Source organism: Panthera tigris, chromosome F2, assembly GCF_018350195.1.
Source record: "Panthera tigris isolate Pti1 chromosome F2, P.tigris_Pti1_mat1.1, whole genome shotgun sequence".
NCBI lineage: Eukaryota > Metazoa > Chordata > Mammalia > Carnivora > Felidae > Panthera > Panthera tigris.
In genome coordinates this window covers 42417640-42527192 of record NC_056676.1, presented here as the reverse complement: position 1 = coordinate 42527192, position 109553 = coordinate 42417640, and the positions used below count along the sequence as shown (strand labels likewise).

At 42.8% G+C, this 109553-nt stretch overlaps 3 protein-coding genes across 9 annotated transcripts; 2 read left to right on the top strand and 1 right to left on the bottom strand.

The window, feature by feature from the left end:
* Window positions 1–8286: 8286 nt before the first annotated feature.
* Window positions 8287–72592, bottom strand: PTDSS1 (phosphatidylserine synthase 1). Of its 3 annotated transcripts, none has more exons than XM_042972704.1 (13): window positions 72286–72590; window positions 60943–61034; window positions 49515–49559; window positions 46405–46529; window positions 42158–42316; window positions 38542–38693; window positions 34294–34435; window positions 32271–32383; window positions 29371–29436; window positions 21402–21501; window positions 12438–12506; window positions 11641–11701; window positions 8287–9391 (listed from the first exon to the last, which is right to left on the bottom strand). In XM_042972704.1, the coding sequence occupies exons 1-13, from the start codon at window positions 72462–72464 to the stop codon at window positions 9282–9284; spliced, it is 1413 nt and encodes a 470-aa protein (XP_042828638.1). In that variant the 5' UTR covers window positions 72465–72590; the 3' UTR covers window positions 8287–9281. The 3 variants fall into 3 exon arrangements, with proteins under 3 accessions (XP_042828638.1, XP_007073351.2, XP_042828639.1); XM_007073289.3 differs by having other exon boundaries at window positions 11632–11701; window positions 72286–72588; XM_042972705.1 differs by lacking the exons at window positions 8287–9391; window positions 11641–11701; window positions 12438–12506 and adding an exon at window positions 16893–16995 and having other exon boundaries at window positions 72286–72592.
* Window positions 72593–72798: 206 nt separating this feature from the next.
* On the top strand, window positions 72799–92352 carry MTERF3 (mitochondrial transcription termination factor 3). Of its 5 annotated transcripts, XM_007073287.2 has the most exons (9): window positions 72802–73012; window positions 74775–74920; window positions 75406–75754; window positions 77495–77647; window positions 82540–82729; window positions 86790–86937; window positions 87319–87390; window positions 88583–88744; window positions 91638–92343. In XM_007073287.2, the coding sequence occupies exons 3-9, from the start codon at window positions 75421–75423 to the stop codon at window positions 91830–91832; spliced, it is 1254 nt and encodes a 417-aa protein (XP_007073349.1). In that variant the 5' UTR covers window positions 72802–73012; window positions 74775–74920; window positions 75406–75420; the 3' UTR covers window positions 91833–92343. The 5 variants fall into 5 exon arrangements, with proteins under 5 accessions (XP_015390960.1, XP_007073349.1, XP_007073350.1 ...); XM_015535474.2 differs by lacking the exon at window positions 87319–87390 and having other exon boundaries at window positions 72799–73012; window positions 91638–92352; XM_007073288.2 differs by lacking the exon at window positions 74775–74920.
* Window positions 92353–95215: 2863 nt separating this feature from the next.
* On the top strand, window positions 95216–99674 carry LOC102958491 (cytochrome b-c1 complex subunit 7). Its single transcript, XM_007073286.3, has 4 exons — window positions 95216–95318; window positions 97744–97815; window positions 98625–98791; window positions 99464–99674. The coding sequence occupies exons 1-4, from the start codon at window positions 95300–95302 to the stop codon at window positions 99539–99541; spliced, it is 336 nt and encodes a 111-aa protein (XP_007073348.2). The 5' UTR covers window positions 95216–95299; the 3' UTR covers window positions 99542–99674.
* The last annotated feature ends 9879 nt before the right edge of the window (window positions 99675–109553 follow it).

Genomic DNA, 109553 nt, shown 5'->3' with positions numbered 1-109553 from the left:
ACCACTCTGAGAGCCTCATATCCGTGGAATCTCACAGAGTTCGTCCTTCCTTGACTGGCATATTTCACTCAGCATAATATCCTCAAGGTTCTTCCATATTGCAGCATACTGCAGAATTTCCTTCCTGCTCCATTCGTCTATCAATAGACACTTGGGTAGTTTCCACATTTCAGCTATTGGGAATAAGGCTGCCGTGAACATGGGTGTGCAAATCTCTCTTCAAGACTCTGCTTTTAATTCTTTTGGACATATACTCAGAAGTAGAATTGCTGGATCATATGGTAGCTCTATTTTTAACTTTTTGAAGAACCACCATACTTGTTCTCCATATACGTTACACCATTTTACATTCCCACCAGCGTGGCACAAAGGTTCCAATTTCTCCACATCCTCACCAACACTTGCTCTTTTGTTCGTTGTTTTGGAAAGCAGCCATCCCAGTGGGTGTGAGGGGCATCTTGATGTTTTGACCTGTGAACTGTAGGGGTTTAGCCACAGGCTGAGCCTGAGCCCCTTCCTCCCAATGTCTCCTGGTTTCCACCATCTGCATGTGTGCGTGTTACAACATGAAGGTTAGGTCACGCGGGCTCTTTGCCATCCACAACCTCCTTCTTGAACAGTTTGCGAGTCAGAAGTTGGACTGCAGAAACAGCATCTGGGAGCAACTCTCTTTGCTTTGGAAAAGAGGTGAAAATGTGCTATTCTGTGTCATTTCCTCAGCTATCTTTTAATACAGCCCAGTCTTCTGGCTTCAATCAGCAGAAGGGATCGGTAGGCTGATTACGGATTGTAATCTTGCAGAATGGCAGGTCAGCCTCTCCTTGCAGCCAAGGGAGTGATTTATTTTTGGCTCAGTTAACCCCAGAGAGAAGTCAGATTCACACAGACACTTGCTCGGAAGGGGGGGGATGTTGCACATGGCTTTCTTGAGGAAACACATAAGTGCTTTATCCAGGGGATATAACATTTTACTCGATGGTCTGTCATTGCCTGTTTGGAAAGCTGGTGGTGAGCAGATGCGAGAGGAAAGAACATTTGCCTTCAAAAGCAAAAATAATTCCCCGAACCAAACCGGTCACAGCAGGATAAAGTTAGCAGGATGAAAGATAATTATTTCAGTTTGGGGAGAACCACCAATAAGAAGTGCCTTTTCTTTGGGACCCTTTTCTCACTGAAGCAGTAATCAGGCCTTACAAGGTATGGAACGAACATCTTCCCTAGACGCCCAGCAGACACAGCCCCTGGCAGCCGAGCCCCTGTGGCTCCGTAAAGAACCCTCAAGAACACTGCTGTCACCACCTGAAAAACGGAAGGGCTGTGGGTCTCGTCAGGAAGGAAACAGCTTACATAGGAGCAGGAGCTCCTCGGTCAGGTCCGATGAAACAGACCCAGCCAGCTCCTCACAGGGGAACAACCATAACACTGCGAAACAGAACTTTTTAGTTTGTAACCTGGCACCCACTTGCTGTATGCACCACAAGCAAGCTGTTCCAGGCTTGCGGAGAGAACAGAGCTGCCAAGAGGCCAAAGGGCACGAGAGGAGCTGAGAACTTAACTCTCCCCTTTTGGGGTGGTGCTTATGGGAATCTCCTGGATGGATTAGCTGGTCCCAGGCAGCGATGGATACTGAGGCCCCAAAGGAAGACTGACCCTGAAGGAAGGCGGCACCTGGCTGGTGAACCGGGCTCCACTTCGACTTTCTCATTTCCTTTCATAAGTTTAACTTACAAACCTCAGTCTAAACACAAGGCTGACTGTATTAAAGGCTCTCCAGAGAAACAGAACCAAATAGGAGATATGTATATAAATGTCCTACATACGAATTGGCTCAGGAGGGTATGGAGGCCGAGGAGTCCCATGACCTGCTGTCCACAAGCTAGAGAACCAGGAAAGCTGGTGGATGGTGTAACCCAGTCTGAGTCTAAAGGCCTGAGAATTATGCATGTGGTGTGGGGGAGTGGCTAAGCCATGGTCTGAGTTTGAAAGCCCAAGAACCAGGAGCAATAATGTCCGAGAAGAAGATGGATGTCTCAGCTCAAACAGGGAGAGCAAATTCACCCTTCCTTCACCTTTTTGTTCTATTTAGGCCTTCAATGGATTGGAGGATGCCCACCCACGTTAGTGAGGGCCATCTGCTTTACTCAGTGTACTGATTCAAATGCTAATCTCTTCCACAGACCCCCTCACTGCCACACCCAGAAAGAACGTTTTACTAGCTGTCTGGTGCCTCCCTCAGCCCAGTCAGGTCGACACGTAAAATTAACCACCCTTCCGACAGACATTTTCTTTGCCCGCCACTGCTCGGTTTATCTTCACTTTCTGCTGAAATCACTCAGATGTACATGAACAGAAATTTCTGGCAGAGACACAATACGGAGGCCTGCAGCGGAGGTCACCTTGGGGACCAAAATGTGCATTTCCGCGTGGACGTCTTTGAGAACCTTGGCTCTCTCCTCCAGGTCCTATGCCCTATGTGTGGTCTGGCTCGTCCCACACTCGAGCTGAGCCTGGCAATTTGTGAATCAGATGTGGTCCAAAGAAAATGACAGGAAGACATGAAGGGCCGGTGTGGGGGTGAACAGGTGCTTGTGAGGTTACGTGTCTCTGTGGTTGGAAATGACTGTGATTATACGCGCCATATTCTCACACTCACGGCTCTGCTGTCAGCACACTTACTGACCGCACACAGACCACAATCCTATCGACTTTTGGGCTGTTAGAACAATGGCTTGGGAACTCTGCGGCTCTGGGTGTTTTTTCAGCTTTTGCCCCTCCTTGTGAACTGGGATGAGGTCGGGTTTAAGGGGAAAAGTGCTCAACGCCGGCACAGCAATCCCAGGCGTTGTGTTCTGCAGCGTGAGACCCATAACAGAAACTCACACGGTGACCAGGTGGTTCCTTCTTGCCTCAGCAGGGCCGGGGCGGGGGGGGGGGGGGGGGGGCGGGTGCTGCTTCTGCCCAGCTTGTGAAATCTAAGCTGGAGGTGACCCCACCCCTGGAATGAAAATTCCAACCCACTGCCACTGTGTGGTCTTCAGTATGACTTTGTCACTGTCCTCACTGCTCGTGACAGCAGTTAAGAAGTTACCTGTTGGGATGAGCACTGGGTTTTGTATGGAAACCAATTTGACAATAAATTATATATATAATTAATTAATTAAAAAAAAAAAGAAGTCTGTTCCCGGTTAGAGCGCAGAACCTTGACTGATAAGACGGGAAGAGAATTTCACAAATCTCACAGGAAAACCTCCTCCTAGAGAGTTAAAATTGGGGTGGGAGGGGGCTTGCTAAGTGAGAACACCGGGGGTTGGTCTGGAGTGGCACCAGGTCAGTGGGAAGAGTGTGGCTATGTGACAGTCACCTATTACCCTATGCTGTGAAGGGTAGCTTCCAAAGTATTTGGCTGGTGAGTCATCAGAAAAATGTTATCTCTTTATTCATATCTCAGCAAGATATTTTACTGCTATCTGTTCTCCCTGGAAATATGGTGGTGGTTGGGGGAGTGGGGAACCCAGCCCCTTAGAAATTAAAGCCATATGCATACCATATCAAAAAAAAGAAAATAACCCAACCCAGGCCATTCCATTATTGCTGACCATAGGAATTCAGTATTTATAATTTACATTCTTTCCCATACTTCGCTGTTTTTCAGAAGTGAAGAGCAGAGGTTTATGGCCTCACCAGATCATAAATCAGATTCCTGAAGGTAGAGGGAGCTGCCGTCGGCTGAGGAACTGCCTTCTGACAGTTTGCAGAATGCGTCAAAACATCAGGAAAAGTACCCAAATGGAGACGGGACCTGCTTCAAGGAATGACAGCTTGACTCATTTGAAGCCACAGAAACAGGACTGATGAGGCCACAGTCCATGCACTCATAAACACTAGTTATTGTTCCATCCAGCACACGACCAGCCAAAATCACATGGGGAGCCAATGTCTGGGGAGAGGCTTGGAGGCTTGGCCTTCCCTCACAAAGTGAGCACCTGAGAGCTGACTCACACCAAGCCTCCTTCCAGGGGGAGGAGGGGAGACAAAGGCCTGGGCGCCTCTATCGGAACAGGCTTCTCACTGTCCACGTGTCGGCCACTGATGCTGGCTGGAAGCAAGGTGGGGGCGGGTACATGAAGGTTCTAGTTTGGCAATGAGGCATAAGATCTGTGTACAAGAATCAAGTCAAGGAGCCTCAAGTGGAAGAAAGAGCATTAGGCTCTGGTTGATACGACAGCCTCTAATGGCTATGTGCTCTTGGGTCAAGGACTTCTCCTCCCTAAGCTTCATGACCCCAGAAAATGGGGATCACACCACCAAACTCACAGGATTCAAAAAGCACACACACACACACACACACACACACAGTGCTGGACCCATGGAGCAGGGGAAGGGTGGTTTCAGGGACACCCTTTTCCCCTGGAACTGAAAATGCCATCCTGGTTCTTGGCTCACTAGCAAAACCAGCTGAGTGTTACTGTCACCCTGGGAAGATTCATGGGAGCAAGGGTGTCCCCAGAGCCCCACCCAGAGGTCTTTCCAAGGTTCTAAGTCCTCTGAAAGCCTGTCTGGAAGATAGGTTAGCAGTGGCCCATTAAACACATGCCCCCGCTCCTGGTCTGGATTTTGTCCACTCCAAGAGAAGGCATTGGATTCTAAACATTTTGAAAGCTGGAGATCTTTCTTAAGTCTTTTCTGGGTTGCACCCGTAAAATACCTAATCAGTCCATGACGTCTGCAGTCAGACTGATGAGAACGAGCCAAAGCAGCACTTTGTCAGGCAAGAGGGAATAGTTAAGGTTTACAGTCAAGATTTTCCAGTATGGATTATTACATAAACCCTGCCTGCAATTTGACACCATAATTAAGGCTATTGTATGTATACTTCAGACATGAAAATGCAGGATTTTGGTTCTTTAGTCTCAGATTTTTCTACTTTTCTTTTAAAAGCAACCAGTTCTTATTTCCTGTGGTTTGTAAAACCACAGTTAGTTACCTTTTCTGAGCATCCAGAACGGGAACACAGCCTGTGTAGAAACACCAGTATCTGAGGCCCTGGGGAGACTGTGTGGGCAGTGGGGGGCAGGAGGCCAGGCAGATGGAAGAAAACCTTCAAGACATTGTGGGACATTATCGGCACCCACAACTTGCAGGCCCTCGGAGCATGTTTCCAGAGCCTTCCAATAACAAAGAAAATATAATTAATACTCGAGGCACAAGAGGTTCAAGTGTGAGCCCAGAATGGCTAAGGAGGCTGGTGGCTGGCTGCATCAGCTGTGAAAGCAAACCTCTTGGACAAATTCTCTTTTCTGAATGATGTTCTTGTCCTCACTGGGTTTATAATGGATTTGCCAATACGCTTCTCCTTGCTCCAACAGGACAGGAAGGCTGGGGACCAGGAGTCCCTTTTGCCAGCACTGCAGGCAGGAAGCTTGCCTGTCACCCACCCCTCTGGCCAGCCATGTGTGCTGTCTTCAGTCAGAGTATCATGATGTATAGTAAAAACCGAGCTTCGCCATGGGAGACCTTGGAGCTACTTGGACCTGTTACAAATCCTTACCAGTGTGAGACTATAACAACAAATATTTTCTTATAGGGCAGACAGCTTCAAAATCTACCCAAAAAAGCTGCAAGAAAGGGAATGTCAAGATAGACAAAGTCACAGATGAATTTCTGAAATGGATTAAAGGTACTCTTTAGTAAACATAGGAGACAAGGAAGATTTTTACAATTCGGCATTCCAACAAACTAAAAAACAAAAAAATCAACGTGCAACTATTTTTCCCATTCTTTGGTAGACATTAATAAAATAATTCCTCTAAATTCATAGAAGATAGCAAAAGTTAAAAAAAAAAAAGCCGTTAAGTATTTATTGCATCAAAGATAAAAAAAAGTTCCAATTAAAAATTTTTGTGACTTTCGCTTATGATAGTCTATGCATCAGGTTTAGAATAAAATGTGATCAAGGGAAATGTAAAAATCGAATTATGGGCTAGCAGTGAGACTCTACAGCCCATCGGTCTTAGCCGGTACTAATGCTGACCCTTGCAAAGAACCAAATCTCAAAATATAACCCTTGCAAAAGCACACACATGTATGAAGGAGAGATGCCTCTATGATGAAACACTGATGGACAGAAGTCTTGGCTCTCCTTACGTCTTGAATTCAATCCTGTAAGTGGGAATATATTGAGGATCACAACAGCTTGACTGTGGGATTTCTAGTTTCTCTAACAACAAGTAACCTGGTGAACACTGTGGCGGGCCCAGGAATTCTGCAGGAGTCGCTGAGCATAATTCAGAGCATGTAAGTCAAATCCCCTGTGTTTAAAGTGCTCACTTCAGTCTGGTTTTCAATGGGTAACAGGTAGTTCTGTTCCACCCTGCATTTAGCCTCCCCCCCCCCATAAGGGCCTGACCAAGTGCACGCTTATAGACGAATGAAACAATCCAGTATCCAAAGAGAGCTCTGACAAAAAGAGATGCCACTTAGAGATGCAGCTTCATGGGGAAGACCAACAGGGCTGAACCTGATGTGTTTGGTAAAGAATTTTATTTTATTTCTCCTGGGTGAGTACTTTATACACAAGTTCACTATAGAAGTTCTAGTGAAAATAAGGCTGGCATTTATGGGATGTCTTTTATCATCAAAATGCTTAACGGGTCAATGAAATGTCCTAGCATTGCTGTGGGAGCAGTTTGGTCAAGTCTTTTACAAATGGTTAAAACAGACACAAGAAAAGTGGGGAAGGGCCATGGAAAGCCCAAGAATGACAAAAAGGGAAAAGTAGCTAATACTCAGTACAATGCTACTTATGGAGAAAAACACATAAGACATTCTTTGAGCATTATGTCCAAAAACAATGGTGGCTTTTAAGAGGGCAGTTTGCAAATCGTCAACGTGAGATGATTTGCAAGAGAATCATTTCTGATATTAAATGATGCCTCTGATCTATTTCCATCAACGTGAGGTCCATTTCCATAGAAACGAGTGAAAAAGTAGGCCAAACCCAGCAGTATGGTGTCCAGGAGCAATGGCAGCCGAGGTTCTGGCCGGTCACAGAAAGCATTGGTTTTGTACCTACTGTGCCCAGAACTTTTACTGAAAGGGAAAAGAGAAAGTGTAAACTCAAAGAACAGGCACAGACAGCATCGGAGGGCTTTGTTGGGATTTCACACAAAGCCGTGGAGGAAAAATGGTCTCGTGTGCACTTTGCTTTTCAAATATCCCACAGGAAAGTCAGCCACCGGGTGCTAAACAGGTACCTCCCTCTGTGCCGGCCTCGGAGAAAGGAAACATGTTGCATCAGTCTGACCCGACGAGGAGTTAAAGGAGCGTTCAAGTGCCAGACCAGGCTCTCCCAGATAACAAACTTGGAAACGCTCGGTGACGTGGGCCAGGTACAGGAAGGAGAGTTGAGGCGGACCATGTATATGATATTATGGTGTACTCAGGAGCTCAGTGCTCAGGAAAGCAGAATGCATGAGGAAACAAGATGAACCTGCCTACTTGCAAAGAGAGTTTATGGTGTACCGATGTTTTAAAAAGGCCCTTAGATGGGCTACGGAAGTGTGAGTGGGTTTATGAAAGGGGACCTCGGCTCTCTCAGTCCTTGCTGGGAAGGACGGGGCTGCAGTTTGGACCGCACGTGAAGGCGCACAGCCGCGGCCCCTCACAGCCAGCTCCCCACCCCGGCCACCGTGCCAGCTGAACGAATACAGGCAGTCCTCCACTGGCAAGATGCCTGGCTGCCACGGCAAGTCTGTGTGAGGCTCTCGACCAAGTGATCACCAGAGGCCCAGAGCACAGGATGTGACCCTGGCTTTGCATGATTCATTTAACCCCTTCACCCCAGAATTCCTTTGCAGAAAAAGAAAAACATGACACTTCTGTGGTGAAAGATTTCCTTAAAGGGGGAGAAGACATGAAAAACTCTGCTCTGTAAATGAGGAACAGAACGATTTCCCTGGGCAAGTTTAGATCTATAAGCCAATCGGCTGAGCGCCGATCACTTGGTAGAGAGAAAAATCCAACTTGGTTGATGTAACCATTGCCATGTGAAAACACAATGACTATCTTGTTCATTTCCCATTGATTACTTTGGGAGCTTAGGAAATGTAACATGTATCTGTAAATCCTCTACAATACATATTTTTCTTCTTTTTTCTTCTCACTATATAAAAACACACATACACATTCATATTATCCTTAAAGTCACTTGAAAAACACAGCAATTGCTTACAAGTGGTGAAAAATACCAATAGGATGCAAAGAAACGAGCATTTTTAGAGACTAATCTTTGATGGGCTTTAACGTGTATTATTTTATTTAAAACAGGGATCCATCAGAAGTGGTGAACTACCAGGGTAAATGTTCTAGAACATGGCACACAGATGAAAGGTAATACTCACCAGCACCTCACATGGGACTAAAAGACAAGGTCAGCAATACACCATGGAAGGAAAACAAATAAAATGTAAAAGGCACCTGGCTGGGAGAGAAGCTGCGATGTGCACCGCCTCTCAAGCAGGCTCACTTCTGTGCACTGTGGATAACTCTGGACAAATGACATTCAGAACAAACAAAAAAGGTTCTGATCTGAAGCCCAGGATCCTATGTAGGTAGCCAGTCTTTCCTCAGACTGGTTTACACCACTGTGTGGTTTCAGGTCCTAAAAGGGGGATGAGTTTGCCAGACAGTAACACAAATGCTCTCCCCATTTTCTTCTTTAGGAGAGAGAAGAGCTTTCCCCCAACTCAATTTCAGCAGTGGCTTCTGAAGGCTTTTAAGCATCCTAACTTAACAACAAATAAGATACCAACAATAAAAGACAGAAGAGTGGCCTGAACTTAAACCAATCAGTCAAATGGGAAAGGCAGATTTATAAAAATAAAAACTGGTCACCAGTGTTAACGTACCGTTAATGCCCTGTCTGAATGAAGGTGTTTCAACTAACTGCAACCACAGTACACACAAGCGGTGCTGCTCCGGGCAGCTGTGAGTGAGAGGCCGCCCTTCCTGCAGATGCTCCGTACGGCTACCAGTGACCGCACGCCAAGTGCTGAAGTTGGAGGAGACCCCGAACTGGCGAAGGATCCCAGGCACTGACCTGCCTCGCGTGGCTGGGTCTGTGGGAAACAAGACTCACGCGCTCTCAAATAATGACCCCCAAGTCCCCTCTCCTCGTCCCAATGGCACCGCATGTTTGCCCTCCCGACAGGGAGGTCCAAGCCTTTCTGTCTCCCTCTCGGTTCTAGGCACTCTCTGGGACGTCTGCGATTAACCGGGCTCCTTCATTTCTTTCCAACTCCGTTGGTGACTTTTGACTTGGAATGTCGATTCCTTCTTCTGGAAGAGTGGCTTTCGTTGTTGCCCGGGTGCTTGGGTGGGCTGTCTTCAGAACCTGGCGAAAGGAATGAGAACACGCTGTCACCCTGAGCGTGGCGTTTGCGGGCTCGCTCCTCAGATGGGCAGCTCGTCCCGTTCAGGCCGCCCTCTTCTGATACATGTGCTCCACCTAGTGGCCTCATGGATACACGAAGGCAAGGCCCTGAAACCCCAGCCCGGAGCTAGTGCAGCAGCCGAGCCTGAGTATGCAAGGGGATGGCCCCACAGAGCTGGGGGCGTGGGGAGCAAGGGCATCCCGAAGAGTGTTTACACTCTCACTGTGTAAGGCGGATTATGCTCATGGGAATGGGGTCTAGAAGTGAGCGTAAAAATGAAACCAAAGAACAAGGAGGAACAATTAAACCACATGGGTGTCGGGTCTACCCTCACAACCAAAGGATGCATCCCTTAGGTTTCCACCCCTTGACCTGTTATACACCGGAGTTTCTACAACCCTAAATGAGAAAGAATTCCTGACTTTATGAAAGTAAACACATTACGACCTCTCTTATTTGATCCAGAGAACACCTTTAAAACCTAGGCCGCTTCTGCTCATGACGGCTCTGGAGCCTCCCACAGAAGATGGCACACACCATCAAGACTCTCACAGTTGGCAGTATTTGTCACACCATTATTTGTTTGCGACCTCAGAGAAAAACTTCTGTGTCAACCGGACGCTGAGCCACCAGCAGGCATCAGGCAAGGTGGAGGGTAGAAGTGGGGGAGCAGGGAGAGGGTGGGCCTTCCGGGTAACCGTGTGTAAGGAAGGCCTGGGAGGTGAGCAAAACTTCCTGGCATTGGACTGGCTGTGCCCAAAGACTAAGCGTGTGGCCAACCTCTGGCCCAGCAGTCAAGCCAGAGAGTTCTCTGCTCCAGGGCTCAGATCCAGCCCCAGAGGAAATCTCCACCCAAGACGGCCATTAAAAAAACAAACAAACAAACAAACAAACAGAGAAAAAACTTCTCAGAATTTGGTCTTCATTGCAAAGGCCATTTGGCTTTGTCCAAGAGATTCTTTTACTGCTCTGAAGATTCTCTTTTTTAGTTTACTCTTTGTCTACTTTTCATTTATATCTCTACCACTGCTTGCTTCGTGCAGTCTTTTCAATGGAGAAGGGCCTGCAAGTGCCAAGAACGGATCTGTGAGGGGATGGTTCTGAAGGGCGGAACCCCAGGGAACCCCTCCGTCCACTTCTAGCAGTGTTCCAACATAGGGCGCCTATCGACTCCTTGATTCAGGAGTCTCAAAAAGGGTGACTGGCAACTCAGCAGAGAGCATGCTGGCATTTTCCCCAGAAAGAGCTCGAAAAAGCTCGACCCCAAAAGAACTCAGGAAAGCAACCGCAACAGTAGTGCTTTCCTCTCCCTGGGCCCACGGTTTCTCCGGGCAATTCTGTGAGCTAAATTTCACCATCTCCAGTGTTCATAACTCTCTCCCCTCAGGCAGCCTTCCAATGGGCTCACGAGCATTGCCCAGAGATTACTGGCCAGTGGAGCCTCCTTGGTATCATTCCACAAGCCTTAATTCTTTAAAATACCCAGGTAGCCCCAAATCTTTCCAAAAGGCTCCTTGGAGAGGCCAACGGGAGATCCCCGGCTATACTACCAGAATTTTATTCCGGCCTGCCTCCTGAATAAATATGATGAAATCAACCCACCTCTTCTGAAAGCTCCTCCTCCCAGTGCACAATTCTTCCTAACCCTTTTCACTCAGGATGAAAGCCAAGAGGAAGAACATTCCCAATAGGGTGCTTGGGACGGTACGGGCCTCGCCTCGTTATGTTTTCCTGTGTCAGAAGAGGCAGAACCACATGGTGCCTCTTCTTTAGAAGCAAGTTTCTTGGGCAGATCCTGACAGCACTTTGCAGTTTTCATTAATAAGTAACAGACGACATGGGATAAGTAGACATGAGACCCTTCAGGGCATACACTTATCACCATTCCGAGGATACATCTTGATTCCAAATCTGCTCACTGGGCCTTGGGAGGAAGAAAACCCAGGAAAGTTGTTTGTTTAGTGTTTGTTTGTTTTTGAGTGAGTGAGAGAGAGAGAGAGAGAGAGAAAAGAGAGAGCGGGGGAGGAGCAGAGAGACTAAAGCAGGCTCCAGGCTCTGAGCTGTCAGCACAGAGCCCGATGTGGGGCTCGAATCCATGAACCGCAAGTATATGACCTGAGCCGAAGTCAGACACTCAACTGACTGAGCCACCCAGGCGCCCAAGAACCCAGTCAAGTTTTAAGCAGTGAGGAAGAAATACCTTTTGTACCTTTCCCATGAGACCAGGAGATATCTGGACTGTAGGTGCCATCTTCACACTCGGAGTACGTCTAGAGAGAGAAGCAGACTTAGTGATGGAGTTTCAAGGACTCCCTGGGGCTGCAGGACAAGCGAGGGAGGTCACTCCGCCCCTATACCACCGGCAAGTGACAGAACCTCCCCATTCGTAGGTTCCTTGGCTATAAAGCCATGACTGTCTTCCAGGTGGTACAGAATCAATTGTCTAGAAAGAACCTTTAGTTCCTCAGACTTAATACGAATTAAGTATGAATCGAGTATGAAAGCTATTATTTTACTTAAAAAGATATTATACTTTGCAAGACTGCTGTAGCATTTTAAGCTCACTCACATCCATTTTCTGCTTTAATCCTTGTGTCCACTACACGGTGGGCAGGGCGGGCCATTTACAATGGGGGAGAGCCCCAGGCTGGGTCACAAAGAGGCCTACGCAAAGTACAAGAGCCGGGAATAAAACCCAGCCTTTCAAAACCCAGTCCGGGGCTCTCCCCGCAATATTATTTTTAAGCAGACGCATAATTAGGTTTTAAGCCCCTTTATAAAAGGGAGGATAAAAACACTGACCTACTGAACAGGGCGCTCACAAGCAAGGACAGCAACCGATAGGGAACGGGTCCTGAACCGGTTACGTTTCTACAGCAGCAGGACTGAACCTGCGTGCTCACACAGTTGGCTACACCACATTCTCACAGGAATGTGCTTCCCTGCTAAAGCTCCAAGCAGGATGTGATTATTTTAGAGAGACCATCTCTGCCCTTCCTTCCATACCTTTTCTCGGTGACCATAGTGCTCTGCGTACCAAACCATGCCGTACAGACACAGGAAGGTGGTGAAGGCCTGGCAGAGAAAACCAAGCATATTTCATAAAACAATGTTGCACCAAAAAAAAAAAAAAAAAGAAATCCCATTTCCCAGACTTTCAGGGTCTCAACAGTAATGCACAGAGGACGGCTTGATGTGGTTCTACTGTCTCTCTGAGGACACTGGTTACAAAATGGCAGAGCTAGTAGGGCTGGGGAGAGCGTCCCCCCACAGCTTTTGACAAGAGTGATGACCAGACCGTAGTTACTACTTACGACGCTAATAATCAGAACGCAAGATCATTTTTAGATGTAGGATAAGGTGGGATGTATTTTCTGCACAGTTTTGCAGGTCTTCCTAGAGAGGATACATAGGATTGTATATGCTTTATTTCTGGTTCTCACGGCCCATCCTCTGCCCCCATCACTGGAAAGTTACAAGGACTCTCAGTTTGTGAGCTTCTGTGGGGAAGACGAGTTCTGAATGAAAAAGGAGCTTCATTCAGTCTGGGAGCACAGTGGCGCTGGAGGGCATTTAGGACCGAGGCCCACTGTGTCTGAGTGGGTGGCTCTGCACTGCTCTCTCACTGCTGTTTTGTCTCTGTGGCCCCACCCCAACCCCAGTTCTGGTTGCTTTTGTTTTTCTTCTGTAAGTACATAGGAAGTCAGAGAAAACAAAACCGCTCTGTAAACCCCTGAGTGAAATGAGAGGGGCATGGCCTGTGGGTACCCAGAGGCAGGGATAACCTCTACTTCCCCGAGACTCCCCACCCACCTTGCACCACACCCTAAATTATACTCCAATTTAAGCAAAGAATAGCATCTACAAGAGTCCGAAGTTTTAACGTGTGCCAAAACACTGAAAATCCGGGAGAAGTTTCTGGGTGCCTTGCCAGAGCACTAAACGAGAGAGGGAGGGTGTGCCTCAGCATTGTTAAGGACAGATGAACCTCCGCCAGGCCCTCCGGCCAGGCCTGACTTTCCCAACCATAAATGAATCACCAAAACAAAACGACTGTCTGTCCCTCCTGTCTTTAGAATTCCTTGCCTTAGGAACTCACTGACACCAAAGCACTCTCCCTATCTGGTCTCTGGTTCTTCTCCTGCATTTCCTGTTGAGGCTGTCACCTTGAACCAACTATGTGAACAGTCGTGAAATCATGGTAGAACCTTCTCTTCTGGAATAATTTTAATTCTCTCCGAGAATCTTAACTTTTTAATTTTTAAAAGTTTGTATTAATTTTGAGAGAGAGAGAGAGAGACAGAGAGAGAGAGAGAGAGAGAGAGAGAGAGACAGAATATCCCAAGCAGGTTCCATGCTCAGCACAGAACCTGATGTGGGGCTCAATCCACAACCATGAGATCATGACCTGAGCCAAAATCAAGAGTCAGATACTTAACTGACTGAGCCACTCAGGTACCCCAAAACTAATTCCAGATCCAAAAGATATCATTCATTTCAACTCCTCTCATTTCACAGAAGGGGAATGATTGTTTGGAGAGGTGTCTATTCAAAGGCACACATTTAGTATGTGGCAAAACTGGAGCCTGAACACAGGTCTCTTGATTTTCCTGGATCCAAGTTTTAGGGATGGCTGTAGAGATAAACAAATACTGGTTTTATGTCTACACATCTTTATATCTCTTTCCATCCATCCATCCATCCATCCATCCACTCACCCACCTCCGGAGAAAGAAAAGCATGCCGGGAATAGCCAGGACCAGCAGCATCCCTGTGCACAGCCCCCAGATGCAAGGGTGGAGCCAAGACTGCAGGCAAGGCAGGGCTGTGAACTCTCATCACTGCAGCGTGCAGTCTAGCTCTGGCCCCGTTCCTGTCAGTCAACATTTGTTAAGCGTCTGTTGGGTGTGCAGTGTCATCTTAAGTGCAGAAAGACAGGAGTATGAGTGCTCTGGCGGGCCTTCTCCTTCTAGGTCAGTGAAGTGGGAATGCCGGCATGGTGGAGACAGAACATGAAATATAAGGCCCACTGCTTCATTTTATTTTAAATCCATATGCAAGTGGACATACATATGCAGATGAGGGATTTAAAGAAAAGGAAGCTCATATCCTCCCCCATCAAAAAATTAGGCAGCGGTAAAGCATAAGAGGCTCTTAAAAACTGAGACCAAACTGAGGGTTGATGGGGGGTGGGAGGGAGGGGGGGGTGGGAGGGAGGGGGAGGGTGGGTGATGGGTATTGAGGAGGGCACCTTTTGGGATGAGCACTGGGTGTTGTATGGAAACCAATTTGACAATAGATTTCATATATTGAAAAAAAAAATTAGGCAGCAGAGCGCCTGGGTGGCTCAGTCGGTTGAGTGTCTGACTTTGGCTCAGGTCATGATCTCACAGTTCATGGGTCCGAGCCCCACATCAAACTCTGTGCCGACAGCTCAGAGCCTGGAGCCTGCTTCGGATTCTGTGCTTCCCTCGCTCTCTGCCCCTCCCCTGCTTGTGCTCTCTCTCTCAAAAGGAAATAAACACTTAAAAAATTTTTTTCTTAATTAGGCAATGAATGAATACATTAAGATTATAAAGTGAAAGTAACTTCTACCCTTTAACATATTGTAGTACTTGCTCAGATTTCTAACATACACCACCATTAAATGTACCATCTTCATGGCATGGAAAGAGTGGGGAAGACTAGAGCATTTGCAGTGTGTAAGCTTATGTATGTGTTTGCTCCTTTACGAAGGGCAAAACAGACTGTCCTAGGTTTGAGGGAGTGGAGTGTGGGAGGCAGGTCCCATGTCCCCAGACCAGTCATTGCGACCAGTCATCGCGGTGCAATGGAGGTGGGGAGGCTGGCAGGCAGCTGCTACTCCACAGGATGAAGGGGCGGTGAGAGCAGGGCTGCCCGTCATTGCGGATTCTGCCCACTGGAGGGCAGGAGTGCGGAGCTCTGCTTTCTCTAGCCCTGTCCCTGCAAGGACAGAATGGGCTTTGCAGCTTGCAGGCAGGCAAACACTGGCAGGTCAGGAGCGACAGGTGCTTATCATCACAATCGCCACACAAAGGGGCCGCTGTGGTTGCCAAATTTACCACTTCACCTGGGTACTTAGAGGCCCAGGTCACACTTGTCCCAGGAGACAAAAGCTTGTAATTTATGGGTTCGCAAGCACACCTGTGAAAACCTAGGCACGCATCCACTTAAAATGTCAGGGCCTGGATTTAAAACAGCAATTGCACAGATTTTGTTTAAAGAAAGAGAAGGAAAAAAAAGAGAAAGAAGAAAAATATGTGGGATGAGAGCCAAGGCAGCACACGACAGCGTCATGTGTGGTGGCAATGAGGGCGGAAGATCTCCCCTGGCTTCCAGTCAGAGTAATGAGCATGCAAATTGCCGATGACTGATCACACAACCGCTGAGGAGAAACTTAACTAACCGGCATGCGGGAATCTCTGCTTCTGCATTAATCTCGAGGCCTGGAGATATTCTCTTACCAAGCAAGGGAAATAATTAGGGGCTTTGTTTCTCTGAGGAGTAAGGGAGGCATGGTCAAACCTAACTCTCCTACTGAATAATGTTCACCTCACTCCAATCTTGATGTTTAGTAAAGGCCATGAATATGGGCAGTGGAGACATCTAATTATCCCGGCCAATGGTCTCCTTTTGGGCCAGGTCCCCCTCCATGGCACTGATAATGCTCATTAGGGGATTCTGCTTCTTCAAAGGCCTGCTCTCCTGGGTCTGTTTCTCAGGCCTGGCCTCTTAAGTGTGGCTGACCATCCTCAGCCAGCTTCTCCTGCCCACGAGGTGTTCCCCTACCCGAATCCAGCGGCTCCCACCATGCCCTGTGCACCAGTGGCCCTCAACTCTTTCACCTCTATTGCTGACCAAGTCTTTCCAGTGTTACTGGACAGACTGGCATTTCCCACGATACGGGATACCTTCAGCTATTAGTTCTAAGGGTCCCTCAAATCCCAGCGCTCTAACCCAATTCATCTCCTTTCACTCAACGGGCCTCTGTGATATCCCCCAATCTGTTACTACCACCAACACTGCCACCCAGTGGCACAAACTAGAAACCGTGGAGTCACTCACACTATCACAAGGGGTTGGCGTCCTGTTGAGCTGACCCTCTTGAACAGCTCTCAAATCCAGCCCTCTCTCTGCATCTTCCACGCCACCACCCTTGGGTAAGCCTCAGTTATTTCTTTCTGGGATCCTCAACCCCCTCAGACAGCACCTCTCCTCCCTCGGGACTCTCCCACCCATGCAGCCTTCCTCTGCGAACAGGTGTCTTCCCACTGAATTATTGTCTCTGGATCTCCAACTACAGACACATAGGGTCTTTCCTGAGCAGATGTCCCATGTCCCCTCCCCCCCTCACTCTCCTCACTCTCGTTCCCCAAACAGCTTGCTGTCTTCCTGAGAAGCTGGGCATGGGCACAGCTGCATGTTTTCATACATGCCTGTCTCTCAGCCTGCCTGTACGTCTGTCTCCTGGTCTCTGCCTCTTGAACTCATTCCTTAATTCTCCATGCATTTGCCGAGTGAGTCCTATGCATCAGGGAACGCACTAGAATCAGTGGGGACAAAAAGACAACAAAAACTTAGTCTTTGTGAGCAAGAAGTACAATGCTGGGGAGACAGATGTAAACACTGCAAGTTACATTACACTGAGGTTAGAACTCAATGAAATATGTACCAAGTGTGACTGGTCCCCCAAGGGGAGTTATCCAGGCCGCTTGGCAGATCAGGGTGCACTGCATGGAGGGTGTGAATTTAGTTTGATCTTGGCATAAGAGTCACTAGGTAGAAAAAGAAGGGAAAAGCACTCAGCCCAGGCAAAGAAGATGCCCTGGGTGAGGACAAGAGAAGTCTGGAAGGATGATTTGTTGAGGTGGCTACGTCCAGTTTGGGGTGGCCCAAGAAGAAAGTACAAGAGGGCGGGTATGATGAATGCTCCAGATAATGACCGTCCTAAACACACAAGCAACATATTTCAGCTGGCAGGACGTGTGGTAGGGATCCTTCTTCCTTCTTGATGTTTCTTTCTACACAGAGTTTTGCTGGTATAATACCCCTGCTCCTTTCCACCCCAGGGACAACGAGTTCTCTCTTAACCAACTGACGAATCTGAGATAAGGAAGCTGGACATTTCCTGTCTTCCTTGGGTGCAAGGCCACTTACACAACACAGGGTGGCCTGCTTCCTGGGGTGGGAGAGTGTCTCATTCGAGGGTTCACTGTTCACAAACCCCTTGTTGCCATGCATCTAAAGCTGAGATTGAAAAATGTGTATCCTCAGTGATAAAGATGCTATTCTGATCTCTACATCCTTCTTTCACCCTATCTTTTAACTATTCTGAACTGAAAAGTGTTGTATTATTGACTCCTCTACACCCCCGACGGCAGGGAATGGTTCTGAGCAGGGAAAGAGATTCAGATATGAGTTCTAGAAGACAGCCTGGCAGCAGCGTAGAGAGTGGGTCTGAAGGGCAGAATGGGGAGGAACACGTATGTCCAGACAGTGGGAACGGAGAGGAGGGGACAGAGATGGGCTCCATAGTTGGTTGGGATGGACAGAACCTGGCGACCTGCTGATTTCAAGAGTGACAGGGGAGAGGAAGCAGCCTGTAAGGTTTTCAGCTGGGAGAGCATCCGTGGCAACCCTTCAAAATCCTGCTCACATGTTACATCCAGGGAGCCCTCAGCAGCTCCCCAGCTCATCTGGTGCTCTCTAGTGCCCGTTTAGCACTACGTTCACACCCTTCACAATGGTTATCACACATGAACATGATGAGATTGCGTGGACAATTCCCGTCTGGACTTGGACAGCCTTGGAAGGGGACACCTTTTGCAGGGGGGTGGGTGGGGGAACACAAACTCTTGTCAGACTATTTGGATGTAGGCCCTGGCTCTGCCACCTACTACCTGTGTGACCTTGAAGCCAGTTAGTGAACCTCTCTTTGCCTTTATTTCATCTATAAAAGAGGGCTAATAAAGTATCTGCCCTCAAAGCAACAATCAAACATGTAATTCATGAGAACTGCTTAGAAGAGAGCCTGGCATGTAGTGACCATTAATAAATCTTATCTTGACCATCATCTATCTGCGTGGGTCCAGCATCAGGTGCAGTTTTGATGAACACTCAGTAAACGTTCTGTGAACAAATGACAGACTTACAGGGACCATGCCAGGGGAAGGAGAGACCAATAAGGAGACAAGAAGTGATTCGTGTCCTCAATGAAGTGACAATTACACAGGCACCAAGGCAAACCAAAAGTCACCAACATAAGGGAGCGTATGCTAAGTGTCAAATAAGTAAAATGGAGAAAAGTCTTGAGAACTGAGAGACTAAAGGAGCCCCTGCAGGGCAGGTGACCAGACAGGGCTTCTTGGACATGGCCTTGAGAAGACCCTTCTGGCCACGGACACCCTAGGGTGGGGTTGTATGAGGGTGTTGTGAGAACAGCTGCTGCCCATGTCCCAGGAGTCCCACCTGCCTCAGCCTCTCTGTGGTCCCCATGGCTCCGGAACCAGGAGAGGGCCACACCCACCTCTGCCTGCCCTCCATACTCGGTCACAATACTATTCATACACCTGAGGTGCATGTGCCAGAGAAAAGTGGGAGAGCACACAGTTAAAATCTCCGGGCACATGTAAACACACTCCCCAAACCAATTCTTACATCTAGTTTCACTGGGCTGGAAAAAAACCACTCGAACGTTAATTCTGGACTGTAGGTACAAAAGAAATCATTATTCCCTTTTGCTGTTCAAGACAAAATGGGACAGAACAGGCTCAAGGTTCTCTGGTGCAGTTAAGATTTCTAACAAGTAACCCTAAAAATAGATGCCGTGAAAGGCAATAAAAAACACCTTAAAAACACGAAGTCTTGCCAAAAAAAAAAGTAGACCTGAATCTGATTAAGCCTCTAGATTCAGCTACTAATTTGCAGAAAATACAAAGGACAAAGAAATCTGTTAAATTACAGTACACTACAAAATCAGTAAAATCCTGACTGTGGGAAAATCTATGGGACAAAGAGCTGGATCCTTCAACAAATAAATCATGAAGGAGAGAGAGCCAGAGACAGAGGGAAAACTATACATTGAGAGACTTAAAGGGCACGCCAACCAATTGCAACAAATGGATGTTGATTCAAATAGACTGTTCATAAATTACATAATTTTAAAAAATATTAAAAGTCTGAACACTGATTAGATATTTAATAGTATTATGAAATTATTCTCTTTCAGATGTGATAACGGTATGGTGGTTGCATTAAACAAGAAAGCATTCTTACCTTCTTTTAGAGATACATCCTGAAATATTAAAGGTGGATCTGTTCCAAAATAATTCAGCATGGGGATAGAGAGTAGGGAATACAAGGAAACAAGACTGTGCACAAGGTGAGCATTGTTGAAACTGGAGGATGGAGGGGCGCCTGGGTGGCTCAGTCAGTTTAGTGTCCGACTTCGGCTCAGGTCATGATCTCGCGGTTTGTGAGTTCAAGCCCCAAGTTGGGCTCTGTGCTGACAGCTCAGAGCCTGGAGCCTGCTTTGGATTCTGTGTCTCCCCCTATCTCTGCCCCTCCCCTGCTCATGCTCTGTCTCTCAATAATAAATAAACATTAAAAAAAAAAAAGAAACTGGAAGATAGATGGGTACATGAGGGGTCATCTACTCTACTTCCACATATGTTTGAAATTTTCTGTGATTACCAAAAAAACCCAAACTAATTTTCTGGACCAACCAAGTAAAAGTGAAGAATCTTAAGCTTAACATAAGACTTCTGTCCAAAATAATAAAAAAAAATTAAGAAGGGCAGACACAGAATGCTTAAGGTAGGTTAAGATCTTACTTAATTTTATTTTTTTTAAGATTATTTATTTTAGAGAGAGAAAGGGAGAGAGAGAGAGAGAGAGAGAGAGAGAGAAGCCCAAGCAGGTTCTGCACTGTCAGTGCAGAGCCTGACTCAGGGCTCTATCTCATGAACCGCGAGATCATGACCTGAGCTGAAAACATGAGTCAGACACCCAACCAACTGAGCCATGACTGAGCCCTACATCGGTGCAGAGCCTAATTGGGATTCTCTGTCTCCCTCTCTCTCTGCCCCTCCCCTGCTCGTTCTCTCTCTCTCTCTCAAAATAAATAAATAGACATGAAAAAAATAAAGAAAGATGGGGCTCCTGGGTGGCTCAGTCGGTTAAGTGTCTGACTTCAGCTCAGGTCATGATCTCGCAGTCCATGAGTTCGAGCCCCATGTCGGGTTCTGTGCTGACAGCTCAGAGCCTGGAGCCTGTTTCAGATTCTGTGTCTCCCTCTCTCTCTGACCTTCCCCCATTCATGCTCTGTCTCTCTCTGTCTCAAAAATAAACAAACGTTAAAAAAATTTTTTTTAATTAAAAAAAAAAAAAAAAAGAAAGAAAGATTACAGAAAAGTCCCAGGACAGTGGAGCCAGAGGCTCCCAAGGGCTCTTCCCTTCAGACAGGAAGGTCAGCTCATAGGGTTTGGCCCCTTAAGTCAGCCTGTGGGGCAGAAACTGCATGGTCTGATTACCTTCAAGAACATCTCTCAAGACCTATAAACCATAGTCCATCATTTTGTCCATAAACACTTGTACAGCAATATCTAACACTGTAACACCCTTGCTCCTTCATGGAGGCCTGCATGTAGGTGAATTCTCACAAGTGAAATTTATGCATGTATGGTGTACCTGCTGAGGGCATTTGACCAGAACTTACCAAGGTGACCCGCTTTGGATGCTGGGTGGTCCCATGTATTTAATCTTGACCTTCAGACTAGTGGCCAATTTTGGGTGATTACAAGCAGAAGGTCCAGTCTATGAATTTCTAAAAAAACTAGGTGCACAAGAATTTTTGCTGTTGTTGTTGGTTTTTTTAAAGAGACACCATGAGGAGTTTCACTAACACTTTTGGGTAAAAAAGTGCTCTTTTTAAAAAAAAAATAAACTTACCACACAAAGAAGCCAAAGCACAACATAGAGTATTTGGGTCTTAGAGAAGAGATCTTGTCCAAATTTTATGCACACGATAGCTTCCAGGAAACCAATGACCCTAGTGAGAACAAGAGGTTAAATATTAATTCGTCTTATCAGAGCATATACATCCTACATAAATATGCCTTATGCCATCATGACACACTGAGAGCGGGTTCCCCACAAAGTGACACTTGTTCTCTTCCATTGCAATTTCTTCAGAAATAACATATATATTTATATTTAGTACTTAGCTTATTTTACTGTTACTCACTTCTTCCCTCCTCCCAGAACAGAACCTCCACTCACACATTTTAATAGCTGCAAGCATCCAGATGAGTGCCTATCACGTTCGAGATGAACTGTCACCACCTCTGCTGGCACCCTCTCAAGTGACAGAGAACCTACTACCTTGGCAGGTGGGCTTATTCCGCCACTCAATCTCTCTAGCTGTGGGGAAGTTCTCCTTGTCTCAGGTTGGTATCTGCCTCCGCCTGCCCATGGGTCCTAACTCTGCCCTCCTGTCCTACAGGGTGAGTCTGAGCCTTCCAAGCCAAGTTTTTCAGTAATTTGAAGGCAGCAGTCACATTCCCTCCCAGACTTCCAAGCATTTCCAGGTTCAATATTCCCCATTCTGGATGACAATAAAGTAAGCCTTTATCCTCTAAAAATAAAAATGTTGAAAAACTACAACAACAACAACAACTTTGCTTTACTTTTTAATTAAAAGAGCAAAGAAAAACACCACTTTTATGTTCTGCACCTTCATTTATGAATATAAAAATCAAACCTTAAAATTAAAAACTCAGAAAACAACAGATGTTGGTGAGAATGTGGAGAAAGAGGAACACTTTTGCACTGCTGGTGGGAATGCAAACTGGCACAGCTACTCTGGAGAACAGTATGGAGGTTCCTCAAAAAATTAAAAACAGGGGCGCCTGGGTGGCTCCGTCAGTTAAGTGTCTGACTTCAGCTCAGGTCACGATCTCACGGTTTGTGAGTTTGAGCCCCGCGTAGGGCTCTGTGCTGACAGCTCAGAGCCTAGAGCCTGGAGCCTGCTTCGGATTCTGTGTCTCCCTCTCTCTCTGCCCCCCACCCCCACTCATGCTCTATCTCTCTCTGTCTCTCAATAATAAATAAATGTTAAAAAAAAATTTTTTTAATTAAAAACAGAGCTACCCTATGACCCAGAAATTGTACTACTAGGTATTTATCCAAAGGATACAAAAATGCTGGTTCAAAGAGGCATGTACACCCCAATGTTTACAGCAGCACTATCAACAATAGCCAAATTATGGAAAGAACCCAAATGTCCATGGATTGATGAATGGATAGATACGATATATATACACACAATGGAATACTACTTGGTAATCAAAAAGAATGAAATCTTGTCATTTGCAACAACATGGATGGAACTAGAATATATTATGCTAAGCAAAGTAAGTCAGTCAGAGAAAGACAAATATGATTTCACTCATATGTAGAATTTAAGAAACAAAACAGGTGAACATAGGATAAGGGGAGGAAAAATAAGATAAAAACAGAGAGGGAGGCAAACCATGAGAGACTCTTAAATACAGAGAACAAACTGAGGGCAAATTGCTGGAGGGTAGGTTGCGGGGTGGGCTAAAAGGGGGATGGACATTAAGGAGGTCACTTGTTGGGATGAGCACTGAGTGTTATATGTAAGTGATGAGTCACTAAATTCTACTCCTGAAACCATTATTACATTATATGTTAACTAACTTGGATTTAAATAAAATTTTAAAAAAGTTTAAAAAGATCAGGCCTTTACTAAGGTTCCAAGCTCATAGTTAAGAACGGATGAGGTGAGTATGAGCTGGCCACGTGATCCCAAAGATGACCCAAGAATATTGATTTCAGACAACTCCACTTCAGGGGTTCCTTACTCCAGATGGAATCTGGTCAATCAGGGTTGGTGTAGTCGCACAGATATTCTCTCAAAAGGCAAGAAGGGGCCCAGAAGGTCCTTGGTCCCCCTATCCATGGGAAGACCCAAAGATCACTCCCAGCATCAAATGTACAGATGACTCTAAACAACTGAACACCCCAAATCTGAACCAAAGCAGAAAATCTCCTTAATTTATCTTTCGAGAGTTTGGGACTCTTTTCCCCTAGCCCCAACCAAACAATGTTTAGGAGTGGCTGGCCTGAATCTTTAAAGACCATCCCCAACCCACGCACCGCCCCCCCCCCCACCCCCCCAACAAAGTACATGTGTGAGAAAGCATCATTCTAGCTGCAATACACGACAGGCTTTTAAGTGTAGGGCTGAGTGTCGCTAGAATCCTCAAGTCCGGGCTGTGAGCCCACACTAGATGGCAGCACAGAGCAAAGTGGTGCCTGTGGAGGAGACTCAGAATATTTAGTTTAACTTTTGGCTGGGACTTCTTGAAGAACAGCAAATGCTCAGCCCAGAAAGTCAGTGTGCTTATCTGCTCTTAAGCCAGACTGAAATGTCACAGAGTTTCCTGTGAGAATTTGGGGTATCCAACTTGATCAACTCACCTTTCAAAAACACAGTAACTAGGGCCATGATTCTCAAACTTTTATGATCTGAGATCCACAGCAAGAAACACATTTTTTGTGAGCTAGTAGACACACACACACACACACATACACACACACCTGAAACAAAAGTTTTGCAAAACAATCTGTTCCTTTACTTTGACATTTTTTTGTATTCTATTTCACGTTAAGAAAATGCTGGCAGGACCTACTCAACTGACTTCACAATGACCTGAAGTTAAAGACCACAGAGCATTTCAGTCAGCAACTTTAGGGTTAGGATTTGCTCATCTGTGCTGAGGAAATCTTACGTAAGCTGCTGTCCATGTGCGTGGACTTCTCAGTGAGAACGTGACCACTGAGCAAAGCAAGGTGGGGGGAAGTGAGGGGAAGGGGCATAGTTGAGTCACAGGGCAACGCAGGTCATGAGGGCCATACTAGGGCTTGGCTTTTAGTCTGAGGGAGGGTTTTGAGCAAAAGGTTTTTTCACATGATTCAATTTACATTTTAATTTACTCATTCTGGCGGCAGGAACAGGGAGCCTTCTAATCTAGGGAGGGGACCCAGGGAGTAGCTGCAGAGTTGTGAGAAACGGTGGGAACTGGGATACATTAAACCCAGCAATCACATGGACCCTTTCGCCACCAGTCATTGCCCCTCCACCGTTATCCCTGGCCCCTGGAGGGAATCCCAATAAATAAAGTCCTTAAGGAAGGCTAACATCGCTTTTGTGTAAGACCCAATGGCTGCCCCTTTAGGGCTGAGTCCAAAGGCTCAGGAGCACTGGGAGCCCATATTATTGAGCCTGTCACCTGCGAAAGCACAACCTCCTCACCAAGGGGGTGGGGAGTGCAAATTTAAATCTAGTTCAGATCTTTACCAGACTGAACTAGGTGGCCAAACTGTGGTTTGGTGGAATTCAGTCGGGGCTGCTACTTCCTTAGATGCCTCCGCCCATCCTTATCTTTAATTAGCAAGGTTACAAGGCAGACAAGCACGCTGGGGCAGCCTGAGGCACTCCTGCCTGGGGACGAGGCTGGTCAGCTGACTGGGACCTTCTCAGCTTCCCAGCCCTGCAGAGCCTGCTCTTTCCAGACATGGTAGAAATAAAGATGACAGGAATGTGGGGTCCAGGGTAAGGAGCTCTTCAGTGAATGGGATAAAAATGTAAGCAGAGTCACTGCAGAAACTTGGGGCACAAAAGCACTAGGCTCCGCATGTATAAACTGAGTGCCTGAGCCAACCCTGACAAGTGGAAAAAGTTTTCAGTTCGCCAACAAGACCTGCTTTTGGATTCTGAGGATGCCACGGCCTCCGTGCACCTCGCATATACTGCATATACTGCCCCATGGCTGTGTCAGAATACACTGCTGGGATGGCTCAGGGGGTGGGTGAGCCGCTCTGTCTGGCCAGCCAGGAGCTGACCCTCCAGCAGTGGAAACGAGAGTGCAAATCTGTCACACACCTACCGCACAGTCACACAGGCAGGAGTCAGGCTCCGGTTCAGATTAGGGGGAGTAGACGCACCTTTGTAGAGACAGTCATAGATGGGCTAGGCTTTACCAGCTAGAAAAAAAAAAGGTTCAACCGTGTTCCATGGAACTTTCTGACTTCCCAAGAACCCCAGAGGCAGGGTGGGGTGCATGGGGACAGGGGCAAAAGGGTCCTCACCTTGACAGTTCTGCTCAACTGTTTCTTTTTTTTAAAGTTTATTTATTTATTTTGAGGGGAGGGAGGGGACAGAGAGTGAGAACGTGAGCGAGGGAGGGGGAGAGAGAGAGGGGTGGAGAGAGAATCCCAAGCAGGCTCTGCACCATCAGTGCAGAGAGCCTGAGGTGGGACTCAAACCCACAAACCATGAGATCACGACCTGAGCCGAAATCAACAGTCAGACACTCAACTGACTAAGCCACCCAGGCTTAGTCAATTGTTTTGCTCTCTGTTAGGATTTGGGGCAAGATGTCATTTGGGGAAAGGGATTCAACTGCTAAAAAAAACTTCTGTGCCTACCACCGAGGTTTGGGGCTAAGACTGGAGGGGTTTTTGAGGAAGGAAGCATGGGTGGCGGGATAAAGGAAGGACGGACGATCGATCGTGAGGAGGACAGGATGAAGGGGAAGACACAGGAAAAGGGAAACTAGAATGCTACCCCAGCAGTGTGAGCACGGAGGGCACGACACAGAGGTGGGCAGATGGGGAGAGAAGGTGAGGAGGGCAGGAGGCTGTGAACAAAGGTCAACAGCAGGAAGGTGAGGGCTGTGCTGGGAAAAGGTCAGAGTGGGATGACACCTCCCACAGAAGTCTGTTCCCCTCGCATGCACCCTCCTCCTGGAAGGACTCTATGCCTCACAGCTGTTGTCTATCCTTCCGGGGGTAGGGGAGCACAGGGGGAAAAGCCTGGAAGAACAAGTACCATTGCAAGAAACTGTGGAAACGAGTGACGTGGAATGGACAGCCCGCAGAGGAAACCGAGAAGGAACAGTTTCAAGATGGCAGATGCCGCGGGGAAGACAGGGGAGATGCGGGTGGAGGAAGGGCCTGCTGACTTGGGACTGACCTTGGCAAGAACAGTGTAGCAGAGCACCGGAGACGTGAGGCTTATCGTCAAAGGGGCACCAGTTGGGTTAGGACAACATGGAGAAAAGGACAGTTCTGAGAGTGAGGTGGACGTGGTCTTGGAGCCCCTGGGGAACAGTGGACTCTTACCCAACCCAGCCCCTGACGGCCCCACCCAAGTACTTCCAGGGGAAGGAAAAGTGATTACTCACTCCTGCTATGGCCAAAGCGTGGACACCTTCCTTCAGGGCCATGCGGTCAAAATCCTTTCTTTATAAATCAGGCTACTTCCCTCTTGTTCAGAAACAGTTATGATGAGGGCAGAGTGGGGAGAAAGACGAAGATAAATATGGTACAAAGTGCTCCCCTGGGGAATCTGTTCATATCGGTCTGGGCCTAACACCCCCACAGAGCTGGAGTAGTGTAATGGGACTTTCTAAAGACAGAAGAGGCCAGCTTTTACACACTACTGCTTTCTCCTTGGTGGGGTTCCCATCCCCTAGCTGGATGGGAGTCCCATCTCTCCGCTGGGCACGGCAGGTTTGAGTATAAAAAGCTTAAAAGCTCAGTTTTATGGTGCAACTGTGGGAGACTACATTGTAAGTCCGTATTTAGTTACACTGCGAGTAATTAATACAAACCCTTTCAGGGTATAACATTTACAGAAGAGAAAAGTGCTCTCTTCAGGAGAAAAAGATGGAATGGTGGGTCAGACACCTCAGGGGGTCCTGTTTGCCCTTTCCCTTCCCCCGCCCACCTCCGCAAAGGCAAAAATTTGACTGTGGCTATGTGGGGCGCTCCTATTCCCCCCCTCTCCACACCCTGCTAAATGAAGCCTGAAATTACTCTAAAACTAGTGAAAAGGAGCTATAAAACAGCTACTAGGAGATGGGAAAAAGACAAAATGAGGGCAACAGGGACGGGGCAGAAGAGGGGAGGTGGTGGCCTCCAAGGGGCAAACCTGCAGAGAGAAGACAGCTCGGGCCCCATGTTTCCCTGCCGCTGGCTGACGAGAGGCGGCTCTTGAGTGTGCTCACACCCCCAGGGGGATGGCTGTGTGAGGTTTATGGAGAGGAATGTTCTTTCCGGCATGGCCCGCTAGTTCTCAAGGTGCGTGTCCTGACACCACCATTCTGGGAGCTCGCGATTCTCGGAGAGCATACTCAATAAGCCAAAAGATGCCTCCTTCGCATTTTACTTTACTTGAGCCCTTTTCAACAACGTGTGACTTTCTGCAGCAGCATTTTGTGCCGCTCCAGCCCCGTTTATCTTTGCCATTTCTCCCACCGCTAGGGATTGTATTTTTCGGCTGCCCGATTAGAAACCAACTTTGCTGCCACACTGCCACTTTCTCTGATCAGCATCTCCTTTTCCTCAACAGGTAAAACAGAGACAAGTCATGTGGAGCATACGTGCACTCACAGCAGAATAAGGCTTTGGCAAGGACTTCTGAGTCTGAAGAGGAAACTAAGTGTGGAAAGAAGGCATAGGCAGTGGAGGAGGGCTCAGACGCTCTGTGGACGAGGTGCGAGAACAACGCTTCCTGTCCTCCTTGGATGGGGCAGTAAGGAGAGCCCGTCTACCTCCTTTTTGTGACTACAACAGTGCGGTCGCATGGCCTTTGCTCTGAATATCGGAAATCTGGTAAACGTGTAAATTCTCTCTCCTGCTAGATTACTAAACAATGGAAAGCCAACCCACGTTATCACCCCATAAGCTACTCTGGGTATGAAAATCAGCTTACATCACAGAATGTATGAGAAATAAGGACAATGCCCCTTTGTGTTTTAGGTGGGAGGGGGAAGCTTGCCTACATCTTTAACTTGAGCAAGCCCTCAGAATCTGAAATGAGAGCTGACACACACCCACACAGGAAAATGTTTAGAAAGAGTAACATAGAAAGGTTAAGGACAGTGATCCCTGATGGGCTAACTTCTTTGGATGATCTTTAGTTTCTTCTTTTGCCACTTTTTCTAATCTAAACATATGAATTACCTTCTCACTGGGAAAAAAAAAAAAAAGTTACTCTGCTTAAAAATCTGCTGAAAGTAGTAACTTCTTGCCTACTATGGGTATTCATTTTTATGTTGTCACACTCAATTTAGAACCTAAATTAGGTCTTGAGTCTAAGCTACCTCAGGGACTTAACTTCACACAGATGTGCTACACAACTACAGAACCTCGGCTGCTAAATGGAATGGTAAATTGTTGGCCGAATTTAAGCAAAAGAACCACTTACCTGAGACACTGAAGATGGCCTCACATTTAACACTGCAGGGTTAGACTAGTTAGCCTATGGTCTCTTTCAAATCATTTAAATAATAATACTTTAAGATAGCATTTGTATCTGTGACAAGACAATAAATTGTGACTGTGTGGCTGTATGTTAGTTCTCCTTGGAACAATAAAATTATACCTTGGTAGGCAGCAAGCAGCTGTTCTGAGCAGGCTTTTTGATGTAAAAGTAACATAAAGCATCACTAAGCCTATCATGAAATGATGTCCCAAACTTGTCATCAAATTTAGAGGGAATTCGAACAATCCGTTGTCTATCTAATTTATTTCATAAAATAAGGTCTCTGAGTTCCATGCAGCAAATATCTTTTGATTTCCTTTTTTTTTGTAAAAAAAAAAAAAAAAAAGTTTGTATGTCCTCTTTCTATAATTTGCCAATTAACTACAATATTCTAAACTTAAATCAGAAAAGAGAATGTTAAAAATGAAAAGACATAAAACAAAACAATAGCAAGCCTTCATTGGAAGATTGTACTGAAAGGCACTTAATACAGGGTCAAGAAATAACCAAGGAAATTTAGAGGCTTAAGTGGTTTTTAAGCCTCCACAATAATAGATTACTCACCCAAACACCCAGCACTGTGTTCCTACGCGTTTGCACTGTGTGTCAGTGAGGTAAGCATAGTACTGCCTGAAAGAACAAAGATGGAATTCAATGAAAGCTTCTGGAAGATCAATGGGTCAGCATAAAATTAAATCACTTTGACAGGATAAATATAAAAGATGTTCCGCCTTGTTCTACATACTCCAGCTAAGTGGTCTACTTCTAGTCAAGGGAATGAGAAGCCAGTGGCTGCTGGAACATTCCTATAAAAGGTGAAGAGTTCGGGCTGGGTTGGAGTGGAGAGAGCATGGCTTAAAGAGCTGAGTATTCACAAAGGCAGTTTTGATTCAGGGACAGAATGGGTGCTTCAGTCTCTCTGCAGGGAAGTGATTCCAGAGGGTCACCTACACTGTCATGAATTGTCTCCTCTGGCACTCTCCAGGACAAAGGTTGCCAATTGTAACCGGGCAGGGCAGACACACACTTTTGGCTCTCAGAAACTGGAATGGGATCCCGCATGCAGGTCACTGTTCACTCAATACCAATGACTTTGAATGTTACTGACGAGCTCAGAAAAATGAGGCAATGACATGGAGCTGAAAAGCTTAGAGCAGCACTGTCCTACGTAAATATAATACAAGCCACAAATGCAGTTTCAAATCTTCCGGCCGCCATGTTAAAGCAAAAAGAAACAAGATAATAGATGTTTTAGTAACATGTTATTTAACCCAGTGTATTGAAAACAACTATAATGAAGTATTTTACAAGGTTTCTGCACTAAGTTTTTGCACAAAATCCGGTGTGTATTTTACATGTACAACATTTCAACACAGACTGGCCACACTTCCTGTGCTCAGCCACCACATATGGTAGGGTAAGTGGCTGCTGTTAGGACAGTGCACGTTTAGACCCTCATGACCACCCCCAAAACCCAATTCGTCCCTTCAGAAGTAGCATCTGAAGCAGGAGCTCATCATCTTTTTGGAGGTCACAGACTTTTTTGAGGATTTAATGAAACCTGTAATAAGGGGCACGAACACACAAAATGTTGCATTAAGTTGCAGGGGGCTCATGGATATCTGAAGATCATCCACAAACTATCATCTCTTCACTCCAAAGGCCTGAGTGAAGAATTCTAGTCATGAAGAATTCAGGTCTACCTCTCACTTCACATTTTCATGGCCTAGTATGTTTCTACCACTTCAGCTTCTCTCCCCTCCAACTGTAGCCATCCCTTTACACTGTACTTGATATTATCAGAGTAAGACAAGGTTCAGTCAAACTTCTTCGCAAAGCAGGAGAGTCGAATCAAAAGGGAAGGAAATGGAGATGTGGTCCGTATGATTTATTTATCCGAAAGCCTGTAAGCTTTCTCTCCTTTTAGGGACTGCCATTTGCTACCTGGGGTGGCTGTGTTAGAACCCATTAGAACATTTCCATCTTCCCAAGTAGCTTGCCAAAGCATCTTCTTACATAGGAAATGCCTCAAGTTGGTATGAGAGCACAGAAAAGGGGCTGACTTTTAAACAAAAAAGAAATCATGTAGAAATCCACAGTGTTGGGCAGAAATTTTAAGGAGCTCTCAAAAACTTAAAACACTGGACATGTAGCCTCTGGTTTTTGTTTTGAAATGTTTAGCAATATTGAAATTTCATGATAAATCAGATGTGATTTGTGATTCTGTTTTATATATAAGCGATTTCTTTCCCCACTTACTGACTTTGTTGATCACTCCTAAATTAATGAAAAAGCTGCTGCTAATCTTTCTTGAAAATAACTGTGAGCCTCAAATTAAATTAAATTTTAAATGAGAAAGGGAGGCTCCAATCCACCAAGGGAAAATAGCATTTACGAGAAAACCACTTCAACAGACCATTGGTCTGTAACATGTCAAAATTCTGCCTGCCTACCAACTAGTGGGTCTCCTGTTTGGTCCTTAAAGAAAACAAGAGATGGAATTTTAGGTCTTAACTTCCCAGGACTCAGCTCTATCTTATTGGGTTTGTTCAATCCGGGATCTGCGCCACAGGAGGAGGGAGGCAAGGGGAGGAGATATATATAGATACAGATGGTTATCTATATCTATCTGTTTCCTCTTTGTAATAATTAATGAAGACAGAAGAGGTTTGACCAAGGAGAATACCGACTCTTCTTGGCAAGTGAGGCCCTCTGCTTGTGTGGTTTGCATGCACATTGAAACTGATGAATTAAGTTATTCTACAGCTACAGCTTCTGAAGCTAACTCTTGTAGCTGCTTAGTATCTATCTGTATCTTCCTAACTTTGCAGATACCTCTGGTGTTGTTAGTGAATCAATGGCGGTGCTTCACATGAATTGTCAAACCCCAATGCTGTTAGTTCTAGACAGGAGGAATGAAACAAATGACTGTTTGCCTCTGATGTGCACTGGAATCAGTCTGCATGAGCGACAGTCACCAAATCACACCTCACCTCTGGGGCCCTACCCAGGTCAGAAGCATAACAGCATGAATGTCTAAGCTTATCTCACTTGTCCTGGAAGATGACAGGAAGGATGCTGATAAAAGGAAAGTAACTGGCTCTAAAATAGCATCATTTATGACTTCAGATCCAACATTAAAACTTTTGTATTTTTCGATCACCTCATTAAAAACAAAAAAAAGTCAGCACCACTGCTACTCATTTTTTTTTTTAAAGGATGTTAAAGGGGGGGAAAAGAACAGCAGTGAAAGATTATTAAAAAGGTTTGAAGATAATGGTGTGTGTGGTGTTCTCACTTCATGGTACTGAGGTCTGAGAGCAAAACATTTTCTTCATATTCAGACGTATAATTCTTTAATATTTTCATGGAAAATCTAACATATGTGACTTTCCTTATGCTGAACAGGAGAATGCACAGCAAGTTAATGCGCTCAAATGACAGTCAGGCTTGTATAGAATTACCTCACTGTGGGAGCCGTGATGCCACCAATAAAGAGAATTCTACACCAACTTAATGGATGACTGGCTTGGAACACAAAGATATGTTTCAAGAAGAAGGTATTCAACTCAGTTAGCTGAAAAAGAAGGATGCATTAGTCAACCTGATACTGCATGCTAAGTCATAACAACATATTCCTTGTTATGGACATTCTAAAAAATAATTAGTATGTTTAAAGCATTTTCAGAAAATTTATGGGGTCCTCCAAGTTGCTACTGGAATGGCTGTATTTAAATTAAGTAACAGCCAGTACAATATGGGCACCAACCAGCTGGGGGATCATGGGTGCTGGCGTAGGGAAGGGGTATATGGTGGAATCAGCTATTTGTCAGGCTTCCTGGTGCGTGGCTCTCATTTGGGTCACCCATGTGATCTGCTGGGATAGTTGGGAGACAGATGTTCTGAGAACAGCAGAAATCATGAAAACAAATATACACCATGGAACACCTCTGCAGCCTTACAGAAATCAGGCCAGATCTAAAAGAAGTCTCACTGTAGGAAAGTGAGCTCTTTGATAACCAAAAGAAGCTTGAGATACGTCAACGAGAAATGACTGGGAACCTATCTAGCACATGCCTTGACCAAAGGCAGCTCTTAAAAGTGGGTGCGAAGGGTCAGTTCAAGTTTCACCTATGGCCAGTGGTACTTTCCCTGAGGTTAGCATCCTGGTGCAGCTCATCACACGAAGAACCCGTGGCAGCACAAGAGAGACCAGGCAGGATGTGGTCTGTGCTGAGCCCATCTCCTGCATTTCCCCTCCAGATTCAGCAAGGAGCAGAGATTAGGAAAGGAGAACACACGGACCAGCAGGTTCATTTCAGTGACGTGAGACATGTGTCTTTTCCCACAGCATTGATTTCAAGGATATAAAATTTAAAAAATGGTCCACTAATTAACGCCACACATGGAAAGCTGGTCCCAGCTCAGTGAGTGTGAGAAGGGTGCTCCGTGTAATGCTGCCATTCTAGGAGCACACCCGGTCTCTCCTGGACCAATCCAACCTCCTCCTCAGTTCGCATACTAATGGAACACCTACACCTTCCCAGACATCGCTCTGATAAGGAAAAACTTAGTCCCTACCCATTTAAACTCCCATTTTCATCAGACTGACTTCCCCAAACCATGGTGACTACTTATTCACATCCACTTCTGAATCCGTGAACTCCACCTGCTGAGATGAGCAATATTATTCTCCACATGTGGACAAGGATAATTGTCTTAAAGGTGACTCACGCTCATTTTTTATGTTGGGAGCACTTCGTGCCTGTGTTCAAAATATAATTTCTCATGATTCCGAAACACCCGTCAAGCAAAAGCTGGTCTCCCAAAGTTGTAAAATGATTAACTTGGGCACAGGAGGATCAACACAAAAGGCTATCTCTAGAAAACAGAGATGTTTAGTAATCCTCTTCCAAGGCCCGTGGCTGCCTGAATCACGTAGTGGGCTGCTTGGAAGGAGACCTTCTCTCCACTGACAACACCTTCTTGGAGGACCCAGGGCCCCACACATAGTAGAGCCTTCTTTACTAAGCTCTCTACAAATTACCTGAGGTGGTAACAGCTGAGGCCCAATTTTAAAAAGTAAACGTTAAACTTAGAATATAAGAAAAACCCTTGGCATTTGTTCCTTTGGTCCTGAAAATGATCCCTCTGAAAATCTATCCGATGCCTAACAACTTGGGTGACAGATGCTGTGACCAAAAGCTTCTTTTGGGGAACTGTAAGCATTTTCTAACTTCCAACTCCAAGAAAGATATTTGAAAATGTCTTTATGATGAAGCAAGGCCTTGGGCATAATAACACTGCTCTGTTTAATTATTTTTTGTATGTAAGCTGCAGGATTTTCTATCTTCCAAACCACCCAGCTGGTAAGCAGCGTCAACTAATGTTAACTCTAAATTCCTGAATGGTTTTTATTTTGCTTTTGCTTTTCTTTTGTCCCCCCCCCCACCCCCCACCCCCATTTCTGGGCATCTGAAAAAATACCTGCCAGATGATCATGAAAAGGTATATTCCAGCCACTCTCTGAAATGAAGATTTGGGGTCAAACCATCGAACGTAGGTCCAACTAGCAGGAGTAAACTGGAGCACGGCTCTTTTGATTTTACCAGTGGTGGTGTGGATGTCTCTGTAAGAAGAGAATGGCTCCAGTGAAAATCCAAAGAGATAAGGAAGGGGAAGAAGAAAAACAAACCAAAAAAACTGCACTGACAATTTTACAACAAATGCTCAAGACAAAAAGATTCCTTTCTGGGTGAACCATCTCCCCAACAATGATCTCTCTATTTATATGAAGTGCGGAGAGCTGTATCCTCGATAGGAAATTTCAGTGATGACAGGCACAGGGCAGGGGTCAGGTCACTAAAGAGCCAGGAGAGGCCTTAACTTGTGAACAGGTGACAAAAGAAGCTGAGGCATAATAACAGCCCCCTGGAACCAGGCCAGTGAGAATGAGGACGCCCACAAGGACATGATCCCACCCACTCTGTACTTCCCAAGGCAGGGCATTTTTTTGTTTTGTTTTGTTTTTTTAACGTTTATTTATTTTTTGAGAGAGAGAGAGAGAGAGAGAGAGAGAGAGAGAGAGAGAGACAGAGCACAAACAGGAGAGGAGCAGAAGGAGAGGGAGACACAGAGGGAGGCTCCAGGCTCTGAGCTATCAGCACAGAGACCAACACAGGGCTTGAACCCATGAACTGTGAGCTGAAGTCGGATGCTTTACAGACTGAGCCACCCAGGGACCCTCCCAAGCCAGGGCATTTTAGTTAAACAGAGAGGTCACCCACACCATTTCTTCATCCTATTTCTTCCTAAGATAAATGAACAGTTTGGGATGACAAACAGCAATTTCTAAGCCTCCTTCATTTTAATCCCACAAAATCACTCAGTTAAAAACTTCACACTCCCATGACAGGAACGAAGATTCCTACGTGTTACACGTGAGAACAGTCAGGCTCAGGGCACCTGCCAGAGGAAAGCTCCCGTCATGAGCACCACAGTTGGCTGTGTATTCTAGCTTCTCCTGCTAGACCAGTAGCCGAAATCCAAGGTAAATAGCATTTAGTAACTGGTAAAGATTCTTTATTTCGACAAAGATTTTTATCAAGTGCCTTTAGGTCTTGGACATTGTGCTAAGTGCTGAAGGCACAAGAGCGAACAAGTCAGGTCTTTTATTTTTGCGGCAGAGGAGGATCCACTCGCCTACCCATCAACAGGCACGTACTGAGAAAATCTTGCAGCAAAAAGACATGAGGCACAAGAGCAACAAAAAATAGAGATTCTCCAAAAATAAACAAGAACTATGAAGGACCTGTATTTAAAAGAAAACAATAGCAAACTATATGGTAAGAGGTAGAGGAATATGGGAATAAATAGGAGGACAGAGCGTGATCAAGTATTGGAATACTTACTACAGATCTCCGTTACCTTGTGATGGGTTTCGCCCGGACAAGCCCATCATAAATTGGAAATATCATAAGATGAAAATGTATTTAATACACCTAACCTACCAAACACTATAGCTTAGTGTAGCCCACCTTACACTTGTTCTGAACACTTACCTTTGTCTACAGGTGGGCAAAATCCTCTAACACACAGCCTATTTTATAATAGAGTGTTGACTACCTCATGTAATTTGTGGAATACAGTACTGAAAGTGAAAAACAGTGGGTGTCTGGGTGCAGAATGGCTGTGAGTGCATCAGTGGTTGACCCTCACCATCGCCTGGCTGCCTGGGAGCCGCGGCTGTCCCCTGCCCAGCATCACAAGAGAGGATCCTACCCTACACACGTCACCAGCCCAAGAAAAGATCCAAATTCAAGACCCAAAGTATGATTTCTGATGAATGTGTACCACTTTCATACCATTGTAAAGTCAAAAAATCATTAAGTCAAACCACTGTAAGTCAGAATTGTCTGTACAGCCAACAGGTTAATTCAGCTTTATATTCATTTGTATATTTGACGTCACTTAAAAGAAAAAAGCACCAATGGGATTTCTGCTTTTTAGTTGGGCTTGTGTGTTGGGAACCTGACAAAACAACTCTCAAGTTGAGTCTAAAGCATAAATGTATGAAAATAGGGAAGCATTATGGCAGTGTGTAAAGAGCCAGACAACCAGAGATAAATTCACACTCAGCAGCTTGCTAGCTGTGTGTCCTTAGGCAAGTACTGAACCTAGTTCTTACTGTCACCATCCCTAGAATGAAGAGAAAAGGAGTGTCAACCCCTAGGACTGATGTAAGGCTCAAATGAGATACTGCTTATAAAGTTGACTTACAGCAACATCTAGCACAGCTCCAGTTTTTGTTCCATTATCTACTGTCTTAAATATATTAAAAGTGTGCTTTCAAGTCAGCACCCAGAGAAAGGATGATTTAAAGAGGAATAGGGAACATGGCTTAATCAATTGCAAGAAACATTTTGAAATCTCTCCCTCATACCATCTAGCACATTAAATGTGAGATAGACTAAATAAGTTACTCATAATAAAAGACCAAACCATTGAAGAACCGGAAGAAAATACAGGTTAACATTTACCTACACAAAAAGATGAAAAGCTTTTAAAGTTTAAATGGAGTACCTACCATAAAGAAAATTACAAGTGGATGACAAAACAGAAAATAAAGTCACATTTATGACAAAGTGTTAATGTCCTTAACCTATAAAAAGCACTAATAACAAGAGGGAAAATATAATAGAAACGGACTAGAAATTCAGTATCACATAATTATATGTGATAACATTAAAAAAGGCTTAAAAGTAAAATTCAAAGAAATAGTGAAATAGACACATATATACATTAGTGAATGAGGGTGAGAATATAAATTAGAGTACTACACTTTTAGGAATTTATTTATAGGGGCACCCTGGTGGTTCAGTGGGTTAAACATCCAACTCTTGATTTCAGCTCCGGTCTCAGGTCATGATCTGATGGTTTGTGAGATTGAGCCTCAGCTCTGCGCTGAGACATTTTCTTTGTGACTTATACTCATTTTCCCTTATTTGTTTTTTTAAAATTTTTTAATGTTTACTTATTTTTGAGGGGGGGGGGGAAGGAGGGAGAGCATGAGACGGGGTGGGCAGAGAGAGAGGGAGACAGAATCCGAAGCAGGCTCCAGGCTCTGAGCTGTCAGCACAGAGCCCAACATGGGGCTCTAACTCACCAACTGTTGAGATCATGACCTGAGCTTAAGTTAGATGCTTAACCAACTGAGCCACCCAAGTGCCCCTCATTTAACAAAAAAAAGTTATTTATAGAGAAAAAAAAGATCTACAAAGATACATGTTCAAGAATGTTCACTCTAGCTTCCTTCATAAAACTGAAAACTCTGAAACACATCTAAATGACCACAAAAGGGAGTTGGTTAAATACCTCATGATTTATCCATATGTTGGGATATAAAGAAGCCCTTTGAAATCATGTTTTAGAATATTTAATGATGTGGGAAAATGTTCATATTTTGTTTGATAAATAAATGAAGGTGTAAACACAATAAAGACAGCTACTTTCATAATCCCACTGCTGTTCTTTTCCTCCTTTTCAATGGCACAGTTCCTGTGACAGTCAAATTGAGGAGAGCTCAGGGAGGCAGGACAAGGAATGACAGAAGTGGGTGCTGTCCCCCCTGGAGGCACAGAGGAGGGACGCGCAACTTGCATCAGAAAGTCAGAGACAACTACCTGAAGAGGTGTCAAGGTAGTCGAGGTAGGAAAGGAGAGGACCTGTCAGCCTGGCACACGGGGACATGGGTCAAACCCAGGTATAGAGGAGCATATGCTCAGAACCTTGGGAGCCCCAGGGGGCATGGAGGGAATGACTGGACCTGCCCAGCCCACAATGTGCACTTTGTCCCAAAGACCAGGAGGAGCCATCACAGGGGAATGACATGATGAATCTGACATGCTTAAAAAGATCCCTCAAGCAGTGGGGTGAGATGGTTTGCAGGGGGTAACCAGGGAACAGGGGACTAACTAATCCAGTGAGGGCAGTATAAATGCAGGCTGAGGCAGGAGAATGAAAACAAAATGGATGTGAGAGAAATGAAATCATAAATGGTTTAGCATCATCTGGGTGAATGCCTGCAACACGGTCTATAATCATTCATGCGTTTCAACTACTAATGTGTCATTTACTTCTTATCGTCAAAGACCATACTGAAGGTGCTTGCTACTAAAGCAGCTCAGTCCTCGTTGTGCGAGGCTGTGACTAATGTCCAGAGGGGAGGCGACTCACTTGAAGCTGGCCCAGTGGTAGGTCCTCATCTCTAAAAAGCGGCAAACGACCATGCCCAACCAGATGCCACCGCCGTTGCACAGCAGGATGTCCAGGATGACTTGGTCCCACCAGCACTCAGCGAAATTGGGCAGAAGGTGCATGAAGAAGAGCTGAGACACACGAGACCACGGTTTTAAAAACAAAACTGCAGAAAGATATACTTCCTTTTAATACATTCTTTTAGGAGAAGTCGTTGACGTTACAGGTTTTCCCAATGTATGAAACACATAAATCAAAACAAGGCCTGTAATCGGGTTTGTTTTTTATGCTGTGGGTAAGTTTACACATTTTATGAATCCAAACAGCTCTTTTCCTGACATACGGCTTTAAAGACAAGGTAACCCCTCCTGAAAAATACTGCTGATGAATTACCTTGGCTAACGACGGCGAGACAAGGATCTAAGAAAGGAAAGGGAGAAAAGTCTTCATACCTGCCAACAGATCACTGGCATAGTCCTCAAAATTAGCAGCTTGAGAGTTCAAGCTGTGTGTTTTAGAACTATCCCACAGATATCTAGGTAAAACAGCAAGGAAGCTGCAAAGGAGAAAGGTTAGGTTTTGATGACATGAGGTGGGAAACAGATAGCTTAACAGGAAACCCTATGACAACTGGTTCACAATCGTCATCTTATTAAGTGCTTATGATGTGCAAGGGGTGAGGCAAAATAAAGTCACGGTTCTCGATCCCAAGGGCAGGACGGAGTCAGATGTTTATGCAGAACCACAAAATAAGGTAGGCTGTGGCAAATGTTACCATGGCGACATAAATGGAGCACGGTGAGGACAAAAGAGAGATTCATTCTGACAGACGGCAACTGGGGCAAGACCTATTGGGACAGAGGTCGTTAAGGACAGGGATGACTGGTTTCAAGACGGAGATGAAGACTGAGGGCATTCCAGAAACAGCAGGATCAAGGGTGGAATAAAAATCTCATGGAAATCCTTTCGTCCAAAACAAACAGCCTATCAGCTGTGTCCAGAGCAGTGTTGCTGTGTGAAGGCCCATTTCTAGAAGGTCTGAAATGACAAAGACGGTACCTGGAAATCCTTTGGAAGGAGGCAACCCCATAATCACAAACCTGTGAAGTAACACAATAAATACTACAAAATAAAACTGTTCACAAAAGCATTTTGTAGACTGTAAGACAAGGCACATATATGGAGTTGGCCTTCTTAATGTGCCTGCTGCCAAGAAGACCCAGCACAGCTACTGCATGTGAAGGCTTGCAGTTGCGTTCCTCCCTCAGGTGAGCCAGGCGCGACCCGACCCCTGAAGTGTATTCTCTGGTCCCCAGCCGTGAGATGCGGCATTAACTGTGGTGTGCACAAGGGGAAGAGAGAAACTTCAACAGAAGTTGATAACACATATTTGCTGAAACAAGACTATACAGGGAGGTGGGGTGTGGAGGACATGAAGAGCTTTCCTGGAAAGGACCAGATTCTGGGGGTGAGATGGGCCGTCCAGATGAATGCCTGGAACTCACAGAGGGGAACGTGGTAGGGCAGCAAGAACATGGGCTGCACATCTTAGCAGGAGCACATCTGGAACCCAATCCTGGCTCACCTAACGAAGCAAGGTGCTGGGCTCCGGTTCCCTCATCTGTCCAGAACTGAGCAGGAGGAACTGGAGAGGGCTGGACTCATTCACTCATGAGTAATTTGGGGAGAACCTACCACTTGTGGGGCAGAGTATCTGGGACTATGCAGATATGGGCCCTGCCCTCTTGAGGCTGAACACTTAGCAGAAAAGAGACACTATAAGTACCTAAAATATGATGGGCATTTCCAAGGAGAAGGCCCAGGTACTCTCTTTCCAGGTGTACAAACATGGAGCACAGCGGGAGGAGGGAGAAAAGGGACTAGCCTGCCGGTGGGCTCTGGGATAGAAAAGACACGGGCTCTTTGACAAGAAGAAAGCAAAGATGGCTGGAGCAAGATGGCAGGGTGGAGAGGGTCGCAAGCAGGTGGGCTGGGGCCAGTTAACATCACGCCTCAAAGGCTGGTCTAGAAGTTTGGATTTTGTCTTAAAAGCAATGGACAAAACTATAGTTTTAAGCTGGGGAAGGACGCAACTGGATCGAGGTGTGAAAAAGATCACTTTGGCAAAAGACAGTGAAGGGAGGAAGCAAGTAGTTCACACAAGAGAGGACAGGAGGTTAGATGTGAGCAGAGCAGGGTTCTGAAAGACTTAGACGGAGCAGAGGTGCTTGCAAGAGTCTAGAGGACACAGAGGAACAGGGAAGGAAGGCCCAGAGGCCATCTGTAGTATGAGGGGAGAGAAGCAGGCAGGCTGAGAAAAGCCCAGGGCCTTGCACAGGGTCACACGGCAGTACAGTCAGGAAGATGCCTGGAACTCGGAGGAACGTGGCATGAGAGCAGGAATGTGGGCTGTGCACCTGGAGTCCAGCACATGTGGAATCCTACTGGCTCACCTCAGGAGGCAAGACTCTAGGCTCTGGTCCCTTCATCTGTCCACCGGGAATATGTTTATGGTGAGGATTTAGGAGACAATACATGTACAGTGTTGAGTACCACTGTGGGTTGAATCATGTCCCCTCAAAATCCTCCTGCCAAACCCCTAACATCCAGTTCCTCATGACATGAACTTATTTGGAAAGAGAGTTGTTGCAGATGTAATTAGTAAAGATGAGGTCATCCTGGAATAGTGTGGGCCTCTAATCCAGTGTGACTGGTGTCCTTATAAAAAGAACACCACATGAATGCACACGAGGAGAACCCGGCTCGAAGACGAAGGCAGAAATTGGGGTGATGCATCTACAAGAAAAGAAACACCAATGATGGCCAGCAACCCATAAGAAGCTAAGAGACGCCTATGCCAGATTCTCCCTCGCAGCCCTCAAAGGGCACCAATCAACATCTTGAACTGAGACTTCTGGCCTCCTGGGCTGTGAGAGGCACATTAACGGAAGCTAGATCTGGCTGGCGTGGTTCCCTAAGTTGGGGTCAAGACAATAGTTGGCATCAAGAAATATACTGCACACATGGCCAAATTTTGTTCCCTGGGACTGAGGAAGAATGATATCATAACTGAACAATAAACAAGTTCCCCCAAAATCATTTTCCTAATAGTTTTAAAAGACTATATCTCTTTCATTCATGAAATGAGACAAACTTGACTCCTGAGACAACAGAGCTATATCAGGAATCCATTTTTCACCTACAAAATATCCTGGGTGCCCTTGTAATTCATAAACACAGTTCTATTTGTCCCAAACCAGAAACTAGCTAGAGGGTAACCCACCTATTTACCCCGAAGCAGATGTCCTCAATACTATGTACCTGTCTCAGTCTCACTGAGGATTTTATTATCATTCTTTTTTGCTTCATTTCATTGGTTTCTCTTTAAGACTTGTGAGACAAGAGACACATTTTAAGTTAATAAGGAATCACACCCCACCCCCAACTGCCACAAAGGCATCAAATATTTCTAGGGGATGGTTTAAACATAGTTTGTACCACAGGGGCTGGAGAATGGATTAACTGACTGTTAATGGACAGACAACCTTCCTCCTACATGTAAACTATCTGATCGCTGCCCATGGCCCCTTCTTACCTCAGTTAGCTCCCAGGTAATACTGATTGTCCAGCAGAGGCCATAACTACGGATCAACAAGGCTTTCATAGCCCAGCCCCAGAAATGTCCAAATGCAAATATATCAAAATGGCTGATAATCCTCTCCCAGGTGATAACATGGCAGTTCACAGCATACTCCTATTCAAAGTAAACAGGGAAATAATTAATGGATATTCTCAAAATCAACTTACTTCTAGGATGCTGACAACAAATGAAAAGAACGACCTTGATATGACAACTGACACCTGTCCTGCCCACCTGCCCCCGAAAGTTTTAATAATTGAAGATCCTTTAGGAAAAACAGACAAATATTAAAGTTGGTGACTCAGAATTGCTTTGCTCTGAATTGCAAAAGTTTGATTAAAATAGGAAGCAGGACGCCTGGGTGGCTCAGTTGGTTAAGCATCCCACTTCAGCTCAGGTCATGATCTCGCGGTTTGTGAGTTTGATCCAGCCCCTCTGGGGTTTCCAGCACCAGAGAAACCAACATCAGACTCTGTGCTGACAGCTAGGAGCCTGGAGCCTGCTTCAGACTCTGTGTCTCCCTCTCTTTGTCTGCCCCTCCCCAACCCGCGCTCTGTCTCTCTCTCTCTCTCAAAAATAAACATTAAAACAAATTTTTTTAAATGGGAAGCAAAATAATTTTACACAAGTTGAGCATGTCTTAAAGAAGTGGAATCACACAGCTCAGGTCACCTGACCACAGGACAACTATGTTAAAGCCAGCGATAAAAACATAAATAGAATCTCAATTAACAAAAAAATAAGTAGAATCCCAATAGGTTTGGAAATTTGAAAACACATCTAAATATCATGGTGTAAAAAAGGAATCACAATAGAAATGTAAACTATATTCAGTATTAATGGTAATGAAAACACTATGTGTCAGAATGATGGGATGAAGGTAAGTAGAATTTACAGAGATCCAAAGCCTGAAAAATTTGTTAGCAGAGAGGAAAAGCTGAAGCATCCAATTTCAGAAATTAGAAGGAAACGGAATCAACCTCCCATCCCAAAGTTAACATTTTCAGATGCTACGTAATTTAAGTATTTAAAAATTACAAAGCTTTGGAGACTTTTGGTTTTGTTTCTACTATCTTTTTGTTTTTATTAGGACATATGAGTTTGCCTTTTTTTAAATTTATTTATTTACTTTTGAGAGAGGCAGAGCATGAGTGGGGGAAGGGCAGAGAGAGAGGGAGACACGGAATCCAAAACAGGCTCCAGGCTCGAGCTGTCAGCACAGAGCCCAACATGGGGCTCAAACTCCCTAACAGTGAGATCATGACCTGAGCTGAAGCTGGGCACTTAACCGACTGAGCCACCCAGGTGCCCCTAACTGGCACATTTTAAAGATATTTTAAGTCAACATCCTTCTGTTTCTGTATATATTAGTAAAGTAGTTACCATATAACAATATAAGATTTCTCAGGAATTTCTACATTTGAATTCTTCCTTCCCAAAAGTAATCTGATAGGATGAAATAAGATTCAGAAAATAGCCACCTATTAACAGCCAGCTGAAGAAATTCCTGGAACAAGGTATTAATATTTTCAAATTCTAGAAATGATGCCTCCTAAGGGAGCAAAAGAGCAATTTGATTCTCCTCTATCTCTTCCAAACCCCACCACATCAGATTCCTCAAGCCTTTCTCAGATCTATTCAGTGCATTTCAATTTGCAAAGCTGATTTTTTTAAAAAAACTGCATTTTGGGGCACCTGGGTGACTCAGTCGGTTAAGTGTCTGACTCTTGGTTTCAGCTCAGGTCATGATCTCACGGTTTCAGGAGTTTGAGCGCCAACTTGGGCTCTCTGCTGTCAGTGCAGAGCCTGCTTTGAATCCTCTCTCTGCCCCTCTCCCCGCAAAATAAGTAAACATTTTAAAATATTGCATTTTTCCAGAAACATTGTGATGTGATATTACAATGTATAAGTGGGAAATCTGGAGAAAACAGGGAAAGATTCAATAGGGAGAAGTCAAAACAAGACTTAAAAAACAACAACACCAACCAACGGCAGTAAGATGAAAATTCTCATCCTGATTCTGGAACAACATGTGCCTGTCACAGGAATCACAGACTGGCGGAGAGATATACCCTGGAGCCGGAGCAGGTCCCAGTTGGGTTAAGGAGAGCTGCAAAGCCCCGTCAGCCCCAAACTCCTCCACCACCCCCTCCTCTTATTTACCCTGGACACACTGCATAGGGTGATGTAAGAGAGGGCCAAGTTCTGTTCCCAGAAGGCTACTCTTCAAGTGATCATGGGTTAAAGATGACTTTGGAGGCCTTTTTACTCTCCGTGAGGATATTTTTGTGCTTCAACAGATGGAAAGTCACTTTGAAAATCATAAAGAGCCAAATGTAACTATTAGCATTATAGTTACTGGTTTTTTTCTTAAGATTTTTTTATTTGTAAGTAATCTCTACACCCAATGTGGGGCTTGAACTCACAACCCCAAGACCAAGAGTCCCACGCTCCACCGACTGAGCCAGCCAGGCGCCCCTAGCATTGTAATTATTAATGAGCAGATTTGCCAATGATCACATCAGGAAGATCTTGAGGTCCTGGTTGTGGGAGGGATGCAGGACATGATGCTTAAGGGCTGCCAGGGAGCCAGATGCAGCACAACCCTGGGAAGCAGGGGGAAGAGGCATTAAATGAGGACATCCCAGAGCCAGGGAGTCCGGAAAGGGGAGGTGTGTGCACACGAGTAAATGGTAGGTAAAGACAGACTGGGCCCACCTCCCAACTGCTCGCAGGACTGATCTTGGTGCTCCATCCTCTCCCCCGATTGCCTAACGCTTCACCAAATACCAAGTCTTACCCATTTTGCAGGTCAGTTTACTTTGTGATATAACCAATCTTGCTCAAAAACCCAAGAAAATTCTCAGGGGAAAATATCGTATCTGGAATACGTTCCTCCCAATCTCTATTTCATGAGGCTCCAGTGAGTGTCAAAGCACTGTCATTATTATAACTACATACTTAAGGCATAGAGCAAAGGAAAAGTATAGGTTCTGAAGTCAGAGAGATCTTACCAGCTTCTGCTTTGAATGAGATATTTATCCTGTTTAAGTTTCCATTTCCTCCTTGATAAAATGGGGATATTAATGCCTAGCATGCATGTGGGAGGCTTACCTAGATTATATGTTAAATGTCTGCCAGAATAGATAGCCCATAGTTGGTAACTGCCACCACCCTCTCCATCAGCAGAAGCTTGAAGTCACCCATGCCATTCTCTTCCATAAACTAAGAAACCCCCCAAACATACTTTTCTTCCTGAGACTTTTAAATAATTTTTGGCATTCTTACTTCTGCCTTTAGCATGTCCTTTATAAGAATTAAAGAGAAAATCTTAATACACCATTTAAGAAGGGTCTGACCTATCTCAGCTCCAATAGAATGATCACTTCTTGGACCGTTTATTAAGTCCATTTGTCTTGTTTCTTAAACAAGGACCTGCCTATAGCCCAAATGCCTGCTCTCCTTTTCTGAGCATCACTAGGTTTTTCCTTCAGTCTACAAAATGTTATGTATTATTTAAAAATAAATTAATAAAAATTTTCAAAAAAGGAATGGCCTTGGAGTATAAAATGGTCTCTTCACTAAAAGCCAAAATACAGAGTAGCTTTTGCCAAGAATAAAATTATTTTTGTGGGTTTAAAAAAATAATGACCAAAATGGCCTAGTTCATTACAATTGGCCCCTTCATGGTGAGCAGGTGGGACGTTCGTGGCATCAGGGCCAGAGTGGGGAGCAGAGTTGCTGAGGGTGACACTGATAAGAGCAGCCACCACCACCATCACTGAGGACCTGGTGTGTGCAAGGCACCATGCTGGGCCTCATAGATAGTGCTACTTTGTTGAGTTCACAATAAAATCCCCAAATAAGTACTATTATTTCACTTTACAAAGAAATGATCAGGCTAGCAAGTACAATGCCCAAAATCCTACATCTAACAAGTGACAGGGGCAGAATTTACACCCAAGGCTGTCTGACGATAACAGTCACACTCTTCCTACCATCCCCCTTTGCTCCAAGAGAAAATACCATTTCCCTAGACTGTTATCACTCGTGGAAACCACACGCCTCACCTTCCCAGAGGCCTGGCTTTTGGATATCTACACAGGAGATATGGAGAAGGAACAACTTAGAACGTGAAGTTAACTATCTCCTATACCCAACAGTCTACCAATTTCTCTAAGAGAGGACTGACAAGTACCTACCATGACATCTGCTTCCCTCGTGGCATACCGGAGATTTGGATCTAGCCAGTACATTAGGGATTTAACCTGATCAAAGTTCAGGAAGAGGAGGAATACCAGGAACAGGAAGTAGAGCACACTGAGTCCTAAGGGAAACAAAAATATTCTTATGTTTAGGAAAGATCTGGGGGTCAGATGCACGACACACATTAGACTCAAGTCACTTATGGCCAAAGCAGACAGTGAAATTGTGATGTAGCGTCTGGAGATCCTCACTACAATCCAGTATTTCCTTTGATGAGTGAGTCTGATACACAGTCTTAATTCAGGCTGAGAGGCTCGGTAATATTCTCAGAAAATGATGCTCAGGTTGAGTCTTGAAGGACCAAGGACCGGCAATATTCAGGCAGAGAAAAGGCATCCAGGCAGGCCCACGGAAGGAGAACCATTCAGGGGCCAGCCTGTGGCTGGGGTGCTGGCAAACACGAGAGAGCAAGGCAGCACTGAAGTGAGGGGGCTTGGGGGCCGCGGCAAGGATTTCAGATTCTACCTTCAGTGAAACTAGGAACACATGACAGGTTTTACATGGGGGCAAGAACGGGCTGCTGTGTGCAGAGTGCGTGCAGGTGGGCAAGGCTGGGTGTGGACAGCCCAGCCAAGGGGCAACATCAGTAGAGACAAGTGGGACATGCCAAGAGGTGGCCCGTGGCCACACATCCACAGTTTAGACCCCATGTGGGCCCTTCCGGGGTTCCCGTCACATCATAACTGGTACCCTAATAACCGCCCCATATTACAATAACCTACTTTTAAAACAGCAAAAGCCTTTTAGAAAGATCTGAAAAACCCCACCACCAGTGGCTTTATCAGTTCTTTCTCCTGAACCTGTTGGAACTGAAACATTTGTGTAGGACACCCAGACACGGTGATACAAACGACCTTGGATCATGTGAACTTGGCTCAGCGCTAATCTCCAATGAGCTGTTCCAGAGGAGACAGTGTCCAGGGCTGGAATGAAGTACCCTGGAACATCTACTCACCGGGTCCTCCTACAGGGCCTCTCTCAACCCTCAGGGAGTTCAGGGGACTTGAGCAGAGCGTGGCTGACCTGGTTGCACATCCCAGGGCCCCAGGGGCACACCCGTTAGGCATGTTAGTATGAGGATCTCCTCAGGTTTATCACCAGCTGTTTTTAAAATTGTTCACCTCAAATGCCCCCCACTATACCCTTTTGTAATAATCCTTTCAAAACAATTATTCTAAGACAGAAAAAAAACATCTGGGTAGAGCAGGGCTTCTTAAACTGGAATTCATGGTTGAGCTTCAAGGTCCATGAAGCCCCAGATGTAGTGTGTGTGTGTGTGTGTGTGTGTGTGTGTGTGTGCGCGCGCGCGCGCGCACACACACACACACACACACACACACACACGCTGGGAAAGGGTCTATAGTCCTCATCAGATTATCAAAGGGCTCCATGATCCCAAAAAGATCTCAGGTAAGAATTATACTGCTAATTACCTATAATGGATCATTTGAAGTAGAAAAAATTCAAATGTAACCAGCCAGCTGAAAACTTATAATTTCAAACAGCAATATTAAGCTCATAAGATGTAAATATGATGCAACCAGAATAATCTATTTAAAAATGTAAATGGGGGCACCTGGGTGGCTCAGTCGGTTAAGCGTCTGACTTGGGCTCAGGCCATGATCTCACAGTTCGTGGGTTCGAGCCCCGCATCGAGCTCTGTGCTGACAGCTTAGAGCCTGGAGCCTGTTTTGGATTCTGTCTCCCTCTCTCTCTGCCCCTCCCCTGCTTGCACTGTCTGTCTGTCTGTCTCTCTCTCTCTCAAAAATAAATAAACATTTTTTAATGTAAATGGTCACTTTTCTGCAAAAAATCCTCCTAGAACTTCCCACCGCCCTTCCTATCTGCACTGTTTACTGGCCCACGAGCCCTCAGGATTCCATCCATGCCCAGCTCTGGCCTCTTACTACAGCCCTAGGGTCTGCTCTGCTCCAGCCACAGTGCCCTGGAACACACCATACTTTTTCTGGCTGGGGACCATTTCAGTAGCCTTTCCCTTGGCCGGGCTTCCCCTGACCTCAATCCTTGCATGCTAGATCCTTCTTGGCATTCAGGTTTCCACTAAGCATCCTTCCTTCAAGGCCTCCTTGCACATTCAAGTGAAACCAGCCACTGAGTCATCGTCACCTCACATGGTTTTAATTAACTTCCTAACACTTAGTGGCATCTGATATTTTTTGGTTGTTGATTTGTTTAATAGTTTGCGACAGCTGTCCTCCCTCCTTGTGACAGGAAGGGCCGCTCCTGAGGGGAGTCCCCTGTCTGTGTGGCCCTCCCCTTCAGCCTCAGGACCACAGCATCCCTGCCACACAGAATAAACACCTACTGTGGTTATGAATAATGCCCCGCTCCACACACAGACTTACTTATGATGTCTGAAAGTTCAAAGAAAAATAGGTGACCTTGAGCAAAATATCCATTTTTAGGGTCCTTTTTGTAACACTACATTTTCTGAACCTAAAATAATTTATTTGATGTCTTATTTAGGCAGGACGAAGCCAAGAGCCAACATTTAAAAGACGTGTTTTAAGTCCATTTAGGGGATCTATTTGTGGACTAGAAATCAAGTAAAAATAAGACACCCAATATTTACAGACGTTTATCACTAATCCTCATTTCAAATCAGGACTCTCTGTCTAGAAACTTCTCCCTCTCTAGGATCTTTCCCATTTTCAGTACCTCCTGGCTGCTGACAGGACAAATGGGCTCACAGCACACACTGGAGCTTGTACCAGCCAAGAGCAACGTAAAGGTGCATAAAGAAAAACAAGCCGCATCCCCTTACGTCAGACCTGTGCACAGTAAGACACGACAGCATGCGCGGGGGGGCGAGGAGATCTGAGACAGTTGACACGTATGAGAATCTGAAATTACCACCAGCACGTCTGCTTTATGGCAAGGAATTTTCATAAAAACTTATATTAACACCAAAAAGTAAAAGGTCATAAAGTTCTACTGTACAGCAGTAAGTAAAACTGCTATAATGATACACAGAAAAAGGATTTTAAGTAGGATATACCTCTAAATCTACCAGTGGGTAACTCACCGAAAACCATTCGCCATAAGGCTGGATGAGGTCGAGTAAATGGACCTGTAGACGGAAAAACATTGGGTTAGAGCGAACTGGTTTTAAACAAAAACTAAAAGCAAAGTGGTCTCTACAGAGATTTAAAAAAAAAAAAAGGCTCTCTACTGTTAATTTTTTTTTTCCACATAAATACTTTTAGGTTGAAGTCTAGGTTGAAATGTTTTTATTCGCATTGTAGCAACTGTCACTACAACTGTTAACAGGTACCAGTCTCCACAACAGAGGTTTCTGTTTTTAAAGCTTTGTCTTTAGAACTCAGACCATAATTTCCCACGGAAACAATGTTACCACAGTGAGCAGGTTACCAGGATGCCCTGTAAGGGTTTGGAAAATACTACGGTTTCACAAGCGAAATCTCCTGCGCGCCCATGTGTGTAGTCTGACACAGGGCAGGGGGTAGGTTCTGAAAATTAAACAGGAGAAACACTGCTTTGAAAACAAGTGAGGTGGGGTTTGAAATGGGAAACAAATCCTTGGAGCACTGGAACACACTAGTGCAGTGGCTTCTGATCATGAGCCATGGTAACAAAATACTTTGGACACGGCAACCCAGTTCAGACACACAGATGTAACTTTGGCACCACGAAAACAAGTTTTACAGGATGAAACTTACTCTTACTACAAGTGGCACACCAATACTTTCTCTTCTACTTTATTCCTTCAATTAAAAAAGAAAAGAAAAGAAAAGAAAAGAAAAGAAAAGAAAAGAAAAGGAGAAGCAAGCAAGTTGGGCCTTGATCCACTAAACTGAGTTACCATCCACTGAAAGGTTACATAGTTCGCAAATGCTGAAAACACTGCTCTCATGGGCACCTGACCTACTTGGGGCTGCCCACCCCGTTGGAACGGCCTTCCTACAGACTCTGGGCGCACTTCCAATGTTATGAATCCCACATCTCCCAGGGAGATGCCAGAACTCGCTGCCCTGCCCTCTTCATAACTGGGGCTTAGTTTTTCAGTTGCCCCTGAGCCACACTTGATCTCAGGAGCTGGTGATACAGATGTTAAGTATGCTGAGCTCTCTCCCCAACCTGTCCCTCTGCCGGGGCTGGCATGGGCAGCAGTGGAGAGGTGACACTCATGACGGTGGCAAATCACTGCAGAGTGCACACTGGGTTTCCTCATGAGACCAGCTCTGGGTGATGTGCCAGTTTCTAGGAGCTTAGCCTGGGACCCAGCCTCCTAGCCCTCCCAGGAATCCTCCAGCCAACATCCTAGAAGTCTTTTTAATCAGCAGTCAGCTTCTGTTGCTGGCAACCTGGAATCCTGTCTGAAGGAAACATGACATTGTAATTTTTATTCTGGAACTCATCCTGAATTATCCACCTCATTTTTAAAAGATGGCTTTGAAACATATCGTAACTGCTTTCTTTTGATGGATCAAGTTCATATTAGGAAAAGCAGTGAGTTACAAGGATCCCCTGCCATCCAAATCTAGTCAGTTCTGGAGCTTACACAGTGGCAGCTCAGAAGGTGAGTTAGGTTCGTGTGGGACCCTTCTTCATCCAGAAATATGATGTCTGAGTTTCAGATGGCAAGTAGTGAGGGCTCAGAGTGAGGGATGTAAATAAGATGTCTCAAAATCTGATCCATTTCTGAGTTCTTATAGCAAAGGCTCAGACAGCAAGGAACACCTGCATTCTTTTTAATTGGCCACTTTCTTCTCAGAAAGGCACAGTGAGGCACAGAAACCAGGATCCCTTTCCAGGTAACTTAACATGGCTACCCTTCTTCAAGTCACTGGAAAACTGATGGCTACAATGGTCATCATTTAAGTAATTTTCTCTTCCAAATTCTCTTCTTCACTGCTGTTAGGTGACAGCTCAACTTGTCACCATGAATGACTTTTGTATTATGGTGGCTGTCTGCTTTGCAAGTATTACTTCATCCAAACCACTGAATTAACCTTTTAGACATAACATGGGATCCCAGCTTTCTCTACAGTTTCCTCTTGCAAGGTGAAAGTCAAAAATGGTATGATTATTTGGCTTGCAAACAGAATTCCATGCCCAATCAACACTCAAAATCATAAAAGAAGGGTTACTCTCAAGAGCATTCATAATAGTACTTTGCTGAGCACATAATAGGGAGCAGTTTGGAGGGTAAGAGACCCCCCACCCCACCCCGCCATTGTCTCTCAGTTGTCCCCTCAGTTGACAACTGGCTGATGAGAGCGTACGGTCACTCCCACTTTACAGATGAGGACACTGAGGCATAGGCACTTTCCCAAGGTCACACCGCTCACAGGACTCCACTTTTGGCCTGAGAGCACTTCTGTGCTTTCTGATCAGCTCTGTCAGTCTGGGCCAGCTGAAGAGGACAGAGTGGGGGTGGTGAGTTGGGGGCATTGAAGGTTTGAAGCAGGACTGTCTCAAGGCCAGGAGAGTGAGGGGAGAGAAGCAAGCTAGTGAGTGCTGTTTGGAGGTGCTGCTACGTGGAACTGATAAGCAAGGTCAGGAAACACAAGGTCAGGAAGGACAAGGGACAGGATGGGGAACTGATGTAAGTTCCCTCATAAGTCCATCCAAGGTCATCTTCAGCCCATGATCACTTGAAGAGTAGTCTTCTGAAAACAGAACTTGGCCCTCTCTTACCTCACCCTATGCAGTGTGTCCAGGGTAAATAAGAGGAGGGGGTGGTGGAGGAATTTGGGGTTGACGGGGCTTTGCAGCTCTCCTTAACCCAACCGGGACCTGCTCTGGCTCCAGGGTATTTCTCTCCACCAGTCTGTGATTCCTGTGACAGGCACATGTTGTTCCAGAATCAGGATGAGAATTTTCATCTTACTGCAATTGGTTGGTGTTGTTGTTGTTTTGGGGGTTTTTTGTGTTTTTTTTAAGTCTTGTCTTGACTCCTCCCTATTGAATCTTTCCCTGTTTTCTCCAGATTTCCCACTTACACATTGTAATATCACATCACAATATTTCCGGAAAAAAATGCTAATTTTTAAAATGCCCTTTCAGTTTTGCAAATCGAAATGCACTGAAGGGATCTGAGAAAGGCTTAAGAAATCTGGTGTGGTAGATTTCAGAAAAGATGTTGCTCTTCCCTGAACCAAGTAGGTGGGGAGTAGTGGTATATTTTGCCTCCAAAAGGTGAGATGTGGCCCGGGAAAGTAAGGTGACACCTTCAGCAGCTAACTGCAAAACCAAATCCAGGCTTTATTTCAATGATCAAATCTGCCCACTTCTTTCTGAGAAGACACTCTCAATATTTTGATGTCATATTTTAAGAAGTACACTAGGAGCATTACCAAGATTACCAACTTTATCATCAAGGATGTTAATATTGCTGAAAACATTATTTTGCTTTTTTAAAAATGGAGGATGAGGCTGGTGTCTTTCTATATTTTATTATAAACCCTGACACTTATGCTCACCAGATTACTCACATTTGGCTAATCCAGTCAGGTCACCTTTAAAGCCATGCTTCTCACAGTGTTCATCTGCCCAGACATGTTAACACTGCCTACAGCCTTCCCGCAACATTCACTTTATCTCCATCTTCTTTCCCGACAGACTGTTTTCTCAGTGGGCATGTACAGGCAGGGTCCCCCGTGTTCCTCTGCATGGTCAAGAAGTTAGGGGCGCTCCATATCCTGGTGTGTGTATCTATCTATACTTCATTTCGGATTTGACAAAAGCTGCCTGCAAGAGTTACTCTTCTTGATTATGTGGGAGAAACGGGGAAGGCTTGGCCAGGTCGCGAGGGAAAAAGAAGTGCTGTTTTGTTTTGGACTGTGTTCTTACGGGGTGCATTTAAACATGGCATGGTTTCTTCTCTTTTATCAGTCCCTCCATCTAGAACATGTGAATTTTCAATCAGATATTAGGAGTTTGATTTCAAAAGAAACAGAAATCAAATGTCTTTGTCATGAGAAGAGCTAACATTGAAAAGATCCGACCTCAGAAATTAGAAAATTAGAGGGCTGCCTGGGTGGCTCAGTAGGTTGAGCGTCCGAATTCAGCTCAGGTCATGATCTCACGGTTCGTGAGTTCGGGCCCCGCATCGGGTTCCGTGCTGACAGCTCAGAGCCTGGAGCCTGCTTCCGATTCTGTGTCTCCCTCTCTCTCTGCCCTTCAGACACGTGCTCTGTCTCTCTCTGCCTCTCAAAAATAAAGAAAACTAATAAAAAAATTAAAAAAAAAAAAGAAATTAGAAATCAGAAAATCACACACACGAAAAAAAAAAGAAAAGAAACAAAGATCACAGTTTGACTTGCCAGCAGCCTGTTAGTCCCAGGGAAAAACTAGGTTTAAGGGACCGAACCTCAGGGAAGAATAATTCCTTTAATCAAATTCAGGAGCTGCCTCTCCAAAATCTGTACATCTGTGTCCTTGGGCCTCTTCAACCACATCTTCTCTTCATTACCACTGTTTTTCAGCTTTAATGAGGTATAACTGACAAGGAGTATTACTTGAAAAGTTTAAATCCCTCTAAGAAAAACCTAGAAAAGGTGAATAAAATTATCTTTAAGCAAATTTCAAACCTAAGCATTTTTTAAAGCAGAAGTCGTGGAGCAGGGAACAGAATGGTGGGAGGAGGGGGGGGAAGACTAGGCTTTTGTTTTAAATTTAGGGGACAGGGAGCCTTCTGGATCCCCTTCAAACCTCAAGGAGATGTGGTTAACACCATCTGAGCTCAGAGAAGTCGAATGAGGCCAAAGGACAGACAAAAGGATAAACTCAGGAAAATCAAGACATACTAGTATTTCACTCTTCTCAAAATACCTTAAAGAAGTGCTGAATGGCATTCCTCTTGCAGACAAGGAATGGGGAAGACAGGGCTGATTCTGTGAGCTTTCTTCCCAGCAGACTCATGACTTAATCCCACATTTACCTACTGAGAGGCCCCTGTGGGCCAGGAGCTGTGGGTGAGGATAAGGCTTGCGCACTTTGGGTAGGGTGGCGGTGGGGGTGCAAGGGGGAGAAACGGTTCAAGGAAGCCCTCAGACACTGGAAAAGTACCCCTGAAGGTCACCTGTTGAAAGAAACCTCACAGCCAAACAGGTTTCTAGATTTCACTGCACTGACAGAGTGATACAGTTATAATCACGCTCTAATGATACAGGGGTGGAGTTAAAAGCTCACTTCTACCTGAGTGTCAGTTGCTATAATGAGATGAAAGCAGCATTTAAGAAACTTTTTTTTTTTTTGAAGGGAACTGAAAGAGAACAAGAGAGAAGATGGCAGGAAAGCAGCAGCATGAAGTCAATATCAGATCCTCCTTCCCTGGCCTCGCCTCAGGGTCTTTCCCTCCACATCTGTTCCCAGGCCTGAAGGAAGGAACTCGAGAACCCACCCCAGCCACTCACCCTGTTTGACGCCAAGTGAAATTCTGTTTTGAGTGTCCACACCTCTCCCAGATAACTCAGTGGTAAAGTCTAAGCCGATGGAAGTAATCCTGTTTCCCTTTTATTCTTTTGGTCACTGAAGATCTATCAGTGCCTACTCCTTTGGACAATACGAATTCCTGTCCTGAGGTCTGCTTGGGGAAGAGGCACAGGGCTCAATTCTAGTCAAAGAGAAGTGAGGACTAGTGTGCTGGAGAGTTTCTAGAAAAGGTTTCTTTACTCTTAAAAAGATCTACAGGTGGGGTGCCTGGGTGGCTCAGTCAGTTAAGCGTCCGACTTCAGCTCAGGTCATGATCTCACGGTCCGTGAGTTCGAGCCCCGCGTCGGGCTCTGTGCGGACGGCTCAGAGCCTGGAGCCTGCTTCGGATTCTGTGTCTCACTCTCTCTCTGACCCTCCCCCGTTCATGCTCTGTCTCTCTCCATCTCAAAAATAAATAAACATTAAAAAAAATTAAAAAAAAAAAGATCTATAGAAGAGGTGCCCTCCTCTTCCTTTGGATGTTGACTGTGACCATATGTTCAGCACTCAACAGCTATCTCAGGATCATTAGCACAGCAGAGAGCAGCACCAACATGAAGACAGGGGAGCAGAAGAAGGCAGAGATCCTGGGTCTTCACATGCCGCCGAGCAGCTGAATTAGTCAACCCTGGAACCATTCTATCTCACAACTTCCAGTAAACATTCTCTTTATTCTTCAAGCTATTTTGAAATGGGCTTCCTATTACTTGGTGGCCCAAAGCATCCTGTTATAGAACCCTATGGAGAAAGTCAAGGGCTTTCTTTCTTACTGAGACTCTACAAAAAGAATCACGGGGCCCCCCTTCCTGAAGGAGCTGCCTGATGCTACCACACAGGTAGTACAGATGGACTCACACAAATGAGACATATGGATAGCATCAAACTCAGGCCTGCAGTCAAACACGCAGGGCAGCCTCTGCTAGGTCAAGGATAAATGCATTTGAAGTTGCCAAAACAGAGTCATTCTGGGAATGCCATCCACTGCAGGCACTGCCCCAAAACTGCCTTTCAAGGAGAAGGCTAACGTTGGGCGCTGTTTCTCCCATTCATTTTCATTACTTAATCTAACGACTTGTGCCAAGGGGGAGGAGAACGGAAAATAAGGTGACTGGACTGGAGCAAGAGGGGGCGTGCACACTCCGCTCAGGAAGCGGTCACCCGGCATCGAGGCTCCCAGGAAGGCCTGAGGTCTAAGTGACCACACAGCCCAGACCACCCTTTCCCAATGGCCTTGTAGTTCCCCCACCAACAACACCAGCACCCCCTAAAGCCAGCCCGCACTTGTTGTTGTTGTTCAACAACAACATTCTTCAATGTGGAAAACTTCTAGTTTCACTAACCTTTGGAAAGTGTGGATAAGTGGATCTTTAGAAAACAAGGCAGACACGTGTTTGCTATGCACACAGGGCTTCAAGAGAATCCCTCTAAAAACATGCTACACTAGCGTCCTAATCCTTCTTACATAGAAGATTAAACTGCCCTTGCCCCTTTCTGTATCCATCTAAAACCTTCTCTTTTGGCATGCTCTGCCTACATGTTCTGCAGGCACACACAGACATGGAAGGGGAAGGACAAGGCAGGAAGTGATGAGAAAAAGAAAAAGAAGGAAGGTTCCGATTGATCTGCTAACTCCGGCTGGTCACAGATGACATCTGGGCAACACAGGAACGTGGACACCACCACCAACCAACTTCCGCAGGATCCAAAGCCACTGCGTACAGACCAACTAAGACCCTAAGACCGACTAAGTACAGACCAATTAATACCTTAAGACCCTTTTACCTGGGCAAAAGAAAAGCTAGACACTAACAGAGAGGAACAGAAGAAAAAGAAGACAAAACCACATAGGAAGACAGAGATAAAAACACATGCCAGTGGATCTAATAGGGAGAAATGACAAGGACAACAGAGACTAAAGGAAAACACAGGAGCCAAGGCCCTACCAGCAAGCTGACATCAAATGGCTGGGTGACCTTTCATGGATGAACACGTTTCAGCTTTCACAGCTGTAAACTGAGCAGGCTGAATGAGATGAGCCTTATGGGTCCTCCCCACAAAGTCCACAAGCCAGGATAAGAAAAGCATAAAACAAACTTCACTTTTATCTTCCCAGAAGGAAAACAATAGCACAGTCCCACAATGAGACTGAGTAGGTGGACTCTGAAGATTAGAGGACTTCATTAGGAACAGAAGAAAAAAAGAGCAGAAATCATATAAAATGTTCCTTGCAATAGACTTAATCCCCCAGTCCTCAGGGCCTTTGGTACCTGAAGAAAACCATCTGCTAATGAAGCCCCAAATTCAGCTCTTGCTGAAGCCTCATTGAAGGGATGGCTATAAAATCATGGTTATTGAGAGACTAATCTTTGAGAATCCTCAGACTTCTAAAATGACACTGGACTCAGAAAAAGTAAGTGTAAAAGAAAAAAAAAAAACAAAAAAAAAAAACAAAGGCAGAAAAGAAACCATCAAAGCCATGAAGAAGTTACTGTTGAGAACTAAGCAACAATTAGCACCCAGCCAAGAAAAGCTGAAGACTTGAAGAACAGACCTGACACCTTTGATCAGTTCTCTGAGCACCTATCATGCCTTGACTGATATTTAAAAAGTAGGACAGGGAAAGACTAGAAAAGAAAGAAATAAGAACAAAGGGTACACAGCAATAATGGTCATGGCACTGACTAATGACGTAGAAGTAAGCAGTGGGCCCTCACGGGACAGGAGAGGTAGAATGGCTAAGGGGAGGAATGGCAGTCACCCCACCTGAACTGTCACCTATATACCCTCCTTTGGGGCTCACCATCTCCCTGCTTTGGGCTGTGTTCTCATGTCACCTTTGCACGAAAAGGCCAGGTTTCAGAGCTCAAGGAGACCAACCACAGACTTAGGTGGTTCATGTATGTAAAATGCTTCATGTTGCAAGTGATCACTTAGCTATCCTACAACATAGGACCCCTGAAAGAGGGGATGGGTTGCATAATGTCCAAGCTCACCTCTAAACCAAAAATTCTGAGGTTTTGTGTGTTTGAAGAGGAAGGGAAAAGAAAGTTGGCAAATAGCCAAAACGCTGTTTGACAACGGGGACTTTTCCCAGCCAATGTCATGGACATCTTATTGTCGTACTCCAATAATTGTGCATTACCAGAACTCTCAATCATCATGGAAAGGCCAAACTACGTCTGTCATATCTGCATAGGGTGTGCAGGTGTTACAGACTCTCGGCAAAATGCATTATGTTATAATCCTAACCCCTAAAGTGAAGATTTCTGTTGGACTCTTGTACTCGTGGGACTCTTGGACCCTACAGGACCAGACCATAGAGCTACTTGTCTGTGAACATTTGCTATTTTTTAAGATACAGGAGGAAGGACCTCAAAGGTAATTGGGAGATTATCTGGGCTGTCACTTCCACCACAGGCCTCAGAGTACATGGGCCACTGGGTGGGGGGGCCGGGGGCGGGGGGAGGGGAAGCTCCACCTTGGTTTCTAAAGGCAAGATAAACACCCAGCAGACCCACGGGGGCAGGCTAGACCTGGGCAGAGCTATGGAAGCAGACTATTATTACCCCAGTAGGTCTGGAAGGCAGAGCACTGATCCAAAAAGGATTGACTCTTCTTCTTCTTCTTCTTCTTCTTCTTTTTTTTTTTTTTAAGAAAACTCTACTCCCAACATGGGACTAGAACTCACAACACCAAGATCAAGAGTCACACGCTCCACCAACCTGAACCAGTCAGGTGCTCCCAGGATTGATGATTCTTGAGCTTTAAAATCTCACAGAGTTTGCCTTCCTGATTTTGAACTTGCTTGGGACTTGTCACCCCTCATTCCTTCCTATTTCTCCCTTTTGGAAGAAAAGAGCTTGTCCCACTGCTATATTTTGTAAGCATGTGCTTGGTTTCACAGGTTTACAGCTGGAGGGGAATTCTGCCACAAGATGAATCTTGTGTTGTTTAAGCCATCCAGTCTAGGGCATTCTGTTATAGCAGCCTGCACTGACTGAGACAGCAGGCTTTCATATCTTGAAAGGTTTCCACTAAAAATAAAATTTAATCTAGAAGCGTGAGTGGTTGGAGAGTTAAACTCAGCTGTCAAATAACTTAGTTATCTAAAACAACTCATTCTCTTAAGAATTCAGTCATGGTTTTACTGGTTGGATTATGTTATCAGCAAAAACCACGTAGTGTTACATAAGATTAAGCAAACATACAGAACGAAACACCATTGCCACAATCTTGAAAAGACTGAAGGCCTTGTCATGTGTGATACTGTGATTTATAAGAAATATATATTTGGTCTTTGTGTCCTTTTCTGGCACAGATCTCCTAAAACCCTTGGTATCTTCTAAGTGATGAGGGTAATGAATGTTTTTTGCTGTGTTAATGAGAACTCAAAAGCACCTAAAGATGGGGCTGGTTGTCAGTAGAGCCAACCATGTGATTAGAGGGTTGGAACTTTCAGTCCCACCCCCAGACCTCCAGGGAAGGGTGAGAGGCTAGAGATTGAGTTGGATCCCCAATGGCCAATGATTGGATCAATTATGCCTATGTAAATTAGGCCTCCATAAAAATCCAAAAGGATGGGGTCTGGGGAGCTTCTGGGTTGGTGAACACTTTTCTGACCCCAGAAAAGTGGCACACGGAGAGAGGGCATGGAAGCTCCTTGCCCCTTCCCCCATGTCTTATCCTATGCATCTCTTTATTTGGCTGTTGATAAATATCCTTTGTAATAAACTGGTACTGTAATCTAGCGAGTAAACTTATTTCTTGAATCCTGTGAGCCACTCTAGCAAATTAATTGAACCCAAGGAGGGGTCATGGGAACCTCTGATTTATAACCATTCGGTCAGAAGCACAGGTGACACTCTGGACTTGCAATTGGCATCTGACATGGGGACAGTCTTAAGCTTGAGCCCTTAACCTGTGGGATCTGATGCTAACTCTGGGTAGACAGTGTCAGAACTGAGTTGAACTGTAGGGCAACCAGCTGGTGTCTGAAAATTGCTTACTGATGGGGGAACACCTCCCCCCGCCCCAGGCCTGCTACTATCCCCCAACACACATATTTTGAAATTGGCATTAGAACGTAATTACCATGGTACATTTCCAAGCAGCAATGAGTAACATTCACAATGAGCTTCTTATATTATACATTACATCTACTGAAGAGACAGGAGGATAGAGAAGAAACACACCCTAAAGTATGATGTTTGAGTACAGCCCATGGAGCATAATTCATAGGTAAGACTGAACAATTTCAAAATATCTAAAGTGTAAAAGAAATAGGCTACAAAAAGGAAGCATTTATAAGTGGTTACAGAAAATAAGTAAGCATATTCCAGGGAGAAGGTACAAAAGAGAAGTAAGAAAAAGTAAAGCAAGGGACAATTCAGAGGAAAGGGATGAATCCTGAGTATGGCAGATTTTTTTTTTTTAACAGACTTTGCCTCACTCTATAATCATGATGGGAGATAAAATTCACTGTAATAATGGTCTTTTTTTTTAATCCGGTGATGAAAATTCATATCCCAAATGCATGATCAGCAAAGTTTACTGTGATAAAAAGATCATCTGGAACAACATGTTATTTAAATAATACTCATCACAGCACTGACCCTGTCATTAGCAAAAAGGACTAAATAATAATTGTGTATTTTTATGACTCAGCTGATACAGCAAAAATAGCAACACGAACAACAGCGGACACTTATTAAGAGCTTACGATTGGTCAGTCACTACTCAGAGAATATAACATGCATTAGTTTATTTAACCCTTTCAACAGTACCTACCTGTTATTTCCAACGTACAAAAGAGAAACTCAAGCACGGTGAAAATGCTAGGGGACTTCCCCAGGACCACTTCTAGCAACTGGCAGAAGGGGCAGTTTGCCTCCAGGGCCTGTGCCCTAACCACCACAGATTAAGTTTTTACTCCACTTTCTAGTTTCACCTTTTAGGTGGCATGCATCTCAAAAACACCAAAAGGATACCATGCACAGGAGAAATACGTCACTTACCATTGGGAAAAGCTAACACACTGATGATAAGAAAGAAGAAAACAACAGAAAGGATACCCCTCCAGATGTTGTCTTCTGGGACAGAGTCATCCCTGAAAGCAGAAAAGAAAACACTGAGTATTCATTTTCAGATCTAAACAGACGACATGATTGGGATTGTTAACTTCATTTTGCTGAGCAAAGTCATTACAAATACTACTTATCATTCACTATCAATTCCTAAAATAGTACCATCTTATAATAAAGTCCAGTTCTTACAAAAAATGCCATTGGCAACCTTGCACACCAACATACATTCTCTTCAGACAAACATTTGAGAATCAATGTTCTTTTTTTTTTTTTAATGCCCAGGATGTCAAAAGGTAAATGCTTTTTGATTTCAAGAATCACTAAAGATGACCTTTATGATATAGACTGTGCAAAGAAATCTTTTAGAAGTCAGAAAGAAAGCATAATATTATAAAGAAGAAGAACATAATGCAATGAGATTATGTATCAATTCTTAAAAACAGGCAGTTGACTACCTAAGGGATGAACAAAAAGGGCGAAAATGTTGGGCAATAAGAAAACACCAGAAAATAATACTTATTAAAAGAAAAATCATTAAAAACAGAATATAAGACTTAAAGTCAGACCAGAAGTAAAAGAACTATGAAGAAAGGGAATGAGTTTCTTCCCTCTGTGCTTGGTCATTTCTAATCTATTGCTGTGTTTATCTCCTCCATAACCCTAGTAACTGAAATGATTCCACTTGTTGGTTGATATGTTGTCTGTCTTCAATATAGAAAGTAAACTCCTGAAAGCAGGGGATTATTCTCTCATTGTATCCTCAAAAGCTGGCACATGGTAAACCTTTAATAGATATTTGTGGACTGATTATTTATTAGGAAGAAAATCTATTGAATAAAACCAAGTAAAATTCCCTTTGGGAAATCTGATGGCAGAAAAAAATTAAGGTTCTCACTGTTTACATTAAAAAAAAAAAAAAAGGACAGTCTAGTAACATATTTGGGGTTCAAGAGAAACCAACAAAAGAGGGAAAACAGAAGTATAAGACAGCAAGATTTTGTGAATTGTTGATCATTATTAAGAAGCTTGAGAGAGGAAAGTCCAGGGTTTCAGTTTAAAAGGATGCAGGATGAGTAGACAGAAAATAAGAAAACAGAACAGAAGGAGATACTTAGACATAATAAGACTACAAGCAATAAATTTAAAACTGATTTTTGAAGGCTGAGTTTATCAGTGGAAGGACTACAGTGAAAGAGCTTTCAAAAGACAAAGATTAAACATTACTGAAAAAAGAAGACAAAAACTTTATAAGAAAATCAAGTTAACATACAAAAAAAAAAAATCTGGAGCATCGGGATACATGAGAGGTATGGAATAAAACAATAATGAATTACTATGAACTTCTGTTCAGGCACCCAATTAAGTGATTTCCAGATTCATGAGAGGACTGAACATAAGGCTCTGAGGTAAGAGATCATACAGATTCCATTTCTTAAACCATCATCTGGCCAAACAGCACTCATGTTAATGTTGGACAAACAATGCTTCACTGTTAACTTCACAAATCTGCTTATAAAACCAAACTACACAATCAGACAGATTTTCTCTTGCAGCAAGGCGCAATCTTATTTTAAGGTACACCCTAACAATTTAACATCTGCCCAGAAGTTATGAGTATGGCCTTAAAAAATGCTAGCCCGATTATTACTAGGGTATTTGCAATACCTTTTGGCCTAGGCAGGGAAGCCCCATATCCAATTTCCAGGAACACCAGCTTGTACCGAAGAATGAATACATACAGGGATTGGGGGGGACACAATGTTTTCATTCAGACCAACATCACACTACTGATATTGGCAACAATAACGACCATAATAACAGCTCCTGTTTATCAAGTATTTACTGTGTGCCAGGCACTGAACAGGCAGTTTCTAAACATTATTGCTAAGTGTCACCCCCCCCCACCCCATCTGCAAAATGGAGTACTATCAACCATATTTTACAAATGACGTAACAAAGGCTCAGAAAGGTTATGTAATTTTAATTTGCCCAAGGCTACACAGATAAGAAGATACAGAGTTTGCATGTGAAACCAGGTCTTTTAGACGCTGAAGATGATGCCAAATTGCCTCCTAAAAAAATTATCTGTCATCCTAAATCAATCTGATTCATGTTCGATGTACCGGATGGTAGAAGAGAGTTTGACAGCACATACGTTTGTAAGTTCCAGATAAAATAAAAGCAAGACTGAAATAAATAACTGTTGCTTGGGAAAAGGCGAATTGTAACTCATACTTTATACCAAAATATACTCTGGACATTCATAGAATAAAAAAACTAAAAACAAACAAGAATGGAAAAAAGTTCTGGAAGAAACAATGGGCAAATTAAAAAAACCAAAACCAAAACACAACCATCTCAGAGCAGGGAAGACCTTTCTGAAATATGACACAACCCAGAAATCATAAAGGAAAAAAACTGGTCAATCTGCACGACAAAAAATCAACAAAGGAAAAATGATAAACTTAGGACTTCTATCAAGGCAAAGAGTTAACTTCCCTAATACACAAAGCACTCCTCCCCAAATCAATTAACAGAAAGAACAACAAATGGACAAAGAAAAACAAATAGAAAAATGGGCAAAGGATATGAAGAGACAGTTCAGAATGAGAAATCCAGTGGCTCTCAGGCAAGTGAAAAGATGCTGAGTCTCACTCATGGTTAAGAGGTGGACAAACTAAAACAACCCTGAGAGACCGTTCTCTATGAACCTATGGACAAAGGTAAAAATTAAATGACTGAGCTGGAGAGGATAAACAGGAAGTCTCTCTCACATTGCCAGTAGTAGTATAGATTGAAACCACTTTAAAGTAGGGCAATTTGGCAACATATTAACTTTATAAATGCATATACCCTGTGACTCAGCAACTCCATGAATGAGAATTTATCCCACAGCTATACCTTCATTTATGCAAAAATGACATATGTACAAGGTTGTTCACTGTGGCATTATTTGCATTAGCAAAAGAATGGAAACAAGCTAAATAAGTGTCCACTGAAAGGGAACTGATAAAATCAATTATGGTCCCATCTCATAATGAAATACTGGGCAACCAAAAAAAGACTGAAGAAACTTCCTGTAAGTTAACTACTACAGAATAAGAGACATCATGAGATAAATAAAGCAAGTTGTAGAACAGTGAGTTTAGGAAGCAAATATTCTCTGTTCAAAAAAGGGGGCACGTGTATGTGCATGTAACTTGCAACTTGTACAGATAGCTGCAGGTCTCAGAAATCTACCCAAAAAATGGCAACACTGTTTCCTCCAAGAAGAAAAAAGGAGGGAGGGAGACTTTTCTCCACATACTCTTTGGTTAATGGATTTCAAGCAATGTGTATCCATTATTCTTTACCAAAAAAAAGGTAATTAAAATTTTACCTAAACAAATGGCTACAGCAAACCAGAAAATCAGTCTCTACTTGAAACTACTTGCTAGTCAGAATGCTTGAAAATATACATCAACATGAAATTCATAAAAACTTAAAATCAGTAATAACTAAGGATATAAAACCAGGGTGCCCACCTGGCTCAGTAGGTTAAGAGTCTGACTTGGTTTCAGCTCAGGTCATGATCTCATGGTTGGTGAGTTCAAGCCCTGCATCAGGCTCTGCGCTGACAGTACAGAGCCTGCTTGGGATTCTCTTTCTCTGCTCCTCCTGCGCGCTCTCTCTCTCTCTCTCTCTCTCTCTGTCTCTCTCAAAGTAAATAAATAAACACTTATAAAATGAAACTGCAATTTTGTAAATTTTGAGCAGCTATATTAGAAAGGATCAAAGGGATGGCTTAGTTGTTGCAGGAGGAAAAAAAAGGCTGATTAAATCTGAAAAAAAGTAGCAGTGGGGTCTGAAAGTTGGCAGCCTTATATCTAATGAGGGGGGAAAAAGCATAGCAAAGATAGACAGCAGGGTTGTTAGATAAACTGAAAATGTACAGTACAGGAAGATCAGACTTCTGTGACCAATGATTGGAGCGTCAGCAGGTGATCTTCATTAGGAATGTGAGCCCCATCTGAGCTCAGCCTCACAAGCAGCTTCTGGAGAGTGGAGAGGGTGTTCCCACCACACCTAGAACAGCCCCTTACAAGAGGTGGGTGCACAGAAAGAACTGAATGCATGAATGAAGGGGTTGCCCAGCACCCCCAACCCGTGCCCCGTCAACTCTCCCTGCCCTGACAACCTTGACCACAGCCCTGACTTCTTCCCAAGGTCTACTGCAGCCATCAACGACAAATGTCTCAATCTCTGGTGCTCTGAACTTTCCAAAGAACTTCCTCAGCTGGCATTTTCTTTTAACTGCTTCACAGTTTTGTGGGGAAGTATTATCTTTACTCAAAGGATGAAGAAGATAAAGCTCTTTCTTTATCTTGCCCACAGTTACACACAAATAGGAGGCAGAGTGGAAGTAGGAGCCAGGGCTTCTGGAATGCTGGCTCTAGTTCAAGATTGCTACATTTACCAAAATGATACAAACAGACAAGCTGGGGAGGGGGGACAAAGTCCTTTTCTCTCTACCAAATTTAGGAGGTGCTCCAGAAGTGGGGGGGGGGGGTAGCCCCAACCACATACAGTAAAACTACTGAATGGGCAGATTATAATAAAATTGTAATTTAAGCGCCAGTGGGCACAGGTCCCATCTCATTCCTCTGAGGTACCTCCCATGCCCAGCACAATGCTTTAGCACACGGAAGGCATTCTCAATATGGTGGGTGCCAGAATGAAAGAGACGCTATGGCTGAGTGGGCCCAGCGACTCAAGTCACGAAGGAGTGAAGCACAGCCTGAGGCCATAGAGTCCACTAACAGTGACTTTACTGTCCCAGTGCTGAATGGCCAAATATTCAAACACCTCAACTCCTTCTGCAGAATGCTGTTTCTACCGAGAGGAGAGAATGTCCTAAAAGCAGGAAAGGTTTAAGACAAGCCCTGAACTTAAAAAAAGTTTGCACTCAGAAAAGTTTTGGACTCAGATTGTGTCAGTTTAACGTCTGACCATAGGCAGTGGGCAAGGAAGACTTCAGGAAAGCGAAACAAACTCCACGTACTCACAGACCATCTAGACAAGGCTTCCTCCCCGGGGCCAGGCAGACAGGAACCCTTTATCATGACTCCTAAGGCTGCTAAGTGGGTTGTCCTCCCTCCCCACATCTTCTCCTTCCCTTCCTTCTAATAGGAGTCCTTGAAATTGAGACACACAGGTAGGGTCATGTTTATAAGGTTGGTCACTGTTAAGGATCCTCTCTCCCGATGGAGAACTTAGTCCTCGGTTACATGGTGGATCGAGGTTAACTAGCTTTGGTATTACCTTTAAAGACTATATTCATTTCATTTTACAGTAAGTTACAGTCCTTGTCAAGAATTATAACTTAGATAACAACTAAAGGAGAAGAGTGATTTTTAAGTTCTTATTGGATAAATGACTTCTTGCATTTTTATTCATTTAGCATTTTCCAGGTGTGTATCTTGGGGTGATTAAGATATTTGGGCTCAAGATGGGGCGCCTGGGTGGCGCAGTCGGTTAAGCGTCCGACTTCAGCCAGGTCACGATCTCGCGGTCCGTGAGTTCGAGCCCCGCGTCAGGCTCTGAGCTGATGGCTCGGAGCCTGGAGCCTGTTTCCGATTCTGTGTCTCCCTCTCTCTCTGCCCCTCCCCCGTTCATGCTCTGTCTCTCTCTGTCCCAAAAATAAAATAAAAAACGAAAAAAAAAAAAAAAGATATTTGGGCTCAAGAAACTGATGCAGTTAACAACTATTACAACACCAATAAGAGACACATAATAATAAAAGGTATTTGGAAGTATATAAACATGTCTTCCCTGTGCTTCCTGAAACAATCAAGAAAGGTGCTCAGGAAGGAGCTCAGGACACCATGGGCTCGTGGGCAGACAGGAGGTGCCGGGAGGCGCTCTCCCCTGGGAAAGAGCTGCCAGCCTGGCACTGGCTGTGGGGCCGGTGAGCCATCCGGGCCTGCCGTGTGCCCTGTGTGCAGGTGTTGTAGGGGAGGCAAGGCTGGAGAGGCAGGGATACTTCGTGATGGAAGGCCTGAGTCCAGCCAGCATTTCCTACAGGTGATGGGGACGTAGTGACAGACAGTAAGCAGGGGACAGATCGGGTCTCCCCTTTGTCTTAGAAGGTCATGAAGGCAGCAGTGTGGAGGCTGAGTGGGAGGGAGATGAAGTAAAGGTCTGGGAGCATACTATCCCGAAGGATAAGAGGATTGCCGAGCCACGGCCTGGGCCTGGGAGGGAACACAGCTCTGAAAGGCGTGAAGGCCCTGTGAGACCTGGTGAAGATAAACTAGGTGTACTCCAGGTGAGCGGAGACCTGGACTACTGAATTGTTGAACTGAATTAAACAGGATGCCAGGGCCAAAGGCTCAGGAAGCAGTCCTGGCTGACTGGACAATGTCTGGTTTCTGAATTCAGGGAGGCTGAAAACCTGCTAACTTCACTAGAGAAATCTGAGGCTACAGGGATTATATCACAAGACCAACTGTATTACACTTGGTAACAGAATTACAGCTCAAATGCTAAACACCACGTAGCAATCCCTAGGCATGGACTCTCTGAGGTAAGGCAGCATCAAAACCAAATGAACATCTGAAGTCACCCAGGAACCTATTTCCTACAGAAGACCCCAAAGAAATATAGGATACATTTTCCCCTCCAAGGACCTTGTAATCTTATTGGGGACCTAAAACACTAGACATAAATATAAGAAAGGATATAGAAGATGCTTACTTAAATCCATCACAAAATAAAATCCAAATAGGAAGTGGAAAAGAGAAATATTAAGATCACTGTTAAGTGAACCTCTTCAGAGGACACCACCCAACAGTGGTTGGTGACCCCAGGGTTGGTTGAACCCCAGCACACAGCCCTGTGGACCATCACTTCATAGAGCTGGTGTCAGGGAACAAGGACATCCAGGCCTTCCATTAATGGGAGAAAAGAACATGATGTACATAAAGGAAACAGAACTAAGACAACTGAGTCAGCAGTATCAGGAGATGTTTTCTAATGGGATTTATATGGTCTAAAAGGGAAAGAACAGGGAAGGCTGGCAGATATCCATGAGGGAAGCTGACAAAGAAGGCAGAACTATAGTTCTTCCAAATCCACCGAAGGGAAATAAGGTAAAAACCATTATTAACAAGCAAATAAGAATAAATAAATCAAACGTCTGTCCACTTCCCTGCCCTCACCTGCGTCCTCAGCCTCCTATCAAGGAGAAAGCTAGCACAGACGGACAACAAAGCGCTTAGATACAGCAAGCTGTAGGAGGGCAATCTCCTCTGCGTAAGGGACGACCGGCATGGTTGTCGGACGAGCGCTCCTGGACAGGTGGATGCCACTGTTTCATTGCCAAGTGCCTCTTAAGGAGGGGGTGGGCTGCTATGAACGTGTTAGTGGACTTGGGCGTTTTCAAATCTAACGTTTGAGTTTTTGAACCTAAAGCCATTCACTATTTCCAAGTTCACCAATCTCTGAAAGCAGAGTAAATATGAGGCACCTTAGCAATTATACTCTGAGCTCAAGGCTAAGGTTCTCCTGACCCCATTGTGGCTGAACAAACTTCCAAAATACGTGCCAAAGCATTTATCTTATAAAAATACTTATCCTAAAATGTGGCAAAATGAGGTTAGGGAGAATGATTCAATGGTACCGGGCTTCATTTTTAATGACAGTGAAAGAGACAGGAGATTTAAACAATACGATTTAAGAGTGAGTTGACCTAGTTGCTATTTAACAAAAGAACTACTTGACAAATCCAACCCTGTCTCCGACTTCTGTGCATGGTATCTAATTCTTCACGACCCTAAATTCTTGCTGTGTCTCTACAGCATGTGACGTGATCCAGTACTGTTTCTTGCCAACTGCTGCTATGGCACCCTGAAAGTATTCTAGATCACTAGTCTTTGAAAAACAAACGTTAAGGCATATTTTGAAAGTTTTACTGAAAGAATTGCAGTGAACAGTCATCCAACTAAAATCCTGTTATAAAATAAGTACAAGGTACTGGAGACAATCATTACAAAAGAGCACAGAATGAATAATTTTCATTTAAGTCATTACTTTCAATCTTTACGGAGAAAGAGCGATCACTGTAAGGTCCCACTTTAAAGGATCACAAATCATACAAAAAATGAATAAGAGATAATAAGTACCAACTACATTAATGGTGCTTATGATTTTATATAAGGTGAAACTGGTTATTAATGAGTTCTTCAATATACGACTTCTCTTTATGAAATTATTCAAAGAAATAAAATGATGAGGATTTTTAGAAAAGACCATAGCCTGAGGTTTAGATTATGCCTTTTCCATTACTTTTGACAAGCTGTCGAAATTCATATTCTGTGGTGCAATTTATCGACTGCTTTGGCAGAATATGCTGTAAAGGGGAAGTTACAGAAGACTGCGACTTTCTGTATTAGAAAAAAGGAAGAGAGATCTATTCTTAGGGGGCCTAGAGTAACATTAAAGATAAAAGGTGGAAACAAACTGCTCATTCTTGCTTCTCATTTAGAATAAAATACCGTAACTACTTTTCTTATTTCCAAAGAAACTCCCGCACTAATTACATCATTGCCAATCCACACAGGAGATGAGTTAAACCAAAGCTAATACTAAACAGGCATGTATGTTATCCAAGCAAAGCAACGTCCACTATTCCAATGCCTTCATCCCTTTTGTCAATAATAGAGCATACTTCATTCTCATTCAATGAGAAATATAATCTAGAAGGCATTAGCATACAATGAAATGATGTAATAGTAATAGATAATGTTTACTAAGCACTTACTATTTGTCATGAACTGAGCTAAACACAGATTACCTAAAAAAATGAATTAAACCCTAATGCTAGACAATCCTATGGAGTACTATTAGATATTTTCATTTTACATATAAATAAGTAAACTATGGCTTAGCAAAACTAAGTGGCCACATTACTATTAAGTGGTAAATCAGATGACATGACGAATGAAGTATTTGAAGGGAACCATAATTAGGGACAAGAATGACTATTCTCCAAGGCTAGAAATAAGTTCTTGGTTGGATACTATGGAAATATCTGGTCTTAACACACTGCATAGCTCGGGGCGCCTGGGTGGCTCAGTCGGTTAGGCATCCGACTTCAGCTCAGGTCACGATCTCACGTTCCGTGAGTTCGAGCCCCGCGTCGGGCTCTGGGCTGATGGCTCGGAGCCTGGAGCCTGCTTCCGATTCTGTGTCTCCCTCTCTCTCTGCCCTTCCCCCGTTCATGCTCTGTCTCTCTCTGTCTCAAAAATAAACGTTAAAAAAAAAAAAAATTAAAAAAAAAAAACACTGCATAGCATTAGCAGACGACTTTACAATAATAGTAACTGTATCCCTCAATCATTAAGAGTAATCATTAAGAGTAATTATTGTTACGTATTCCTTATTGCTTTAGGTAGATTTATGCAAATAGATAAACACATAATAGGAATGAAGATTCAACTGGATTCTGGAGGTAAGAAACAAGTGTGATGTGGAAGAATATTATTAGTTTTATGAAAATGCGAAAAATTTCAGTGATTCTTAACGGAGGCACCACTTGCACTTAACATGTGTGCATGTGTGTTTATCTTGTATGTGTACATGCACACACATGCATTTATATAGGGGACAATTCATTCTTTGCTGCACAGTGCTGTCCCATGCGCCATAACACATCTAGCATCCTTAATCCCCACCCACAAAACACCAGAAGTTCAAATGCTTGTGACCACTCAATATACCTCTGCACGTTATCTGCTGACTTGGACTGAGAACCATTGATTGTCAGACAAAAATACTAAGAGAAGTAATTGACATTAATTGTGCATCGTGTAGGAGATACTCTTAAGTGCATTCACACATTCACTTAATACTCATAAACCTGTATGAGGTAAGTACATATTTTTATCCCCATTTTACAAATGTGGATCAGAGAAAGGTTAAGTAACTCAACTAAGGATACACAGACACTTCTGAAGCCAACAATCTGGCTCAAAAACTACACTTCCCTGGGTTGATCTTTTAAAACATAGCAGCGTGATAGGCATGCCTTTCCTTTCTTTAAAGAGGTTCATTCAGAAAATACAAGTCCTTGTAAGTAGGACCCACGGTGCGCATGTCATTATGAACAAGGGATAGAATGGTTCCCTTGCTTGGGGATGAGGGGCCATATGTTCAGTTGAGGGACAGTTATATGATGTAGGTATCAAGAGTTGGGCTGGGTCGTTCCTATGCACAAGTATGTATCAGAAGAGCTTTGACCGTATGGGTGTGTGTGTGTGTGTGTGTGTGTTTAGGGAGAAAGGAGAGTTGTGCTATATTGAGGTTTATGTGTTTTACGTATCACTTCCACAGTATTTACTATGCACCAGACACTGCTACAATTGCTTGACGATATCTCATTTCAGCATACGTGTTAGATGATGAACCAGGCAGAGTGTGCACTGTGTGATACGCAGTGGGCTGGTGTTTGAATAGCAATGTGCATAAGAGGTGACAGGTACTGGCTGCGCTGGAAGGGGAAAGGTCAGCTTTGATAGGTGTCTACATCATTTGTGTTGTGGTATATAGACAGTCCTGTTTCAGGCTGGGGGAAGGGTTATGCTAGATGGTCTGTGTGCCACACTTACAGGAGGTGCTGCATGGGAAAGGCTGTGTAGTGCAACTCACATGTGCATTTTGTGCATGGCCCGTAGTGCTGACAACTGGAGGCGATCCAAGGGAAGGGATTCAGGTTGTGCCCTGGGCCCGTGTATGGTACGTGGAGACGCTGTGGACCGGTGTGCTTTCAGCCATGTAGCGGTATGTGCTGAAAGTGGTGCATAGGAGATGATTCATGCGGTGTGCTGGGTAGGGACGGGGGCTGGAGAGGAAGGGGCCGTGTCGTGATGTGTGAGGGGGGGATGCTCGGTGCGATAGGAGAGATGGGGATCGCTCTAGGTGACTCGCGAGTACGCCTGATATGGCCCAAAGCGCTGTACAGGAGGAGGTGGTATAGGGTGGGGGGTGAGGGTGGGGGTTGGAGGGTAGGGCCAACGCCAGTCCAGAAGAGCTGTAGGGCAGAACTAGCTGCGTGTGCAGTGAGACACCGGGCCGGTGGAGGAACTGACGGGTGGAGGGTCTGCGAGGGTGTACGTGGAACAGCCAGCCGGATTCCTCACGCAGAGCTACACTGGCCCATGCTCCTCACCACCGCCTCCCGCCGGCCCCTTCCCTTCGCCCAAGGGCGCTCCCTCCGCGCGGTTCGGCCCGCCTCACCGGGTGAAGGCGAAGTACATGAGGCTGACGATGGTGAAGCTGAGCAGGGTGATGGTGTGAGGCCGGTAGAAGAAGTCGATGGTGATGTCCTCCACTTGCTGCTCGTTGATCATCCGGAAATGCATCTTGTAGTTCACATCATCTTTGCTCAGGGTCCGGCTCCCCACGCAGGACGCCATGGCCCGCCTCCCCGTCCTGCGGCGGCGGCGACGGCCCCGGCCCGTGAAGGCTGGGACCCGGGAGGTGGCGAGCCGCAGAGAGCGGGCAGCCGGACGGCGGGGCCGAGTCTGGCGCGGAGCACAAGCTGGGAGCCGAGGGAAGGACAGGCGCGGGAGGGCGGGGTCGAGGCGCCGCCAACGCGGACTCGGGCGGGGGGCGGCGCCGGCCGTGCCCGCGCTGGCGTTCCAGCAGAAGCATCTCTACGGACTCGTGGTATTTCAGATGCCCAGTGGCCATGGCCTAAGGGAAGTGGCGTGCGAGAGAAGAGAAGCTGTGGCCCCTGGCCGGCTCTTTTCCCACCGCCTGCCGCCGGCTCTCCCCCCGCGCAGCCTCGCAGATAGTCTCGCCCACTCCGGCCGCAGTCCACGTGGGCGAGGGTGCGCGGCGGCGGTGGCCGGCAGGGGTGGCGGGGCTGGCTGACCGGCTGGCGTGGGGTACTGCGGGTCGGTCCGCCGGGCCAGCCTGGAGGCCACCCCAAAATAAACCGCGAGCTTGGGCCTCGCCACAGGTAAAGCGGGAGCCGCCGGAGCGCGAGGGGCGCGCTCCTGGTGGGGTTCGGGTCCGGATCTGCCCACGTCCAGGCCGCACCCGGGGCCTCAGGGCTCTCGGGTCTCCGCGACCCTATCGGGGGCAATTAGTCTTGTTTTGTTTTGTTTTTTTCCCTGGTCGACGAGGCGAAATCTCAACCATGCTTGTCTATTAGCGTGTTTTGCGGAAGGAAGCCTAGCTTGTCAGCTGGCTTCCTGCGGAAGTTCGCTATGGAGGCTTGTTAGGAGAGGCCCCTTATAACGAAGCCTTTCTCCCATTCACCCCTTTTTCACCTCCTGATTTCGCTAATTAGCCTTACAGAGGTAGAAATCTTGAACGCTGGAAAAACAGTACTTCAGTCCCAATTACTATTCCTAGCGAGGAACTAGAGCAAGAAGTAGTGTGTGATATTTTAATGGACTTTACAGAATTCTTTAAGGCTTTTTTCTGTGATCTTCCTGAAGTTGTGTTATATTTACTGTTACCAGTACGCTGGATTTTATGCACGTCTGCAAGCGCCTTACCCTCTTTTGAATACCGAGCTAGACAAATGAGTTAGCCTTAGTTGGAACTGATTCACTTCCATCCAACACACATTGGAGCAGTGCAAGGCTCTGGGCTAATGGGAGGGTGGGTCGAGAGAGGGGACCCATCCCAGCTCCCATGACCGAATAATTCATCAATTGTTAAAAGGTATCTACAGCAATGAAATGTTGAGGAAGAGAGGTTAGTGCACTTGTTAATACAAATGGGATAAACATTAGTTGTACGCAAAAGGTCTTTTAATGAATATGGGTGGAATTCAAAAGCTCATCTGCGCGATATGTGAGGCAGGGAAGTCTTTACAGTCAATGTGGGATTTAAGGAGTTTGCTTTGAAATCAAAGTAGTATGAAATGCTTCGACAAACTTAGAAGTCAAAAAACATTTCAGAGCTGCTAGGGACTTTAAGAATCATCTTACTGTACCTATAACCTTTAAAAAAATGTTATTTAAAGAATAGTTATTGAACCCCCTTCATGGGCCAATTTGCCCAGCACCACAAGAAATAGTCTTGTCAACTAGCACAACTGAGGCCTTCTGGCTTCCAGTTTAGTTCCCTTATGACTTTGTGCAGAGAATCAATGTTGTAGGTTTTAGTGGAAACTTGACAGATTCGCAGGATCATTTCCTACCAGAATTTAACAAAAAGCACCAATCCCGCAAGGTTGTTGTGCATACTTATTTCCTTTCTAAAATCACTTCAGAATGACAGACTTTGACATTTGTAAATCTCTTTCAGGAAATTTCCCTAAACTACAAATCTCCAGAAGGAGGCTAGACCTTCAATATCTGCTCTAATTCAGATCATAAAACAAGCTGAATTCCAATATGTAGAAAAACAAGAAATTGTATGCTGCAATTAATTCAGAATTCATTTCTGTTTGGATGTGAAATCAATAATAGTGATAATGGCTAACATTTGTTGAGCATTTTCCACATGCTGGACTCCAGGCTGTGTTTTATGTGGATTATCTTATTTAACATAAAATTATATGCAGCAAGTCTACTCTTCTGATGAAGCTGGATGTAGACAAGATTTCTTCATAATTTCCTTATAAAAATCTTTTTTAAAAACCACTGCTTTTTCAGTGAAAATATTCATGTATGCATTGCTGGTTGCGTATGTATTTCTGTCACTTCATTTTGCTTGCTAGTTTTGACCTTTTGTTTTTCAAAGCTTTTCTTTTTCTTTTTCTACAGCCAAAAACAAAATTTGACAAAACTGGTTTTGTTCAATTCCCTTTTGAGGAACAGCTTTATCTTAACAGTGTTCAGCCCTGAGAATAAAGCAAGAAACAATCTTCTAGATAACAGTGATAATATTTTGATAATTCATTTAGGACAAGGTAGATTTTTTTATTGTTTTTTATTTTGTGACTAATGTACATACATAAAATGCATTTGAATAAGTCAGTGTTTTGATTAACAATCTGCTTCTTAAATGTCTTTCAAACTAAATTTCAAGAACACTTAATATCACCTTATTTCCTCTAAATATTAAACAGATTATTGGGTTCAGCTGTAATTTAAACATTTACAGATTTTTGTTTTAAGTGTTTTTATTATACCAATGATTTTTTTTTTTTTTAATTGTAAAGCAATCTTTATTTTTCCAGTTCAGAAGTTCCTGTTTTTTGGTTTATACCTGGGACTGCTTTGCTTATGGCTTTTCTTGTGCTTAGGAAACATCTGACTAATCATCTAGATTTATTAAACATCTTTCAGTTAGAAAAAAGATTCTCCAGTTTATCATTTTGTTGTTTGAATACTGTTTTAAACATTTAAGTAAAGTAAGTTTCTCTCTTTTGACTGTTATATATTTCCTTTGTAGCCTACTTTAAGAAAGATGGCTTTGTCAGCCCAGCAGATACCCAGATGGTTCAATTCAGTTAAGTTGAGTAGCTTCATTACAGCTACACAACTCGGAAAACAGTTTCAGAGACGAGGAAAAACATTGTCGCATGGCTTTTCTGCTCAGCCACAGATGTCCTCTGACAATTGCTTTCTCCCGTGGGGATTTAAGACTTATAGGACTTCCTCCTTGTGGAATAGTTCCCAGTCTACGAACTCAAGTAGGCAAGAGATTAGTTCTGCCCAGAGTGCTCTGCTTCCTTCCGTCAATGAGCAGACACAGAAGACACAAAAGATACCCAGGTTTGATTCTGAGCTGTCTCTAGAAGGTAATTCTGAACTTCCAGAAAAGTCCCCTTTGCCCCACTTTGTTAGTTTGAACAAGTTAACTGTTTATAGTCTGTTAGCCCATTTCAAGTTATAACTTTGTACCACACAAGGAAAAGAACAATGCTGGTTCTGTTCATTTATTTCTATTATATCTTTATTTGACTAAAAAAACAAGTTCATAAATTTGTGTATATATACACATATATATGTATATATATCATTATAGCTAGCTATATGTATAACAGTTGCTTTCTAAAAACTTTATTATTTAGAATCTTTATAAAAAATTTTTCAGGTGGTAATTAGGTTTATTAGGGAATAATTTATTCTAATTTTATATGCCTGATTAGGATATAGTTTTATCCAAGTAAAATTCAGTGCTTTTGAATATACAGTTTTACGAATTTTGACATACACATTTAGTTATATAATAGCTCCCATAATCAACAAACCAAAAAGAGCACAAATGGGACACCCCTGAAAGCACTGTTGTGTCATTTTTTAGTCAGTCCTCTCCCTTCTATGTTTTCTATTTTAGGAATATTTCTGTAAAAGGAATATTTCACCACAATGAGGTAATATTAGGTTAAGCAGAATATGAAAGAAAGATAGCTGGGTTGAGGAGGGCAGGGAGGAAAGACTGGCTATAAGAAATAAAGGGTAGTGTTATGAAGCAAAAAATAGAACAAAAAAATCATAGTCTTGATTCTTTAGCTTAAGGTTGGTGACAGTTCCCAGTGTCTTCCATACCTTGTTTGGTTTAAAGAAAATATCAGAATCAAGACTATACCAGAGAGGGTCATGTCCTTAGGGAAGGACTACAAGTGATAGGAACAGAGTCACAGAAGTCCTTTAAATTTTTTTTTTAATGTTTATTTATTTTTGAGAGACAGAGCATGAGCAGGGGAAAGGCAGAGAGAGGAGACACAGAATCCGAAGCAGGCTCCAGGCTCTGAGCTGTCTCGGCACAGAGCCTGACACAGGACTCGAATTCACGAGCCGTGAGGTCATGACCTAAGCTGAAGTCAGACACTTAACCAACATACTTGAGAATAACTTGGAGGAAAGGGGATTGCATCAAAAGACATTTCAGGGGGCACCTGGGTGGCTCAGTTGGTTAGGCATCTGACTCTTGATTTCGGCTCAGGTTATGATCTCATGGTTCATGAGATCGAGCCCCATGTTGGGTTCTGCACTGACAGTGTAGAGTCTGCTTGGGATTCGTGCGCTCGCTCGCTCTCTCTCTCTCTCTCTCTCTCTCTCTTTCTCTCTCTCTCTTTCTCTCCCCCTCTTGCTCTCTCTCAAAATAAATAAATAAACATTAAAAAAAAAAGATATTTCAGGAGATAATGATTTTAACTCATACAAATCAGGCTGGTAGAATATGTTGTATTTTGGTCCAGTTTAACAAGCTATGGTAGAATCTATCTCAAAATGTACTTGAAGGTCAGTTGATCTTTAGCATTCTTACCTGTTGATTAAAAGTAAAACAAAGGAAAGGAATTTTGTATAGGACCTCTTTATGAATAGAAACTTACCAACAGATTTCTTATCTTGGAGGAACAGCAGTTGATTTCTCTATAAATAGTCTTAACCTTACCTCTCTGAAGGTGGAAAATATTTGAACTCAGATCTTTAATTCTGAAATGGTTCCAAGATTTAAAAAGAAGGGGTTTAGCTTTAGCTGTACAGACTGGATAGCTAACTGCTTCTTTCTTTCTACATGGCTGGCTTCAAAGCACTGGACGATTTGCCTCCATTGTCTCCGTTGCAGCCAGTTTCCGAGGAGGAGGCCATTCAGATTATTGCAGACCCTCCATTGCCCCCAGATACATTCACACTTCGAGACTATGTGGATCATTCTGAGACTCTGCAGAAATTAGTGCTTCTAGGTAAGTCTGAATAACCTACAAGTACTTCTTGGTGTAGTCTTCATTTGTGTTATTTTGCCTTACTTTGTTCAAATCAGCATTCTTAATCTTTATCAAGATGAACAAAAGCCAAATAGTGTGAAAAGCCCTCTAGTGAAAACCCATATTCTCTGCTTCATCCTTCCTGACCTTCATGCCTTTCCCCAGAGGTATCCACTCAAGTTTTACAGCTTTGTTTGCAGTTAACCTTTGTTTATATAATTGTTTATACTGTTATTTCTTGGTTCATCAGCTTTAGACATTAGTTGATCTCTTGTATGTACACACATACCTTTCCCCTACTCAATTTGCCCAGTATGTTTATGGTAACAAATTTTAGATGAATCATCAGTCATCAATTAACATTATGACTATCAATATTGCTTGCTGTCCTGGGATTGTTTTCCTTCCTGTACAACTTTTCATTTTTCCATAGTTAATGATAATTTTTGTTTTTCCTTTGATTCCTTTTCTTTATTTCTAGAGCCAGATTTTCCCATACCTTCCAATAGCCTCTCAGGACAGTTTTTCCTACAGTAAACCCTATCAGGTGAGGAATTACTTCCATCCCCCCCCCCCCCCACAGCCTTCCTCCTGAAGCCCACTGCCCCCCTAATTTCGATGGTTTCTCTCTAGGCCTACTCCAGAGTATTTCAGCTTGTTGGTTGGGAGGACATACTTGGGCCTGGAGAGTTGAAGGCAGCCAAGGGACCCCACCACAGGCTTTTTTACTTGGTCCTCTCATTTTCAGTCCAGCATCTTATTTCAGCCTTCTGCTTTTCTCATTATCTCTGGGTCTGGCACTTCTCAGGCTTCGTTTTCCCATATGACAAACCTTTCTCCTAGGGGATTGAGAGGAGCAGGGTAGGTGAGGGATTCTCTGTCAAATCCATGTGCTACTCTCATTCTCCAGTCGCTGCCATAGTTTAGATCCTTATTTTTCACTGGAAAATGAGGAGTTTTCTAACTTGATATTCGTCTTATCAGCACCATTACCCCGATGATCCCTGATATCAGTTCTCTTTCTAAAATGCAGATCTGACTACATCAGTGAGCTACTTGAAGTCCTTCAAAGCCTTCCCAAGATATCAGAGCTCTGTCTGGTCTGGCCCCTGCTTACCTTTGCAGCTTCACTGCTTGCCCCTTCCATCCTTTTGGTTGGCCAGCTCTGACAACTGGAAAACTCAATTCAAGTTCAAGTAACTTCTAAAATGTCTTCAGTGACCCTCCACTAGCTGGGCGTTCCTATCACCCGCAGCTTACTGCCTTTCTCGTGCTAATAACAGTATTACAGTTGCTTACTTACCTGTTCCTATGCAAGTTACCCAAATATACAGGGAATGGCCTTTGTTCTTACGAAGCTTCAAGTCTTTAGAAGCATCTAAATATACATCTATAAGAATAACCAGCCTACAAGGATGAAAGGTAAAGTGGTAAGTGCCACAGAAGACATATGAATAAAGTGTTTCGTGGGGTCAAAGGGGAGAGAAAGATGACATCTACTGCAAACAGAAGAGTCAGCCCCCTTCCTTTTGGAACAGCTTCCTCCAACCTTATGAGAAGTACTATGGGTAACACAAGATAAACAGAAGACGTGGCCCTGCCTTTAAATAATTTACAGCATACTTAACAGTTTTAGAATATGTTTCAGCTGTTCATCTGTATGTTGATTTGTGGACAGCACATCTTGGAAGTAATTTAAATGACAGAACAGAGGACCCATGATTACATGGTCAAACAGTATTTTTAAGGACCCTAGTGTCCTGGTGCCTCTCTGCTTCTCAGATCTATTTTCTGCCTTTCTCTGTCCATTCTGTCTGTATCCTAGGAGGCTAACCTCTGTGCACTAGAGCTCCTTTGCCAGCTGGCTTCTGGGCAGCTTTAGCCAGTGGGAGGCACTTGCAGGAGGAGAGGGAGGGCAGGTGGGAGTACTGTCTTCCCTGTTCCCTCCCAGCTTTGGGTCCTATAACTGCCTCGCTCCATGACAACAGCTCCAACTGAGCAGCCCTTTCTCAACAGCTTGCAGCTCCCTGTGGGTTTGGGTAATACTTTTTGTTGCCTGTCTCGGTAGCACTAGGGGTGCCCTTGTCGGTTCCCTCAACTCTGTGACACCACACTGTACAGTCTCTTCATTAAAGTTCTTTTTGTTTGCACTTTCTAAGGCAATCCTGCCAGACCTTGATGGATACACTAAATATGTATAACCATAACTGAATACAGTGGTAATATTTTTAGTTACTGAACAGATAAAACCAACTTAGACTCTGGTCACTTAGATGTTAGCGTCGTGTATTATTCATTTTTTATATCCCCAGAGCCTAACAGGAGTGCCTGGTCGATAGTACGCATTCAGTGATTATTTTTTCAAGTTAATGAAATCTTGAGTAAGCCCAAGTGATTTGTGCTGACAGCAGCGTGCTCTCCTATTGCTGTTAAAAAGCATGAGATTCTGCTCTCCTATTGCTGTTAAAAAGCAGCTTTTCAGGATTTCTGTTTCAGCACAGTCAGGGTGTGACGGCTCACGCTGAGCAAGGCACTTCAGCACATGTCAGCTATAATATTAAATTAAATTTGAAGTCTGAACCCTTTATGTTATTTTTAAAGCACCTCTTCCCACATTTATCACAGATTTTTAGAACTAGTTTCTATCTTATCTTTTCATCTAACAATTTTAATTTATTTTTCTACTAATGTTATTTTTAAATTGTAAAATAATTACATCTAGTTGTTAATAATGCAAGTATCATAAGAGAAAGAACTCTCACCTTCTCTGCATATCCATTCCCACTTTCCAAAGGTAATCCTATCACCAATTTGTTAATAGCTTTCCCCACCTTTTTCTCTGCAATTTATTACAGAAAACCATACAAGGGTTTTATATTTTTATGTAGTCAAGCTTAATATTTTTATAACTCTGTGTTCTTCTAGTAGTTGTAGAGTTAGTACACATTTAGATTCTTAATCTTTCTGAAATTTTATATCAGATGTACAAGGAACTTTTTAAATTTAAGTATAATTGACATACGTTATGTAGTTCACATATACAACATAGTGATTCAACAGTTCTGTACATTATATCATGTTCACCATGATAAGTGTAGTTATGAAAACAATTACTTTTCAAATGTATAGCTCGTGATCCCATATTTTAATGAATTGTCCATCTTTTCATCATTAATTTGAAATGTCATTATTTATGCTAATTTTTTATTTATTTAGCTCATCCTGGATCTGTTTCTGGTTTTCGTTCTGTGTGTGTGTTTGTGTAATCTGTTTTTCTGTTCATGATCATCTTATATCAATGCCTGTTTAATATCAATAAATATGGGTTTACAAATATGTTTGGATATAATAATTTATTTTTCTGGTTGTGTATACCATTAAAGAAAGAATGTTTTTATTTCTTTGCTTTTATATTTAAGATTATACAGTTGCTTCTGGAAATCAGTTTTTAGAGTATTTTTAACCTGAAGAAATATTTTTAAGAATATAAAATTTAAGTCTAACCTTGAAATTTTACATTATCTTCAAAGGTTTATTCTAAAGGTAAGAAATAGGCCTTTCCTATTCATGTTTTTTTTTTTTTAACCAGATAAAAGGAAAAAAATGAGAGAATAAAACACTCAGTTTTAATGAAAATTTTGAATTACAGGTTACTTTGATTCCCTGCCTAATTCATGTTGACATCTAATTATATCCATAACCAGAGAATACTTTAAAATAACAACTTGCTTTCTCCTTCTTCCTTTCTCCTGTCCCTTGTCTCATTTTCTTAGACTACCTAAGATTATAAGGATATGTGAGGGTTACAGGTTGTATACTTCCTGCTGTGTTGCATATTTGAGGGCTGTATACGCTCACCTGTTCTCACACAGATATTTCTTGAGCTCCTTCAAGGTACTTGTCTTTATGCTGAAGACCTGGAGATTACAATGAGTAAGACATCAGGTTATTTTTATTTCCCCTCTGGAGGGGATCAGAAGTATATTTATTTTTTTAAGTTTATTTATTTATTTTGAGAGAGAGAGAGGGAGAGACAGGATCCTAAATAGGCGCCATGCTGCCAGTGTAAAACCTGATGCAGGGTGTGAACTCATGAATCTAGAGATCATGACCCAGGCCAAAATCAAGAGTTAGACACTAGGGACACCTGGGTGGCTCAGTAGGTTAGGTGTCTGACTTTGACTTCGGTCAACATCTCATGGCTCGTGGGCTCAAGCCCCGCATCAGGCTCTGTGCTGACAGCTCAGAGCCTAGAACCTGCCTCAAATTCTGTGTCTCCCTCTCTCTCTGTCCCTCCCCTGCTTGTTCTCTGTCTGTGTCTCTCAAAAATAAATGAATGTTAAAAAAAAATTAAAGATTTGGACACTTAACCAGCTGAGCCACCCAAATGCCCCATCATAAGTATATTTTTAAAATAATGCTTATAACTAAGAAAATGACAAACTTTGAAGAAAGTAACAATCATTTATAGGGTTTGTTACACTGCAGAATAACCAGTTAAGCAGTTACTGTGGAGATCACCAGGGATTGATAAGCATCCTTCAAACAATATTCAAGAAAGCATAGATAAAGGTGATGATCCTAGCTAGGTCAGTATGACTTGGTAAATTTGTTTTGGGTAGAAATTTAGCCCCAAATGCACTGTTTTCCTCTATAGATGACTTTGAAATAAGTACTATATTTCATTTTAATTTATTTTTATTTCTGCAACCAGATTAGTTTAAATATATTTAGAAATTGCTATTGGCCTATCTCAGTTCTCCTTTGGACAGGTTGTTGGTCTTCATCAGTAATTTTTTGTGTTTTTGTGTATGAAGTTTAATGACCTACCTAAACTGTTTTCCTCAAACAGTATTTGCAATTTATTATAGGAGTGGATCTCTCAAAGATAGAAAAACATCCAGATGCAGCCAACCTCCTTCTGAGACTGGATTTTGAAAAAGACATTAAGCAAATACTCGTGTTTCTTAAAGATTTGGGTATAGAGGATAACCAACTGGGAACATATCTGACTAAAAACTATGCTATTTTCTCTGAAGACCTTGAAAATCTTAAGACCAGGTAGGGCTGTTACAATGATTTTCACATAACCCAAGAAGTGGTTATGGTTATGAAGGAAATGTATATGTAAGTTATTTTTAAGTCTCAGCTGCATAAGGATTGACTGATAATGAACATGAATGTTATTTTGTTGTTGTTATAGATTTTCTTTGATCAAGATTAAGTATCTAAGACAGTTTACTATTCAACTTCATACTTTTATGTGTTTAGCTTATTGCTGAGTCAATACTTAACTGTATCTCTTTGGAGACTAGAATAAAAAAAAAATTTTAATCCATTAGCAGATTGCTGAATTATCTGAGAGTGCACTTAAATTATGAAACCCTGAACTTTTTTGTGTTTTTTTTTTTATTTTCTGGCCAATTTTTGATGGTAGACATTTGGCATCCTCTTGGCACATTATTGTATAATTCGCTTAATCATTTCCGTAAATTGGCTATTTTGGTTGTTCTTTTTTTTCTTCTTTAAAAAGCATTTCTATAAACATCTTTGTACTTCATTCAACATTCAAAGAAAAATCTGTGAGAATCAATACAGTGAAATGAGACAGTATTGATCTGTGAGATAAGAATCCTGCTAGGCATTGGGAACACCACAGAGAATAAGACAGAGCCCCTGTCCCTAAATTCATGTTTTGAATTTATCATCATCCCCACTTCTTACCCAAGAGTCAGTTCTTCACTGTATTCCCAGATAAAGCACTGCTCACCTTGTTGCCCAAATTAGAAATATTGGTATTGACTTTGACTTTTCTTCTTTTAGTATCCACATCTAATAAATCACCTATGAATTCCATTTTTATCTCTCTCAAATCAGTCAACACATTTCTCTTAATCTTCACTGTGAAATCACCTATGAATTCCATTCGTATCTCTCTCAAATCAGTGAACACATTTCTCTTAATCTTCACTGTGAAGGTTACCTCGGGTCCCCATCATTTCACATGAAGATTACTGCAGTAGTCTCCTAACTGGTCCGCCTCTAGTCTTCACCTCCAGATTATTCTTACACTGATGATTTCAGAGAACTGTGCAGTTCCTTGAAGCTTCAGAGTCCAATGTCTTGTCTCTGGAATAGGAAAAATCTAAACAAAAAACTGGATTCCTTACATTGAACAATTTGAGCGGTTAGATATGTAAGGCACCTAGCTAGACTTGAACCACAAAAGATAGACATGCACACTCTCTCTTCATGGGACTTACAGTCTGGTATAATATAAATAGGCTATTAGAATACAGGGAAGAGAACGAAGGAAACACAGTCTGATGTATCCAGCTCTGCTTCTGATTCTGGAACACTGATCTCTCCCCATTCCAACACCAGTTTGCCCTATTGTTCAAGATGTATTCAAAAGAAGTGTGTATACTAGGAGGTGGGGATTGGGAGCCATTTCAGATGCTGCCTACTGCACTGATATTATTTTTTTTAATTGAAGTATAGTTGATGTGCAATGCTACGTTAGTTCCAGGTGTACAACAGAGTAACTCAACAAGTCTGTATAAGGCTGTCTGTTATGCTATGCTCCCCACAAGTGTAGCTACCATCCATCACCATACGACACTATTTCACTACCATTAACTATTGCACCATATTACTAACAACCCCATTTTACAGAGGAGGCACAGAGAGGTTTAATGATTTGCCCAAGATTACGCAGGTAGTATAAGTGGCAGAGCTGGGATTCAGGCCCACTTAGTCTAACTGCAGAGTCCTGGCTACTGCACCATGGTGTCTCCCCACTCCTAATTCTGTGAAGGAAACCGAAGTTTAAAAGAAGCGGACGTTACTTGCTGTAGATCATGCATGCTCCTAACAACTAAGGGATATTCTCCCATAGACAGCATGGTCTAATGATCCCTAAACCTAGCTGACTCAAAACTCTGGAGCATTTGTTTTAATTACTTGGAATTTTTTAATAGGTAGTTTATCCACATACGACAACAAATAAGCTTCTGCTGTAAGAGTCGAGAGTAAGATAATCTTTATTTAATTGAACTTACTAGCTTTTGTCTCTGATATGTACAGCAGTCTTATTTTCTAGGATTTCTGTAATAGCATTGGTTTCATATACTTTTTGTCTTTTGAATGCGGAAAATTTCAAATGTATAAAAAAGTTATTTGATTCTTCATAAGAATTTTCAAGTGAATAATCTGCATTTAAATCATTTAAAAAAATTTTTTGGCTGGGCCTTATATCTTAATTTTTTATTAGAAAAATTATCACCATGTAGACAAAGGTTTTGATAATGTTTTAGTCAGATACTGATTTTTGCTATGACCAAAAAAAAATGGGGGGGGGCATGGAAGTAACCCTACTTTCCACCCACTTATTTCCTATCCCTCATCAACCTTCTGAGATCTATCTGTGGAGGCAGTACTATTACCAATTTTGTGTTCAACGTGCTAAAAATGTTTTATCATATGCAAGCATATGTGTAGATCTGTGTGTACAAATATACATGATTCCCCATACATACAATTGACAGCATTTTTATGCATACTATTCTGCACCCCACTTTCTTACCTTAACTATATGTTAGAGATAGTTTTGTATTGGCACTTCCTATTCTTTTTAATGCTAGTATAGTTCATACTGAGGATCATCTAGTCCCTTATGATAAACATGGCGGTTGTTTCCAATCTCTACTAGTAATCACAAGGCTGCAGTGACTCTCGTTATCATATGTATCATTTCACACATAGTGGTATATATCTGTACGACAGATTTCTAGAAGGGAATTGCTAGGTCAAAGGGTATGTGCATTTATAATTTTAATAGGTATTGACAGGTGGTCCTTTGTCAGGTTGTTTTCCAGTTTATACTTCCACCAACATCTTACAGAAGTGCCAGTTTCTCTAGTACCCTCACTAATACTGTGACATCTAACTTTATGGTTTCAGTTCATTTTGTACATAAAAACTGCCTCAGTGTTGTTCCAGAAATGTTTGGAGTATCTTTTCATATGCTAAATTTCCATTTCCATTTCCTTTTTCATAAATCACATACGTCCTTTGCCATTTTAAAATTAGGACTTGTTCTGTCTTTTGTAAGCATTCTTCTATATTTTAATAAAATTAGTTGTTTCTCTATGACATATTGTAAATATTTGTCATTTGACTTTGTCGATGGTGGTTTTGTTGTTGTTGTTTTTTGCCTTGCATTTAAAATATTTATACACTTAAATTTTTTGGTCTTTTTTCTCATGAACTCTAAGGAGTCCTTTAAAGGAGTAGTAGTCACTTTAAAATATAAGCTCTGGTGGCATACGGTATAGAATATACCATGCCATATGGTGGCATTCAATGTAGGCATGCCCAAGTTCAAATCTCAGCTTGGTCATTAATTAGTTTGTGGTCTAAAGAAGGTATGTATTTAACTTCTCTGAATCTGTGTTTCTTCAAATGCAATGTGGAAAACTTACCTGGTTCACATGTTTGGTTTTTTTTTTGTTTTTTCTGGTGAGAATTAAACATGCCCTCCTATATTTTAGGCATTTAATAAAACTGCTTCTTACTGTGCTTATAAGTGTTTAAAATCAATAACGTTATTTCATAGTCATATTTTCTATATTTTACTACCTTACTTTTGTTCCCAGAAACTGAACAAGAATTTCTCAGTTGTTAACAAAATGCACAATGGAAACTATGGTAAAAATTATTTATGAAAATAAATACTCAGGAAATTGACTAACTGAAACAACTCCCAATTTTAGCCATGCTTGAGGGTCTTTACAAAAAGAGTTTGAAATCTCTTAGTTTCTTAATTTATGGATTTTCTGTTCTTAAACAGAAACTATTTGATTTTCTTCTATCAAGTAATAAAATAAGTCAGATTAACTGAAAAGAGAATCAGTCTGTTAGATTTCAGAATTATTTGGTTTCTAAGTATAAATGGGAACCATTCTAGAGTTGGATGGATGCTTGTTTTGCTTTAACCATATTTGGGCCATTACTATAGAATGTTTTTACTTATTCCTTTTCTGGTTTGTTACTTTGGGAAGTAGCATGACATTAGTAAATGTTGATCATGTGTACGTGTGTTTTTTGTTTGTTTCTCTAGAGTGGCTTATCTACAGTCAAAAAATTTCAGCAAGGCACATATTGCACAGATGGTCAGAAATGCACCATTTTTGCTGAGTTTTTCAGTGGAAAGATTGGATAACAGATTGGGATTTTTTCAGAAAGAACTTGAACTTAGCGTGAAGAAGGTAAGGGGAGAATTTGTATACTTCCGTGTCAGCTTCATTTAGTAACTTAAATCTCTCATGTTTCTAACAGATACCTAGCCCATATGAATTCTATAAATGCCTGGTATTTTTGTACCAGAATGAATTACCCTGCTATGTTAAATATATAGCCATATCATTTTATAATATTCCATCAAGGTGGTGCCTTAAGTTTGGTTTCAGTGTTTGTTTTCTCCTCAAACAGTATTAAGTTTATGTGTTTTCAGGCTTCCTAGCATTTTTCTTAATGGGTCATATTTTAAAATTAGCTTTGTGTTCCTTCCTAGTTCCTAGTAATGCCTTGTTTTTCCAAACTAGTTAAATATGCATACATAGTAATAATAGATTGTTTTACAACTATAGACTAGAGATCTGATAGTTCGTCTCCCAAGGCTACTAACTGGAAGTCTGGAACCTGTGAAAGAAAACATGAAGGTAGGATGACTTTAAGCTTTTCAGAAATCAGCTTTGTTGCTTAAGAGGATAGATTTTGTACTGTCATTTTAAAAGAAAACTAGATTGTGAAAGGAGTTATTTCTGAAAAGATGGATATAGGAAATGATACAATAAGTATCTAGCAAGCAGTTTATTTTAGTTAATAACATGTTCACATGTTTACCAGGTGTTATGGGAGTGAATCCCCTTGTAGACATTGAAACGTAACCCTGGAGTAATGAATTAGGTACCTGGGTGATGCCTGGAAACTGCATCTGTTGCCCAGTGTGAGACTTGAGGGCATCTGTTGCCCACGTTTATGTCATCTCGGTGGGGGATGAGTTTTGGAGGCTGGATCCAAAAGACTTCTGTGAAGAAACTAGTAGCCAGCACATTGCTCTCCTTAGAACTGTGCCAATTGCCAGTTCTATCACAGAACATACCAGACACTCTTTACTCTCCTTCCTTCAAGAGGATAGTATAAAGCCAAAGGCAGCTGACAAGTAAGCAAAGCTATAGTAGTATTTGAAATTATGATATAAGGCCTATTTTTCTGAGGTGCTAAAAGTGTTTCATGTCCAGTTGTTGAGGAAACTTTTATTGAGCACCTGCCTTTGCACTGTGCTAGGGAGATAGTTCCTGCTCACATGGAGCTTATAGTCTAGTGGGGGCATAGCAAACAGAGTAATAAGAGCAGTCAATTGGTGGGGGAGCATAGGATACTATAAGTGCGTACAATAACCTGCATTTGGGTATTTAGTTTGATCATCTCTGTCTGGAATTTTGAGATGTAGGTTTTCCAGATAACATGTATATGAGTGTGTTTGGGAGCAGAGGCTCAAAAAACACTTTGTAAATTTTAACTGCTGGTCTGTGATATAGGACCCATCCAGATAGCCTGACCAGGCCTTCCACATCCAACCAGTATTCTATTTCATAGCTATGACAGTTATACCATAGTTATGATCTTCATGATGATCACCATGGCATGAGCAGTTTGTCCTCAGGAGAGGGGCTTGAAATTCAGGTGACCCCAGAAGCAGGAAGTTATGAACCCTTGAGGGCATTGGCATAGCCATCTCCAGATTCTAAGGTCCTCATTTCAAATTTTGAAGGAATCCGGGTATCCTCTGGCCTATTACCAAAACAACTATTTCCATTCATGATTCATAGCAACTCTATTTTCTTTTAGGTTTATCGTCTTGAACTAGGTTTTAAACATAATGAAATTCAACATATGATCACCCAAGTCCCAAAGATGTTAACTGCAAATAAAAGGAAACTTACAGAGATTTTCGACTATGTGCACAATGTGATGAGCATTCCCCACCACCTCATTGTCAGGTTCCCACAGGTAACAAGCGCACAGCTCGAAGAGCTGTCCTTGCCCTTCATCCAGAACTGCTGTCTGTGTGCATAATGCTGTTCCACTGCAAAAATGACTTGCTGTTTGGAAAGGAATCGGACCAAATATAGTCTGCTTCTGAGACTGACCATTGTAGTAAGATCATATTTCTTTTGCCCATCTTTTTAATCAAGAACACATCTAGCAAACAAAGTTGAGGGGTCATTTGTGAAAAGTTAACAATGCTGGGACACCTGGGTGGCTCAGTTGGTTAAGTGGCCAACTCCTGATTTCAGCTCAGGTCATTATCTCATGGTTCATGGGTTTGAGCCTCTCATCAGGCTCTGCACTCATAGTGTGCAGCTTGCTTCGGATTCTGTGTCTCCCTCTCTCTGCCCTTCCCCCCCCCCCCAAAAATAAATGAATGTTAAAAACAAAAATGCTTACAACTTCTGGAGCACACATGGACATCTCCAGAGGAGACACAAATGATGAATCTATTTCCCTATAGTTTTTATATATTGGTCATTCTGCCTGTTGGAATCTAAGGTATTCCCTATTGTGTTTTTCTCCATTTAAATCTGAAATAGATTACTTCCCTTAAAGGTCCTTTCAATTCTATGTATACTTTTATTTCACAATCTATCTAAATCCACTAGCTAAGCCGTATTGTAATGATCACCTCCCAAAGCATAAAACAGTTCTAGTTTGCCATTGTGCCAAAGCCGTATTTCTATTTTCTAATCTAATCAGACTTCCTGGTCTTTAGTAAGTGACATTATCTGCTTGTTCACAAAAATGTTAACTTTTTGAAAGTAGAGATCCTGTCTGATTTATATACTGCTGGATTCCCAGTGCCTGGAACTACACCAGGACATTTAGTAGGCACTAGATAAATATTTGCTGAACAAATGAATGATTGAATTTCATTAAAGTGATCCCCGTACCCTATTTGCTATATATGTTCTTGATACAAAGATAGGCAAAAGAAACATGACTTTAATACAGTTCAGAACTAGATTGCATTTGGTACAATTCCTTCACAAATAGCAATGTTTATTTACCTATCATATTTCACTATGAATGGGCCTTTAATAGAGAATTTTTCTGTTTCATCAAATGCGTATCTATTCATTATTAAAAGTGTCAGAAGCCTGCAGTGGTGTTACAAATTTGGCTCATTGGAACAATTATAAAGTAAGTGATCTTCAACTAAAAAGCAATGACAATTAGTTTTCCCCTGAGTGGTTAAATAATTCAGTGATAGAGCATGATAAAATAATCTGATTTGGGGATACAAAAATCAATCAGACATGGTCTGTAGTCTTGTGGAATTTGTAATCTAGTGTGGAAGACAAGCTTCTAAAATGTAATTAATTTACATAATGTTAGAGTCTTAACCAGATACCTTGTAGAGCTATTAATTTAATTTAGAAGAGGTAGGAAAATCATAGAAATAATGATAGCTACTAAGTGCTCACTGTGTGCCAGCTCTGTCTTTACTGTTTTACTTGTATTGATTCATTTAGCCCTCACAGCAACCATATGAGATGGGTACTGTTATCCCCATTTTACAAGTGGAGAAAGTAAGCATAAAAGAATTGTCCAAAGGCTACCTAGGTAACAAGGGACAGAGCCAAGATTACAACTCTGGCAGTCGAGTTTAAAAACCCATCCTCTTAACTAGGATATGCTATCACTCTAAGAACTGACACTGTCAGTAGAATGAGTGGGGTCTCAAAGATGGACAGAAGCTTTCTGAGGAAACTATAAACTTGACCAGATGCATCAGAATCACTTATTTAAAAACAGACTTTTAGGCATGCTGACCCCTAACTTCTGGGAAGCCCAGTTATAAAACTGTGACTTCCTTCTTGGGATTCTCAGAGTCCTAGGGGTCTGGCTAATATTGTTTAAAAATAATAATAATAATGGAAAAATACATTAACTGACAGGGCTGTGAGGGAACTGATACAGACCTTAAAGTTTTGGCTGGTGCTTTAAAACCAGTGGTGTGAAGCAAATTTTCTCTGGCAAAAAACAGTTCTGGTTGGTCTATTTCTGACTCCCTTTTAAAGTTGCTGCCACTTATGCTACTTCTTAGGAGTTTTAACCCAAGATGGGTAAGACATGCTTTCCCAAGTTGCTCTCCTAGAGGCCAGGTTCATTTCATTCTGATGCTAATCAGAGAGAGGGAGCAAGCAGGAATTTTACAAGAATAATAAGGAAGCTTCACAGATTGTGAAATCTTACAAATTTTTTGGTACCACTGACCTTGATTTCTAACCTCGGTTCTCAAACTTGGCAGTCATCAGACTCACCTGGAGAACCTGTGAACCCCATTCAAAGTTTCTGATTAAGTACTTTTAGGGCAAGGCCTGAGGATTTGCTGTTTTAACAACATGTCTGCTATCTGGATTAGTCAATGTTCTTTGCCTACAATATAGCCCTTAATTACTTTATAGTTGTTCTGTTTATTAGTTTTGAGTCCCTTTTTAATCATAATTTCTTAGCAGAAGCTGTATGGTTTAAACCCTGTGGCATTTATCATAGTTATTGAGTATGTAGTCAGTACTTTATAGTTGTTAGCCTAATTAAAGTTTTTAGTGAAGGTGTGTCTGGGTGGCTCAGTCGGTTAAGCATCCGACTTCGGCTCAGGTCATGATCTCACGGTTTGTGGGTTCGAGCCCCATGTCGGGCTCTGTGCTGACAGCTCAGAGCCTGGAGCCTGCTTCTGATTCTGTGTCTCCTCTCTCTGCCTCTCCCCTGTTCACGCTCTGCCTCTCTCTTAAAAATAAAATAAACATTAAAAAATTTTTAATTTTTAGTGAAATAGACATTTTTAATAGTTCATCTTTCAGTGCACAATGTTTTTTTTTAACACTTTTTTTTTCTTTTCTAGGTATTTAATACAAGGTTGTTTAAAATCAAGGAAAGGCATTTGTTTCTTACGTATTTAGGAAGAGCACAGTATGATCCAACAAAACTTAACTACATTTCTTTGGACAAATTAGTGTCTGTACCTGATGAAATATTTTGTGAAGAGATTGCCAAAGCCTCAGTACAGGACTTTGAAAAATTCTTAAAAACTCTCTAGTGTGTGATGAATGTTAAGATGTAATAATGTAAAATGAATGTGTATATGAATGGATGATACATATTTAGTTTTAAATAAATGCCCAGCCCTCAATCGATACTGGTGCAATTTCTTGATATTGTGAATTTGGGTACACTTACAGTACATCTTTCTTACAAGTTCCTAGTGACATAATTTTTCTTTAACTCAACCATTTCCTTCCTTCTCAGGGAGGACAGAACTTAAAATACAGCAAGCTTCGAGAGAGAGAGAGTCACTTTACTGTAGGCTGGCACATTGTCATTCTGGTGAAGATGAGAACAGAGGTTTTCCTCTGATGTTTACGGGTCTTTTAAAGTGGTTTTGTGATAAGACATCTTTATTTTCTTTGAAATATAATGAGTTTCTGGAGCATGCTATATTATTATTCACCTAATACCTATTATTCATTTAGATAATGCTACAAGACACATTCTATTTTGGATTATCTGCACTGTTATCTTCCTGAGCATAGATATTCAAAGTTGCCCACAATTGGCTACTGAGAATCAGGAAAGGAAAAAGCGGAAAGTAGTTTGAAGGGAAGTGGAAGGCAATGAGACATAGTAAAAGGCTATAACAAACCTTTGACATCTGGCCAGTATGCAAAGATTTACAGCATGAGCGGATACTTTTTTCCCCCATTTGTCATTTAGACATGTAATCCTGGGCCAATAATTTAACCTCTGGGTCTAGTTCTTATTTGTAAAAAACAAGGTGTTGTGACTTTAGCTATCTGCTTTGGGATCACAGGCTAGGTAACACTGGTGGTTCCCAGTGAACCACCCTGGTATTTGCACTCCTTGTCCCCTTCCACACTGACCCTGGGCCAATGAGATTTGGTCCCTGAGGCATTCTCAAGCAGAAGCTAGACAAGTATTTGCACATTGGGGCTTGTCCTCTTGGAACCCTGAGCCACTATGGAAAGAGGTCGGGTGACCCTATTAGAGAAAGGTGGTGGAGAGAAACGTGCCTGGCCAAACCTCAGCTGTTCCAGCCATGCCAACAGAGCACCACACGTTTGAGGGATGAAGCTATCTCTGATATTTCACCTCAGCAGATACCACATGGAGCAAAACTACCCAGCTGAATTCAAAATTTGAAGAAATAATAAAGTGTTTTAAACCACTAACTTTGGGGGTAGTTTGTTGTGCTCCAGGGTTCTGTGATGTGCTGTATGTATGTCCAGCAACCTCATGAGCAACTAGATTTGTAATTGATCAGGGCTAAGTATAGTAGCCTTCCTGTTAGATATTTTATTCATTTGCCCAACAGATTTTTGAGTTCATAAAATACAGTGGTGAGTGTGGCATAGATATGTGCCTTCATGGAATTCTCTAATGAATGAGCTCAATACAAAGAAAACAAGAAGGTTCAGCTAAACGACAACTGGTCTGTGGCTCAGAACCTCATTTTGCCCTTATTAAAAAACCACTCATATCAGTCAGAATAGGCTCTCATGAATAGTCCTAAAGCCTTAAATGATTTAAAACCACAGAAATTTTTATCTCCTACGTGTCCAACTTGGGACCAAAAGAGCTGCGCTCCATATCATCTTTAGCAATAGAAGTTGATGGAACCTCCACTGTGTCTTAACTATAGCCCAATCCATGAAAGGGGAAAGGAATGTGAATTGTTCTTAAAAACTTGTCACATTTTTCTTGGCCAAAGTGTCACATGGCCATGCCTACCTTTAAGGGAGGAGAGAAGTGCAATCCTACCCATGTTCCTGGAGGAAATCAAACATATTTTTTGAATCAATACTAATGACTGCCAGCAAACATCCAGGATCTCTAGGCTCAATACCTTTAGGAGCTGGATTTTGCAACAGTCTTGGATATCTGACCTCTTGACAAGGTCTTCCTTCTCTTACTGCCTTCACCTTATAACCAGCAAGCTGAAACTTCGGGGTAATGAGGAAGGAAAAAGAGTTTAGTAGAGCACTTGTAAAGTAATGTGCCAGTGTAAAATGTATTGCATTTCTTCACATCTTTCAGACTTCACTTTGGCTAGTGTAGTCCGGGAGCAGCCCTCGTCAGTTTTTAGTGCTGCATAAGGACTGAGTAGTGTTCAGAATCTGGTGGCACAAAAGAAAAAAGGGGAAGGCAGTAAAATTTTAGGACTGGAATGTGACCAAGACCATTAAATCTAACCTTTTGAATTTACAATGAGATGGCATTCTATATGGTTCCAGTTCTCAGCTTAAGCCTGAAGAAAACAAAAGTAGATATTTGTGGGTACTTGCTATGGATTGAATTGTCTCCCCAGAATTCATATGTTGAAACCCTAACTCCCAAGGTGATGGCATTTGGAGATAGAGCTTTTGGAAGATAATTAAGTTTAGATGAAGTAATATGGGTGGGGCCTTCATAATGGGATTTAGTGCCCTTATAATGCACAAAAGAGCTTGCTTTCTCTCTGCCATGTGAGGACACAGTGAGACTGCAGTCCTGCACGACCCACAGGAAGACCATTCAACTGAAACTGTGCTGCCACCTTGATCTTGGGCTTCTAGCCTTCATAACTGTGAGAAATACTTTTGTTTTTTAAGCTATCCAGTCTCTGGTGTTTTGTTACAGCAGTTCGAGCTGACCATGACAGTAATGCTGCTAGAGGTTCACTAGTAACTGAATAAGTCAGCCACACTAATTCTAATTGCTTTCTGTCCCAAGATTTTAATGCCTTAGACTTAACATGTTGGGGCTGAGATCTTACGAGTATATTTCTATCTTAAAATTGTACACAAACTCTGCTAGATCTCTTAGTTTTAGCATCAATTTTTTTGTTGTTGTTCTTATCTAACCTTCCCTTCCACTAAAATGGCTTGGTGTAGATCTTAAACTGGAGAAACGGAAGTCCAGAGAAGGTTAGGGTGCCTGGATTAGTAGTGTAGTTAAGTACATGGTCCTAGAGTTAAGGAATCCCAAAGTTTTACCTAGATACTCTGATACCAGAAGATGATCTGGATTCTTTCTAGCTCTGTGGTCTTGGACAATTTATCCAACTTTTCTGAACCTGTTTCCTCTCTACAATAGGGAAAATGACAGTACCTGCCTTAGATTTACAACTAAATGAAAGAAAATGAGAATATGAAGGTAAAAGGCTTAGCGCATTACTATGTACCAAGGGCTCAATACTCCGTAAATTCTCACAGCTTGTCCATTATAGAATCCAGGCTAAAGCCCCAGTGTCCTTATTCCTTGCCTAATGTTCTTCCCACCTGGTCACATGAAATGTTTAATGGAACAGGGTGCGCAAAACGCCCGGCTTACTACAGCGGCCTGATCCAAGGGGAAGAGCGCCGCCAGCAGGCACTCAAGTCGGCACCAAAACTGGGCCTGCGCGGGCGTCCTTCCTCGCCTGGTGACGCGACAGGAGGCGCCTGCGCATTGGGCCCAGCGCGTCCTTCAGGACTTACCCAGCAGGCAACGCTCCAGTATCGGGTCAAAATGGCGAGCCGGCCTGCGGGTAAGTTATTGGCGACCACCCTGCCAGGCATCGCCACACTCAACCTTTTATTCTTGCAGCAGTTTGCTCCGCTTCCTCTGCTCTAAGGGGCCAGGTGGGAGGCGATGAGAAGGTGGCGGCTCCGCTCTAGCCTAAAGGACGCCTTTTCCCTCATCCCCTTGCTGTCCCCGGGCTCACCTGGAGGGTCAGGAGGTGGATCTGCTGCTGGTGAAGGTGCCCGCGGTGGCTCCACAGCCCTGCCATTCCAGCTGCCCGTGCTCGGCAGTCCTTCCGCTCGACCTTAAAAAAGTTCAAGGGCACAAGGAGATAATTAGTGCAGGATTTTCAACCAGAATGAACCGAGTGCTTGCCGTGAGTCAAGCCCTATCATGTGTGATAAATTCTCCTGCCAGTGAGACGTGAGAGATTAGTACTAGTTTCCCTTTTCTGCAGATCAGGTAACCAAGGCAGAGTGGCCGGAGGAAATAGGTCTGCAAACTCGGTTCCCAACCTCACGCTTCTCAAACGGAAATTAGGGGCAGCTGAGCTAAGTAAGGTTGCAGCCAAACTTCAGATTAACCTTGGTTTATTTGGGACGGCAGCTCGATCTGTAGGTTTGGATAAATTTGTATTTACTGTAGGCACTGGCGCAAACATACCTAATGGAATAGAATACAGAAATTACCGGAGTATTTAAAACAGATCGTGAAGACCAAGTAGGATTTTCCCTCCCCAGCACCATTTTTTGCCAGTCTCTGCCCTCTGGAGGTATACATTGGAGTAGCTTTTAAAAACTATTGATCCCTTTCTCCTCGCCCCCAGCAATGGTGAAGCTGTTAGGAAACATCAGGTTGCCCGAAAAATCCATTAATTTAAATGACACTGAACTTTTTGGTGGCGGGGAGACATTTAAGAACTCATTGTTTCATAGTTTGACAAACGTAGAAAGCACTCCACTCTATCCTGTGTTTGAGAACTAGATAGACCTACAGGTGTGTTGTAAATAAACGGAGCTAATGTGGGTAAAGCAGATAGGATAGTGCCTAGCATGCAAGTGTTCAATGGATATTAATCATTACCACCATCAATAGTAAATATGTTTACAGATAATTGGTCCTCTACAAGTATGTTTGTAGATTGTTGACTTTTTGGCACTTGTTTTTCTAGAAGCAATTTTATACATGGTGCTTAATTTTCAAGGAGACTTAACCAAAGTTGTGTAATCTGTGATATACTAAGGAGTAGGGATAAGGAGGGATTGAAATAAAAGGGAAGTTTGCTTTCGTCCCTTAGTGAGGGGCTAGCCGCAGACAAAACTTTAAAAGAAAATTTAGGGGCGCCTGGGTGGCGCAGTCGGTTAAGCGTCCGACTTCAGCTCAGGTCACGATCTCGCGGTCCGTGAGTTCGAGTCCCGCGTCAGGCTCTGGGCTGATGGCTCAGAGCCTGGAGCCTGCTTCCGATTCTGTGTCTCCTTCTCTCTCTGCCCCTCCCCCCTTCATGCTCTGTCTCTCTCTGTCTCAAAAATAAATAAACGTCAAAAAAAAAAATTAAAAAGAAAATTTAAACATGCTCTTCCTCCCCTTCTTACCACCTCTCTCCTACAAATACGTCAGGCACTATCATGTTGCCCTTAGCCCCTACTGGGTTATCCCATCAGGCTCAGTCCTGCTAGGCTTTAACACTACCTGTTTCTTCTCATCCATTTCCTTGTTGGAAAATTAGCTACTTGGGAGGAGGAAAGTGGGCTGCTTCTACCATAATCTATATTAAATGACTGGCTAATGGTATCAAAATCCTCCCAGAAATATATGTATATATATATATATATATATATATATATATATATATATATATATTCAGGAGATATAGATATAGATATATAGATATATAGATATATAGAGAGAGAGGGTAGCCAAGTGAAGTAAAGGTAATGTAGAATAAAGATTTTGGAGGAAGAGGGTCAATGAGACCTGCCAGCCTATCCTGAAGTCTTATCTTCTTTTCATATAACTCCAACTCCTTTGAAAAGTTTACACTTCCTTCCTGTAATTTCTGAAACTACAAAAGGTGGAGGAGTTCCAAGTACCATTCCCACATCCTACCCCTTCAGTTCTGATGGTAACAGGTACATAAAAGGATGGGACACTTGACATGGAGAGGCTGGAGTGGTAATAAGTACCTCTATATAGATCTTTTGTACATCAGATACTTGAGTTTACCCTTTTTCCCATGACTTGCTGCCCACCTTTTTTTTAGCCTGTGATCACTTTTGCTCATAGATACAATAAGCAGTTTTTATCTATATAGGATATGCAATTTTAAAAGGAAATTGCTCCCAATGTTTGCATTCTCTAACAAGGTAATAAAAGTACTGGTTGCTTGCCTGTCTACATGTTCATATAGTATAATAAGTGAATCATAGCAACTAACAGTGTGACAATATCAGTTGCAGCATCAAGTCGGTGGCTGGAGGGTATTCGAAAATGGTATTACAATGCTGCAGGGTTCAATAAACTGGGTGAGTATCTGAGTTTTCTTCTTTGGTTTTCTTGTTTTGCTTTATCTGAGAGTAGTGCTTTTGCAAGAGTTAAGATTCCCAAAAACAGTTTAACTGTACCTGTGTACATTAGAGAATTTTAAAATTAGGCCACATTTTATTGTTAAGTCATTTCCTTTTTATTATTTTGAGAAGAGAGTAATAGAATCATCTCAGATGTTTGAGATGGAAATAAATTATGTTCTTGAAATATGGTAACAGTACATTTTCCTTATACACTCCCTCTCCCAACTCCTCCACTTAGCATTTGAAAATTTAAGTTATAGGAACTTCGAAAGTAAGCGATTTTTCAAATGTTAAAATTGTCTGGCATTTTTACAATCATCTGATACCTGAACTTTTTAAAAATTGTATAATTTGCCATGAACTTCATCTTTTTATTAATTGAAGCTTGATGGAAGTGTCATTAAATGTTACTGGTTCTTTAGTACACTGTCATCTTAAGATTCTTTAATACCTTGAGCTCAGATGTAAAGTATAAGAAAATAGACATGTGGTTTATTGATGTGAGTTTAAAAATAAAGTAGATATTTTAAATATTTTTAAAATTGTTTCAGAGAAAATGAGTTTTGTGGCAGTGTATTTTAAAAGGCTCTTATTTTGTTTCTATAGTACTGTTTAAGAAATAACCCATTATTATGTATGAAATACATACATATTTCACCTGAGTCTTAAGTTATAAGTCATAAACATATTTACCTGTTTTTTTTTTTTTAATGTCTGATTTTTGAGATGTGTGTTCAATCTGACTCTCTTGTTTTTTATCATAGGACTAATGCGAGATGATACAATATATGAGAATGATGATGTGAAAGAGGCCATAAGAAGGCTTCCTGAGAACGTTTACAATGACAGGATGTTTCGCATTAAGAGAGCACTGGACCTGACCATGAGGCACCAGATCTTGCCTAAAGAGCAGTGGACAAAATATGAGGAGGTAGCACAGCTTTTACATATCTGACAATGGTGGCCTCCAAGGATTGAGCATTAGAAACAGAGAAACACATTCATTTGTACAGTTAGGGTTCTTAAGGTTATGTCAAAGAAATATCCTCATGGCAGTCCAGTGAGGTTAGTAGGGCAAATGTTAGCTCCATTTTAGAGGTAAACACTTTGAGACTTAGAGGTGACGTGACTGTTCCAAAATCACTAAGCAAGTCTCTAATGTAGAGATCCAGGGCTGGAATCCAGATCGTGTCTCTTCCAGCCCATTGTTCTCCCTCGACACTCTGCTTTCTGCTCAGATGAAAAAATTGGTGATATGCATGTGATCAGCCCATGGAGTGGCCCTCTAGCTCCCAGGAAGGACTCCGAAGTAAACCCTCCTCTTGAACTGCATTGAAACTAGGCAAAGGCTTGTACTCTCATCTCTTCTTCTCTGGCAGACTTTCCTCTCATAACCTATCAAAGCAACTTATTACAGTATCTTTGTGGGCTTTTACATGTTAGAAAAGCAGACAGTTTTTAGCCTGCTTCAATATATATATTTTTTAAGTTAGAAATAAAAATTAATTTTGATGGATTTCTTTTGTCGAAGACCTGTTGAGTGTTAGAGATATATCAGTGTGTGATATTGGCATATAATATTTTTCTTTTATTCATTCTTTAGGATAAATTCTACCTTGAACCATATCTGAAAGAAGTTATTCGGGAAAGAAAAGAAAGAGAAGAATGGGCAAAGAAATAATCATGGAGTTGAAATCTGTGATTGCAGCTGCCCTCAGATATTTTTAAGAGATTGGGTAAACCCAAAATATACAATTTGGAACTATTTGAGCTGCAAATGTATTAACTTTAAATAAATGTCTATTGTAATTATTGTTGGGATGTTTGAATTCTAAACCCTATTCTGAGCAACTACTGAATTTACTTCCCTGTTACAATTCTAAGATACTTTTTAGTTAGCATTTTACTCCTTCCTGGAGCTTAAAAAAGCTACTTTAATCAGTTTTCCTCACTGAGTGGATAACTTCTTAATGTACTGAAGGATATAACATTCTTCCAAGTAGAATAGTCACCTTTATATTGCCTTTGTAGATTAGCAGTATACTTAGAAGCCCCCTCAGGGCCCAACTCACAGCGATGGTATAGAGCAATTTGCCTAGATCCTCCTTTGATCATGGATTTGGTCATGGCAAAGCAGTTCTCCTTTAACATACTTAATATTTTGTAAGATTTATGATTTGATTTTGCAATCCATTTGAGTTCTGTTATTGGTACAGTATCACAGATCACAGAGAAATGGTTGAGGATGTTGATAGATGCTAGTATTGGGGCGTGGTTTAGTGAAGGACTATATGAGATGAGTAAAGATTTTTGTGTCAAGGTGCTTCCCTATCAGGCCCAATGAGGCAACTAAGACAAATTCTCACAACCAAGGACCATTGTTTTCAGTGATTCAGTTTCGTTCCTCTCACACCTTTGCAAATTAATTTGAATCTCATACATTGCTGATGGGTGTTCTATGGATATAACCCATTTGGATAACATTTTGGCAATATGTATCAAGAACCACAAACTCTTTCTAAATAATTCCAGTAGTGGCCACCATTATATTGAGTGATTGTGATTATTTTACATTAGACACTGTGCACTTTGTGATCGTTAATCTTACCGCAATGCAGTGAGATAGGATTATTACTCCTTTACAAATTGAGAAAGGCTTACAGAGATCAAGCAACTTGTCCAAGGTCATGCATCCACAGAAATAGTGTAGGACTCCAAAACCGTGATGGAATGATACTTTATGAAAAGGATGTTTTTGCAGCACTGCTTATCAGAGTGAAAAACTGAGCAATGAAAGTTTTCAATAATAGGACATGACTAAGCTGTGCTAAGTGGAAAAAGTATATTAAGAGAGTTTTAAAATTTAGAAACTTCTGGGTACCTGGGTGGCTCAGTCGGTTAAGCGTCTGACGTCAGCTCAGGTGATGATCTCACAGTTCCTGGGTTCAAGCCCCGTGTCGGGCTCTATGCTGACAGCCTAGAGCCTAGAGCCTGCTTCAGATTCTGTGTCTCCCTGTCTGTGCCCCTCCCACACTCATGTTCTCTCTCTCCAAAATAAACATTAAAAAAAAAAAAAGTAAAAACTTGGAAACTTCTTATGATATTAAATGAAGAAAGATGTAACCAGGTGAAACAAAATCCCTGACCCTTGGTTAAGGAAAGACTGGGGAAACACTGAGATGGCAACAGTGGTTATCTTTTACTGAATAAAGGTAGTAGTATTTATATTTTTCCTTTTCTCTAATAGTCAATTTTTTATAACTGAACAGTCACTTTTACAGTAGAAAAGGAAATCGCAGATATTTGTGTTCTTGGCACAAAAGCTGTAGGTCATAGGATCTCTTGACTTGCTTGAGCCCCCTGCCCCAGGGGCTCTTATGGGTGAAATGGTAGCTAACAATAAGACTGAACAATTTTTCTAAAACATGTTCAGGCTGAATAGGGAAGACTGGACTGGAACAGCAGGCAGGTTGTGCCCTTGTATTCCTTTGTCACCGGTGAATTCCTAGTACAAGCGAGGATTGAAAACCACCCAGGCAAGATCAAGATTCCCTGGGGGCTTTTAAAGATCAGGCCACACTTGGAGGAGGTTTCAACATAGTCCTGGTTCACAGAAAAAGACTAAGAAAACAGACTGTCCTGAACCCCTGTTTTTAAAACCATTTGGATTTTCCTTGACTAGGACTCTCCAGAGGCTCCTTTAAGTTAAAGATCACTTTTGCAGGAGTCTATATATAATTATTCAACTAGGCAGCCAATGTGTACCTTTGCAAGGAGACCAGAGCTGAAGCACCTCAAACTGGACCCCTACAATGGTATATGGGGAGAAGGATGGAGTGGAGGGAGGCTGAGGTACTAAGCTTAGGAACTATGTTTGTAAATGCTGTTGATATTTAAAGCAAGCCTAAAGGCTCCCCTGAAAGATGGGGGCAAACAATTGGCCAAGGTTAAGGTGTTAACAAACAGCTGGGTCATCCACCTGATCAAGGTAGAAAATGAGGCATGACAGTAGGGTGATCTGTGACTTTGTGAGAGCTCTTTCTATAGCCAAACTGTAAGGCTTTTCTATGTCAATTACCTGATTCTTCTAAATAGAAAAGGTATGCAAAAGTTCTTAGAAAACCATGAACGCTATATCAAAGTTTTTACTGTTAATTATAATTATTAGTATTGTTCTGCTTGTTATGAGGAATAAGACAGAAAGTAGAAGGAGTATTTGGCCATTGAAAGAATAGTTGAAGGGGTGAGAATTCTGTTAATTGGTCAATGAAATCCTTTCATTTGAAGAGAGGGCCTTTTTGTTACCAAAAGCTGTAGTGTTTGAAAAATCAGCATGGGCATATCTGAAATACAGAGGCTTATCATCCTATAGACAGAATAGAGTGATTCAGAGATGATTGTGGGTTAGACTGCCCAGAGATGAGTCCATGACTCATTGTGTAACTTCAGGAATATGATTTAACCTCCCTGTGCCTCAGTTTCCTCAACTCTACAATGAGGCTAATGATGGAACCTACTTTACAAGGATATTGTGAAAATTACCTGACTTGCTTACATGTCAAGCACTTAGACTAGTTCCTGGCACATGGCTAGCACTAGGAGGCTTAGCTTCTGTGCTCCTTTAGGTGAATAGAAAGAATAAATATTCTGGGGAGATGCACTCAGCCATCAAGTCTGGTTAGCTGACTTGAGGTCCAGGTCCTGGGCACGTCTCCTCAATCTCCCCTGTGGCACTCTCATTTCTGGTCCATCTGCCTCCTTTGGCTGTCTGACCTTGAATGAAGGTACCCATTAGCTGAGATGAGGACAGATGGAATTGGTCCTGTATGACAGCTTCCCTGGGATGCAGCCCAGCCAAGACTTTGCTGTCTCCTTGTTTTGCCTTTTGAGTTGAGTTTGTTTTTTTTAAACTTTCAAAATTTCACATCCTGCTAGTTTATGTTGTACAGCGTAAAATGTTTGGTATCTTTTATCGTTCAAAGTTTGAGGTTGATTTAAGTTTTGAATGTATAATTTCCTAGACCTTGAAGAAAGATTCCTTACTCTGAAGTGGTTTACTTTATCTTTCTGTTCTTTGCAATTCCATCCAACACCTGGCTTATGTTCACTGTTGTAGTACATCAGTCAACCTTCATGTTGCTGAGGTGTAGGAAGCAGAGTAAGGAATGGTGGGGCCTCAGGTCCCCAAATACGGACTCTGATTCGAATCCCAAACTGCACAGCAATGTTTGGTAACGTTCCCAAATGGCGTTCTCATGGCCTGAACATCTATGGGATGCTCTGTGAATGGTACCAACATGTTTTTTTTTTCTCGTTGTATTTTTTTTATGTTTATGTATTTATTTTGGGAGAGAGAAGGGGGCACACGCACAGGGAAGAGGAGAGGCAGAGAAGGAGAGAGAATCCCAAGCAGGCTCTGCACTGTCAGGGCAGAGCCTGAGATGGGGCTCCATCTCAAGAGCCATGAGATCATGACCTAGGCCGAAATCAAGAGTCCCACACTTAACCAACTGAGCCACCCAGGCGTTCCAGAACCAACATGTTAGTGAAGGAATGTTCACAGGAAGCACCATTGCTATTTTAAAACTCTAGAATCTTAATAAAGTCCCAAGTGTAGATTTTGATAATGATTTCTTATTTACTTTAGGGGCTCCCTTTTAAGGCATTAATTCTGCACTAATTCTGACTTTCTAAAAGATTCATTAATAAAAATAAAAACTGGGCCAAAGCCCAAAGTTCCTATAGCCATAATAATCCTTCTATATTCACAAACATGATGGGGTTTTGTTAATATAGACATCCTGTGTGTGGCGTTGAAAATACCCAAAGTACTTGGAATTTTTAAGTTAGGTGAACATAAAAACTGTACTAAGCAAAGCCGTGACAACCTGATGGATGAAGGGAATTGAGTTTACACTGAACGAGTGACATGAATTTTAGGAACTACCGGTATCAGAGATGAACACAGTTGAAGGGTGAATGAAACACGGAACTCCAGAAAATACAGGGAAAGGGTCCCTTGTTGGAATAGGTACTAAATTCTGCCACTAGGTGGCGATACACTACAACTTTACAACTTCAAGGTCCACGACACCAGTGCAATTGAAGATTTATCCATTCTGTGCCCCAACTCCCTCCCCTTCATTTTTCAGGATGACAACACCTTAGAGGTTTATGACCATCAGGAGAATTTACAACTAAGCTATATACTGATGTAATGAAATCTAATATATGCTGTGCAATGAATTATGAGATGTTATTTAGTTTCAGGATTTTATTACTTCAATCAGTTATGACCATATTTCCTTTTATATGATTGCTCACTCTTTAAACATACCAGATGACTGTATAAGGAACACCTAATAAAGTCTATAGATGTTAAAATATGAATGTTTTAATTTATTTGCCATAATTTGTTTAAATTCTGGTTATACTGTTCATATTAAAAGTCATAACGTGTTAGAATCTGAGATCTCAGATTGGATGGTGCCTCCGAATTATATTTTGCTAAGAAATGTCATTGTATGTATTAGCAATTGAGCAGGGAAGAAGAATGGAATCGTTACAAGGCAGTTAATTTTTAGCATAGATTCCAGAAAGTCTGTTAATATTTGAGGGGCTTATGTATTATGACAAACTATTTAAATTGTTATTCTGGATTCTGACTATATCTCTCCTACAGTCAAAAGAATGTATTATTTGTTTTACTTTGTATTTTAATACATTTGACTATTTTTGCATAAATGCCAAAAATGTAATTTCAAAATAAATCCCTGTGAAACTTCTGGTAACACTATTCAATTGAGTCATTGCTCTGTTAATATTCTAGCTATTTTAAAGAAAATTTTATACATACATGTGAAAATTATATTTACAAGCCACCCCCCACCAAGAAAGGTAATTTCTCTGGTTTACAGAAGAGTCAGTTTATAATTCCTTTCTTATGCATGCATTTAAAATGTGGTTTGCCACTAAACTGGAAACTCAGATCTGATGCCAACAATTTAGGCAAGTCATTAGCCTATATAGATTGGGGTTTCCCAGCTATAAAATGAAGGGGCTTAACTGCAAAGGCTTTAAGACTCATTTCGGCACCAAAACAATCTGGGTCTGTGATTTAACTTATGCACGTTATAGTTAAGAAAAAGTACTCTTGATGGAGCATCAGCTTTGTACCAGGCATTGTTCATACTTGTCTCTTTGAATCCTCTCTGCAACCCTTTGACATAGATATTATTACATCTACTGTATAGATAAAGAAATTGGGCTTGAAAAGTCATTTTACTATTGTTCATTATATAGTTAAATTTTTTTTTAATGTTTATTCATTTTTGAGAGAGAGACAGAGCACAAGCAGGGGAAGGGCAGAGAGAGAAGGAGACACAGAATCTGAAGCAGGCTCCAGGCTCTGAGCTGTCAGCACAGAGCCTGACATGGGGCTTGAACCCACGAACTGCGAGATCATGACCTGAGCCAAAGTCAGATGCCCAACCTACTGAGCCACCCAGGTGCCCCTAAAAATTTTTTTTTAGTGTGTGCTTTTTATGTGCTTTATACTAGGTGGGAGTTAGGGATAGGACAGGGTTTCTCAAAATTAGTACTATTGACATTTGGGATTTAATAGTTCCTTGCTGTGTGGGCTTTCCTATACATTTTAGGACGTTTAGTAGCATCCCTGTTCCCCCATCCCCCCAGTTGTGGCTACCAAAAATGTCTCCAGAACTTGCCAAATATCCCCTGGGAGACAGAAGTGCCCCCAGTTGAAAACCATCAGTATAGGGATACAAAGAGAGAAACCAAAATGGTGGAGACTGATATGTAAATAGATGTATAAATATGTAAATAGACATGTAAATGTGTAAATGATCAGCAAAAATATATGCATCAGGTATTATGGAAACATGGAAGAGGGGAAACTTACTTAACCAGGAGGGGAATCAGGGAAGACCCTCTGACAGCTTAGCTGGTTCCAGAAGAGTAAGCACAGCCAGGCAGGCCAAGAAGGTGGTGGAGACTTTCCAAGCAGAGGGAAATAAAAAGGACATGCTCAGAGACACTGAAGTGCAAGGTGTATGTCTAGGGAAGAACAGGCAGTTTTGCATTAATGAAGTGGCAAATGTCAGCTGGAAGAGGTGAGATGAAACTTGGAAGGAAATTCCCTATCGACATGCTTGGACTTTGTGAGCAGGAAAGTATTCGAAAAAATTCTGAGAAGTGAAAATTCCCAGAATTTTCAAGTTGGGTCAAGAGGGATGAATTTTAAAGTTTCTCAGTATTGAACTGCCAATTTGCTTTTTGAAACTTTGTAATGATTTATACTTCTCTAAGCAATCCATTAGCACCCCTGCTCGCACTGAATGCTCCCCTTAAGAACAATCTTTGTGAACTTGGTTGGAGAGTTTCTTGTTTAAATTTGCATTTCTTGGATTGAGTAGTTAAACATTTTTCCATATGCTGTTATCAAGTTGTTTTTCCTCCTTAATCAATCTTGTTCATGTCCTTTGCCTATGCCTCTATTTTTATTTTTATAGCTTTTTCCTTATTTGTTTAGTTTTCTTCTTTGTTCCCCCCCACCCACCCCCCCAATTTGGGTCAGTTCTTATCTATTTGTGTGAGACCTTTATGTATTTATACAGTACTCCTTTTACTTAAGTTTGTTGAGATGATGTTTTCTTATTTCATTGTTTGAATTTTGTTTGGGTTATTTTTGATGCTGTTTCAACTTTGTTCATGGTGGTTTTTGTCAAATGGAAGTTTCCAATTTTTATGTAGTACAATCTATCAGTCTTCTCCTCTGTGGTTTTGCCTTTGAGGTCATACTTTGAGAAGTCCTCCCTTTACTCCAAGGTTATATAAATATCTAGTGAGGTTTTCATCCAGTGCTTTTAGCTGTTAGAAGTACAACCATAAATCTTTAATCTCTAAGGAATTTAGGTATATGGTATGAGCAGAGCATATTTTTGAGAGATACTAGGAGGTCCAACTGGCAAGACTGGATGATCAATTACATGTGCAGAGGGTGAAGGTAGGAGGTAGAGAGGGAGGGGATCCACTGAAGGGAATGCTCTAGGGGGAATGCAGGCTGGTAATCAGCCCATTCTGTGAGCTTGTCATTCTGTAAGACTGTTTGCTGTGCTGGATATTCCAGATCTACTCTCTGTACTTCTCCATCTTGTTTTGCACTTGGGAGGCTGACCTATATGGACTGCATCAATAGACACCCTTGCCCTCTGGCTTAAGGTTGGCCAATGGAAAGTCACCTGCAGGAGAGGGCAGATAAGAGACACTGGGGTTTACTTACCTGGCCCACGACCTGCTGGGCCAGGTTTGTCAGTCCCTCTCAGGATTCCTACAGCTCTCTGCCTCCCCACTCCTGTCCTTTGTTGGTTCCCCTTAACCCTGCCTGCCCTTTGTTAGTAGTCTCTTCACCGAATAGTCCTTGGTTGCAGGAATTTGACTGGGAACCGAGGACCCTGACTCAGAGCTGGGCTCCTCTCAAGAATGGTTGGGTTTTCCCGTGGGAGCACCGAGTGCCACCACTGGAACTGGGTTGTGGTCCGTCCTCGGAAAAGTTTACAAGCTTGCTTCTTTGAGGTTGGCCAACTCATGGCCCAGCGTCAGCCTCTAAGAGACCACACAAGTTCCTGTCGAAGGGAATGACCTTCCAAAGCCTGTCTCCTACTACTCCCACCTCTCTGCCTCTATGCCTGATGGATCTGCTTCCAATCAGAGACTTACTCTTCTACACAATTTAATTCAGGGAAATGCCAGTGCTAAAAAGATGCTGTATGACAGAAAACAGAAGGTTCACCCATCCTGACATACTGCTGCACTGTCTTTCTGGGCAAGCTCTTCTTGTTTAACTCCCTCTTCCCCAAACACACTGCAAAATTCTATCTCTAGTCTTTGTCTCCCCTGCTCCCTGTCTCCTGGGATGCCACTCACAAACCTCACCATCCCCTCTGCCCAAGTTCTAGCTTTACTTTCAGACAAAAATTAAATTCTACCTACTCAAAGTAGCCCTCCCAGATCCCAAAACACCTGACATTTTTATTTTCTTAGAATTTCTGAAGCACTGACTGCTTCAACCAATCATTTGTTATTTAAAATTTGGGGCGCCTGGGTGGCTCAATCTGTTAAGTGCCTGACTCTTGGTTTTGGCTCAGGTCCTGATCTCAGGGTTCATGGGTTTGGGCCCCACTTTGGGTTCTGCACTGATAGTGCGGAGTCTGCTTGAGATTCTCTCTCTCCCTCTCTCTCTCCCCCTCCCTTACTCATTCTCTCTCTCTCTCTCAAAATAAATAAACATGAAAAAATATTTTAAAAATAAAATTAGCTAAAACCATTTACCTAGTGTTCAGTATGTGCTATTAGCAGTCTTGCGATTCCTTAAAAAACTCTTCTTTTAATGTTTGTTTCCTTTGAGAGAGAGAAAGAGAGGGAGACAGAGAATCTGAGAAGTTGGCCGCTTCACCTACGGAGCCACCCAGGTGCCCCTCCTTAAAAAACTCTTTAAGCTTTTCATATGTACCCCGAGATGTTAGGTAACTGTACAAGATCACAAGTGAGCAAACTGAAGTTTAAATTCTGTCTGCCTTGAAATTGCCCTGCTGTCTTTTCCATATATGCCATCTCGTATTTATCATTTTTACATTTACAAATTCAATTCCATTTCATACTCATCCTTTGCCTATATTTTTCTTTTTAAATTCTATCAGCCGAATGATGGAACTTTAGTTTTAATTTTTTTTTTTAACGTTTATTTATTTTCGAGACAGAGAGAGACAGAGCATGAATGGGGGAGGGTCAGAGAGAGAGGGAGACACAGAATCTGGAACAGGCTCCAGGCTCTGAGCTGTCAGCACAGAGCCCGACGCGGGGCTCGAACTCACGGACCTCGAGATCGTGACCTGAGCCGAAGTCGGCTGCTTAACCGGCTGAGCCACCCAGGCGCCCCTAGAACTTTAGTTTTAAAAGTAGTGTAATCATGCCTTCTCTGGGGAGGTGACATTTGAACTACACCCTAAATATCAGAGATGAACCACCCTGTGAAGCCACCCTGATTCTCAAGTTGAACTGCGCAGAGAATCACCAGGGAAGTTTAAAAGCAAACAAGTAACCCAAACCAAAACTACCCAATGCCTGGGAACCACCTTGGAGATTCTGACTGACCAGATTTGGATGCAGCCTGTAATGCAGGTGGTTTTAATAAGTAACTATGGCTGAGAAACACTGGTTTAGCAAAGAACATTCCCAGCAGCGAAAACGGCAAGTACAAAGGACCTGTGGTGGTAGCTAGCTGGGGGCAACTGAGGGGAAGCTGATGGAGGCCATTGTGCTGAATCTGAGCAGAGGAGGAGACAGTGCAAACCTGAAGTCAGAGAGGCAGGCACAGCCGTCCGGTGGAGGACATTTTAGACCAGGGGAAAGAGTTCGAATTTTGTGTAAATGCAACTGGAGGCCCTGGGGGTTTTTAAGCAGAGCAGTGAACTATGATTTTAAAGCAAGTGGTATGTATAAAACAACCTCATTCTTTTTAAGGAAAGCAGAGCTCTCCAGGTTATGGGTGTCCAATAATTTATTCAACCACTTTCTCATTGATTGACATTTGGGTTGCTTCCAATGGAATGCTATTACAAATAGAGCCTCAGTGAATATCCTTCTGCACTTGTGCCTTTTTGCATTTTTATAGG

Coding starts and splice junctions, on each gene's coding strand:
- MTERF3 (XM_007073288.2), top strand. CDS start 75,421: ATGGCTTTGTCAGCCCAGCAGATACCCAGATGGTTCAATTCAGTTAAG. Junction 77,648..82,539: donor GCAGAAATTAGTGCTTCTAG/GTAAGTCTGAAT, acceptor AATTTATTATAG/GAGTGGATCTCTCAAAGATA. Junction 88,745..91,637: donor TCATTGTCAGGTTCCCACAG/GTAACAAGCGCA, acceptor TTTCTTTTCTAG/GTATTTAATACAAGGTTGTT.
- PTDSS1 (XM_007073289.3), bottom strand. CDS start 72,464: ATGGCGTCCTGCGTGGGGAGCCGGACCCTGAGCAAAGATGATGTGAAC. Junction 34,436..38,541: donor TACCACTGGGCCAGCTTCAA/GTGAGTCGCCTC, acceptor CTCTTCTTACAG/AGACATCCACACCACCACTG. Junction 9,392..11,631: donor TCATGGGAAAGGTACAAAAG/GTATTTCTTCCT, acceptor TCCTTTCGCCAG/GTTCTGAAGACAGCCCACCC.
- LOC102958491 (XM_007073286.3), top strand. Junction 97,816..98,624: donor TGCAGGGTTCAATAAACTGG/GTGAGTATCTGA, acceptor TTTTTATCATAG/GACTAATGCGAGATGATACA. Junction 98,792..99,463: donor AGTGGACAAAATATGAGGAG/GTAGCACAGCTT, acceptor TTCATTCTTTAG/GATAAATTCTACCTTGAACC.